Source organism: Macaca mulatta, chromosome 10, assembly GCF_049350105.2.
Source record: "Macaca mulatta isolate MMU2019108-1 chromosome 10, T2T-MMU8v2.0, whole genome shotgun sequence".
NCBI lineage: Eukaryota > Metazoa > Chordata > Mammalia > Primates > Cercopithecidae > Macaca > Macaca mulatta.
The window spans coordinates 85060575-85164013 of NC_133415.1; the positions used below are offsets into that span (position 1 = coordinate 85060575).

General features: G+C 45.3%; 1 protein-coding gene across 5 annotated transcripts; it reads left to right on the forward strand.

The window, feature by feature from the left end:
* Positions 1–34615: 34615 nt before the first annotated feature.
* On the forward strand, positions 34616–92736 carry KIF3B (kinesin family member 3B). 5 transcript variants are annotated; one of them, XM_077948651.1, is made up of 10 exons: positions 34616–34727; positions 35791–35860; positions 67117–68584; positions 73231–73332; positions 73542–73664; positions 73770–73888; positions 84830–84943; positions 85610–85715; positions 87892–88070; positions 88954–92736. In XM_077948651.1, exons 3-10 carry the CDS (start codon positions 67181–67183, stop codon positions 89048–89050), a joined length of 2244 nt encoding a protein of 747 aa, XP_077804777.1. In that variant the 5' UTR covers positions 34616–34727; positions 35791–35860; positions 67117–67180; the 3' UTR covers positions 89051–92736.
* Positions 92737–103439: the final 10703 nt, after the last annotated feature.

Below are 103439 nucleotides of genomic sequence, written 5' to 3' on the forward strand. Positions count from 1 at the left end.
CCACTGCACTCCAGCCTGGGCGACAGAGTGAGACTCCATCTCAAAAAAAACAAAGGAGACTTAATGTGTCCCTAGTTTTTCACTATGGTTATTTGAAAAAATATTTTTATTTGTAAGAGTTTTTCTTTATTTAAAATGTTCATTAGTAAAGTTGTTGGACAGAAAGCAAAAAAAAAAAAAAGTTGACTAAGATAAATTCCCAGAAGTGAATTTGTTGGATCAAACACCTAAAACATTTTGTTATGGAAGAATTCAAATATAAATTTAAAATTGTGAGTAATAAAATGAACTCACAGTTTCAACAGTGACCCACATTTTACCAGTCTAGTTTAATTTACTCTCCTACACCCAAGTCTGTCTGCTAGAGTCTTAAGGAAACCCTAAACGTGTTTTGAAAGAAGAGCCAACAGGATTTGCTGACATGCTGAATGTGGACTGGTAGGGAAAGAGGAGTCCAGGGTGCTCCAAGATTCAGGGCCCAGGCACCAGGGAGTTGTCCCTGACTTGCAGAACGACCTTGAAGCAAATCCCTTCACCTCCGCATTCCTCACCTCAGCATTACAGGTGCTAATGGTCTAGGCGTGCTTCTCAAAGGGTGGACTTCAGAGGTTCCTTCCAGGGCTGGTTGATAAGGCAGATTCCCAGGAGCCACTCTGAACCTGAGAATCAGAATGTCTTGGGGGTAATGCCCAGGAATCTGCCTTTTCACAAGCACCTGCAAGTGATTTGGATGCCCAGTGGCCCAAGACCTGAAATTGTGGTCGTCAGACCAGCAGCATCAGCATCGCCTGCAGGAACTTATTAGAAAGGCAGAATCCCAGGCCGCCGCCCAGAACCACTGAGTCAGGATCTCTGGGGACGCAGCCCAGGAAGCTCTTAAGCTCTCCTGGGGCTAAAACTTGAGCAACACTGATCTGAAGGAAGTAGGGATCTCACTGTGTGGTCAGCCAGCCAATGGTAATGGAAGACCTCTGCAGCCCCTCCCTGGTGAGCCTCACGGGTTCCACCAGGTGTGGTCAACAAGGTGGCTTTGGGAACTGCCTGCTGCCCGGTTTGTATTGACCTCCATCTCCTACTGTATATTGGTAGGGGCTTTACAACCAGATGATCAAATCTCTCTCATTGTTTTAGGGTCAGACCAAATTTATATATAAGAAAAGGAAGGGAAGCCTGGGCGCAGTGGCTCACTCCTGTCATCCCAGCATTTTGGGAGTCTGAGGCAGGCCAATCGCTTGAGCCCAGGAGTTCGAAACCAGCCTCAGTAACATAGGGAAACCCTGTCTTTACAAAAAATACAAAAATTAGCCAGGCATGTGGTGTGCACCTGTATAGTCCCAGCTACTCAGGAGGCTGAGGTGGGAGGACCACTTGAGCCCAGGAGGAGGTCGAGGCAAAGTGAGCCGTGATGGCACCACTGCACGCCAGCCTGGACATTGGAGTGGGACCCCGTCTCAGAGAGAGAAAAAAAAGGAAATTCAGTTTTTCAAAATTAAGGGAATTCCATTTTTCAAAATCTATATCTGATTGGATGGAGAAATGGAGACGCTGGTGTTCAATGGAACCAAAGCTGAAAACACTGTCCTGAAACATCATAGATCTCCACAAATCTGGAAGGGAGGGGAGAGAGAAGAAAAGAAGAAGAAAGAGGAGAAAGGACAGAGGGAGGAAGAAAGAGTTGAGTTCTCATTTCCATTTTCTGTTCAAAGAAGCTCAGCAAAAAATCTATTAATAGTAACAACAACAACAACAACAATAATAAGCTTTCACTGGCCTGAAAATAAAGATCCTTCCTCTCCTCAGTTCTCCTTCTGTCCTTAGTGGAGTTGACAGAAGAAAACCCATAGCCCGGAGGCAAATCCTACACTCTGGATTCTGTTGTCGAAATGAATTCACATTCTTGCTTGAAACCTGGTTTATTTCAGGGTTGAGACCTTTCCCTTGAAATAACATTATTTAAGGGCAAGCAGGTTTGGTTTGTTTTTACATCTAATCCTTTATTGATCATCAGCCCAGGATGCCAAGCATAACCAGGTAAACCCTTCTCTGAAAAATCCACCTTTCTAAAAAAAATTGGCAACACATTGATCCATTTGACATTCATCTCCTCCAGTGTGGGGGATGTCTTCCCCTCTCTGACACTGCACAAGCTGGTTTAGGGGGTCCTGGGCAGGCACTGGCAGAAGGCAAAAATTATCTTTTCAGTTTTTCTCAATCCTGCTAACAATGCCCAAAGAGAAAGTCTCAGTTCAGTGCTGTCGTGTCATTAACTCCTCTCTACTGCTTGCTAATAATCTGTCCTTGTAACAGAGTAGACCTCAGAGTCAGACAATCTTAGTTTGCTGGAATTTAGTAACACTATTACTAAGTAAATTATTTATTTATTTATTTTTTAAATTTATTTATTGAGACAGGGTCTCACTCTGTTGCCCAGGATGGAGTACAGTGGCTCGATCTTGGCTCACTGCAGCCTCAACCTCCCAGGCTCAAGACATTCTTTCACCTCAGCCTCCTAAGCAGCTGGGATCACAGGCATGCTCCACCACACCAGCTAATTTTTGTATTTTTAGTAGAGCTGGGGTTTTGCCGTGTTGCCCAGGCTGGTCTCGAACTCCTGGCCTCAAGGGATCCTCCTGCCTCAGCCTCCCAAAGTGTTGGGATTACAGTGAGCCTCTGCACCCAGCCATTTTATTCATTTTTTGATCTTTTGTACTTGTGTATTTCTGTTTTAAAATGTGATTTAAAGTTTCCTTTTAAGAAACTTAGGTTACAAAAAGTGAGTTGGTTCAGAGAAAAAGTATCAAGTAAATGGTGTGGCTTGAATTATGACGATAAAGTTTGGGAGATCCTTACTCAGCCAACCCCTGAAGATAGCTCAAAACAATATCCAAGGGGCTTTTGTGAGAGAAACTCTCCTCACTCTTCACACCTCCACACTATTGTCTAAGCTTTCCCTCTGCTTAAAACATATCGTAAATGTTTCAAGATTCTATGAAATTCTTTTCTGAGCTCCCGTAGAACCTTGAAATTGTAATAAGTAACATGGGCTGGGTGCAGTGGTCCACGCCTGTAATCCCAGCAGTTTGGGAGGCTGAGGCAGGTGGATCGCTTGAGCCCATGATTTCGAGACCACCCTGAGCAACAAAGTGAGATCCCCCCCATCTCTACCAAAAGTCAAAAGATTAGCCAGGCATGGCGGCAAGTACCTATGATTCTAGCTACTCAGGAGGCAGAGGTGGGAGGATCACTTGAGCCCAAGAGGTTGCAGTGAGTCATGTTTGTGCCACTGTACTCCAGCCTGGGACAGAGGAAGACCCTGTCTCAAATAATAAGTAACATGTATTAAATGACTAACATGTATCATTTACCATGTGCTACAGTGTTCTAAGCACTTTACATCAATTAACTCACCTCATTAGAGAATAGCCCTAAGAGGTTGCTTTTCTTATTATCTTCATGTTACAGATAAGAGCACTGAGAACCAGTGAGGTTGAAGCACCCAGCTTGAGGTTGTAGAGCCTGTGAGTGGGAGAGCTGGGACTTGGGCCCTGGAAGCATGGCACACGAGTCAGTGCCCCAAAGCCACGCATTGTGCTGCCTCTCATGTCATGTCACCCATCAGACCAAATTATTTGCCAACTTGTTTCCCCAGCTGGACCAGAAGTGTCCCGCAGGAATAGGGACCATGCCGGACGCATTTCCCAACATCAGCACCTAGCCCAGTGCTTGGTTTATAAAAGTGTCCTTTATGGCCGGGCACGGTGGCTCACGCCTATAATCCCAGCACTTTGGGAGGCCAAGCTGGGCAGATCACCTGAGATCAGGAGTTCAAGACCAGACTGACCAACATGGTGAAACCCCATCTCTACTAAAAATACAAAAATTAGCTGGGTGTGGTGGCGGGCATCTGTAATCCCAGCTACTTGGGAAGCTGAGGCAGGAGAATCACTTGATCAACCAGGAGGCAGAGGTTGCAGTGAGCTGAGATTGTGCCACTGCCCTCCAGCCTGGGTGACACAGTGACTCCATCTCAAAAAAAAAAAAAAAAAAAGGCGTCCTTTATACATGGGTTGAATGGGCCAGGTGCAGTGGCTCACACCTGTAATCCCAGCACTTTGGGTGGTCGAGGCAGGCGGATCACCTGAGGTCAAGAAATCAAGAACAGCCTGAGCAATGTGGCAAAATTCCATCAATACAAAATAAAAATAAAAAATTTAGCCAGGTGTGGTTCTGTGTGCCTGTGGTCCCAGCTACTTAGGAGGCTGAGGTGGGAGGATCACTTGAGCCCAGGAGGCAGATGCTGTAATGAATTGTGATGATGCTACTGCACTCCAGCCTGGGCAACAGAGCAAGACTACATAAAAAAAAAAAAAAAAATATATATATATATATATATATATGCGCACGCGCACACACACACACACACAGATATATATAAATAATATTGCCACAGTACCTGATGCATAGTAGATGGTTGATAATAAAAATGCGTTATTATTTAGGGAAATTGCATAACCTTTCTGAAATTCAGATTCTTCAGCTAGGAACCAGCAGTTGGCATGAAGCTGTCAGAGAGAGTCCAAAGTTCATGAAAATGCTTTGCCAGTCTTAGGAGGGCCTCAAATATGAAGGATTAAGCATTACTGGGGCTCTGGCAACCCTGCTAGGCATTGCCTGCTGTAAGTTTCCTTTACATCTCCCTCTGGCTTTTAAATGTTGTGTTTGCTCACAGTGAGACCATCTTCTCCCAGCTGTTGCCAGTAAGCAAACAGGAACTCTGAGCACTTTGCCTGCTGGGGAGATGAGCTGGCAGGAGAAACCCCCTCCCACCTCCAAGGGATTAGGCTTCTGAGGAGTAGGGCTTGGAGGGAGTTAAGGACCCAGGCCAACAATGTAGGGGCAGAGGATGGGAAGAGGCAAAGAACTGCTTCTTTGCAACAGGCCCTGGCCTTCTGTAAACTCTTGCCTCCTCTGCAACTGTAAAATGAGGGCTTTGGAACTGGGTCACCCTTTGGAAAGGGCATTAGGTTTGTAGTGTAAGCGTGTGGGTGCAAGGCCTAGCTTTAAAATTAATCCAGTGTGTAATTATGAGACTCAGTGTTCTGAATCTGTAAAATGAGAATACAAATTAAGACATTGAACCATTATGAATTAAGTCTTCCTCCCATGGTACTGGCATTCTAGTGGGGAAGAAACAGATAAGAAATAAATAACGAAAAATTAGCTGGAGCCAGGTGCAGTGGCTCATGCCTATAATCCCAGCACTTTGGGAGGCCAATGTGGAAGGATGGTTTGAGCCTAAGAGTTGAGACCAGCCTGGCAATGTGACAAAACCCTGTCTCTACCAAAAGAAAAAAAAAAAAAGAACAAACGAAAATTAGCCAGGCATAATGGCACGTGCCTGTAGTCCTGTAAAACCAAAGGTGAGGCCAAGTGCAGTGAATCATGCCTGTAATCCCAGCACGTTAGGAGGCTGAGGTGAGAGGATCACTTGAGCCCAGGAGGTGGAGGTTGTAGTAAGCCATGATAGCACCATTGTACTCCAGCCTGGGCGACAGAGCAAGACCCTGTCTCAAAAAACAAAACAAAACAAAAACTCACCCACACTCTCATCATCCAATAATTAACGAATTTTGTTTTGGTTTTTTGTTTTGTTTTGTTTTGTTTTTTAAGACAGTCTCACTCCATCACCCAGGCTGGAGTGCAGTGGCACGATCTCAGCTCACTGCAACCTCCGCCTCTCAGGTTCAAGTGATTCTCATGCCTCAGCCTCCCAAGTAGCTGGAATTACAGTCATGTGCCACCACGCCTGGCTAATTTTTATATTTTTAATAGAGATGGGTTTTACTGTGTTGGCCAGGCTGGTCTCCAACTCCTGGCCTCAGGTGATCTGCCTGCCTTGGGCTCCCAAAGTGCAGGGATTACAGGCATGAGCCATTGTGCCCAGCCCAATTAACCACTTTTATTTTTTAAACAATTAGCTGGGGCCGGGCACGGTGGCTCATGCCTGTAATCCCAGCGCTTTGGGAGGCCGAGGCCGGTGGATCACTTGAGGTCAGGAGCTTGAGACCAGCCTGGCCAATGTGGTGAAACCCCAACTCTACTAAAACTACAAAAATTAGCCGGATGTGATGGTGTGTGCCTGTAATCCCAGCTGCTCGCGAGGCTGAGGCAGGAGAATCGCCTGAATCTGGGAGGTAGAGGTTGCAGTGAGCTGAGATCGTGCCACCACACTCCAGCCTAGGCAACAGAGCAAGACTCCATCGCAAAATAAGTAAATAAATAAAAAAATTACCTGGGCACAGTGACTCACGCCTATAATCCCAGCACTTTGGGAGGCTGAGGCTGGCAGATCACAAGGTCAAGAGATTGAGACCATCCTGGCCAACATGGTGAAACCCCGTCTCTACTAAAAATACAAAAAAGTTAGCTGGGTGTGGTGGCGTGCGCCTGTACTCCCAGCTACTCGGGAGGCTAGGAGCATTGCTTAAACCCGGGAGGCGGAGGTTGCAGTGAGCCAAGACTGTGCCACTGCACTCCAGCCTGGCAACAGAGTGAGACTGTGTCCAAAAAAAAAAAATTAGCCGGGCATAGTGGTGTTCACCTGTGGTCCCAGGTTCATGGGAGGCTGAGCTGGGACAATTGCTTGAGCCTAGGAGGTGAAGGCTGCAGTGAGCCATGATTGCACCACTGCATTCCAGCCTGGTGACAGAGTGAGACCACATCTCAAAAAAAAAAAAAAAAAAATTAATGTATGAGGCGGTAACGAAGACTATGAATGAGAATGAAGAATGAAATAGAGTAAAGAGAAAGAGAGTAACTGGAATGGTCAGGGGAGGCCTCTGTGTCCAGGTCACATTTGAGCAGAGGCCTGAAGGAGTTGAGTGAGTGAGCCATGTGGGTATCTGGGGAAGACCATTTTAGGTAGAAGGAACAGCAAGTGCAGAAGTCCTGAAAGGGAGATGGTTTTGGCGTCAGGGAGGTGGGCAGGAGGTGAGGTATGACAGTGAGAGAGGCCAGATCATAGTGGACCTCACCTTTGGTTTTTCATGGGTTCTGCTTTGTTTGTTTGTTTTTGAGATTTTTATTTATTTACTTATTTTGCGATAGAGTTGTGCTCTGTTGCCTAGGCTGGAGTGTGATGGCACGATCTCAGCTCACTGCAACGTCCACCTCCCAGATTCAGGCAATTCTCCTGAATCTTCCACTCTGCCATCAAGGCTGGATTGTAGGGGTACAATCATGGCTCACTGCAGCCTCAACCTCCGAGACTCACATGATCCTCCCACCTTAGTCTCCCAAGTAGCTGGGACTACAGGCATGCACCACCATGCCTAGCTAATTTTTAAATTTTTGTAGAGATGAGGTCTTACTATGTTGCCCAGGCTGGTCTTGAACTTAAGAGTTCAAGTGATCCTCCTGCCTCAGCCTCTCAAAATGCTGGAATTATAAGCATGACTCACTATACCCAGCCTCGGCTTTGGTTTTTGTTTGTTTGTTTGTTTGTTTTTTGGGATGGAGTTTCACTTTTGTTGCCTAGGCTGGAGTGCAATGGTGCGATCTTGGTTCACCGCAATCTCCACCTCCTGGGTTCAAGCAATTTTCCTGCCTCAGACTCCTGAGTAGCTGGGATTACAGACATGTGCCACCACACCTGGCTAATTTTGTATTTTTATTAGAGACGGGGTTTCACCATGTTGGTCAGTCTGGCCTCGAACTTCCGACCTCAGGTGATCCACCTGCCTCGGCCTCCCAAAGTGCTGGGATGACAGGCGTGAGCCATCGCCTTTGGTTTTATGTGAGTGACCTGAGAAACCATTGGAAGGTTTTGAACAGAGAGGAGTGACACATCTGACTTAGGTTTTATATTAGTTATCCATTGCTGTATAACAACCCCCAAATGTAGTGTCTTAAAACAAAAATCATTTATTATCTTTCAGGTTCTGTGGGTCAGAAATTTGGAAGTAGCTTGGCTGAGCAGTTCTGGCTCAGGATGTCTCATGAGATTGTAGTCAAATATTGGCCAGGGCTACAGTCATCTGAAGGCTTGACTGTGTCTAGAGGCTTCGTTTCCAAGGTGCCTCACTCCCAGGACTGGCAAGTTGGGGCTGACCATTGGCAGGAGGCCTCAGTTCCTCTCCATGGGGTTGCTGGAAGGTCCTTGCAACATCGCGGCTATCTACCCCCAGAGAGTGATTCAAGACACCAAGACAGAAGCTGCAATGTCTTTTTTTTTTTTTTTTGAGACAGTCTCGCTGTGTCACCCAGGCTGGAATGCAGTGGCATGATCACAGTTCACTGCAGCCTTGACCTCCTGGGCTCAAGCAGTCCTCCTGCCTCAGCCTCCAGAGTAGCTGGGACTATAGGCATGTACCACCGTGCCTGGCTTTTTTTTTTTTTTTCAGACAGTGTCTTGCTCTATTGCTAGGCTGGAGTACAGTGGCACGATCTTGGCTCACCGCAACCTCTGCCTCCCAGGTTGAAGCGATTCTCTTGCCTCAGCCTCCCAAGTAGCTGGGACTACAGGCACATGCCACCATGCCCAGGTAATTTTTTGTATTTTCGGTAGACACAGGGTTTCACCATATTGGCCAGGATGGTCTTGATCTCTTGACCTTGTGATCCGCCCGCCTCGGCCTCCCAAAGTGCTGAGATTACAGGTGTGAGCCACCACGCCCGGCCCTGGCTAATTAAAAAAAGGAAAAAAGTTTGGTTAGAGGCTGGGTGCAGTGGCTCAAACTTGTAATCCTAGCACTTTGGGAGGCCGAGGTGGGCGGATTACCTGGGGTCGGGAGTTCAAGACTGTCCTGGCTAACATGGTGAAACCCTGTTTCTACTAAAAACACAAAAAATTAGCCGGGTGTGGTGGCAAAAGCACCCATAATCCCAGCTACTCTGGAGGCTGAGGTAGGAGAATCACTTGAACCTGGGAGGCAGAGGCTGTGGTGAGCCAAGATCAGATCACTGCACTCCAGCCTGGGCTACAGAGACTTTGTCTCAAAAAAAAAGAAAAAAGAAAAAAACCATTTTTTGGTAGAGATGGGATCTCACTGTGTGGTCTAGACTAGTATCAAACTCCTGGCCTCAAATTATACTCCAGCCTCAGTCTCCCAACTGGGATTATAGGCATGAACCACCATGCCTTGCCATTTTTCTTGTAGCCTGTGTGCAGGCTAGCCCTATTCAATATGAGAAGGGCGTAAGTACAAGGAGGAGGTGAGATCATTGTGGACCATCTTAGAGGCAGGCTACCGAAAGTTTTTTATTTGTTTCTTTTAATTAAAATAGAATAAAGTTTACCCTTTTCTTTCTTTTTTGACGTAAAGATGTATAGGTCTATGAATGTTAACATATGAGTATATTTGCGTAACCACTACCACAAACAGGATATAGAAGAGTTCCATCACCCCTCAAAAAACCCTTGTGTTCCCCTTTGTAGTGACACACTCCTCCCACCTTAACCTGCGGTAACTACAGATCCATCATGATAGCTTTGTCTTTTTTTTTTTTTTTTTTTTTTTTTTGAGACGGAGTTTTGCTTTTGTTGCGCAGGCTGGAATGCAGTGGTGTGGTTTCAGTTCACTACTGCAACTTCTGCCTCCTGGGTTTAAGTGAATCTCCTGCCTCCGCCTCCCAAGTAGCTGGGGTTACAGGCACCTGCCACCACGCCCAGCTAATTTTGTATTTTTAGTAGAGATGGGGTTTCTCCATATTGGTCAGGCTTGTCTCGAACTCCTGACCTCAGGTGGTCCCCCCTCCTCAGCCTCCCAAAGTGCTAGGATTACAGGAGTGAGCCACTGCACCCAGCTGATAGTTTTGTCTTTTAGAGAATGTCATAGCAATGAAATCATTATTATGTAACTTTTTGAAACTGGCTTCTTTCACTCAGAATAATGCCTTTGAGATTCATCTAAGTTGTTGCAGGAATCAGTAATTCATTTCTTTTTATTGCTGAATTATGTTCCAGTGTATGGATAGGTCACAGTTTATCAATATACCCATTGAAGGGGTTGTTTCCAATCTGGGGAAATTGTGAGTAGAGCTGTGTCTCAGTCCATTTGGGCTGCTATACCAAAGCATCATGGGCTAAGCGGCTTATAAACAACAGAAATTTATTGTTTACACTTTTATTTTATTTTATTTTATTTTATTTCATTTAATTTCATTTCATTTTGAGACAGAATCTCGCTCTGTCGCCCAGGCTGGAGTACAGTGGCACAATCTCAGCTCACTGCAAGCTCCCCCTCCTGGGTTCACGCCATTCTCCTGCCTCAGCCTCCCAAGTAGTTCGGACTACAGGCGCCCGCCACCTCGCCCAGCTAATTTGTTTTGTGTTTTTAGTAGAGACGGGGTTTCACCGTGTTAGCCAGGATGGTCTTGATCTCCTGACCTCATGATCCGCCCGCCTTGGCCTTCCAAAGTGCTGGGATTACAGGCATGAGCCACCGCGCAAGGCCTGTTTACAGCTCTTGAGAAGATCAGGGCGCCAGCAGATTCAGTATCTCGTGAAACCTTGCTTTCTGATTGGTGCCTTCTCATCATGTCCTCCTCTGGTGAAAGGGACAAGGCACCCCTCTGGGGTCTTTTGTCAGGGCACTAATCCCGTTTATGAAGGCCCTGCCCTCATGCTCTAATTCCCTTCCAAAGGTCCCACATCCTAATCCCAACACCATCACCGGGGGGTTAGGATTTCAACAAATGAATTTTTATTATTATTATTATTTCTTGTCACCCAGGCTGGAGTACAGCGGCGCTATCTCGGCTCACTGCAGCCTCCGCCTTCCAGGGTCAAGCCGTTATCCTGCCTCAGCTTCCCAAGTAGCTGGGATTACAGGCACGCCACCCCCACACCCGGCTAATTTTTGTATTTTTAGGAGAGATGGGGTTTCACCATGTTGGCCGGGCTGGTCTGGAACTCCTGACCCCAGGTGATCCACCTGCCTCAGCCTCCCAAAGTGCTGGGATTACAGGTGTGAGCCACCTTGCCCAGCCAATAAATGAATTTTTGGTTTTTTTTTTTTTTGTATTTCATGGTTTGTTTTTGTTTTTGAGACAGGATCTTATTCTGTCTCCAAGCTGGAGTGCAGTGGCATGATCTCGGGACTCACTGCAACCTCCACATCCTGGGTTCAAGCAATTTTCCCACCTCAGCCTCCCAAGTAGCTGGGATTATAGGCATGCATCACCACACCTGGCTAATTTTTATATTTTTAGTAGAGACGGGGTTTTGCCATGTTGACCAGGCTGGTCTCAAACTCCTGGCCTCAAGCGATCCACCCGCCTTGACCTCCCACTTTGCTGAAATTACAGGTGTGAGCCACTGAACCTGGCCTCAACGAATGAATTCTGGGGAGACACAAACATTCAGATCTCAGCTGCTCTAAACATTCATATACCATGCTGTCAGCTAGCCTTCTGATTATACAGGTGTTACACCTTTCAATCTTGTCCTACATGTCCCTTAGGCCCTGTTTATTTGTTTATTTCTTTCCATCTATTTATTTATTTTATTTTTGAGACAGAGTCTCACTCTATCGCCCAGGCTGGAGTGCAGTGGCATGATCTTGGCTCACTGAAACTTCTGCCTCCCGGGTTCAAGCAATTCTCATGCCTCATCCTCCTAAGAACCTGGGACTACAGGCATGTGCCACCACGCCCAGCTAATTTTTGTGTATTTTAGTAGAGACAGGGTTTCACTATGTTGACCAGGCTGGTCTGAAACTCCCGATCTCAATTGATCTGCCCTCCTTAGCCTCCCAAAGTGCTGAGATTACAGGCATAAGCCACAGTGCCTAACCAATCTTTTTCTTTCTGTTGTTCAGATTAAGTAAATTCTATGGATCCATCTTCAAGTTCACAGACTTTTTCTTGTGACATCTCCATTCTGCTGTTTAGCCCATTCATTGAGTTTTTTGTTTCACTTATTCTTCAGATGTAAAATTTCCATTATATATATACATATATATGATATAATACGTCTTTATGAGAAAGCTAAAGGGAGCAAAGAGTCTTCACCCTTACTTCTTGGAGTATTTTTTTAAATTGTGGTAAAATATGCATAACATAGCATTAACCATTTTAGCCATTTTTAAGTGTACGGTTCAATCTGTTCAGTGGCATTAATACATCCACATTGTTGTGCAACCATCACCACTATCTACCTATAGAACGTTTTTATCCTCCCAAACTGAAACTCTGGACCCATTAAACAATAATTCCCCATTTCCTCCTTGGAGTTTTTTTGTTTGTTCATTTGTTTGTTTTTTAGACACAGGGTCCCTCTCTTTCCCTAGATTGGAGTGCAGTGATCATAACTCACTGCAGACTCCAACTCCTGGGCTCAAGGGATCCTCCCACTTCTCCATGTAGCTAGGACTACAGGCATGCACCGCCATGCCTGCCTAATCTTTAATATTTTTTGTAGAGGCAGGGTCTTGCTATGTTGCCCAGGCTGGTCTTGAACTCGTGGCCCCAAGCAAGTCTTGAACTCGTGGCCCCAAGCAATTCTTCCACCTCAACCTCCAGAAGTGCTGGTGGTGATTCAGTCAGTGTTCTTCTGCCCCAGTTTGCCTGCTACTCTTGACTCTTCAGAGCCCTCAGCTGGCTGTTCCCTGGGCTCTGCACAGGGTTTACAACTGTCTTCAGCAGCAGAGACACAAAGGCTTTGAATCAATCCCTCTGGCCATCCAGCAGACAGTGGACTGAACGGGGCAAGGCTGGAAGTAAGGAGACCTGCAGGGAGGTCAGAGGAGGCTTCACAGAGGTGACCTCTGGATTGAATCTTAAAAGATAAGTGGCTGTTTTCAGACAGGCTAATTGTGGGTAGACCATTCAGGACAGAGAGATGGATGTGAGTGATGTCTTTTTTTTTTTTTTTCCTTTGAGACGGAGTCTCACTCTGTCTACCAGGCTGGAGTGCAGTGGTGCGATCTTGGCTCACTGCAACCTCTGCCTCCCGGGTTCAAGCGATTCTCATGCCTCAGCCTCCTGTGTAGCTGGAATTACAGCTGTGTGACACCATGCCCATCTAATTTTTTATTTTTAGTAGAGATGGGGTTTTCCCATGTTGGCCAGGCTGGTCTTAAACTCCTGGTCTCAAGTGGTCCGCCCACCTCGGCCTTCCAAAGGGCTGGGATTACAGGTATGAGCCACCGCGCCCAGCCCTTGAGGGCGCGCCCAGCCTTGATGTCTTGAGGGGCAAAAGACTGCAAAGTCTGGAAAGTAACACTTTGGGTTGTCTGAAGTGAAGAGGGAAAGGCTGGGCAGGAGGAAGGGTGAGCGCCATGAGAAAGGGGCCAGCGGAATGGGCTGGCACTAGATGTTGAGAGGTGAGTGGTTGATTTCTGATTTCTACGGGTTGAAGAAAAAGACCCAATAACATTTTCCACTAGTGTACAAGGAGGGGGAAGCCCCCACCCCCAGACCTGAGACAGGATGTGGGGATGCTTGTAGGTGTCTAAGGCCTTGGCAGGGAAGGTGGCATCTAATCTGGAAAGGCCAGTGGCGCAGTTCCTGTGGAGAAAGAAGGGTGTGTGATTTTGCAGCTGCTGAACGGGAATGTCATTCTGCTGCAGCCTTTCTTGGGTTGGATGATCAGGAAGAGGGGTCAAGGGGATGTCTGCTTCTGAACCCAAGAGAATAAACTGAACAATTCCCTAGGGCTTACTGTAAATGAGGGAGCAGAGGTAGGGGTAGCAGAGGTAGGAGAGGATGCGAGATCAGGTGTTTAAAGGTAGGAGTGACAAAGAGTGTTTGTTATATCCCTTCTTTGGTTTTTGTTTTCTGGGTTTGTTTTTTGTTTTTTGTTTTTCTGATTTTCAGACAGGATCTCATCCTGTCACCCAGGCTGGAGTGCAGTGGCGTGGCGTGATCTTGGCTCACTGCAGCCCTGACTCCCAGGGCTCAAGTGATCCTCCTACCTCAGACTGCTGAGTAACTGGGACTACAGGGACACACCACCATGCCCAGCTAATTTTTGTATTTGTTGTTGAGTCAGGGTTTTGCAGTGTTGCCCAGACTGGTCTCAAACTCCTGGATTCAAGCAATCTTCCTGCCTCAGCCTGCCAACATGTTGGGATTACAGGTGTGAGCTATTGCACCCAGCTTATCTCTTTTTATGCTTTTTAAATGTAGTACTTTAGTCATACAGGTAAGAGTTAGAAAAAAAAAAAAGGAAAAAAATTAGTATTAGTTATCTATTGCTGCAACTAAGTTACCCTTAAACTCAGCAGCAAAAGACAACGTTTATTATCTCACACATTTTTTGAGGACAAGGAATCTGGAATCAGCTTTGCTGGGTGATTCTGGCTCAGGGTCTTTCATGATGTTACAGTCAAAATGTCAACCGGGCTGCCATCATCTGAAGGCTTGACTGGGGCTGGAGGGTGCGCTTCCAAGATGCCTCACCCATGTGGCTATTGGCTGGAGGTCTCAGTTCCTCACTGGCTGTTGACCAGAGGCCTCAGTTATTCTCCTTGTGGGCCTCTTCATAGAGATGCTATCAATTTGGCAGCTGGCTTCACTCACAGCAAGGGATCCAAGAGAAAGATCCAAGACAGAAGCTACTGTGTCTTTTATAACCTAATCTCAGAAGTGTCATATAATATCATTTCAGCCATATTCTATTGGTCACACAGACCAGTGCTGGTTCAGTGTGGGAAGAGACTACACAAGGATTTGAATACAAGTAGGTGGGGGTCATTGAAGGCCGTCTTCAAAGCTGGCGACCACAGCATGTGAAAGTATTACCAATTCAGATTCTTTTGTGAATGTAAAGAGATCACTGAGACATATTATTAATAGAGGAGAAGGCAAGTTGCCTTTTTATATAATCTCACTTAAAAAAGAAGCATGAAACCTACGTATTTCTATTATATACACATACAAATGTATAGAAAAAGATTGAGAAAGATACTCTTAAAACTGGTAATGGCCAGGCACAGTGGCTCGTGCCTATAATCCCAGCACTTTGGGAGGCAGGTGGATCACCTGAGGTCAGGAGTTCGAGACCAGCCTGGCCAATGTGGCAAAACCCCGTCTCTACTAAAAATACAAAAATTAGCCGGACATGTTGGTGTGCTCCTATAATCCCAGCTACTCAGGAGGCTGAGGCAGGAGAATCGCTTGAACCCGGGGGATGGAGGTTGTAGTGAGCTGAGATTGTACCATTGCACTCCGTCCTGGGCAACAAGGGTGAATCTCCATCTCAACAACAACAACAACAACAACAAAAAAAAACCAAAAAACTGGTAACAATGTCATCCCTGGGGAGGGAGATGGAATTGTAGGCATATTATGAAAAGGGAATCTATCAGGGCCGGGTGCGGTGGCTCACACCTGTAATCCCAGCACTTTGGGAGGCTGAGGCCGGCAGATCATGAGGTCAGGAGATCGAGACCATCCTGGCTAACACGGTGAAACCCCATCTCTACTAAAAATACAAAAAATTAGCCGGGCGTGGTGAAGGGTGCCTGAAGTCCCAGCTACTTGGGAGGCTGAGGCAGGAGAATGGCATGAACCTGGGAGGCGGAGGTTGTAGTGAACCAAGATCATGCCACTACATTCCAGCCTGGGCGACAGAGCGAGACTCTGTCTCAAGAAAAGAAAGAGGAAAGAAAAGAAAAGAAAAGAAAAGAGAACCTTTTTTTTTTTTTGAGACAAGGTCTCGCCCTGTCACCTAGCCTGGAGTGCAGTGGTGCAATCTCAGCTCACCACAACTGCTGTCTCCCAGGCTCAAGTGAGCCTCCCACCTCAGCCTCCCAAGTAACTGAGAATATAGGCACCACTACACCCAGCTAAGTTTGGTATTTTTTGTAAAGATGGGGTTTTGCCATGTTTCCTAGGCTGGTCACAAACTCCTGAGCTCAAGGGATCCGTCTGCCTCGGCCTCTTGAAGTGCTGGGATTACAGGCATGAGCCACTGTGCCTGGCCAGGACAGGCATCTTTTTTTTTTTTTTTTTTTTTTTTGTGAGACGGAGTCTCACTCTGTCGCCCAGGCTGGAGTACAGTGGCATGATCTCAGCTCACTGCAACCTCTGCCTCCCAGGTTTAAGTGATTCTCCTGCCTCAGCCTCCTCAGTAGCTGGGATTAGAGGCACCCACCACCACGCCCAGGTAATTTTTGTATTTTTGGTAGAGACATAGTTTCACCACATTGGCCAGGCTAGTCTCAAACCCCGGACCTCAGGTGATCTGCCCTCCTCAGCCTCCCAAAGTGCTAGGATTACAGGCGTGAGCCACCATGACCCACTGGACCTATCATTTTTATACTACGTATTTTTCTTGATGGTTTGAATCATTTGCAATAACAATGTGTGTTCCTGGGTTACCGGTCTAATTTTCTGTTGCTGGATAACAAACCACCCCAAACTTAGTGGCATGAAACAACAATCCTTTTACTCCATTCACAGATTCTGTGGGTCAGGAATTTGCACAAGGCACAACATAATTGCTTTGTCTCTGCTCCCTGAGGTTTGGAGCCTGAGCTGGGAGATGAGAACAGCTGGTGATGACTCACATTTCTGGTGCCTGGGTTTGGATGACTAGCATGCTGGGCTCAGCTACAGCCATTGACTAGAACACCTACAAATGGCCTCTCACTGTGGCCTAGGCCTCCTCGCAGCATGGAAGCTGTGTCCCAAGAGGAAATATTCCAGGAAGAAGCATTTGGAGAGAGAATATTCCAAGAGAACCAGGCAGAGCTGCATGTTTATTTATGACCCAACCTCAGAAGTCATATAGCATCACTTCTGCCATACTCTGTTGGTGACATCAGCCATGAGCCACCCAGATTCAAGGAAAGGGGACATAGATTCCCCCTCCAGTGGGAGGAGTGTCAAGGAATTTGCAGCCACTTCTTTAAAAACTGCCACATTTAGTTATATAATTTATTGTATTATTTTATTTTTGTAGAGACAGGATCTCACCGTGTGGCCCAGGCTGATCTTAAACTCCTGGCCTCAAGTGATCCTCCTGCCTCAGCCTCCTAAAGTGCTGGGATTACAGACGTGAACCACCATGCCTGGCCATGGAATTTAAAAATCTATTTTAGGCCAGGCATGGTGGCTCACGCCTGTAATCCCAGCACTTTGGGAGGCCGAGGCGGGCGGATCACCTGAGGTCAGGAGTTCAAGACCAGCCTGGCCAACATGGTGAAACTTTGTCTCTACTACAATCACAAAAATTAGCCAGGAGTGGTGGTGCACGCCTGTAATCCCAGCTACTTGGGAAGCTGAGGCACGAGACTCACTTGAATCTGGGAGGTGAAGGTTGCAGTGAGCCAAGATTGTGCCACTGCACTTCAGCCTGGGTGACAGAGTAAGACCCTGTCTCAAAAAACAAAACAAAAAAAAATGTATTTTAAACACAGAGTGAACAATAAACGTTAAGGCTGCCTTTCCTAAGATGGTGGGTCGGGAGTACCCAGGCACATGCTCACATCCCAGACTCTTAGCTCTTTCTGTCTTGTTGCCTTTATTGCTTTGAGTCTGATAATCTCAGAGAGACCTGAGATAACTTGGCAGTTGTAACTTATAATTCTTTTTTTGTTTCTTTTCAGTACCTGGAACCAAACCCTTTAGGTAAATATTTACATATAGATTCATTTGTTCCCCTTATTCCCAGAAAAGATTTGAGGAAGCTTACAGGAATTCATACAGTATAATCATATGATTAAAAATATATAAATAGATCAAGAAACCAAGGGAAAGGGAAAGGAAAGACTGAAACAGTAAGTTGAAACCAGAGGGGAAGTTAGTTCTTAAAAATATATGCTGCAAAGTCTTAAGTAAATATTTGACATTGCAGGGCTGGAAAGCATAATGTATGTTATCTGATCTAATTACCCAACTGGCTCTTGAAATCCCGCTCTGACATCCCTACAGTAGCCATCTAGCCTCAGTTTGCACATTTCCAGTCATGGGGAGCTCAGTACATTACAAGGCAATTCCAACAATTAGAAAGTATGGACCCAGGAGTCACAAATTCAAATGCTTCCAAGGGCCGGTGTGGTAGCTGTAATCCCAGCACTTTGGGAGGCTGAGGCAGGCGGATTGCCTGAGGTCGGGAGTTCGAGACCAGCCTGGCCAACATGATGAAACCTCATCTCTACTAAAAATGCAAAAACTAGCCAGGCATGGTTGTGTGCACCTGTAATCCCAATTACTCAGGAGGCTGAGGCAAGAGAATCACTTGAACCTGGAAGGTGGAGGTTCCAGTGCACTGAGATTGCGCCACTGCATTCCAGTCTAGGCAATAGAATGAGATTCTGTCTAAAACACACACACAGACACACACACACACACATACACAAATCCCCAAATGCTTCCAACAACTAGAAGAATGAGGCAGGTCAATGTGGTGGAGTGGGTGTTGGGGGACCTAAGTCAAAGTGCAACGCACACACCTCCTTTAATAGTAGCAACTGCTACTCCTCCCAGCCAATTGTTGCCATGTGGGACTCAGGTCCAGTGTAGTCGGATCTTTAGATGTTTCAAGAGAAGTTGAAAAATCCCAATTTTATAGGAAATTTCCTTTTTTTTTTTTTTTTTTTGAGACAGGGTCTCACTGTGTCACCCAGGCTGGAGTGCAGTGGCACGATCTCAGCTCACTGCGACCTCTGTCTCCCAGGCTCAAGCTCAAGCAATCCTCCCACCTCAGCCTCCTGAGTATCTGGGACTACAGGTGCACGCCACTATGCCTGGCTAATTTCTGTAGAGACAAGGTTTCACCACGTTGGTCTCAAACTCTTGAGCTCAAGTGATCCACTTGCCTTGGCTTCCCAAAGTGCTGGGGTTACAGGCATGAGCCCGTGTGCCAGGCAATTTCCCAATTTCCTGGGTTTTAAACTGGCAATTAATTCTCTATTTTATTGTATTGTATTGTATTTTTGAGACAGAGTCTCACTCTTTTGCCCAGGTTGGAGTGCAGTGACACAATCTCGGCTCACTGCAACCTCCGCCTCTCAGGTTCAAGTGATTCTTCTGCCTCAGCCTCCCGAGTAGCTGGGACTACAGGTGCCCGCTGCTACACCCAGCTAGTTTTTGTATTTTTAGTAGCGATGGGGTTTCACCATATTGGCCAGGCTGGTCTCGAACTCCCAACCTCGTGATCCGCCCACCTCGGCCTCCCAAAGTGCTGGGATTACAGGCGTGAGCCACTGCGCCCGGCCTAATTCTCTATTTTATAAAACACCAAACAGCCCAAAGGAAATACAACTGCAGACTTATGCTGTCTGTGGTTCACAGGCTTGTGAACCCAAGGCAGCCAAAGTCTCAGGCTTCAAAGCTGGGTTAAAACAGGCTTTGAATCTCACTCTGCGACTTACTCATTGCATACTTGTAGCCTCAATTCTCATCTGTAAGATGGGAACAATAATAGCACTTACCTACCTCTTTTTTCCTTTTTCAGGGACAAAGTCTTGCTCTATCTCTCACTGCAGCCTCAAACTCCTGGGCTCAAGTGATCCTCCCACCTCAGTCTCCCAAGTAGCTAGAACTACTGGTACATGCCACCATACTTGACTGAATTTTTTTTTTTTTTTTTTTTTGTAGAGACAGGCTGGTCTCAGACTCCTGGGCTCAAGCAATCCTCCCACCTCAACCTCCCAAAGTGCTAAAATTATAGATGTGGCCTGGCCAACAGAGCAAAACCCCATCTCTACTAAAAATACAAAAATTAGCTGGGAGTTGTGTCGCACACCTGTAATCCCAGTTACTTGTGAGGCTGAGGCAGGAGAATCACTTGAACTTTGGAGGCAGAGGTTGCAGTGAGCTAAGATTGTGCCACTGCACTCCAGCCCGGGTGACAGAATGATATCCTGTCTCAAATAAATAAATAAATAAAGCTAAATTTTTTTTTTTTTTTTTTTTTTTTTGAGACGGAGTCTTGCTCTGTAGCCCGGGCTGGAGTGCAGTGGCCGGATCTCAGCTCACTGCAAGCTCCGCCTCCCGGGTTTAGGCCATTCTCCTGCCTCAGCCTCCGGAGTAGCTGGGACTACAGGCGCCCGCCACCTCGCCCGGCTATCTCCTGACCTCGTGATCCGCCCGTCTCGGCCTCCCAAAGTGCTGGGATTACAGGCTTGAGCCACCGCGCCCGGCCAATAAAGCTAAATATTAATAACTACAATAAATAAACTATTTTTAACTGGTCACAGTGGCTCACTCCTATAATCCCAACACTTTTTGGGAGCCCAAGGCAGGTGAGTTGCTTGAGCCCAGGAGTTCAAGACCAGCCTGGGCAACATAGGGAGACCCTGTCTCTACAAAAATACCAAAATTAGCTGGGTGTGGTGGTGTGTGCCTATAGTCCCAGCTACTTGGGAGGTTGAGGTGGGAGGATAGCTTGAATCTGGATGTCAAGGCTATAGTAACCTGTGATTGTGCCACTGCACTCCAGCATGGGTGACAGAGCAAGACCCTGTCTCAAAATCAATCAACCAATCAATCAATCAGTAAAATAAATAAACTGTTTTGAGGGTCTCTCTGGGACTTTCATCCAGTAACCCCTGCTCTACCTATAAAGGCATTTTTTTTTTTTTAAGACAGAGTCTCGCTGTTGCTCAGACTGAAGTGCAGTGGCGTGATCTCAGCAATTCTCCTGTCTCAGCCTCCCGAGTAGCTGGGATTACAAGTGTGCACCACCATGCCTGGCTAATTTTTGTATTTTTAGTAGAGACAAGGTTTCACCATTTGGTCAGGCTGGTCTCAAACTCCTGATCTTAGGTGATCCACCTGCCTTGGCCCCCCAAAGTGCTGAAATTAGAGGCGTGAGCTACCCCACCCGACAAAGGCAATTTTTTTTTTTTTTTGAGAGAGAGTCTCGCTCTGTTGCCCAGGCTGGAGTGCAGTAGCGCGATCTCGGCTCACTGCAAACTCTGCCTCCCGGGTTCAAGTGATTCTCCAGCCTCAGCCTCTCCAGTAGCTGGGACTACAGGTGCATGCCACCATGCCTGGCTAATTTTTTGTATTTTTAGTAGAGACGGGGTTTTACTGTGCTGGCCAGGATGGTCTTGATCTCCTGACCTGGTGATCTGCTGGCCTCCGCCTCCCAAAGTGCTGGGAGTACAGGTGTGAGCCATTGTGCCCAGCCCAAAGGTAATTTTTTTATAAGACTGGTTGAGGTACATTCCAAGGTTTCAGGACTTTGGTTTTTTGTTTGTTTGTTTTTGTTTTTTGAGACAGGGTCTCACTCTGTCACCCAGGCTGGAGTGCAGTGGTACCATCTCGGCTCACTGCAACCTCCGCCTCCTGGGTTCAAGTGATTCTCATGCCTCAGCCTCCCAAGTAGCTGGGATTACAGGCATATACCACCATGCTTGGCTAATTTTTGTATTTTTATTTTTATTTATTTATTTTTTTGAGACGGAGTCTCGCACTGTCACCTGGGCTGGAGTACAGTGGCGCGATCTCGGCTCACTGCAACCTTTGCCTCCCAGGTTTAGGCGATTCTTCTGCCTCAGCCTCGAGAGTAGCTGGGGTTACAGGTGCACACCACCACACCCGGCTAATTTTTGTATTTTTAGTAGAGACAGCATTTCATCCTATTGGCCAGGCTGCTCTTAAACTCCTGACCTCAAGTGATCTGCCTCCCTGGGCCTCCCAAACTGCTGGGATTACAGGCATGACCCACCGCGCCCAGACTGTGACTGGTTTATTTAACATAATACGCTCAAGATTCATCCATGTTGTAGCATGTGTCAGAATCTCATTCCTTTTTAAAGTTGAATAATACTCTATTTTATGTTTATGCTACATTTTGTTATCCATTCATCTGTTGAGGGACAGTGGGTTGCTTCTACATTTTTTTTTTTTTTTTTTGAGACAGAGTCTCACCCTGTCGCCCAGGCTGGAGTGCAGTGGGGCGATCTGGGCTCACTGCAAGCTCCGCCTCCTGGGTTCACACTATTCTCCTGCCTCAGCCTCCCCAGTAGCTGGGACTACAGGCGCCCGCCACCACGCCCAGCTAATTTTTTGTATTTTTAGTAGAGGTGGGGTTTCACCATGTTAGTCAGAATGGTCTCGATCTCCTGACCTCAATATCCGCCCACCTCGGCCTCCCAAAGTGCTGGGATTACAGGCGTGAGCCACTGCATCCAGCCGATTCTACATTTTGGCTATTGGGAATAATGCTGCTATGAACATGGGTATACAAAAATCTCTTTGAGACCCTGCTTTCAATTCTGTTGGGTATTTAAAGTGGAATTGCTGGATCTTATGAAAATCTATTTTTAGTTGTTTTTTTTTTTTTTTTTTTTTTGAGACGGAGTCTCGCTCTGTCGCCCAGGCTGGAGTGCAGTGGCCTGATCTCAGCTCACTGCAAGCTCCGCCTCCTGGGTTCACGCCATTCTCCTGCCTCAGCCTCCCGAGTAGCTGGGACCACAGGCGCCCGCCAGCTCGCCCGGCTAGTTTTTTGTATTTTTTAGTAGAGACGGGGTTTCACTGTGTTAGCCAGGATGGTCTCGATCTCCTGACCTTGTGATCCACCCGTCTCGGCCTCCCAAAGTGCTGGGATTACAGGCTTGAGCCACCGCGCCCGGCCCTATTTTTAGTTTTTTGAGGAACTAACACTTCAACACCTCTACCATTTTACATTTCCACCAACAACGCGTAAGGTTTCCAATTTCTCCATCCTTGTCAACACATATTTCCTGTTTTTTTATTTTTATTTTTTATAATAATCATCTAATGGGTTTGTGGTGTTAGCTCATTGTGGTTTGATTTGCATTTCCATAATTAATAATTTTGGATATCTTTTCATGTGTTTTTTTGCCATTTCTTTTTTTTGAGATGGAGTTTCACTCTTGTTGCCCAGGCTGGAGTACAGTGGCACGATCTCTGCTGACAGCAACCTCCACCTCCTGGGTTCAAGTGATTCTCCTGCCTCGGCCCCCCAAGTAGCTGGGATTGCAGGTGCCTGCCACGAAGACCAGCTAATTTTGTATATTTAGTAGAGGTAGGGTTTCACCATGTTGGTCAGGCTGGTCTCGAACTACTGACCTCAGGTGATCCCCCCACCTTGGCCTCCCAAAGTGCTGGGATTACAGGCGTGAGCCACCAAGCCTGGCTATTTTTTTTTTTTTTTTTTGCCATTTCCATAGTTTCTTTGGAGAAATGTCTATTCAAATCCTTCACCCATTTTTTATTCTTTGTTTTTTTGAGACAGACTTACTCTGTCACCCAGGCTGGAACACAGTGGTGCAATCATGGCTCACTGCAACCTTGACCTCCCAGGATCAAATGATCGTTCTGCCTCAGCCTTCTGAGTAGCTGGGACTACAAGCTCACACCCATGCCAGGCTAATTTTTTTTCCTTGTTTTTTTTTTTTTTTTTGTAGAGACAGAGTCTTAACATGTTGCTCAGGCTGCCTTGAATTCCTGGTCTCATGCCATCTCCTGCCTTGACTTCTAAAAGTATTGGGATTACAGGTGTGAGCCACTGCACCCAGCTTTTGTCCGTTTTTTAAATTGGGTTGTTTATATGTTTGTTGTTGAGTTGTAGGAGTTCTTTTTGTTTTTTGGAAACAGAGTTTCGCTCTTGTTGCCGGGCATGATCTTGGCTCACTCCAACCTCTGCCTCCTGGGTTCAAGCGATTCTCCTCCCTCAGCCTCCCGATTAGCTGGGATTACAGGCATGTGCCACCAGGCCCGGCTAGTTTTTGTATTATTAGTAGAGATAGTTTCACCATGTTGACCAGGCTGGTCTCAAACTCCTAACCTCAGGTAATCTACCCGCTTCCCAAAGAACTGGGATTACAGGCATGAGCCACCGCACCAGGCCAGAGTTCTTTATAGAACCTGGATATTAACCCCTTAATATATGAATTGCAACTGTTTTCTCCCATTCTGTGTGTTGCCTTTTAAATTCTGTTGATTGTGTAAGAAACTTTCTTGAAGACCACCAGAGAGCAGTTAAAATTTTTTTCCTAATGAGTATAGATATCCTTTTACTTTCTTATATTTTCATGAGCATTTCCCCATATCATTGGATGCTGTTGAAAAATATCATTGTTTTCTTTCTTTCTCCCTCCATCCTTCCTTCCTTCTTTCCTCCTTCCTTCCTTCCTTCCTTCCTTCCTTCCTTCCTTTCTTTTCTTTCTTTTTCTTGAGACAGAGTCTCACTGTGTCACCAGGCTGGAGTGCAGTGGTGCGGTCTCGGCTCACTGCAACCTCTGCCTCCTGGGTTCAAGTGATTCTCCTGCCTCAGCCTCCCAAGTAGCTGGGACTACAGGTGTGCGCCACCATGCCCAGCTAATTTTTATATTTTCAGTAGAGATGGGGTTTTACCTTGTTGGCCAGCATGCTCTTGATCTCTTGACCTTTTGATCCACCCGCCTCGGCCTCCCGAAGTGCTGGGATTACAGGCGTGAGACATTGTGCCCAGCTGAAAAACATTATTTTCAATAACAGCATAATATTTCTCCTTACTGACATCTCTTAGTTTATTCTCTCCATTCCTCTAATATCGGACATAATATTTCCCTGTTGCAAATGAAGCTGAGGTGAACAAGCTTGTACCTAAATCTTTGGGAGTATGTCTCATTATTTTCTCAAAATTGATTCCTAGAAATGGAATGGGCTGACTCAAAGGTTTTTTAGTCATCACGATTTTTTTTTGAGACAGAGTCTTGCTCTGTCTCCCTGGCTGGAGTGCAGAGGCACAATCTTGGCTCACTGCAAGCTCTGCCTCCTGGGTTCACATCATTCTCCTGCCTCAGCCTCCCGAGTAGCTAGGACAACAGGTGCCCACCACCACGCCTGGCTAATTTTTTTGTATTTTTAGTAGAGACGAGGTTTCACCATGTTAGCCAGGATGGTCTTGATCTCCTGACCTCGTAATCTGCCTGCCTCGGCCTCCCAAAGTGCCGGGATTACAGGCATGAGCCACTGCACCCGGCTGTGATTTATTTTCTTACCATTTGTGGCAATTTCTCAATACCATCAGCAATGGGATGTCAGTGCTCCTTGCCAACATTGTGTATGATGCTTTTTTTCTCTCTCTCTTTTTTTTTAAACCAAAGTCTCACTGTGTCACCCAGGCTGGAGTGCCGTGGCACCATCATGGCTCACTGCAGCCTCGACCTCCTGGGCTCCAGCAATCATCCTGCCTTAGCCTCCTCAGTAGCTGGGACTACAGGCATGTGCCACCACCACACCTGGCTAATTTTTAAATTTGTTGTAGAGATTGGGGACTCACTATGTCATCCAGGCTGCTCTCAAACTCCTGGGCTCAAGCAATCCTCCTGTCTTGGCCTTCCAACATGCCGGGATTTTAGGTGTGAACAACTGAGCTCAGCCAAGTATGATGCTTAAAAAAAATCTGCTAATTTGAGAAGTAAATGATGATAATATATTTATTTTTTGTTTGTTTTTGAGACAAAGTCTCACTCCATCACCCAGGTTAAACTGCAGGGGCATGATCTTGGCTCATTGCAACCTCAAACTCCTGGGCTCAAAGGATCCTCTTGCCTCAGCCTCCCAAATAGCTGGGACTATAGGCATGCACCACCAGCTATTTTTTTTTTTTTTTTTTTTTTGAGACAGAGTCTTGCTCTGTCGCCCAGGCTGGAGTGCAATGGCGCGATCTCGGCTCACTGCAACCTCTGCCTTCCGGGTTCAAGCGATTCTCCTGCCTCAGTCTCCTGAGTAGCTGAGATTATAGGCACTCACCACCATACCCAGCTAATTTTTTGTGTTTTTAGTAGAGACCAGGTTTCACCATGTTAGCCAGGATGGTCTTGATCTGCTGACCTCATAATCTGCCTGCCTCGGCCTCCCAAAGTGCTGGGATTATAGGAGTAAGGTGGCCCACGCCACTGTGCCCAACCGCTAATTTTTTAATTTTAATTTTTAGGGATGAAGTCTCTCTACATTGCCCAGGCTGGTCTCAAACTCCTGGTCTCAAGGGATCCTCCCACCTTGGGCCCCCAGGATGCTAGGATTACAAGTATGAATTACGTCGCTTGGTCAAACGTACGTTTTTAAATAAGTGTGCCGCGGGCAGTGCACCAGCCACTGTGCTAAGCACAGATGATACAAATAAGTAACATAAAACCCGGTCCTGGGACCTACTGGGGTAGTCTTGGTCTGTCAAGGGATTTTATGACCTCCTCCTGGCTCTAAGACTTTAATATCACTGTTTTCTTGGCCAGGCACGGTGGCTCACGCCTGTAATCCCAGCATTTTGGGAGGCCAAGGCAGGTGGATCATTTGAGGTCAAGGAGTTCGAGACCAGGCTGACCACGATGGTGAAACCCTGTCTCTACTAAAAATATATTTAAAAAATTAGCTGTCCATGATGGCACATGCCTGTAATCTCAGCTACTCGGGAGGCTGGGGCAGGAGAATGGCTTGAACTCGGGAGACAGAGGTTGCAGTGAGCCGACACCGCACCATTACACTCCAGCCTTGGCTACAGAGCAAGACTGTCTCAAAAAAAAAAAAAAAAAAAAAAAAGTACTGTTTTCTTTATCTCAGTGTTACTATGTATGGGCCTTACAGCTGGGAAAGCATTTCACACCCATTCCCTGGGTGAACCCTCACAGCAACCCTGAGGGAAGCAGGCAGGGAAACGAGGTCCTAAGGGTGAACTCACTTGCCCAAGGTCACACAGCCAGTTAAGTGCCTGAGGAGGAAGCAATTAGCAGCCAACTCCTGTCTGGCTTTCTTCAGAAAACATCAAAGATGTGAATTTAGAAGCCATTAGTTTGATCCTCAGCTCTTAGAGCCTCCCTCAGGTCCCAGAGTTCCATCCATTCTGAACCTGGGCACTCCGCCAAGTGAGACGCAGCAAGCACAGCTCAGGTGTTGGCTTTAGTCCAAGCCCCGCATCTTGTTTCTTCCTGAAAGGGGCGCTGGGATGCCACCTCCTTGCATTCTAATAAATAATTCCTTTTGCAGTCTTTTTATACAACCCCTCTTCAGCCCTCCTCCCCAAATGGTATTAAATTTCCAGGAAGACTGAACTCTCTCACCAGCACGACTTCTCACGTTTACAATGATTGCTTTGCTGGAGGACACCATGACCCTACTGATAAAGAAAGGAAAGACAGCCACCATTCATGGAGAACCTACTAAGTGCCAGGCATTGTCCCACAGTGTATCTTTTTTTCTTTTCTTTCTTTTTTTTTTTTTTTTTTTTTTTTTGAGACAGAATCTTGCTCTGTTGCCCAGGCTGGAGTGCAGTGCTATGATCTCAGCTCACTGCAGCCTCAACTTCTTGGGCTCAAGCAATCCTCCCATATCAACCTCCTGAGTAGCTGGGACTACAAGTGTGCACCACCATGGCCAGCTAATTTTTGTATTTTTTGTAGACACGGGGTTTTGCCATGTTGCCCAGGCTGATCTTAAACTGCTAAGCTTAAGCAGTCCACCCACCTTGGCCTCCCTAAGTGCTGGGATTACAGGCGTGAGTCACTGTGCCCAGCCCCAGACCATATTTTAGTTAATCCTCACAACAAACCTAAGCAGTTGCATTTCTAGCTCCACTTTGCACATGAGAAATGTGAGTCCCAGAGACGTCAAGTCATGTGCCCTGGGTCACTCAGCTAACACATAAGGAATGGAGCTGGGATTCAAACTTTAAACCGTCTGGACCCCACAGTCCATGCTTGTCATTTTCATAGTGCAGAGATGCATTGTCCAGTATGGTAACCACTAGCTGTGTGTGACCGCTTAGGCATAAATTAATTAAAATTAAATAAATACAATTCAGTTTTTCAGTAGCTCTAGACTTATTTCAAGTGCTCAGTAGCCACATGTGACTGTTGGCTGCCTTATTGGACAGCACAGATATAGAACATGTCCACCACGGTGGAAAGATCTGTTGGTCAGTGCTGCTCTCGAATGTGAGAGAAGAAAGAAAACATCATGATTTTACCCTTGCATGGGGAGCCAGGCCATCTGCCACTTGTCAGCTTTGTAGGGAGTCCATTGGAAGTTATTTCTCCTGGATGAGATCATAATAAAACCATCCATGAGGCCGGGCGCGGTGGCTCACGCCTGTAATCCCAGCACTTTGGGAGGCTGAGGTGGGCAGATCACGAGGTCAGGAGATTGAGACCATCCTGGCTAACACGGTGAAACCCCGTCTCCACTAAAAAATACACGAAAAATTAGCCGGGCGTGGTGGCGGGCACCTGTTGTCCCAGCTACTCGGGAGGCTGAGGCAGGAGAATGGCATGAACCTGGGAGGCGGAGCTTGCAGTGAGCCACGATCGCATCACTGCACTCCAGCCTGGGTGACAGAGCAAGACCCTGTCAAAAAAAAAAAAAAAAAAAAAAAATTCCTTGGGTTTCTGGGCTATGTTTTACCTTTCTCCTGGTTTGGACTCCATTCAGCCTTACCCATGATAGATGCAAGCATGTCCTTTCCCACACTCCTCTGCTGCCACCCAATCGCCAGGTATATGGTGCCTTTCTCTGTCATACAGAATTTGGGTTCTCTTAGCCACTAAAATGGCATCCTCACAGGATAACTCAGATGGGGACTGAGCAAAGTTTCATAACACAGTGGGCTTAATTCCAGCTGGGTGGTCCCTGGGTGACATGCCTGCCACTGGAAGAGGGTCCTCACTAAGTGATGTTGAGGAGGAGGGCTAATGGAGCTTCTTGCCAAAGGGGATGTCTGGTTATAAAGGGATTCTTCCCCCCCCGCTTAACAACAGAACCCCCTCCTTATGTCTGGGGACTCTTTACTTTGTGAATCAAAGGCAGTCTTCCTCCTACCATAGAAGCCAAAAGGTCAGATGTTTGTCTTTACAGCTTCTACTGCAGGTAAGAGATGGGCATGTGATCAAGGAGTGACCAATTAGGGCTTGGGTTACAGAAGTCAAGACTGGGGAATCCTTATGGAGAGGGAGGGTGAGAATGGTCTTGAGACAGTGCCCATGGCCAGGTGACCATGGTGAAAGCAGGGCAACCAGTGTTCTCACCAGACAGGTCTAGTAGTACGTGGTCCCGTGTGGCCTTGCCTTCCTTATTCCTGGCCACTTCTAGAAACTTCTTGGTGATTTTGTGGCCTTCCTGTTACCCTGCTAATAAATTCCTTTTCTGCTACCATCAGAATTGGTTTCTACTACTGACACAATGGTGCTCGCTGGAATTACACCACATCATTTGTAGGTTGGAGTTTGCTCTGGGGGAGGTAGGAAGGCAGGTCTCTGCTCTGGTCCATGTGATCTCTCCAGATCAGGACCCTTTTTTCCAGCCCCACTGGCCTCCTCTCTCTTGTTGCATCCTCATCATCTCTCCCCTTCATTGAACTGAGCAAATTTCCAGAATTGAGAGGTTTGGAAGCCCTGCTCTGACTTTTCAAAACTTCTTTCATTCCCTGAGTCTCCTCCCCAAGATTCTGGAGCTCAGAAAGTCCTTTCTCTATTTTTCAATTGAAATAACTTCCTCTGAGCAGTAAACACTTCACAGTCCAGGTTAGATGGAAAAGAGGACACAGTATGGAAAGGAAATGCTAGGAGTAGAAACATACTGGTAACATAGAAGTTACCCCATCATACTAGGGTGACCAGTCATCTTAGTTTGCCTGGACTAAGGAGTTTCTTGGGACATGGAACTTTTGGTGCTAAAACAGGGACAGACCTGTACAAACTAGAACAAGTTAGTCACCCTACACTGTACAGCTACAACTACTAATCCCATTCTAATACACAGCTTTATTCAGCTTGCCAAGGACAGAATCATCAACAATGCTTTACCAAAGTTCTTTTTTCTGCCAGGTGCAGTGAGTGGGTCATGCCTGTAATCCCAGCACTTTGGGAGGCTGAGGCAGGCGGATCACTTGAGGCCAGGAATTCAAGACCAGCCTGGCCAACATGGCAAAACCCTGCCTCTACTAAAAAATACAAAAATAAGGCAGGTATGGTGGTACATGTCTGTAATCCCAGCTACTCAGGAGGCTGAGGCATGAGAATCACCTGAACCCGGAGGTAGAGATTGCAGTGAGCTGAGATTGTGCCATGGCACTCCAACTTTAAAAAAAGAGTTGTTTTAATTTTCATTTCTTTAATATGAGTAAGCATACGTATCTTTCCTTTTCCTGTGTTTAAAAGCAATATTTTCTATTCCTTTTCTCTGAACTATCTGTTCATACCTTTTACCTACCTATTTTAAAAAAACCTACCTATTTTTAAAAAATGTGCAATTTTGTTACACGCATAGAATGTGTAATGATACAGTCAGGGTATTTAGGTTATCTATCACCCAAGTATTTATCATTTCTACGTGTTGGGTACATTTCAGGTTTTCTAGCTATTTTGAAGAACACAATACATTGTCGTTAAATAGCAGTAAAGACATCCAGTTAAACATAGTGGATTGATGACATGTATTTATTTTTTTCTCCCTCGAAACCCACCTATATGGCAATAAGGAATAAAAAAAAATGTATTAACCCAGAACATTAATAGGAATGAAAAGGAGACATGAGTGGCTCAGGAATTTCAGCAAGTTTTTGGAAAACAGAGACAGAAGGGGAAGTAGTAACTGACTTACTAGGGGAAGGAAGTTATGACCCAAATGTCTGCAGGGAATATTGATTTGATGACTAAAAGGTGAACCCAGATTCTTTCATAGAAGAGATAGACACTAAAAATAAAGATATGATGGAAATCTCCCACAGAGTAGAACAAAAGAGCCAAAAAGACGGACAATAAGAGAAAAACAGAGAAAATTAGAAACTCAGTTTGGAAAGTATAACTTCTGACTAAGAGAAATTCCAGAAAGAGAAAAAAAATGGAGGGGAAAGCCAAGTCTGGTGGCTCATTCCTGTGATCCCTACACTTTGGGAGGTGGAGGCAGGGGGATTGCTTGAGCCCAGGAGTTGGAGACCAGCTGGGCAACACAGTGAGACCCCATTTCTACAAAAAATAGAAAAATTTGCCAGGCGCGGTGGCTCAAGCCTGTAATCCCAGCACTTTGGGAGGCCGAGACGGGCGGATCACGAGGTCAGGAGATCGAGACCATCCTGGCTAACACGGTGAAACCCCGTCTCTACTAAAAAATACAAAAAACTAGCCAGGCGAGGTGGCGGGTGCCTGTAGTCCCAGCTACTCAGGAGGCTGAGGCAGGAGAATGGCGTGAACCAGGGAGGCGGAGCTTGCAGTGAGCTGAGATCCAGCCATTGCACTCCAGCCTGGGCAACAGAGCGAGACTCTGTCTCAAAAAAAAAAAAAAAAAAAAAAGAAAAGAAAAATTACTCAGGCGTGGTGGTATGCACCTGTAGTCCCAGCTACTCGGGAGGCTGAGGTAGCAGGATCACTTGAGGCTGCACTGAGCCATGATCATACCACTGCATTCCAGCCTGTGCAACATAGCAAAACACTGTTTCAGGGGGGAAAAAAATAGGAGGGGAGAAAATTATCAAAGAAATAATACAAGAAAATTTCCTAGATTAGAGGGATACAAGTCTCCAGATTGAAAAGGCCCAGCTAACACAAGTGAGGAAAAGCCTTACTGAGGGGAATCATCATCAAATACAACATTATGGATAAAGATGATAGCCTAAAGGTTTTCAAAGATTAAAAAAAGAACAAGACACGTACACAAAAGAACAAGACAACAGGATTAAGAATGGCATTAGACGTCTTAAATCTGGGTACTAGAAACAATAATGCAATGCTTTAGAAATTCTGAGATAAAATAATTTTCTGCCTAGATTTCTTTTATCTCTCTCTCTCTCTCTCTTTTTTTTTTTTTTTTTTTTGAGATGGAGGCTCCCTCTGTCACCCAGGCTGGAGTGCAGTGGTGCGATCTTGGCTTACTGCAACCTCTGCCTCCTGGGTTCAAGCGATTCTCCTGCCTCAGCCTCCCCGAGGAACTGGGACTACAGGCGTGCACCACCATGCCCAGCTATTTTTTTTTTTGCATTTTTAGTAGAGATGAGGTTTCACCATGTTGGCCAGCCTGGTCTCAAACTCTTGACCTCAGGTGATCTGCCTGCCTCGACCTCCCAAAGTGCTGGGATTACAGGAGTGAGCCACGGTGCCTGGCCTTCAGCCTATATTTCCTTTTTTTTTTTTTTTTTTTTGAGACAGAGTCTGGCTCTGCCGCCCAGGCTGGAGTGCAGTGGCCGGATCTCAGCTCACTGCAAGCTCCGCCTCCCGGGTTCACGCCATTCTCCGGCCTCAGCCTCCCGAGTAGTTGGGACTACAGGCGCCCGCCACCGCGCCCGGCTAGTTTTTTTGTATTTTTTAGCAGAGACGGGGTTTCACCGTGTTAGCCAGGATGGTCTCGATCTCCTGACCTCGTGATCCGCCCGTGTCGGCCTCCCAAAGTGCTGGGATTACAGGCTTGAGCCACCGCGCCCGGCCTATATTTCTATACCCTGCTAAACTATTAATCAAGTGTGAAAACAGTATAAAGGCATATTTAGACATACAAGGACTAAATATATTTGCTTCTTTGCAACCTTTCTCAGGAATCTACAGAAAGATGTGCTGCACAGAGATGACATAGTAAATCCACAATCCAGAAGTTTGAGACACAAGGTCCAGGGCACAGGGAATCCCAACCAGGAGTAGGATGTAGGAAAGTCCAGTATGACAGCTGTGCATTAGGTCTGGAGAGCACTGGTCCGGACCAGAGCTGAAGTCTTCAGGAGAAAAAAACAAAAGAGAACTCATGAACTTTTTTTTTTTTTTTAAGTTATTGTTTTTGTGAGATGGAGTTTCACTCTTGTTGCCCAAGCTGGAGTGTAATGGGGTCATTTTGGGTCACTGCAGCCTCCACCTCCTAGGTTCAAACAATTCTCCTGCCTCAGCCTCCCATGTAGTGGGGATTACAGGCGCCTGCCACCACGCCTGGCTAATTTTTTTATTTTTAGTAGAGACGTGGTTTCTCCATGTTGGCCAGGTTGGTCTTGAACTCCTGACCTCAGGGTGATCTGCCTGCCTCAGCCTCCCAAAGTGCTGGGATTACAGGCATGAGACACCACGCCCAGCTGAATTATTTGTTATGTTACACATCTGAAAAAAATCACTCCTGGTTATTTGTCTAATTTATTAACCACATAGGAAAAAATTAACAATACCTGCAAAGAAAGCTAATGAAAGTGGGGAAAAAATGAGGCAATTATTAGCCTCAGGAAATACCAAAAGAGGCTGGGTGCAGTGTCTTTTGGTATTTCCTTTATTATTTTATTTAAAAATAAACTTCTTCACTTTAGAGAAAGTGTAAATCAAATTATGTGGGAGTTTTAATGGGCCAGGCCTGAGAATGGCACACATCACATTTAATTGGCCAGAACCTGGTCTGAACTGTAAGGAAGGCTGGGAAATACTGTCTAGCTCTGTGTCCAGTAGCAAGAAGAAATAACGTTTTTGAGAGGAAGTGGCAATATCTGCCACAACAGGCAAAAAAGTAGGGGTGGGCAGGTGAAGAAGAGCATCTCAGCTATTCATTTATTCAAGGAGCAACACATATTTATTGAGTACCTACTATTGACTAAGCTTGGTTCCAGGCTTGGTGGATACAAGAGTGAACAAATAAAAGACTGCTCTTATGCAGTTTCTATTTAGTGGGGAACAGCAGGTGTAAATTCCATGGGGGATGGAACCTGCCCTTCTAGGCCAGTGTGGCTGGAATAGAGTTTTAACAATTTTTGCAGGAAGTAATAAGGACTTCACATTTGATTCTAAGAGCAATGAGGCTCTATTAAATCGAGTATTAACCAGGAAGTGGCATGATCTGTTGTATTTATTTATTTATTTATTTATTTTAATGTTTTATATTTGAGGCAGAGTTCTGCTCTTGTTGCCCAGGCTGGAGTGCAGTGGCGCCATCTCTCTCACTGCAACCTCCGCCTCCCGGGTTCAAGCGATTCTCCTGCCTCAGCCTCCTGAGTAGCTGGGACTACAGGCATATGCCACCACACCTGGCTAATTTTTTTAAAATTTTTATTAGAGAGGAGGTTTCGCCATGTTGACCAGGCTGGTCTCGAACTCTTGACCTAAGGTGATTCACCTGCCTCGGCCTCCCAAAGTGCTGGGATTACAGGCGTGAGTCACTGCACCTGGCCGCATGATTTGTTTTAAATAATTACTCTGGCCACCTTATGGAAAATGAATTGTCCGGGCAGAGCTGGACGAAAGAATGGAAACAGAGAGAGAGACCAGATATTTCAGGCAGGCTAGAGATGAGCGTGGTCTGGCCTTGCCTGGTGCGGTTGTGAGTGATTAGATTGGGTGAAGTACAAGAAAGATACAACAAGGATGCCTGTAGGTGTTTGTATTGAGTCACTGGGGGCACCCTAAGTGGGAGTTATCTCGGTAGGACTTTGAGACACCAGTCAGATAATGGATGTGAAAGCTTTTAGGAAAGGTTGAATGGCGGCTGAAATAGCGTATGTTCCATTTTACAGATGGGAAACTGAGGCACGAGATACCAGAGGATGGAGTTAGGCCACGTTGTGCGCCACTCTACCCGCTTAGGTGGGTGAGGAGATGAAGGTGTGTTGGGCCCCGCTAAGCTCCAGCACCGAGCTGAGCCCCGCCCGGACCCCGCCAGCTGGCTTTCCCTGTCCGTTGCTCGTGTGCCAATAAAGTTATTGAAATTGACACTGGTTGCTAAGGAAGTGGGTCGCTGAGCCAGGTTGCTAAGGAAGTGAGCGGCCACTGTCTCTCCCCATCCGGGGCAGCGGGGAATGGCTGAGCCAGGGGTTCGCCGCCCCCGCCGCCGCCGCCGCCGCCGCCGCCGCCGCCGCCCGCTTTCGGCTCGGGCCGCAGGTGAGTCGGAGGGGCCGGGCGCCCGCCGAGCAGGGCTTATTCTGTGGCCGCCTGGGATTTTCCCTGCGACCCGCGCCCGCGCCTCCGCCTGGCTTTGCTGTCCCGCGAGCCGGAGCATCCTCTGCCCTGCCTCTCGGGCATCCTCTGGTCGTCCGGACGGCCTTGCCCCTCCTTCCCCGGGCGAGGTCGCGGCCCGACCCCCAGACACGGCCACCCTGGGTCGCAACCCACCTGGGGGCCCTGGAGCGGTGGTCAGGGCCCCAGTTTGGGACGAGGGCGGGGAAGCGAGAGCCTGGGGTCCGAACCACTGCGCTGTCCCGGGTTTGCTGTGTGACCTTGGGCAAGTCTTTTCCCCTCGCTGGCCTTAATTGACCTGTTTATTCAAAGGGGTGCTAACACTTGCTGCTCTGAGTGGTTAAGGTGATGAGACGTGTGTGTGAAAGTGCCCCAAATGGGGAGAGGGAGAATTTTTAGGGCACCCTAGCATGGGAGACCAAGAGGGCAGTTTGAAGTCTGAGTGAGTTAGAGACGTGGCATTTCCACTTAGTAATTGTGTGGCCCTGGGCAAGTTAATTTCTTTGAGTCTAGTTTTTCTTATCTGTGAAACGGTATAATAGACTACTGTGGAAATCAACGAGACTGGGTATGTCAAGTAGCTTGGCACATAGTAAGTGCTCAACTAGCTATTATGAGGCGTCTAGGGGAGGAGGGCAAGACTCCCAGGAGGAGATGACTTTGGGACAGGTAAGGTGTAGGTGTGTAGAGTGCCAGCCCATATGGGTAGTCCTACTGCAATGCCAACTCCCAACCCCAGTTTTACTTCTCCATTCTGCTCAGAGCAAGGGAGGTAGTGGACTTCTACAAGTAGTCCAAACTCTTTGAGGTCAATCCTTTGTAGATAGCTGGGGTCATGGTCTCATTTTCTACTTGGGCTTCGTTGATCCTTCCAGAAGAAAAAAGGCATCTTTGTGTCCTTTGGGAAGTGCTTACAGCAGTAATAACTACAAGCATATGATTAAGAAGCACTTTACTAGGCATATTGTTTCATTTAATCCTTACGTAGACTTTGCCAGGTACCTGGTGATACCATCCTCATTTTGCCAATAAGGAAACTGAGCTTCAGAAAAGCGAAGGTAAGGACCTGCTTAAGAATCTTTTTTTCTTTTCTTTTTTTTTTTTTGAGATAGAGTCTCAGTCTGTTGCCCAGGCTGGAGTGCAGTGGCACGATCTCAGCTCACTGCAACCTCCTCCTGGGTTCAAACGATTATTCTGCCTCGGCCTCCCGAGTAGCTGGGACTACAGATGTTCACCACCTTGCCCACTAATTTTTGTAGTTTTAGTAGAGACAAGGTTTTGCCATGTTGGCCAGGCTGGTCTCGAACTCCTGGCCTCAAGTGATACGCTTGCCTCAGCCTCCCAAAGTGCTGGGATTATATGCATGAGCCACCACACCCAGCCATTGCCTAAGAATTTTGTATCTATTGAGTGATGGAAGTGGAGGTGTTTCTAGGTAAATCCTGTATTTTATCCCCCATTCACTGTTGCCTCTGATTTTGCAACAGTTGCTATTATAAGGCCACAGGGGTATTCTTTTTTCTTTTGTTACTTTTAACTGACTGGAAGCTAAAAGGCAAGGAAACAAGATCTCAGGTAAAGCTTTATTTAAAGAGATACCATCCAAAGTGAGGATCTCAGAAAAGAGTTGGAATCTTTTTTTTTTTTTTTTTTTTTTGAGGTGGAGTTTTGCTGTTGTTGCCCAGGCGGGAGTGCAATGGCGCCATCTCGGCTCGCTGCAACCTCTGCCTCCCTGGTTCAAGCAATTCTCCTGCCTCAGCCTCCCAAGTAGCTGGGATTACAGGCATGTGCCACCACGCCCGGCTAATTTTGTATTTTTAGTAGAGACGGGGTTTCTCCACGCTGGTCAGACTGGTCTCAAACTCCTGACCTCAGGTGATTGCCTGTCTTGGCCTCCTAAAGTACTGGGATTACAGGCGTGAGCCACCGCGCCCAACCTGAGAGTTGGAATCTTTAAAAAAGGGCTTCTCTGTCCCTCATTCTCTCCTTGTTAAAATGAGGGGACTAGGCTAGATTATACTGAAGGCCCTTTCAGTGCTGTTTTGCAGTTGTGGTTAAAAGCCTGCAATCAGACTACCTGGGCTAAAATCTTGACTCTGCTACTTCCAAGCTGTGCGCTACTGAGCAAAGAGGTGCTACTTTACCTCTGAAATGATGGTCAATACCTCTGAAATGATGAGATGACTTTTTGGTAACGGGTCCTGTGAGGAAGAATTATTCGTAGTTCATTTTGAACCCCTTGGTGGTGTAGTTCCCTCATCTGTGAAATGGGGATAGTAATAGTACGTATCATGCATGTCTGTTCTGAGGATTTATTTGAACTTAATATATGTAAAGTGCCCAGCATATTTGATAAACATTAGCTATTGTTATTTGGGCTTAATGTGGTACTTGTACTGTATTTTCCATTTATGGCTGGTGAATGATTAAATTAAAGTATGTGATAATACCAGGTCTGTCAACCATAATGTCATTGCAAGCATGAAACAGTAGCCATCATGGCATTATATAAATGTTGATATTTTTATATGGTTGCCCCAGGAACCTGTAATCCTGTGCCACGATGGGTTGCAAAGAAAGGTGAAAGCTGGCTGGGCGCGGTGGCTCATGCCTGTAATCCCAGCACTTTGGGAGGCCGAGGTGGGCGGATCACGAGGTCAGGAGATGGAGACCATCTGGCTAACACGGTGAAACCCCATCTCTACTAAAAAAAAAAAAATACAAAAAATTAGCTGGGCATGGTGGCGGGCCCCTGTAGTCCCAGTTACTCGGGAGGCTGAGGCAGGAGAATGGCGTGAACCCAGGAGGCGGAGCTTTCGGTGTAGCCGAGATCATGCCATTGCACTCCAGCCTGGGCAACAGAGCAAGACTGTGTCTCAAAAAGAAAAAGAAAAAGAAAAAGAAAGGTGAAAGCTGATGGTTTGGTAGCTCAACACCCAATTCAGTAAATATTTGCTAAATCCGCTTATGCTAGGTACATGGAGGATGTGGAGATCAATCCCATCTCCATATCCTTCAAGGAACTCAGAGCTTAATTTGCAAATTACTGCATTTGACGTCTTTAAATGAATTCATATCTTATGTTTGCCCTGGCTGCAGAGTAAAGCCACTGATTCTAATCTGTTTTGTTGTGTCCCTAGACTTCTGTTAGGTGCCTGGATTAGAAACCTCAGATTGCTTCCTAAGCCTTTTCATCCACTAATTTGCAAGTCCCTCCTCTTATGTAACAAAGAGTAACAATACTTGACAATAACAATATGGTGCCTAATGGCTTACACAAATGCTTACACTTGCTCACTCATGCTTTTACTCATTTAATCTTATCTGTGTCCCTTCAAGGAAGGTAAGGTGCAGATGAGGATCTCTGTTTTATAGTCGAGGAATCTGAAGAGAAGCCAAGAAGCCATGATGCTATTGAGTGGCCCATTTCACGTTGAAATCCAGTCTTCTGACTTCAAATTCAGTGTATTTACCACTGTCCTCCCCAGATTGTATTTATTTAGCATTTCCTGAGCACCTAGAATGTGTCAATTCTGTTTTAGCCTGGAGATATCATGGTAGAAAGGTACCTGAGTTCCTTGCTCTCATGCAGCTTATATTCTACTGGCAGCAAACAGAAATATACACCAATAAATGAACAAGGGAATTTGGATAAGGAATAAGTGCTGGGGTGAAATCCCATCTCTATTAAAAATACAAAACTTAGCTGGGTGTGGTGGCACGTGCCTGTAGTCCCAGCTATTCAGGAGGCTGAGGCACAAGAATTGCTTGAACCCGGGAAGCAGAGGCTGCAGTGCTGAGATTGCGCCATTGCACTCCAGCCTGGGCAACAGAGTGAGACTCTGTTTCAAAAAAAAAAAAAAAAAGGAAAGAAAAAAGGCCTTGCTAGGGTGGTGACATTTTTGCTGAGATTTGCTCCCAGGGAGGGGCCAGCCATTTGAAGATATGTCAGAAGGAAGAGCAAGGGTAAAGGCTGTGAGGTGGCAACAAGCTTGGTAAGTTCCAGAAACTGCAAGAAGGCTTATAATGGCTGGGACAGGTGAGTCGAAGGCAGAGTGGGGAGGTGGATGGATGTAGGGGATGGGAGTGGTGGGGAGCACTCAGATCATGCAGGGCCTTGTCTGCTAGAGTAAGGAGTTGGGATTTTGTTCTAAAAGCTGTAGAAATCTTTGGAGGTTCTGGAGAAGGGGAGTGGCATGATTTATTTTCATTTTTTTAAAAAATCACTCTGGCCTCTTTGTGGCAGTGAATTTTAGAGGGCATAGGAGTGGCAGCCAGGAGGCTAGTTAGGAGGTTAGGTGAGAGAAGATAGTGGCCTTCTAGATTGGTGGCAATGGAGATGGTAAGAGGACGGATTGGGGATGTGTTTCGGAGGTAAAACCAGCAGGATGGTGGGGTGACGGTGAGAGAATAAGGATGACTCCTGGGTTTTTGGCCTGAGCAATTAAGTAGATGTTAGAGATGCCATCTGCCTCTGAAATGATGAGAGGACTTTTTGGTAAGGGGCCCTATGAGGAAGAATTATTCATAGTTTATTTTGAACCCCTTAGAGGAGAGGCACAAGGTATACACATCATACTTTATAGTCTATGGGAAGGAAATCCCCAGATTATGCTGAGAGAAGCTAGTCAGGTACAACTGATTGCAGCTTGAAGTTCCTACTGTGAACCAAAAAAAGTCCTGCTGCTTTTCTACAGTCTGGCTCTTTGCCAGCCTGTGGAGCGGCAGGTGTGGGCTTTGCCAGGGCAGTACCCATCTGTCTTTCTGTCTTGTGCTGTTGGCATTGCAGTGCTGACTCGGGATCTTGGCTGAGGGAGCCTGGCCAGCGTTCAAAGAGGGAGCAGAATCACTAGTGAAGTTCATTCGGTGCCCCAAATGGCCACACTCTCCCTGCCAGGTTCTTTCCTGGCCACCAAGTGACAGTTCTAAAGTTTTAGAGCTTTTGACTTGAGAATCCCTGGAAAACCTATTGTATTCTACCAGAATTCCTAGAGGATTCTTGAATCTCTTCTGAGCAAGGGAATTCGAGCTTCATTGTTACACATTCCAGTAACTGTACTTGTAAATCTGGGCATTACAGGGTTGTATATTCAGCATTGTGAATAGTAAGACTAATAGTCTTATCACTGCCACTTGTTTATTTAATTAAATTTAATAAATTTATTCATTTTGGAGACAGGGACTCCCTCTGTCACCCAGGTTGGAATGCAGCAGTGTGATCCTGGCTCCCCAACAGCCTTGAATTCCTGGGTTCAAGTGATCCTTCTAGCTTAGCCTCCTGAGTGGCTGGGACTGCAGGCATATACTGTCATGCCTGGCTAATTTTTAAAAAGTGTTTTTGGGCCGGGCGTGGTGGCTCACACCTGTAATCTCAGCAGTTTGGGAGGCTGAGGCGGGCAGATCACGAGGTCAAGAGTTTGAGACCAGCCTGAACAACATGGTGAAACCCCTTCTCTACTAAAAATACAAAAATTAGCTGGGCATGGTTGTGCACACCTGTAATCCCAGCTACTCAGGAGGCTGACGCAGGAGAATTGCTTGAACCCGGGAGGTGATGGTTGCAGTGAACTGAGATCATACCACTGCACTCCAGCCTGGGCGACAGAGCGAGACTCTGTCTTAAAAAAAAAAAAAAAAAAAAATTCTGTAGATGGCTAGGCATGGTGACTCACACCTGTAATCTCAGCACTTTGGGAGGCTGAGGCATGTGGACCACCTGAGATCAGGAGTTCAAGACCAGCCTGACCAGCATGGCGAAACCCCATCTCTACTAAAAATACAAAAATTGTCAGGTGTGGTGGTGCTTGCCTGTAGTCCCAGCTACTTTGGAGGCTGAGGCGGGAGAATCACTTGAAGCCGGGAAGCAGAGGTTGCAGTGAACTGAGATTGTACCACTTCACTCCAGCCTGGGTGACAGAGTGAGACTCCATCTCAAAAAACAGAAATTTGTAGAGACGGTCATACTATATTGTCCAGGCATCTTGGCCGCAAGTGATCCACTCACCTTGGCCTCTCAAAGTGCTGGGTTACAGGCATGAGCCGCTAATTTTTTTAGAAAACCTGGTCTCATTCTGTTGCCCAGGCTGGAGTGCAGTGGTACAGTCATAGCTCATTGTAACCTCCAACTCCTGGGCTCAAGCGAGCCTCCCGCCTCAGCCATCCAAGTAGCTGAGACTACAGGTGCATGCCACTACACCCAGCTAATAAAAAAAAGAGAGACAGGGTCTTGCTATGTTGCAGGCTAGTCTCAAACTCCTGGCTTCAAGCAGTCTTCCTGCCTCGACCTCCCAAAGTGCTGGGATTACAGACATGAGCCACTGTACCTGGCCACCACTGCTATTTGTATAACTTTGCAGTTTAGAATGCTCTTTCCTGTGCATTCTCATTTACTAATTGTCAATTGAGATTATGTGGACTACATATTATCCCCAGTTTACAGATGAAGACGTTGTGGTGTGGTCACTTGTTTTTGTCAGTAATATTAAACATTTTCTAGGTGCTGAGTTAGGGAGATCCTTGCTGCTCAAAGTGTGTTCTCTGTGACAGACGTACTGTGTCCCCAGAACCTTGTCAGAAATGCAGAACCTAGGCTGGGTGCAGTGGCTCACGCTTGTAATCCCAGCACTTTGGGAAGCCAAGGCAGGAGGATCACTGGAGGCCAGGAGGCCGAGACCAACCTGGGCAAAATAGTGAGACCTCATCTGTAGTTTTAACAAAAGAAGAAGGAAACAACAACAGGGCCTAGATCTAATAAATCAGAGCCTGCCTTTTACCAAGATCCCGGATGTTTCCTGTGCACGTTAAAGTCTGAGATGCTCTCATCTAGGTAATCAGTAGCAAACTAAGACTTACCAATGATAATGACAATGAAAGTAGTAGTCGTAGCTAAGATACATTAGCCAAGCAGTGTTGTAAGCACTTAACACATGTTGTTTCATTTAGATTTAGACCTCAGAGCAATCCTGTAACACAGGTTTCCAGAAGAGGAAAGTAGAAGCTCAGAAAAGTTCAGTAACTTCCCCACATCTGCTGACTCCAGGTCTGTTGTTCTTTCTACCATGCGCATGTTCATCTGTTTTTCAGGTGGGCAGTGACCACATCGTAGCTGTCTTGTCAAGGCCTTTCTCTTCCATACCTACGTAACTCATTTTAAATGATGACCCCCCCCAAAAAAAAAAGTGACTTCAAAGAATGTTTGAGGAAATAAAGAATGTTTGAGGAAATAAAGAATGTTTGAGGAAATCAAGGGAAAAACTTCTGAGCTAGATGGGTGTCGGTTACTTGGCTGATGAAGCCGCAAACAGATATCTCGTTTGGTAAGATAAGCTGCCTCTCACGCTTCTCAGTGATCTAACTTCAGGGCCAGGACTGCTGAAGCAGGTAGGAACTGTGAGCTTGTATTCTGAGTCATTTAGCTCTAAACTGTTTCTTGATTCTGGTGATAAATATCTACACTGGGTGAGAAGATAGTGGATAAAGTCCCATATAACACCCGCTGACTAATTGTTAAAAGATTCCATCTCACTGTGCCTCAGTTTTCTCTCTCTGCCCTGTGGGCTCATTATTTTCCTTTCAACACCTCCTATCTTTCTAGACTCTCAGAAAGATTTATTGGTCAAGGACTATGCCATTATAGGAAATTTTGACCTGAAAGGATGGTGGGAACTGGGTAAAGGCAGGATTCTGCTACTTGCTGTGTGACTTAGAGCAAGTGACTCAACCTCTCTAGGTCTCTCTTGTGTAAAAAAAAAAAATGTGTGTATATATATGTATATATCTGTAAAATAAAGACATAGGACGGTTCTCCCCAAAGCCCTTCCAGCCCCGCCTACAAGACTGAACCTTGAGTTGGGTGATATTTTGTTTTTTCTTGGTGACTTCACACTGGGCTTTCTCCCAGAGCTTTCGGGTGTGGCTTTTAGAGTGTATTTCTTGGCAGAGAGCATTACAATCAGCTCATCTTATCAGCATCACACATCTGCACAGCAGCTTGGGATGTTCATGTTTAAGGTTCAGTTAATCATGGTGACACATTGTGTCATCTCACTTCGTCACACTGATTGCGGACATTGAGCTCTTCACACAGGAAGATCTATCTTTAGCATGCTGATTTATTTAACTCATAATTTGCATTAGAGAGTGAACCAGTGATAATCATGGTGGGTGTGGCTTTTATTTTTAAAGTTTTTGGCAAGACATTTGCAGCACTTGCATTTTGTCATGCTTGAATATAGTCTATAAATGGAAATGGGCTCAAGTGAAATAGAAATTGCCATAGATTATTGGGAGCTTGGGACTTAACCACTCTAGAGTCCTTCATGTCACCTTCAGCAGTGCTTTCAGGAAGGGCTTGCTTGGCCTTTTGTTGTGTGACATAAATTAAACAGAAACTAAAAGCTCATAGCACAATCTCTAGCAGCTTAGCAGACTGTAGTAATCATTATAACACATTTCAGAACATAAGCAAAAAATCTAGCTGGCAAATCATAAAAGATTCCATCTAGGTAAGATAAAATATCAGTTCAAGTTACCTAAAGATAACCACAAGAAGATAGTCTTTGGTGGAAGTAGTTACTGGTTTTGCAAGATCTGCAATAATAAGTTAGACTCTAGCCTAAGAAATATATGTGTTGTTTTTCCTTGTTTAGTTCTTCAGCTGTCAGCCTTTTTTAAAAATGTAATTTTTTCCCGATTACAAAAATAATAAATTTCCATTGAGGAAAAAATGAGGAAAATACTGAACAGATTAAATAAGACTGACTTTAAGATCCACCACCCAGAAATAGCTACTGTTAACATTTTACTGTCCATATACAAATGTATTCCTAAATACATTTTATCTCATGGGCTTGCAGTTCTTACCTGTTTCCTCCGTTGTTGTTATTTAGGCTATTTTCAATGTTTAAACGTTATGAGTAATGCTTCAGAGAACATCTTAATGATGATTATTTTGTGCAAACCTTTGTCTGCATTACTGATGGTTTCTTTAAGCTTTAATGTTAAAATTGTAAATTACAAAGGCAACCCCCTGAAAGAATGCTTTTAACATGGCAGTGTTCACCTAAAGCTGCAAAGGCAGACATAATTACAGTTCGGTTGGGGAATATACCCAAGGTGATGATACCCTAACTCAGGTTTTGCTTACTTGACTACTTGCAGATATATTTTTAGAAAGTTGTATTCAAAGTGTATTTCCCATTTTCCATTTGGAAACGTTCACTTAACATTATGTCATAACCATTTTTCCATATTTTTGTACTTAGTTATTTAAATTTTTATTTTATTTTGGTAGAAACAGGGTCTCACTGTGTTGCTCAGGCTGGTCTCAAACTCCTAGGCTCAAGCAGTCCTCCTGCCTTGGCCTCCCAAAGTGCTCAGATTACAAGTGTGAGCCACCAGGACCAATCTATTTTTTTGTTATTTATTTATTTTTGAGATAGGGTGTCACTCTGTTGCCCAGGCTGGAGTGCTGTGGCATGATCATAGCTCATTGTAACCTCCAACTCTTGGGCTCAAGTGGTCCTTCCACCTCAGCCTTCTTGTTTTTGTTTTTTTTTTTTTGAGACGGAGTCTTGCTCTGTCGCCCAGGCTGGAGTGCAGTGGCAGGATCTCAGCTCACTGCAAGCTCCTCCTCCTGGGTTCACGCCATTCTCCTGCCTCAGCCTCCAGAGTAGCTGGGACTACAGGCGCCCGCCACCTCGCCCGGCTAGTTTTGTATTTTTTAGTAGAGACGGGGTTTCACCGTGTTAGCCAGGATGGTCTCGATCTCCTGACCTCGTGATCCGCCCTTCTCGGCCTCCCAAAGTGCTGGGATTACAGGCTTGAGCCACCGCGCCGGGCCTACCACCTCAGCCTTCTAAGCAGCCAGGACCACAGGTGCGTGCCACCACTTGTGGCTAATTTTTAAATTTTTCTTGGAGGTAGAATCTCACTATGTTGCTCAGGCTGGTCTCGAACTCCTGGCCTTAAGCGATGCTCCTGCCTCAGCCTCCCGAAGTGCTGAGACTACAAGTGTGAGCCACTACACCTTGCTATGTTTTTGTGTTTAGTAGTTATTACTATACGTTAGTAGTTTACTAGTAACTACTACACTTTCCCAGGCATTGGACATTGAAGTTGTTTCCACCTTTTTATAATCACATATAATGTGTTACACAGAATATCTCCTTCTCTCTCAGCCTCATAAGAGAACAATTCTAAATAAGTGGTTTGTGAAAAGTTTGAACTTTAAAAAATTCTAACAGAGAACTGTACATTTCCCTTCTTAGAATCCTCTAAAAGTATTTTTTTTTTTTTTTTTTGAGATGGAGTCTCACTCTCTTGCCTAGGCTGGAGTGCAGTAGCACAGTCTCAGCTCACTGCAATCTCCACCTCCTGGGTTCAAGCGATTCTCCTGCCTCAGCCTCCTGAGTAGCTGGGATTACAGGTGCACACTACCACGCCCAGCTAATTTTGGTATTTTTAGTAGAGACAGGGTTTCACCATGTTGGTCAGGCTGGTCTTGAACCCCTGACCTTGAGATCCGCCTGTCTTGGCCTCCCAAAGCGCTGGGATTACAGGCTTTAGCCACGGCGCCAGGCCTAAAAGTATCTTTTTAAAAACAGCTTTAGCTGGGTGTGGTGGCTCATTCCTGTAATCCCAGCGCTTTGGGAGGCCTAAGTGGGAAGATTGCTTGAGGCCAGAAGTTTGAGACCAGCCTGGACAACATAGCGAGACCCCATCTATACAAAACATATAAAAATATACCCAGGTGCAGTGGCTTGCACCTGTACTCCCAACTACTCGGGAAGCTGAGGCGAGTTCAAGCCCAGGAGTTCAAGGCTACAGTGAACCATGATTGTGCCACTGCATTCCAGCCTGGGTGACACAGTGAATGAGTTCCTGTCTCCAAACAAAAAAACCTTTATTTAGATATATTTTACATATCATGAAGTATTTTTTTAATGTAATAGTTTTTCTCACCTTCTTTTGTGTCTTCTTTTTATCCATTTTTTCTTTCTGATGAAGAATTCCCTACAAGTAGGACCCAGAACGTAGGCCTTTGTCATTTCAACCCTTCATTATCTGAATAGGCTGTTGCATATCATTATAACATTGGACAATGAGCCAAGACAGTTCTGATGGACTTTTGAAAAGGGATTTTTCAAAAAGCATTTAACTCATCATATTAGTAAAATAAATCCTATGATTTATGGGAAATTCTGCTGGATCAACTTTGAAACTGTTTACTGTAAAGGTAGCATGCGTAGGCATGAATCTTGATAAAACAAGATTCTGATTCAGGGGATCTGAGTGGGTCCTTATATTCTGCAGAGCTGAACCAGGTGGAGTAGGAGGAGAGTTAGGGTGACACGCAAACACAACATCCTAAATTATGTTGAATGCAGTGGTGAGAGCTATTCTCTTTAAAACTCTCTTGGTTCTTCTGTGTCAAGAAGAATACTGTATTTGTTTGGTACTAGTCTGTTTTTTTTTTTTTTTTTTTTGAAATGGAGTCTCACTCAGTCGCCCAGGCTGGAGTGCAGTGGCACAATCTCGGCTCACTGCAACCTCTGCCTCCTGGCATCAAGCAGTTCTTTACCTCAGCCTCCTGAGTAGCTGGGATTACAGGCCCCTGCCACCATGCCTGGCTAATTTTTGTATTTTTAGTAAAGACAGGGTTTCACCATCTTGGCCATGCTGATCTTAAACACCTGACCTCATGATCCACCTGCCTTGGCCTCCCAAAGGGCGGGGATTACAGGCGGGAGCTACCATGCCCGGCCACTAGTCTGTTTCTTAACAGTTGTTAAGTTCCCTTTCAAACCAATGGTGATCAAGCCTCAGGCCTCAGATAAGCTACAATATTTAGCTAGAATTTAGTAACATTGTTGTCTGTTCTTATATTTATTTTCAGTTACTTTCTATTCATAACAAGTGATACTGATTTTCCATTCATGGTAGTTATATAAAGTTTCTTTTTAAAATAAGTTTGTGTTAATAGAAGTAGATTTAAAGAAAAAACGGTAAGTAAATAATAGTGCAGTTGATGATAGACATGGCGAAAATTGTGAAGGAACAATCTGATTACTGACATTTAGGACATGCTGATGTGGAAAAAGGCCATGGACTTTGGAGCCAGGTGGACCTGGTTTCAGCTTGCTTTACCACTTATTAACTCAGTGTACCACTTTACTTCCCTGTCTAAGTCTCTGTTTTTTCCTCCTGCAAATTGGGTCAAGGTAGAGTTACCACTTGTGGGCCAGACGCTTGCTGCCTGTCTTCATCTAGTCCTTACACTGCCCCAGGCAGCAGGTGTTAGTGATATTCCCATTTTACAGATGAGGACATCAGCTCCGAGGGGTAAGAAACTTTCACAGAGCCTCAGAACTAGGAATGATAGGCTGGGCACCATGGCTCCCAGCACTTTAGGAGGCCGAGGCAAGTAGAACACCTGAGGTCAGGAGTTCGAGACCAGCCTGGCCAACATAGTGAAACCCACTCTCTACTGGAAATACAAAAGTTAGCCGTGCGTGGTGGTGGGCACCTGTAATCCCAGCTGCTTGGGAAGCTGAGGCAGGAGAATCGCTTGAACTCGGGAAGTGGAAGTTGCAGTGAGCCGAGATCGCGTTACTACACTGCAGCCTGGGTGACAGCAAGACTCCATCTCAAAAACAAACAAAACTAGGAATGATAGAGCTGGGTTTCAGTCCCAGGTGTGTCTGAATCTCTTTTTGGCTATTCAGGCTACCTCTGCCTGTTAAATACAGGTTTTGCTATGGCCCTCTGCCCATAGGATTATTCACAATAGCCAAGAGGTAGAAGCAGCCCAAATGTCCATTAATGGATAAATGGATAAAGAATATGTGGTACAGGCCAGGTGCGATGGCTCACGCTTGTAATCCCAGCACTTCAGGAGGCCAAGGCGGAAGGATTGCTTGAGCCCAGGAGTTCCAGACCAGCCTGGGCAATATAGTGAGACCTTGTTTCTATAACAAATAATAATAATAAAAAATTAGCTGAGTATGGTGGCACGTACCTGTAGTCTTAGCTACTCAAAAGGCTGAGGTGGGAGGATTGCTTGAGCTTAGGAGTTCAAGGATGCAATGAGCTGTGATTGCGCCACTGCACTCCAGTCTGGGTGTCAGAGCGAGACTGTGTCTCAAATAAATAAATAAATTAATTAATTAAAATAAATATGTATATGGTACATACATAGAATGGAATATTATTCAGCCTTAAAAAGAAGGCAGTTCTGACACATGCTTTAGTATTGATGAACCTTGAGGGCATTGTGCTAAGTGAAATAAGCCAGTCACAAAAGGACAAATACTGTTATGATTCCACTTATCCGAGGTAGCTAGAGTAGACAAAATCATGGAAACGTGGTTACCAGGTGCTGAGGAGAGGGGGAAATGAGGAATTGTTCAATGGTTGTAAAGTTTCAGTTTTGCAAGATGAAAAAGTTCTAGAAATATGTTATACAACAATGTGAATATAGTTAACACTACTGAACTATATACACTTAAAATGATTAAAAGGGTAAATTTTATATTATATGGGGTTTTTTACGGTAATTTAAAAAAAATTTAAATGATAAGCCGTTGGTTAGAGGGTGATTTTTTTTTCATTTGGAAAATCCCAATTATACATAAAACTAGAATAATGCAATGAATCATGAACCCATTACCCGCCTCCAGCAGTTCTCAGCAGTTGGCAATCCTATTTTACCTATAACCTTCCATGCACCCTACCCCTGAAAAAGATCCCGGACAGCATATAACTTTGTCTGAAAATATTCTTGTTTATCTCTAGAGGATAAGAACTTTGTTTTTAAAATAATAACATTTTTACACATAAATAACAATAATTTCTTACATTGTCTCATATCCAGTGTTCCAATTTCCTTGATTGTCTTATACTTTTTTTTTTTTTTGGAGATAGAGTCTTGCTCTGTCACCCAGGCTGGAGTACAGTGGCATGATCTAGGCCCACTGCAATCTCCGCCTCCCGGGTTCAAGCAGTTGTCTTACCAAAGCCTCCCTAGTAGCTGGGATTACAGACATGCATGCACCACACCCAGCTAATTTTTGTATTTTTAGTAGAGACAGGATTTCATCATGTTGGACAGGCGGGTCTTGAACTCCTGACCTCAAGTGATCCGCCGTCCTTGGCCTTCCAAAGTGCTGGGATTACAGGCATGAGCCACTACGCCCGGCGTCATTTTTTTTTTTCTTGAGACAAGGTCTCACTGTATCACCTAGGCTTGAGTGCAGTGGTGCAATCAGAGCTCACTACTGCCTCAAACTCCCAGGCGGCTCAAGCAAACTCCTGGGCTCAAGCAATCCTCCCAACTTAGCCTCCTGAGTAGCTGGGGCTACAGGCATACACCACCACACCCGGCTAATTTAAAAAATTTTTTTTGTAGAGACAGGGTCTTGCCATCTTGCGCAAGCTGGTCTTGAACTCCTAGGCTCAAGTGATCCTCCCGCCTTGGCCTCCCAAAGTGCTGGGGTTATGGGTGGTGAACCACCTAGCTTGGTCCTTGTACATTTCTTAACAGTTGGTTTGTTTGAATCAAGATCAAAAAAGGATCTGGACGTGGTGGCTCACCATGGTGGCTGGTATTACATGGTGGACCTGTAATACCAGCACTTTGGGAGTCCTAAGTAGGAGAATCACATAAAACCACAAGTTTGAGACCAGCCTGTGCAACAAAGCAGGACTCCCCTCTCTGCAAACTATTTTAAAAATTAGTCCAGGCATGGTGGCTCATGCCTGTAATCCCAGCACTTTGGGAGGCTGAGGCAGGTGGATCACTTGAGGTCAGGAGTTTGAGACCAGCCTGGCCAAAACAGTGAAACCCCGTCTCTACTAAAAATTAAAAAAAAAAAAAAAAAAAAAAAAAATTAGTCGGGTGCAGTGGCGCACACCTGTAGTCCCAGCTGCTCTGGAGGCTGAGGTGAGACAATTGCTTGAGTGAGGAGTTCGAGGTTGCAGTAAGCTGAGATTCTGCCACTGCACTCCAGCCTGGGCAACAGAGCAAGACGTTGACTCTTAAAAAAACAACAGAATGTGAAGACCTTGACTCTTAAAAAACAATAGATTGTATACAACAGTCCTACCTCTGGGAGTGGATCCTACCAACTACTCCCACTTATCTAAAGGTATATATGTTCAGTATAGCTACTGGAGTACTGTTTGCAGTAGCAAATGACCAGAAACAATCAGAAGGTCCCTCAGTAATGGACTGATTGATCAAAGCCTTTTTTGGCTGGGTGCAGTGACTCACGACTGTAATCCCAGCACTTTGGGAGGCCAAAGCGGGTGGAATACCTGAGGTCAGGAGTTCAAGACCAGCCTGGCCAACATGGCAAAACCCTCTCTCTACAAAAGATAAAAAATTAACTGGATGTGGTGGGGTGTGCTTATAGTCCCAGCTACTTGGGAGTCTGAGGTGGGAAGATTGCTTGAGCTCAGGAGGTCGAGGTTGCAGTGAGCTTTAATTGTGCCACTGTACTGCTACCGGGGCAACAGAGACTCTGTCTCAAAATGAATGAATGAATGAAAGGAAGGATGTAAGACAGAAAAGAAAGGAAAAAGAAGCAGCTGGGCATGGTGTCTGATGCTTGTAATCCCATACTTTGGGAGGCTGAGAGATGGAAGGATCACTTGAGCCAGGAGTTTAAGACCAGCCTGGGCAATGTAGTAAGACTTTTGTCTCTACAAAAAAATAAAAACAAAATTAGCCAGGTTTGGTGGCATGTACCTGTAGTTCCAGCTACTGAGGAGGTTGAGGCTGGGGTGAGCCGACATCATGCCACTGCACTCCAGCCTGGAGTGCAGAGCAAGAGTCTATCTCAAAAAGACAAGCAAAGAAAACAATACAAAATGAGTTAAGGCGAGTTCTCCAAGATTTATCTAGGAAGGAGTACAATGGTGTATAGTATACTGCTACTTGAGTTAAAAAGGTTTAAAAAAAAAGATGAAGATGAAGGAGCAATGCAGATATGTTAGGAAGGTTTACATGTTCACTGTATACTCTGTACAGCTTGAATTGCTTTAATCTGTTCATAGACATACACATGTATATATGCATATATATATCAGGTGTTTTAAAAATATATGGGTTTATATATGGTTTTTAAAATAAGACAAATCTGGTTTTGAATCCTGACTCTTCCACTTAATTATTGTGTAACCTTGGGCAAATTAATTTCCCTGAGTCTCTGATCCTTATTCTTTAAATGAGGCTAATGCCTGCCTTCCTCCTAAGGTGATTTTGAGGATTAAAAGAGGACTACACATTAAGCTCTTGGTATACTGTGAGTTGTGACTATTGAATTCAATAAAACCCAAGAACCGCATTGATTCTGAATGGTAGGTGTTGTCCAATAGACTTGAATATATTTTTTTGAATGTATTTTATGAATGTTTTACAACTGAATGCCAAAAGAGTTTCTTTTCCTTTTTCCCTACCTAAGTAAATGCTTTGTTTGCCTATTTGTGTCATCAAATGACAGAGAGTACATGGCACCCATTTGAATTCAGGGCAGGCATTTATTGTTCTTATTACTTGACTGTGACCTTTTTAGGTTTCTTTCCAGAGAACTAGTGTGTCTTCTTTAGACATTTAAGCTGAAATCAAAGTTCTGGACTTTTCTCCAAAGAAAACATTGCATTTTGCTCCCCCAACCTTAATTATAAAAATCAAAATACGTGGCCGGGCGCGGTGGCTCAAGCTTGTAATCCCAGCACTTTGGGAGGCCGAGACGGGCGGATCATGAGGTCAGCAGATCGAGACCATCCTGGCTAACACAGTGAAACCCCGTCTCTACTAAAAAATACAAAAAACTAGCCGGGCGAGGTGGCAGGCGCCTGTAGTCCCAGCTACTTGGGAGGCTGAGGCAGGAGAATGGCGTAAACCCGGGAGGCGGAGCTTGCAGTGAGCTGAGATCTGACCATTGCACTCCAGTCCGGCGACAGCGCGAGACTCCGTCTCAAAAAAAAAAAAAAAAATCAAAATACGTGCACCCATCAAAAAATACAAAGAAAGCAAAACAATAACCTGCAGGCTCACCACCCTAGAGGTCAATATTGCCTGCATTTCCTATCTATTAGTACTTTTCAATGTTAAAAGCTAAGCGTTTGACATTCATTGGTTTAATCCTTTAGAACAGTTCTTTAAGGGAGATGTTGTTATTAACCATACTTTGTGGAAGAAGAAACTATGACTTAGTAAGTTTCTTGAGATTTTATAGCTAGTAAATGGCAGAGCAGAAATTCAAAGCCAGACCTGTTGAACACCGTAGCTGATGCTTTTAACAATGTCTTTATGCTGTGTTCCCCAAATCTGCTTCTGCACATGTGCATGTACACATAAACATTAACTATATCATAGTAATTCTGTTCAGTAGCCTTTTTCTTCACTCAACAATGTGTCTTGAATATTGCCCATATCTAAATACCTAGAGGTTTGTTGCCATTTTTAATGACTTCATAGTTTCCCATTGTAGAGATGTGTCATCATCTAACCACTCCTTTATTGATGAGCATTTAAGTGCTTAGAGATGGTGTTGTGACAAACACAAATGTGTATTACATCGTTGCACATGTATTTAGTTGTATTTACTTACTCAATTATGTCTTTAAAATAATTCCAAGAAATGGAATTGCTGTTTCAAGGGAGTATTCACATTTAGAGTTTTGGTGTTGATTGCCTGACTGCCCTCAAGTGTGTTGTGCCAATTTGAGATGCTGTGGCTCTTATATGTTCTCTCTGTAAGGGACATTTTGAAACTTTTTAGACAGTTCACACAACTATTTGGCTTACAAAAAAGGTGACCCCCGCTTTTTTTTTTTTTTTTTTTTTTTTTGAGACAGAGTTTCACTCTGTCGCCCAGGCTGTAGTGCAGTGGCGCAGTCTCCGCTCACTGCCAGCTCTGCCTCCCGGGTTCACGCCATTCTCCTGCCTCAGCCTCCTGAGTAGCTGGGACTATAGGCACCCGCCACTATGCCCAGCTAATTTTTTTTGTATTTTTAGTAGAGACGGGGTTTCACTGTGTTAACCAGGATGGTCTGGATCTCCTGACCTCATAATCCACCCACCTCGCCTCCCGAAGTGCTGGGATTACAGGCGTGAGCCACTGCGCCCGGCCGACCTTATGTTTATAAATAATGCCTGTAATAACAACATAATATATTTTATTGGTTTCTTATTTGACATCTTTGCTCTAAATGCTTTTTAGAGCTGACACTACGTGACTTGCTACATTTACATAAGAAAGTTAAAAATTCCAGTGCTATGGACCTAATAGAAACTGGTTTACAAAGCTTCATCCTAAATTTGGGATAAGCAGGTCCCAAATTTAGATCCCTTAGTAGGTCCCCTCATTTATCAATTAAAACATTTTTATTATCTTTTTTTTTTTTTTTTAATTGAGATGGAATCTCGCACTGTCCCTTGGGCTGGAGTGCAGTGGCATGATATCAGCTCACTGCAACCTCCGCCTCCCGGGTTCAAGCGATTCTTTTGCCTCAGCCTCTCGAGTAGCTGAGACTACAGCTGCCTGCCACCACACCTGGCTAATTTTTGTACTTTTAGTAGAGACGGGGTTTCACCATGTTGGCCAGGATGGTCTCAATCTCTTGACCTTGTGATCCACCCGCCTCGGCCTCCCAAAGTGTTGAGATTATATGTGTGAGCCACCATACCCGGCCCATTTTTATTATCTTATATTCGTGGTGGTCAGCACAAATGGATAGATAAAATGGGAAAAATGAGTAACCCCTGTATATTTAATTTCACAAAAGCCTTTCCCTTTCTCTCTTTCCCTTTATTTTATTTTATTTTTTGACTAAGTAATATATTTACATGATTCAAAACTCAAGAGGTATTAAAGGGTATACACACTTTGGGAGGCTAAGGTGGACGGATCACCTGAGGCCGGGAGTTCGAGACCAGCCTTGCCATGGCAAAACCCCATCTGTACTGAAAATACAAAAATTAGCTGGGTGTGGTGGTGGGTGCCTGCCATCCCAGCTACTCGGGAGGCTGAGGCACAGGAATCATTTGAACAGGAGGCAGAGGTTGCAGTAAGCCAAGATTGCACCACAGCACTCCAGTCTGGGTGACAGAGTGAAACTCGGTCTGAAGAACAACAACAGAAAAAAGGGTATATAATGAAAAGTTTCTCTTCTACTTTTGGCCCTCATCCACCCGGCTCTTTTAGGGAAAGCCACTGTTGTTATCTGGCAGTTGTTATATGGTTCTTGTGAATTCTTTCAGATATTTTTTATGCACATATAAGCAAATGTAGAGCCATTTCCTCAATATGTATAAAATATCTTTTTAAAAGTTCTGCAGGACAGTGGTGTTATTTTTCAACCCAAGATGGATAATCTTGTTTTAAAAAGTGTGTAACTCCCGTTGTGAAACTGGCCATCATAGGAACCAGAAACCTAGAATTGGACTTGCTTTCCTGATGTGATTCAGGGATTGCAAACATGGGGTCCTGATACTTCAAAAACAATTAGAAATAATTGTAAAAGGGAGTAGTGTTGATGGTGATGAAGTGGATATAGAGTAAAAACAGCTGCTTCCCCGGAGAGACGCCTGTCCAGGGAATTGGTTTAGGCTACTTAGCAGGGAGTCGCTTTTATCTTCTTGCTTGAGTGTTGCAGTGCTTTTCTGATTGCTCATGTGATCTTTGGCTTGGGCTGCATTTCAGACACTCTGAGTATTTGAACCCTGGGCCAGGCAGTTGGCAGGTGGTTGCCTGATCTGATCTTACAGGACATTGCTTTGGAATGCATTGATTTGAGGTGCATTAGTATGCACTCTGTGTGCCCACAGGTTGCACCTCCTTGCAGGGTTGTTCCTGGGGAATTGCCAAACCTCTATTTTTTCCCATTTGGAGATACCATATGCTCATTAAAGAGAATTTGGAAAACACAGAAATGTTGAAAGAGCAGGGGAAATCACCAGTACTATTACCCAGGGTTGACCACTATTGATGTTTTTACGTGTCTTTATGTTTATATAATTGTGACTGCATGCAGTAATTCAATTTTGTAAACTGCTTTTTCATTTATAATAAGCACTTTCTATGTTATTACAGAGCTTCAGCAAATGGCATTTAAAAAGATAGGCTAGTGTGTCAGGCCTTTCTTAGTCAAATCATACATACGTGAATTTGGTCATAGAGATGTCTACAAGAGCCAGCCAGGAAGTATAAGTGAGCAAAGCATGCTAGATGTGAAACAGGAGAGAGTAGGGTTGGGGAGGATTCCTATTGCTGCCACTTGGGGTTCAGGTCAAGGGCTGTCAGATATTCCCATGTTTCCAGAGAAGTGGAAATTTTTTTTTTTTTTTTTTTTTTTAAATATGAAATTGTTAGGCTGGGTGTGGTGGCTCACGCCTGTAATCCCAGCACTTTGGAAGGCTGAGGCGGGCAGATCACCTGAGGTCAGGAGTTTGAGACCAGCCTGACCAACATGGAGAAATCCCATCTCTACTTAAAAAAATACAAAATTAGCTGGGCAAGGTGGCGCATCCCTGCAATCCCAGCTACTTGGGAGGCTAAGGCGGGAGACTCACTTGAACCTGGGAGGCGGAGGTTGTGGTGAGCCAAGATCATGTCATTGCATTCCAGCCTGGGGCAGCAAGAGTGAAACTCCCTAAAAAAAAAAAAATTGTTGTTTTTTTGAATTAAAAAAAAAAAGAGTTCAGGCCTGGTGCAATGTCACACCAGTAATCCCAGCACTTTGGAAGTCCAGGGTGGGTGGGTCACTTGAGGCTGGGAGTTCGAGACCAGCCTGGCTAACATGGCAAAAGCCCAGCTCTATAACAAATACAGCAGTTAGTTATGCATGGTGGCGTGAGCCTGTAATCCCAGCTACTCAAGAGGCTGAGGCAGAAAATTGCCCGGGAGGCGGAGGTTGCAATGAGCTGTGATTGTGCCACTGCACTCCAGCCTGGGTGACAGAGTGAGACTCTATCTCAAAAAACAGACAAAACAAAAATTCAGGGAATAATGTAAGAAATAGAATCAACAAAGTAAGAGAAATGTTAACATTTTCTCTTATAAGCTTGAAAGCTTCCTCTGTTTTTGTTTTTTTAAGAGAAAGGATAAAATATTACAGATAAAGTTGAAATATCCTTCCTATCTCTACTCCCATTACTTCCCATTGCCCAGTTTGGGCAGCCACTATCATAAATTATTATATATCCTTCTATTTCTTCTCTTCTCCCCTCCCTTCCCCTCCCCTCCCCTCCCTTCCCCTCCCCTCCCTTCCCCTCCCCTCCCCTCCCCTCCCCTCCCCTCCCCTCCCCTCCCCTCCCCTCCCCTCCCTTCCCCTCCCCTCCCTTCCCCTCCCCTCCCCTCCCCTCCCCTCCCCTTCCTTCCCCTCCCCTCCCCTCCCCTTTCTTCAGAGACATGGGCTCGCTCTGGAGTGCAGTGGTACAATCATGACTCACTGTAACCTCCACCTCCTGGGCTCAAGTGATCCTTCCAGTCTTCTGGAGTAGCTATAGGTAGTAGGCCACCATGCTGGGCTAATTTTCATTTTTGGTAGAAATAGGGTCTTGCTCTGTTGCCCTGGGTGGTCTCAAACTTCTGAACTCAAGTGATCCTACTACCTCAGCCTACCAAAGTGCTGCAATTACAGAGGTGTGAGCCACTGTACCCATCCTATCCCACTTTTTAATACTTATACATACATAAATGCAAATCCATGAGCACCATATTGTTTTGTAAGTTCCTAATCATAACTGTCACTCTGCAGCTTTGTTTCTCACTCAAGCCTATTTATTTATCCATATTAAATATGTAACCCTAATTCAGAGGTTGACAAACACTTCCTGTAAAAGGGCAGGTAGTAAATATTTTAGTATTATAGTCCATATTGTCTGTCTTGCAACTACTCAACTCTGTTCACCTCTGTAGTTAATGCAGCAGTAGATAATATGTAAACTAAGGGACATTGCTGTTCTAATATAACTTTGTTTACAAAACCAGGATCTGGGTCAGATTCATATCATGGGCCGTAATTTGCTGATTTCTGCTCTAATTTATTCCTTATATCTTAAAACTACTGAATGGTATATATGTGTGTGTGTGTGTGTGTGTATATATATATATACACACACATATATATTGTTATTATTATTATTTTTTTGAGACAGAGTCTCACTCTGTCACCCAGGCTGGAGCGCAGTGGCACGATCTCAGCTCACTTGCAACCTCCAACTCCTGGGTTCAAGTGATTTTTGTGCCTCAGCTTCCTGAGTAGCTGGGATTACAGACGCATCCCACCACGCCCGGCTAATTTTTGTATTTTTTAGTAGAGATGGAGTTTCGCCATGTTGGCCAGGGTGGTTCAAACTCCTGACTTCAGATGATCCTCCCGCCACAGCCTCCCAAAGTGCTGGGATTACAAGCGTGAGCCACCACACCAACCATATTGTTTATGATATGAATATACCATATTTTATTATTCAATTCCCCTATAAATGGATGTCTAGGTTGTTTCTAGATTTTTTTGCTTGCTTTTTGGGACAGGGTCTTCCTCTGTGACTCAGGCTGGAATGCAGTGGTGTGATCCTGACTCACTGCAGTCTTAACCTCGTGGGCTTGAGCAATCCTCCTGCCTCAGCCTCCCAAGTAGCTGGGACTATAGGCATGTGTCATCATGCCTGGCTAATTTTTAAAGATGGGGTCTCCTTCTGTTCCCAGGCTGGTCTCCAACTCCAGGGCTAAGGCGATCCTCCTGCCTTGGCCTCCCAAAGTACTGGGGTTATAGGTGAGAGCCCCCACACTTGATCTGTTTTGTTTTGTTTACAGATAGTGTCTCCCTCTGTTACCCAGGCTGGAGTGCAGTAGTGCTATTATAGCTCACTACAACCTCCAACTCCTGGACTCAAGGTATCCTCCTGCCTCAGCCTCCCAAGAAGCTGGGACTACAGGTATGTTCTACCACACCCAGCTATATTTTTTAAATTAAAAAAAATTTTTTTGAGACAGTCTTGTTCTGTCGCCCAGGCTGGAGTGCAGTGGCGCAATCTCGGCTCACTGCAAGCTCCGCCTCCCGGGTTCACGCCATTCTCCTGCCTCAGCCTCCTGAGTAGCTGGGACTACAGACGCCCACCACCATGCCTGGCTAATTTTTTTTGTACTTTTTTAGTAGAGACGGGATTTCACCGTGTTAGCCAGGATGGTCTCCATCTCCTGACCATGTGATCTGCCCGCCTCGGCCTCCCAAAGTGCTGGGATTACAGGTGTGAGCCACTGCACCCAGCCAATTTTTAAAATTTTTTTTAGAGATGGTCTCACTGTGTTCCCCAGGCTGGTCTTGAACTCCTGGCCACAAGGTATCCTCCCACCTCGGCCTCGCAAAGTGCTGGGATTACAGGTGTGAGCCACCACACCCAGCCTGTTTCTAGTTTTTCTACTGTGATAACCATGCTGCAGGAAGCAATCTTGTCTATGTTTTCTTGTGCACATATACAAAGCTTTTTACTAGGATATACATATATAGAGAAGTGGAATTGCTGAGGATTTTGTTGTTGTTGTTTATTTTTACTTTTGGAAACAGGGCAAGACCTAGCACCAGGCTGGAGTGCAGTGGTGCAGTCATGGCTCACTGTAGCCTTGACTTGGGCTTACGTGATCCTGTTACCTCACCCTCTCGAATAGCTACGACCACAGGCAAGTGGCACCATGCCCAGCTAGTTTTTAAATTTTTGGTGGAGATGGAGGTCTCCCTATATTGCCGAGGCTTCATGTTCTTTTTTTTTTTTTTTTTTTTTGACAGAGTCTCACTGTCACCCAGGCTGGAGTGCAGTAGTGCAATCTCGGCTCACTGCAGCCTCCACCTCCTGGGTTCAAGCAATTCTCCCGCCTCAGCCTCCCAAGTAGCTGGGACTATAGGCACATGCCACCACACCCAGCTAATTTTGGTATTTTTAGTAGAGACGGGGTCTCAGACTCCTGACCTCGGGTGATACGCCTGCCTTGGCCTCCCAAAGTGCTGAGATTACAGGTGTGAGCCACTGCGCCCAGCCCATGTTTTATTTATTTATTTATTTATTTTTGAGACATAGTTTTGCTCTTGTCACCTAGGCCGGAGTACAATGGCGCAATCTCAGCTCACTACAACCCCCGCCTCTGGGTTCAAGCGATTTTCCTGCCTCAGCCTCCCGAGTAGCTGGGATTACAGACACCCGCCACCGTGCTTATCTAATTTTTGTATTTTTATTAGAGACGGGATTTTACCATGTTGGACAGGCTGGTCTCGAACTCCTGACCTCAGGTGATCCACCTGCCTCAGCCTCCCAAAGTGCTGAGATTACAGATGTGAGCCACCACGCCCCGCCTATGTTGTTTTAAATACCAGGTGGGCCAAATAAAATGTTTCAGATAGAATGTAACCAGTTTGTGACCTCTCTCTTAGGCTTTCCATAGGAAGCCAGTAGTTACTGAGAATCCAATTCATACCTAGTTCTAGACTTTGAGGTGAGACTCTGTGACTGCTAGCAGGGTGAGGATGCATGAATCTAAAAACAAAAGAATTGGAAAACGGTCTGGAAGAGTGTGGCTGCTGTGACAAATGTGCATTTGATTTCCTCAGCAGATAAAAGAGATGAGGTTGGGGAATGACTCAATATTTCATGTTCAATAACCATTCAAACAGTGGGTGTTAACATTGAATGACAAGTTCTAGCAGAAAAGGTCTTCAGGATGAAGGTGATGAGCTGCTGATCTGTGCTTCCTTCTTTCCTGGCAATTCTGTGAGTTCCTTTAAAGATTTATCACTCTGTAATTAGACCCACTGGAAGAATAACAAAGGTAATAAAGAAAGAATATCAGGGCATCCTTCCAAGAAAACTCTCTCCTTTGAGGAAGACCCAGAATAAGATTTTAAGCCTTGGTGGCAGGAAATTAACTTAGTCCATTTTCCTGAAAGAGTGTGTCAATAATACATGACTAGTTCAGTCTAGCTGGGTGAGTTCAGAAAAGAAATGGTGTTCTGTGTTCAGAGTTGAGGAGATTTAATTAAGGGGACTCATGCTTTGGGAATTCCTTCCTTTTTGAAGATTTTTAAGATTAATGTAGGTCATTATCATGCCTTTGTTTCTATCATTTTGGAGAGCTCAAAAAATACACGGAGCTATTACAAAGCAGCTGAACCTCAAGGTCAGCTTGCTGCAGGCTTACTTTCTTCTTTTCTTTCACAGGCTTGGAACCCCATTGTTTTGACAGGTAAAAGTTGGACAGCTCCGCCTTCTCAGAAGTCTTGTAATGCAGAAGAATCAGTCCTCTGCACTGACCTGTCTCCCTGTCCTGCTCTGCCATTCAGTTTCTCTTACTCTTTCAGGTCTAGGATCTTGTCTGGCAGGCTCATGCACTGCAACAGAGGTCTTCCCAGAGGATTATCAGGGGCTAGGATTTTCCCTTTGCACCTAGATCAGCTTTGGCAGGCCTCTGTTGAAATGGAGGGAGAGACAGGCCGTAGCTCAGGAACCATTCCCCTGAAATGAAAAGATGCAGGAAACTGGGCATTCTAACATCTGTCTCTTTCTTCCCATCTGGCAAAATTCTAATAGCATCTAGAAGAAGCTTGTCCAACTGTGGCCCAGGGTGGCTTTGAATGTGGCCCAACACAAATTCGTAAACTTTGTTTAAACATTATGAGATGTTTTTGCAATTTTTTGTTTAACTCATTAACTATCTTGTGTTAGTGTATTTTATGTGTGGCTCAAGACAATTCTTCTTCCAGTGTGGCCCAGGGAAGCTAAAAGATTGGATACCCCTGATCTAGAAGATAACTAATACATTCCTGAAGGGCTTCCTTTTGTATAGTTTTCTTTACATGGCTTGAGATTTAGTTCTTATTGAACATCATTTAGGTATTTAGATCTCAATTTAATCTGAATTTGTTTTAGGATGATTGTTGCAAATTGAACAATAGAAATGTTATTTTAGAGTGAGCGCTGTGGCTCACGCCTGTAATCCCAGCACTTTGGGAGGCTGAGTGGGGTGGATCGCCTGAGGCCAGGAGTTCGAGACCAGCCTGGCCATCATGGTGAAACCCCATCTCTACTAAAAATGCAAAAATTAGCTGGATGTGGTGGCGGGTGCTTGTGATCCCAGCTACTTGGGAGGCTGAGGCAGGAGAATTGCTTGAACACGGGAGGCAGAGGTTGCAGTGGGCTGAGATCACACCACTGACTGCAGCCTGGGTGACAGAGCGAGACTCTGTTAAAAAAAAAAAAGTTATTTTAGGCTGGGTGCAGTGGCTTACATCTGTAATCCCAGCACTTTGGGAGTCCAGGGCGGGGGGATCACCTGAGGTCAGGAGTTTGAGACCAGACTGGCCAACATGGTAAAACCACATCCCTACTAAAAATACAAAAATTAGCCATGCATGGTGGCGGGCGCTTGTAATCCCAGCTACTCGTGAGACTGAGGCGGGAGAATTGCTTGAACCCGGGAGGCAGAGGCTGCAGTAAGCCAAGATTGCGCCCTTGCACTCCAGCCTGGGTCACAAGAGCAAAACTCAGTCTCAAAAAAAAGAAAAATAGAAAAAGAAATGTTTTTCTAGTGATGTTTAATGAATAAAATTAGGCCTCATTCTTAATCTCTGGAGTGACCCCCTGACAAGGGTTTTGGATGAACCTGTATTGTTATTTTAATCTAGCTTTATATTGGTTTACAAAGTACTTCCACCCTTATAAGCACCTCTTAGTCTCATAATCATCCATAAAAAAGAAGAATTGCACCTATTTTTTCAGATTTTACAGAAAATGGGTTCAGAGAGGTTAAGAGGTCTTCTGTTTCTTCATTCTAGACGACAATGTTTTATTACATGTAACGACTAGAAGAAATATGAAAAGCAACTTTTTGTGTTTCCACTTGCTTAGCAGCAGAACAGTCTATGAAGATCAGTGGGGAAATATGTTGATGCTGTCTATTTATTAAGCTACAGCATTTATGCCCAAATGGCCCATCACTGCTTCACCTTCTCCCACCATGGGAGAATGGCCGGAAATAGGTCATTCTCACAACTAAAAAGAATGCTGTCATTGTTCTGCATATTTTTTAAAAATTGCAATTGCATATATCCTTTGATTCAGCAATTCCACTTCTAGGAATTGATGCTTACAGATATACTTTCCCACACATGAATGATTGTGTGTCCTAGGTTTTTCACAGCAGAATATCAGAAACAGCTGAAGTGCATCTGCAACAGTGACATAAATTAAGGTGTATGCATACAGTAGAGTATTATGCTGCTGTTGCAAAGAATAAAGCAGCTCTGTATTTACCCAGGGAATGAACTCCAAGGACACGGTTTATTATCGTATATAATATGTTTGTGTAAAAAGGGAGGGGATAAGTGTGTATTAATACATATTTGCTTATTATGTATCAGCGATTAAAAATCTAATAACCCTTGTCTGTGGGCAGCAGAACAGGATGGCTAGAGAACAGGTCACAGAGAGAGAGAGACCTGTCACTGAAGGGCCTTTTGGTAAAAAACAAAACAGCCAGGCATGGCCTGTAATCCCAGCACTTTGGAAGGCTGAGGTGGGTGGATCACCGGAGGTCAGGAGTCAGAGACTAACCTGGCCAACATGGGGAAACCCTGTCTCTACTAAAAAAGAAACTACAAAAATTAGCTGGGTATGGTGGTGGGTTCCTGTAGTCCTAGCTACTCAGGAGGCTGAACCTGGGGAATTGCGTGAACCCATGAGGTGGAGGTTGCAGTGAGCCGAGATAGCACCACTGCACTCCAGCCTAGGCGACAGAGCAAGACTCCGTCTCCAAAAAAAATGGGGTGGGGGGCGGGGGGAGGTGTTAACATTTTATAAAGTAAAAACAAAAACAGAGAGAGTTTCATTTGGTGCTGGAAAACTCAGGGAGCAGAAGAAAGGATTAAATGGGTCCTTTGGGTGGGGGTAGGTAGTAAGCAGGTCAGAGTACTTTACCGGTATATACGAAGACCCCAAACTCCTATAAATCTCAGTGCAGGAATTTTTAATTTTTCTTTTTAAAGGACAGTCTCACTTTGTCACCCAGCTGAAGTGCAGTGGTGTGATGGCAGCTCACTGCAGCCTTGACCCCCTCAGGCTCAAGTGATCTCCTCCCACCTCGGCCTCCCACGTAGCTGGGACTATAGGTGCACACCACCACACCTGACTAAGTGCAGGGATTTTTAAAAATATGTAATTCATGCTTTGTTTTGTTTTTTTAAACAGAGTGCCACCATGCCCGGCTAAATTTTTGTATTTTTTTTTAGTACAGATGGGGTTTCACCATGTTGGCCAGGCTGGTCTCGAACTCCTGCTCAGGTGATCCATCCTCCTTGGCTTCCCAAAGTACTGGGATTACAGGTGTGAGCCACCATACCTGGCTCCATTTTCTTATTTGCATTCTAATTCTATTAAATTTATTGATTGATTTTGTATTTTTAGTAGACCGTGGTGGCAGGTGCCTGTAATCCTAACTACTCGGGAGGCTGAGGCAGGAGAATTGCTTGAATCCAGGGGGCGGAGGTTGCAGTGAGCCGAGATCACACCATTGCACTCCAACCTGGTCAATAAGAGCAAGACTCCATCTCAAAAAAAAAGGAAGTTATTGCCGGGTACGGTGGCTCACGCCTGTAATCCCAGCTCTTTGGGAGGCCGAGGCAGACCAATCATGAGGTCAGGAGATGGAGACCATCCTGGCCAACATGGTGAAACTCCATCTCTACTAAATATGCAAAAAAGATTAGCTGGGCATGGTGGCGTGTGCCTGTAATCCCAGCTACTCGGGAGGCTGAGGCAGGAGAATCGCTTGAACCAGGGAGTCGGAGGTTGCAGTGAGCCAAGATCACATCACTGCACTCCAGCCTGGCAACAGAGCAAGATTCTGTCTCAAAAAAAAAAAAAAAAAAAATTGTTGATTGAATGAGTGATTTTTATGTAATGCATTATACCACATCCTTATTTATTTGCACACATTTTACACAAGCCAGTTTTTATTGATGATTGTGGGATTGAAACGTATTTTTAGCACAAGCTAGGAAATTCAAACACTACAAATGAGTATGCTGTGAAAAGTTTTTCCTTTTTTTTTTTTTTGTTTTTGAGACGGAGTCTTGCTGTGTTGCCAGGCTGGAGTGCAGTGGCGCGATCTCGGCTCACTGCAACCTCCACCTCCCAGATTCAAGCAATTCTCCTGCCTCAGCCTCCTGAGTAGCTGGGACTACAGGTATGCGCCACCATGCCCAGCTAATTTTTGTGTGTTTTGTAGAGACGGGATTTCACCATGTTGGCCCAGATGGTCTTGATCTCTTGACCTTGTGATCCACCTGCCTCAGCCTCCGAAAGTGCTGGGATTACAGGCGTGAGCCACCACGCCTAGCCTTTCCTCTCTCTTCGAGCTTCTGAGTCTCCTAGGCCCACAGTTCCCCTGCTAAGTCTGCTACTGTTACTACCTTTAGAAGTATATTTCTAACAATATTGTATTCATATCAAGCGTATAACATGCATATATCCCCCCTTTTCTTATGTAATGTTTGTTTTTTAAATAGAGTTTATTTTTAGAGCAGTTTCAGGTTCACAGCAAAATTAAGCAGAAGGTACACAGATTTCCCACATACATCTGTCTCCACACATGCAAAGCCTCCCCCATTATGGACATCTCCTACCAGAGTGGTACGTTTGTCATAAGTAACAGACTTACATTGACACATCATCACCCAAAGTGCATAATTTACATTAAGATTCATTCTTGGTGTTATAGCTTCCATTTTTCACACTATGTAAACTATACAGTACACACTATCACCTACTGTTTTTCACTTAACAACATATCTTGGTATAGGATTACATTTAGATTACCACTTTCTTTTTCATAACTGCATAGGATTCCACTATACTGAATATATTTAATTTAATCAGTCTCCTCTTGATGGGAACCGAGGTTGCTCACAATCTATTGCTACCACAATAATATCCTTGTATATATATCATTGTTTAAGATCTGTATCTCTAGGATAAACTCTTAGCAGTACAATTGCTAGGTCAAAAAGTATATGCATTTTAAATGTTGATAGATAGTTCCAAATTGCTCTACCCAGAGGTTGTAGTATTTCAACAGGTTATAGTAGTTCAAGAGGATATAAGACTTTTTTTGATTTAAGAAAAGATTTCATTCTGTAGTGTAGGCTGGCGTGCAGTGACATGATCATAGCTCACTGCAGCCTTGAACTCTGGGCTCAAGCAATCCTGCCTCAGCCTCCTAAGTAGCGAGGACTATAGGCACACATCACCACCCCGGCTAATTTTTATTTTTTTTAATTTTTTTAAATTTAATTTTTTTTTTTTTTGAGACGGAGTCTCGCTCTGTTGCCCAGGCTGGAGTGCCGTGGCCGGATCTCAGCTCACTGCAAGCTCCGCCTCCCGGGTTTACGCCATTCTCCTGCCCCAGCCTCTCGAGTAGCTGGTACTACAGGTGCCCGCCACCTCGCCTGGCTAGTTTTTTGTATTTTTTTTTTAGTAGAGACGGGGTTTCACCGTATTAGCCAGGATGGTCTCGATCTCCTGACCTCGTGATCCGCCCGTCTCGGCCTCCCAAAGTGCTGGGATTACAGGCTTGAGCCACCGCGCCAGGCCTAATTTTTATTTTTGTATTTTTATTTCACTTTATTTATTTTGAAACAGAGTCTTGCTCTGTTGTCCAGGCCAGAGTACAGTGGCATAGTCTTGGCTGTCTGCAACTTCCGCCTCCCAGGCTCAAGCGATTCTCATGCCACAGCCGCCTCAGTAGCTGGGATTATAGGCACTCGCCACCACGCCCAGCTAATTTTTGTATTTTTCGTAGAGACAGGGTTTTGCCATGTTGGCCAGGCTGGTCTCAAACTCTTGACCACAAGGGATCCATCCACCTCATTCTCCCAATGTGCTGGAATTACAGGTGTGAGCCACCGAGGCTGGTCATTATTTTTATTTTACTTTTTTTTTTTTGAGACGGAGTCTTGCTTTGTCACCTAGGCTGGAGAGCAGTGGCATGATCTCGGCTCACTACAAGCTCCGCCTCCTGGGTTCAGGCCATTCTCCTACCTCAGCCTCCCGAGTGGCTGGGACTACAGGCACCTGCCACCATGCCTGGCTAATTTTTTGTTTATTTAGTAGAGATGGGGTTTCACCGTGTTAGCCAGGATGGTCTCGATCTCCTGACCTCGTAACCCACCCACCTCGGCCTCCCAAAGTTCTGGGATTACAGGGGTGAGCCACCACGCCCAGCCACTTATTTTACTTTATTATTTACTTATTTATTTACTTATTTATTTATTTATTTATTTATTTATTTTGAGATGGAGTCTCGCTCTGTCGCCCAGGCTGGAGTGCAGTGGCCAGATCTCAGCTCACTGCAAGCTCCGCCTCCTGGGTTTACGCCATTCTCCTGCCTCAGCCTCCTGAGTAGCTGGGACTACAGGCACCCGCCACCTCGCCTGGCTAGTTTTTTGTATTTTTTAGTAGAGACGGGGTTTCACCGTGTTAGCCAGGATGGTCTTGATCTCCTGACCTCATGATCCGCCCGTCTCGGCCTCCCAAAGTGCTGGGATTACAGGCTTGAGCCACCGCGCCCGGCCTACTTTATTTTTAAGATAGAGTCTCACTCTGTCATCCAGACTGAAGTGCAGTGGTGTGATCGCAGCTTACTGTACCCTCAACCTCCTCAGCTCAAGCAGTCCTCCCATCTCAGCTTCCCAAGTAGCTAAGACTAGAGACATGGGCCACCATGCCTAGCTAATTGTTTTTTTGTTTTGTTTCGTTTTGTTTTGGAGAGATGGGGGCTCACTATGTTGCCCAGGGCTGGTCTCAAACACCTGTACTCAAGTGATCCTCTGGCTTCAGCCTCCCAAAATGCTGGGATTACAGATGTGAACCACTGTGTACAGCCTAATTTAAAAATTTTTTGGAGACAGGGTCTTGCTGTGTTACCCAGGCTGGCCTGAAACTCCTGGTCTCAAGGAATTTGCCTGCCTCAGCCTCCCAGAGTGAGACCCAGACTTAAAAGATTTCCAGCTGCCTCAGCCTATAGCATAAGATCAAATATTGATTGAGAGGAGGATGGGCTCACCGACAATACTGGTGGACTGCAGGTTTTCATTTTTACCACTGAAGCTGGTTAAGATCCTGTGAGGAAATACACAGTGTAGTAAAGTTATCAAATATGGCTGTCAGGTTAGCGAGATGAAGACTATTTAGGTGTGTCAGCTTCTGTCAGGCAGCCCCCAGTGACAACAGTACTGTGTTTACTTACTTTTGCTTTTTTTCTAGAACCTTAGCATCCTGAGACATTTTGAATTGACACCCCTCAAGATTGACTGGATCAGAGTTCATCATGTCAAAGTTGAAAAGCTCAGAGTCAGTCAGGGTGGTGGTTCGCTGTCGCCCCATGAATGGCAAGGAAAAGGCTGCTTCGTATGACAAAGTGGTGGATGTGGATGTTAAACTGGGGCAGGTATCTGTGAAGAACCCCAAAGGGACAGCCCATGAAATGCCCAAGACCTTCACCTTTGATGCCGTCTATGACTGGAATGCCAAGCAGTTTGAACTGTACGATGAGACGTTCCGACCACTTGTTGACTCGGTCCTGCAAGGTTTCAATGGAACCATTTTTGCCTATGGACAAACTGGGACAGGAAAAACCTACACAATGGAAGGAATCCGTGGTGACCCTGAAAAAAGAGGAGTCATTCCCAACTCATTTGACCACATCTTCACCCACATCTCTCGATCCCAGAATCAACAGTACCTGGTCAGGGCTTCTTACTTAGAGATCTACCAAGAGGAGATCCGAGATCTGCTCTCAAAGGATCAGACCAAAAGGCTTGAGCTCAAAGAGAGGCCTGACACAGGAGTGTATGTGAAAGACCTGTCTTCCTTTGTCACCAAGAGTGTGAAGGAGATAGAGCACGTGATGAATGTGGGGAACCAGAACCGTTCTGTCGGTGCTACCAACATGAACGAGCACAGCTCGCGTTCTCATGCAATTTTCGTTATCACTATCGAGTGCAGCGAGGTGGGCCTCGATGGTGAAAACCACATCCGTGTAGGGAAATTGAACCTTGTAGATCTTGCTGGCAGCGAACGGCAAGCCAAGACTGGCGCCCAAGGGGAGAGATTAAAAGAAGCTACCAAGATCAACCTCTCCCTGTCCGCTTTGGGTAATGTCATCTCTGCTCTGGTGGATGGCAAAAGCACTCACATTCCGTATCGGGACTCAAAGCTTACCAGGCTCCTCCAAGATTCCCTTGGTGGCAATGCTAAGACTGTGATGGTGGCCAATGTGGGGCCTGCTTCTTATAACGTCGAAGAGACTCTGACCACTCTGCGATATGCCAACCGTGCCAAAAACATTAAGAACAAACCAAGGGTCAATGAGGACCCCAAGGATGCCCTCCTTCGAGAATTCCAGGAAGAGATCGCTCGGCTCAAGGCCCAGCTGGAAAAACGGTCCATTGGCAGGAGGAAGAGGCGAGAGAAGCGGAGGGAAGGTGGTGGCAGTGGTGGGGGTGGGGAAGAGGAGGAGGAGGAGGGAGAAGAGGGTGAGGAGGAAGGGGATGATAAGGATGATTACTGGCGGGAACAGCAAGAAAAACTGGAGATTGAGAAGCGGGCCATTGTAGAGGATCACAGCTTGGTTGCAGAGGAGAAGATGAGGCTGCTGAAGGAGAAAGAGAAAAAGATGGAGGACCTGCGGCGGGAGAAGGATGCTGCCGAGATGCTGGGCGCCAAGATCAAGGTACCATACCTATACCCCTCCTTAGGCCCTTGCCGCATCAGTGCTTTTGCTTTCATCAAACAACAACAAAAAACGTAACCATATGAGGGATGATGTCTCTCTCAGTTTTGGATTTCCAACAGCCCATGATACCCAGTACTCCATAAACCTTTGTTTAATCGACGTGAATATGATTTTTTCACATTTACAAAAATGAAAATTGAATTCATAATGAGAATAATTATTACATATGCACGTAGTATAAAGAACAGCAATAAAAGTAACACCATGTACCCCCCACCCAGTGTAAGAAATAGAACAACATCCGTTTTTCTTTCTTTTTTTTGAGATGGAGTTTCACTCTCGTCACCCAGGCTGAAGTGTGGTGGCGTGATCTCGGCTCACTGCAACCTCTGCCATCTGGGTTCAAGTGATTCTCTTGCGTCAGGCTCCCGAGTACCTGGGATTACAGGTGCCCGCCACCACGCCTGGCTAAGTTTTATATTTTTAGTAGAGATGGGGTTTCACTATGTTGGCCTGGCTGGTCTCAATCTCCTGACCTCAGGTAATCCACCTGTCTCGGCTTCCCCGGGTGCTGGGATTACAGACGTGAGCCACTGTGTCCAGCTTTTTTTTTTTCTTTTCTTTTCTTTTTTTTGAGACAGGGTCTTGCTCTATCAATCCTGGAGTGCAGTAGCCCAATCACTGCAGCCTCGACCTCCTAAGCTCAAAGGATCCTCCCACCTCAGCCTCCTGAGTAGCTAGGACTACAGGCCAGCAACTTTGCCTGGCTAAATTTTTTAAATTTTTTTGTAGAGACACGGTCTCCCTATGTTGTTCAGGCTGGTCTCAAACTCCTGGGCTCAAATGATTCTCCCACCTCGCCCTCCCAAAGTGCTGGGATTACAGGCATGAGCCACCGCACCCAGCTGATACCCATATCTTTAGTAGCGCCTTGTGTTCCCCTCCCCCACAGATAACCATCATCCTGAATTTTATGTTTATTGTTTCCCTGCTTTTCCTTATAGTTTTGTCTTGTATATGTATGTATCTCTCTCTAAAGAAAACATGGTTTCGTTTCATATACTTTTTTACTTTTATATAAATGGAATCCCACTCATGCCATTCGCTTTTATTTTTGCAACATTATGTTCATGAGATTTATCCATGTTGATGCCTGAAGCTGTGGTTCACTCATTATTACTGTTCCAAGTATTCCATGGTATTCCATTCTCCTGACGTGTGGGTTGTTTCCAGTTTCTGCTGTGAATGCTTTTGTGCTTGGCTTCAGGAGAACATGGACGTGCAAGATTGTCTTGTTTGGCACTATTAGGTCTTACGATATTTGCAGCTTCAACTTCTCTAGACAAGGACAAGTTGTTTTCTAAAGTGGTTGTGCAGATTGAAGCATCTAGCAGCAGGGTATGAGTTCTGGATGCCCCTCATCCTTACCAGCACTTGTGATGATCAGACTAGTGTTTGGATATAGTATAGCCTCTTGGTGCAGTTTCAGTATATAGTACCCTGATTACACAAGATATGGAACACTTCCATCACCCCCAAAGTGTCCTCATGCTGCTTTCTTATAGTCAGCCTCCTCTCCCAACCCCTATGTGCTAATATATTTCCCTACATCCACTCCATTTTCCACCCAATGGCTAGTTAGCATTCTGGAGTGCTGAGCTCCCATTGTTTTGAGCCTTCTTTCTGGTGGCAATTCACTATGCCTGCAGTTGTCTGGACTCTGAGCTTCCACTGGGCTTTAATGGCAGAGGACAGTGCAAAGGTAGACTTGGAAGTCTCAGGATGGGCACTGGCTAACCGCAAGCCAGATTTCCTTGGAAATGTTCAGTTCTGTTTTATTGAATTCATGCAAACTTTGATTTCTATCCTAAAATGTCTCCATGTTTACAAATTTTAAAATTAGAAGTTCTCTTTGCCGCCCCCCTACCCCCACTGTATGAAGCTGTACTTTTTTTTTTTTTTTAAATTAAATCAGTGGCTTCATAGTAACCCTTTCACAGAGCTGGGTGCTATTTTACTTCAGAGGCAGGGTTCTTAAAACCTTGAAAGTCCCTTCTAGGACTTTTAAGACCTGATGTGAAAATGGAGTCGTATACAATACACTTAGGAGGTAACTTTGTTCCAGGGAGGGGTTCTGAGATGCCATTATGTCAGAGCCCTTCATGCCTTCTCACTGCTGCATGGTAAGTGTGACTGGCTGTGCCCATATTTTGTTTCATTTTGTTTTGTTTTGAGATAGGGTCTCACTCTGTCCCCCAGGTTGGAGTGCAGTGGCGCGATCTTGGCTCACTGCAGCCTTGACCTCCCAGGCTGAAGCAATCTTCCCACCTCAGCCTCCGAGTATCTGGGAGTACAGGCGCGCACCACCATGCCCAGGTAATTTTGTGTATTTTTTGTACAGACGAGGTCTCACTATGTTGCCCAGGCTGGTCTTGAACTCCTAGACTCAAGCAGTCCTCCCACCTTAGTCTTCCAAAGTGTCAGGATTACAGACGTGAGCCACTGCACCCGTATGTCCGGCCTGGGTATGCCCATATTTAACTTGCATACTGTCTTTTAGGATCAGATCTGTTATTCAAGGCCAGGAGCACCTAGAATCTCTAAATAACCCCTCAGAAAAAGTTGAACTCTCAGAGTCTGAGTGTGCAAGATACAGCATCAACTCAAGGTCACTGCATCTCTTAGACATTTTGACTATGGAGAATGACATTACTTCCGTCTTTCTCAATCCCTGGATGCTGTGAAATCATAAAAAAATGTTAGAGGCTGGGTGCGGTGGCTCACGCCTGTAATCCCAGCACTTTGGGAGGCCAAGGCAGGTGGATCACTTGAGGTCAGGAGTTCAAGGCCAGCCTGGCCAACATGGTGAAACCCCATCTCTACTACGAATACAAAAATTAGCTGGGCGTGGTGGCATGCACCTGTAGTTCTGGCTACTTGGGAGGCTGAGGCACAAGAATTGCTTGAACCTGGGAGGTGGAGGTTTCTGTGAGCCAAGATCATGCCAGTGCACTCTGGCCTGGGCACTCTGGCCTGGGCGACAGAGCAAGACTCCATCTCCAAAAAAAAAAAGAATGTTAGAGCAGTTAGGTATTGTTAGGTATGTATGTGGAGCTTAGCAATCTAGTCCAGCCCCTTCATTCGAGAGATGAGGAAACAGGGTCAGAGGACTCACCGAAAGAATGTCAGCAGAGCTCCAGTGAGGTTTGTAAGTTTCTTAAAGAAAAGTTGTGCAGTTTTGGAGTCCCGTACTTTTCAGTTCCAAATCATTCTCATGGCTTCAGCCCCTATCAAAATGCTGAAGGTTGCCAATCTGCGTATCTAGCCTAGCACTGTCTCCTGCCATCCAGGCCTAATAACCTTCTGCCCACTGGGATGCTCACAGCCACTCATAGCCTGCTCTTGCCTTCCTTATCTCAGGGAAGCCAGACCCCTGGGAGTTATCCTTGCCAGCTGTCCTAAAGCCTCTGGATCCTGCCTCATCAGGGTGTCTTGGACTCATCTACTCTGCCCTCCCCAACTAGGGAGGAGGCCTAGCCCAGGCCTAGACCCCTGCAATGGCTGCCTGTCCTGTCTCCCTCCATCCTGCCAGCCCTTTGCCATTCTTTCCATTGCAGGGGAGTAATGTTTCTAAAACACACATCTGAGTGTGTAGCCTCATGCTCAAAGAATATGTCAGTGGTTCCCTGAACTTCTCAGGATCAAGAAGTTTAGTCTCCTTGACAGGGATTTAGGTCAACTTCATCACTTCCTACCTTCCCTCACAAAACAAAAGCTTTTTTTTCTTAACTAATTCCTATTGTTTCACTTCAACTCTCTGTGTAGCTGGTCCTGTAGACAGAAAGCTTTCTCTGACTCCCTCTAAAAGTCTGAATTCTCTGACTGGGTGCTGTGCTCACGCCTATAATCCCAGCAGTTTGAGAGGCCAAGGCAGAGGATCGCTTGAGGCCAGGAGTTCAAGACCAGCCCAGACAACATAGCAAGACCTCATCTCTACCATCAGTCAGCCAAGTGTGGTGGTGTACACCTGTAGTCTCAGCTGCTTGGGAGGCTGAGGTGGGAGCATCACTTGAACTAAGGAGGTCAAGGCTACAGTGAGCTGTGATCGTGCCATTGCACTCCAGCTTGGGTAACAGAACTAGACCCTGTCTTTAAAAAATTTTTTTAAATCCCCACAAAGTCTGAATTCTATCCCATCAGTGTGTGTCTCCCATTAATTACTGTGTCCTTTCCTCATGATGGCGTCTGGCGCCATATGGTTAAAGCTGGCTTGCTTGTCTGTTTTCCTCAGTGGACTCTGAGCTTTGTGATTCTCATTCACATTGTATCCCCAGGACCTAACATAAAGGAGCTGCTTAGTATGTTCTAAGTGGGATTAATACTTTGTAGAAACAAGCAAAAAAAAAATTTTTTTGTTAAAGCTAAAATTCATGTGTCTGGAGAAACTGTATTTTCAGTGTTACCAAGAAGCCTCTAGTGAAGCTGCCCCAGTCCCTCACCAGCTGAGCACAGTGTATTTTTTCCCAGAGTTTGTCCTTTTTGGCTCAGTCCTGAGCTCTTTATCTTTCACGGGCGCCCCTGTGAGGAATTATGTTCTGAGGGAAACCGTTGATGAGATGGATTCTACTTTGTTTCTCACTCAGGCCATGGAGAGTAAGTTGCTTGTTGGAGGAAAAAATATAGTAGATCATACGAATGAACAGCAGAAAATCCTGGAGCAGAAACGACAGGAAATTGCAGAGCAGGTAACTTTTCATTCTTTTTCAGGGAGAATGGGTGGGGTAAGGTGTGTTTATGCTGCAGAACAAACATCTCTCATGTTCTACTGTCTTCAAAGAGAATAAGAGCAAGGTGTGTCCGCCTCATCCTAGCTGGCGACTCTGATCCTAGCTTGGGGAATTCAGCATAGACACAGTCTCTAGGGCAAACTGATGAATTTTGTCATGTTGCTCAGAAACGTCGAGAAAGAGAAATCCAGCAACAGATGGAAAGTCAAGATGAAGAGACCTTGGAACTTAAAGAGACATACAGCTCATTGCAGCAAGAGGTGGACATCAAGACCAAAAAACTCAAAAAGGTATGAAAGGAATGAGCCAGATGGAGGTGCCTTGAGACTTGGGGAAAGGGAGAACTCTACCCTTTGTACAGACACCCTCCTCACCTGCCTCTCCCCTCATTCCAGCTCTTCTCCAAGCTTCAGGCAGTGAAGGCTGAGATCCACGACCTCCAAGAAGAACACATCAAGGAGCGCCAAGAGCTAGAGCAGACTCAGAATGAGCTCACCAGGGAGCTGAAACTCAAGTAAGTGCCAGGTCTTCCACAGTGCCCCCAAGCCACTTGCTGAGTCATTGGTCTTGTTTGTTTAGTTAGAAACAGCCTTGGCTGGGCGTGGTGCCCCATGCCTGTAATCCCAGCATTTTGGGAAGGGGAGGCAGGCAGATCACCTGATGTCAGGAGTTCGAGACCAGCCTGGCCAACATGGTGAAACCCTGTCTCTATTAAGAAATAAAAAAATTAGCCGGGCATGGTGGTGCATGCCTGTAGTCCCAGCTACTTGGGAGGCTGAGACAGGACAATCGCTTGAACCCGGGAAGTGGAGATTGCAGTGAGCTGTTATAGTGCAACCGCACTCCAGCCTGGGCGACAGGGTGAGACTCCGTCTCCAAAAAAAAAACAGCCCTGAGGAAAAGGGTCCTTCTCCAGCTCATCTCCTGCCACCCCATTTTCTGTTCATTCCTGAGAAAGTAACTTTCCATCCCTGGATCCCATCTGTTAACTGAATGACTTCACCAGGTGATCTCCAGGTTCCCTTCTAACCCTACCTTCTTGAAGCTTTTAAAGATTCTGGTCTTACATCTGTCTAATGATAAGAGGGAATATTTTATTAACTTGACTTTTTATTATGACAATTTTCTGAATGGTATAATGAATACCCAAGTACCCATCACCCAGATTCAAGGATTAACAAGCTTTTGCCATCTGTCTTTCACAAAAATATTTTAAAGCAAATCTTACCTCATGTTATCTTACTCCTACATACTTATATATATATATGATCACAGTGGTTTTTTTTTTTTTGAGACAAGGTCTTGCTCTGTCACCCAGGCTGGAGTGCAGTGGCACAGTCACAGTTCATGGCAGCCTGTAACTCGTGGGCTTAAACAATCCTCCCACCTTAGCCTCCCGGATAGCTGGGACTACAGGTGTGTGCCACTATGCCCAACTAATTTTTTAAAAAAATTCATAGAGATAGGGTCTCTCTATGTTGCCTAAGCTGATCTCAAACTCCTAGGCTCAAGCAATCCTCCTGTTTCAGCCTCCCAAAGTACTGGGATTATAGGTGTGAGCCTCCACACCCAGCCCACAATACTGTTTTTAAAAAAGCTTAATTGAGACATACTTCACATACCATACAATTCACGTATTTAAAGTGTACAAATCAGGTGGGGCACGGTGGCTCCTGCCTGTAATCCCAGCATTTGGGAGGCCGAGGCGGGTAGATCACCTGAGGCCAGGAGTTCAAGACCAGCCTGGCCAACATGGTGAAACCCTGTCTGTACTAAAAATCCAAAAATCAGCCGGGTGTGGTGGTGTGCACCTGCAATCCTAGCTACTCAGGAGATTGAGGCAGGAGAATCGCTGGAACCTGGGAGGCAGAGGTTGCAGTGAGCTGAGATCACACCACTTTACTCAAGCCTGGAGACAGAGCGAGATTCTTGCCTTTAAAAAAAAAAAAAACTAAAAAAATTAAAAAATGATAAAGTGTACAAATGAGCATTTTTAAAAAAACATATATATGCATAGGGCTGTAAAACCACCACTACAATCTAATTTTAGAACATTGTTATCACTCTCCTCTAAAAGAAACTATCAATTAGTAATCACTCCTTATTACCCCCTTTCCCAACCCGAAGTAATCACTAATCTGCTTCCTGTCTCTTTGGCTTTGCCTATTCTGGCCATCTCATATAAATGGAATCACACACTGTGTGGCCTTTTGTGCCTGGCTTCTTTTGCTTAGCATGACACTTTCAAGGATCATCCATGCTGTAGCATGGATCAACAGATATCTGATAGTCCCAACATCAATTGTTCTTTATTATGACTGAATAATATTGTACTGTATGAATAGACCACATATTTATTTATTTTTCAGTTTATATACATTCAGATTATTTCCAGTCTTTGACTATTATGGATAATGCTTCTATAAGCATTCCTGTATAAGGTTTTGTATGGATGTGTGTTTTCATTTCTCTGGGATATATTCATAGGAGTGGAATTGGTGGGTCGTATGGTAACTCAGTGTTTAACTTCTTGAGAGAATGCCAAACTGTTTTCCACAGTGACTGCACTATTTTACATTTCTACCACCAATTTCTCCACCTTTTTTTTTTTTTTTCTTTGAGGCAGTCTCGTTCTGTCGCCCAAGCTGGGGTGCAGTGGTGTAATCTCAGCACACTGCAACCTCCAACTCCTTGACTCAAGCGATCCTTCCACCTCAATCTCTGGAATAGCTGGGACTATAGGGGCATGCCACCCCACCTGGCTAATTTTTATGTTTTTTGTAGAGATGGGGTTTCACCATGTTGCCCAGGCTGGTCTCAAACTCTTGGGCCCAAGCAGTCTGCCTGACTCAGCCTCCCAAAGTGCTGGGATTACAAGTATGAGCCACCATGCCCGGCTTCTCCACATCCTTGTCGATACTTATTATTGCCTGTCTTTTTTATCATAGACACCCTAATGGATGTGAAGTGGTACTTCATTATGGTTTTGATTTGTGCAATTCGCTGATGACTAATGATGTTGAGCATCCTTTCACGTGCTTGTTGGTCATTTGTATGTGTTTGGAGAAATATCTATACAAATCCTTTGCCCATTTAAAATGGGGTTGTTTTTTATTTTATTTTATTTTTTTTTTGAGATAGAGTCTCGCTCTGTCGTCCAGGCTGGAGTGCAATGGTGCAAACTTGACTCGTTGCAACTTCTGCCTTCTGGGTTCAAGTGATTCTCGTGCCTCAGCCTCCCGAATAGCTGGGATTACAGGCACTCGCCACCGTGCCAAGCTGATTTTTGTACTTTTAGTAGAGATGGGGTGTCACCATGTTGCCCAGACTGGTCTTGAACTCCTGACCTCAGGTGATCCACCCACCTTGGCATCCCAAAGTGCTTAGATTACAGGCATGAGCCACCACTCCCAGCCAATAATTAAGTTTTAAGACTTTTTTTTTTTTTTTTTTTGAGACAGAGTCTGGGTCTGTCACCCAGGCTGGAGTGCAATGGCGTGATCTTAGCTCACTGCAGCCTCCGCTTCCCAGGTTCAAATGATTCTCCTGCCTCAGCCTCCCGAATAGCTGGGACTATAGGCGTGTGCCACCATGCCCAGCTAATTTTTGTATTTTTAGTAGAGACGGGGTTTCACCATGTTGGCCAGGCTGGTCTCGAACTCCTGACCTCAGGTGATCTACCCGCCTCAGCCTCCCAAAGTGCTGGGATTATAGGCATGAGCCACTGTACCCGGCTGAGTTTTAAGAGTTCTTTATATTAAGGCCGGGCACGGTGGCTCAATCCTGTAATCCCAGCACTTTGGGAGGCCGAGACGGGCGGATCACGAGGTCAGGAGATCGAGACCATCCTGGCTAACACGGTGAAACCCCGTCTCTACTAAAATACAAAAAAAAATTAGCCGGGCGAGGTGGCGGGCACCTGTACTCCCAGCTACTCGGGAGGCTGAGGCAGGAGAATGGCGTGAACCCAGGAGGCGGGGCTTGCAGTGAGCTGAGATCCGGCCACTGCACTCCAGCCTAGGCAACAGAGCCAGACTCCGTCTCAAAAAAAAAAAAAAAAAAGTTCTTTATATTAATATATTATGAATACTACTCCTTCACCAGATTCATGATTTGAAGGGACTTTCTGTTTTTCTGAGTTGTTTTTAAACTTTCTTGATGGTATTACTTATAGCACAAAAGATTTCCATTGTGATATAGCCCAATTTAATTGTATTTTCTTTTGTTTATTGTACTTTTGGTATTATATCCAGATTTGCCTTTTCTGGACCTTTCATATAAGTTTATAAATGAAATAATGTTGGAATAATGTGGCCTTTTGTGACTGCTTTCTTTGTGTGTGTGTGTGTTTTGTTGTTTTTTTTTTCTGTTTTAAATGATAAGGCCTTCCTCTGTCAACCAGACTGGAGTGCAGTGGTGCCATCATAGCTCACAGCCTTGACCTCTTGGGTTCAAGTGATCTTCCTGCTTGATCCTCCTGAGTAGCTAGGACTTCAGTTGCATGGTAGCACACCTGGCTAATTTTTAAAAATTTTTTCATGAGGATGGGTCTTGCTTTGTTGCCAAGGCTAGTATAATGTTTTCAACAGTCTTCCATGTTGCAGCATGTATTAATACTTTATTCATTTTTTATGGCCAAATAATATTCTGTTGTATAAATATACCACATTTTATTTATCCCATTCATTATTGGATGGACATTTGGATTATTTCTACTTTTGGGTGTTATGAATAATGTTGCTATGAACATTCATATTAAAGTTTTTTTGTGGACATATGTTTCATTCTCTTAGATCCTCTAAGAGGCTTATAGTTTTAGGTCTCACATTTAGGTCTGTGATCCATTTGAGTTAATTTCTGTGTATGGTGTGAGGTAGGGTTTCTTTTTTTTTTTTTTTTTTTTTTTTTTTTGAGACGGAGTCTGGCTCTGTCGCCCGGGCTGGAGTGCAGTGGCCGGATCTCAGCTCACTGCAAGCTCCGCCCCCCGGGTTTACGCCATTCTCCTGCCTCAGCCTCCCGAGTAGCTGGGACTACAGGCGCCCGCCGCCTCGCCCGGCTAGTTTTTTGTATTTTTTAGTAGAGACGGGGTTTCACCGTGTTCGCCAGGATGGTCTCGATCTCCTGACCTAGTGATCCGCCCGTCTCGGCCTCCCAAAGTGCTGGGATTACAGGCTTGAGCCACCGCGCCCGGCCAATGAGGTAGGGTTTCAAGTGCAGTGTTTTGGATGCAGATATCTAGTTGTTCCAGTACCATTTGTTGAAAGGGCTCTTCTCTCCCCATTTCATTGTCTTGGCATACTTATTGAAAGTCAGGGCTGGGCGTGGTAGCTCATGCTTGTAATCCCAGTATTTGGGAGGCTGAGGTGGGCAGATCACCTGAGGTCAAGAGTTCAAGATCACCCTGGCCAATATGGTGAAACCCTGTCTCTACTAGAAATATAAAAATTAGCCAGGCGTGGTGGCGCACCCCTGTAGTCCCAGCTACTTGGGAGGCTGAGGCAGAAGAATTGCTCCAACCCGGGAGGCGGAGGTTGCAGTGAGCCGAGATCGCGCCACTGCACTCCAGCCTGGGCCACAGAGCGAGACTCTGTCTCAAAAAAAAGAAAGAATGTCAGTTGACCATAATTAAGCATTTATTTCTGGACTTTCAATACTGTTGCTTTGGTCTATATATCTATCCTCATGCTAGTACCATTCTGTCTAAATTACTGTAGCTTTGTAGTTAAGTTTTGAAATCAGTAAGTGTGAGTCCTCCAACCTTGTTCTTTTTCAAGCGTGTTTTGGCTGTTTAGGGTCCCTTGCATTTCCATATTCAGGCATACTTTGTTTTACTGCACTCTGCTTTGTTATAATTCACAGATATTACATTTTCTACAAATTGAAGGTTTGTGGAAACCCTGCATAGAGCAAGTCTGTTGGCACCATTTTTTCAACAGCATATGCTCACTTCATGTCTCTGTGTAAGCATTTATTAGCAATAAAGTATTTTTAAAGTCTGTACTTTTTTTAGACAAAATGGTATTATACATTTAATAGACTATAGTATAGTGTAAGCATAACTTTTATATGCACTGGGAAACCAAAAACTTGTGTTACTTGCTTTATTGTGATACTTACTTTATTGCAGTAGTCTGGAACCAAACCCACAATATACATGAGGTATGCCTCTACGTTTTAAAGTCAGCTTGTCAATTTCTGCAAACAAAGCCAACTGGGATTTTGATATTGATCGTATTGAATCTGTAGATCAATTTGGGCAATATTGTCATCTTAACAGTATTAAATATTCAGATCCATGAACATGAGATATATTTCCATTTATTTATTATTTCTTTAATTTTTCTCAAGAATGTTTTGTAGTTTTCAGTGTATAAATCTTACACTTTTGTTAAATTTATACCTAAGGGTTTTTTGGGTGCTATTGTATATGACATTGTTTTCTTAATTTTGTTTTTGGAATATTAATTACTAGTATATAAAAATATCCGCTGGGCATGGTTGCTCACATCTGTAATCTCATCACTTTGGGAGGCCAAGGTGGACGGATCACCTGAAGTCAGGAGTTCGAGACCAGCTTGGCCAACATGGTGAAACCGTGTCTCTACAAAAATACAGAAATTAGCCAGGCGTGGTGGCGGGTGCCTATAATCCCAGCTACTCGGGAGGTTGAGGCAAGAGAATCGTTTGAACCCTAGAGGCAGAGAATGCAGTGAGCCGAGATTGTGCGATTGCACTGCAGCCTGGGTGACAGAGCAATAATCTGTCTCAAAAAAAAAAAAAAAATTATATGTGTATATATAATTGCTTTTTGTCTACACAATGATATTTTTACACCTAAAAAAATTAAGTTTCTTAGTATTTTCTAGTACCCAATCCACATTCAGATTTTCTTGGTTTGCTCATATTAGGAGCTACATATTAGAACTACATGTTACATTTGGTTATTAAGTCTCTTAGACTTATTTTAATCTGAGGCAATTCTTTTTATTTTTTATTTTATTTATTTATTTATTTATTTATTTATTGAAGACAGAGTCTCACTCTGTCGCCAGGCTGGAGTGCAGTGGCGCAGTCTCAGCTCACTACAAACTCCGCCTCCCGGGTTCAAGTGATTTTCCTGCCTCAGCCTCCCGAGTAGTTGGGACTACAGGTACATGCCACCATGCCCAGCTAATTTTTGTAGTTTTAACAGAGACGGGGTTTCACCATGTTGGCCAGGATTGTCTCAATCTCTTGACCTCGTGATCTGCCCACCTTGGCCTCCCAAGGTGCTGGAATTATAGGCATGAGCCACCGCGCCCAGCCAATTCTTTTTATTTTAAAAAATATTTTTCAGTCGAGCATGGTGGCTCATACCTGTAATCCCAGCACTTTGAGAGGCTGAGGCGGGTGGATCATGAGGTCAGGAGTTCAAGACCAGCCTGGCCAAGATGGTGAATTCCCCATCTCTACTGAAAATACAAAAATTAGCCAGGTGTGGTGGCGGGCCCCTGTAATCTCAGCTACTCGGGAGGCTGAGGCAGGAAAATCGCTTGAACCTGGAAGGCGGAGGTTGCAGTGAGCCAAGATTGCACCACTGCACTCCCGCTGGGGCACAAGTGTATATATACATACACACACACACACACGCGCACACACATATTTTTCATAGTTGACTTGTTGAAAAGAGTGAGTCGGATAGCCTGTAGAAATTCCCACGTTGTAGGTGGGAGTGGTGCCTTGTGCCTGTAGTTCCAGCTACTTGGGAAGCTGAGGCAGGAGGATTGCTTGAGCCCAGGAATTCAAGGCTGCAGTGAGCCAAGATTATGCCACTACACTCCAGTCTAGGTGACCGAGTGAGACACCAACTCAAAAGGAAAGAAAAGAAAGAAAAATATACCACATTCTGGATTTGTTGGTCTCTTTCTTCATGGTGTCAGTTAACTTGCATCTCTATCCCCTTTATTTCGCTTTAACTGAAAACTGTCTGTGAAGCACGGGTTCCCAACCTTGGCTACAAACTGAGAAGTTTTAAAAGTTAGTGATGTCTAAGCCTCACCTCAGAGATTCTGATTTAATTGGCCTAGGGCAATAGTCCTTAAACTTTAGCAGGCATCAGAATTACCTGAAGGGATTGTTAAACACAGATTGATGGGTGTCACACCCAGAGTCTGATTCAGCAAGGCTGCGGCAGGGCCTGAGAATTTTCATTTCTAATAGTTTCCAGGTATTGCTTCTGCTGGTTTGGTGAATGCACTTTGAGAACTCTTGGTCTCTCATGAGGTCTGGGCAAGATATTTTTCAAAACTCTGGAGGTAATATTAATGTGCAGCCTGGCCTGAGAAATGTGGAGCAATGGTTTCAGCCAACAGATGATCTCTTTGTCTGGATCTATTATTTCATTAGTGGGATTACAAAATGACCATGCCTGGCCAAAGAAGAACTTTTCAAAGGGATTTTTTTTTTTTTTTTTTTTTTGAGACAGAGTCTCGCTCTGTCGCCCAGGCTGGAGTGCTGTGGCCGGATCTCAGCTCACTGCAAGCTCCGCTTCCCGGGTTTACGCCATTCTCCTGCCTCAGCCTCCCAAGTCGCTGGGACTGTAGGCGGTAGCCACATCACCCGGCTAGTTTTTTGTATTTTTTTAGTAGAGACGGGGTTTCACCGTGTTAGCCAGGATGGTCTCGATCTCCTGACCTCGTGATCTGCCCGTCTCGGCCTCCCAAAGTGCTGGGATTACAGGCTTGAGCCACCTCGCCCGGCCCAAAGGGATTCTTTTAATGACCAAATTTTAAATTGGGAAAAGAGCCCTTAAAATTAAATGTTTGCACAGGGTGCGGTGGCTCAAGCCTGTGATCCCAGCACTTTGGTAGGCCGAGACGGGCGGATCATGAGGTCAGGAGATCGAGACCATCCTGGCTAACACGGTGAAACCCTGTCTCTACTAAAAATACAAAAAACTAGCAGGGCGAGGTGGTGGGAGCCTGTAGTCCCAGCTACTCAGGAGGCTGAGGCAGGAGAATGGCGTAAACCCGGGAGGCGGAGCTTGCAGTGAGCTGAGATCCGGCCACTGCACTCCAGCCTGCGCGACAGAGCAAGACTCTGTCTCAAAAAAAAAAAAAAAAAATTAAATGTGGGCAAGGTGCGGTGGTGCACACCTATAATCCCAGCACTTTTGGAGGCTGAGGTGGGCTACTTGCCTGAGCTCAGGAGTTCAAGACCAGCCTGGCAACATAATGAAACCCTGTCTCTACTAAAATACAAAAAAATTAGCTGAGCATGGTGGCATGTGCCTATAGTCTCAGCTACTCCAGGGGCTGAGGTACGAGGATCGCTTGAACCTGGGAGACAAAGGTTGCAGTGAACTGAGATTGTGCCACTTTACTCCAGCCTGGGTGACAGAGTGAGACTCTGTCTCCAGAAAAACTAATTAATTAATTAAATGTGTGTGTCGGTCTGTCCTCTTTGTAGGTATGTACATCTAGAAAAAGATCAGGACAAAATATACCAAAATAATAATAGTTATCTCTGGATAGTGAAATTGTGGGTGACTATGTTTTTTACATTTTCTTTTTGTTGTTGTTTTTTGAGACAGAGTATTGCTCTGTTGCCCAGGTTGGAGTGCAGTGGTGCAATCTTGGCTCAGTGAAACCTCTGCCTCCCAGGTTCAAGTGCATTTCTTTTTTTTTTTTTTTTTTTTTTTTGAGACGGAGTCTCGCTCTGTCGCCCAGGCTGGAGTGCAGTGGCGCGATCTCGGCTCACTGCAAGCTCCGCCTCCCGGGTTTACGCCATTCTCCTGCCTCTGCCTCCTGAGTAGCTGGGACTACAGGCGCCCGCCACCTCGCCCGGCTAGTTTTTTGTATTTTTTAGTAGAGACGGGGTTTCAGTATGTTAGCCAGGATGGTCTCGATCTCCTGACCTCGTGATCCACCCATCTCGGCCTCCCAAAGTGCTGGGATTACAGGCTTGAGCCACCGCGCCCGGCCGTTCAAGTGCATTTCATGCCTCAGCCTCCCAAGTAGCTGGGATTACAGGTGCAGGTCAACCACACATGGCTAATTTTTATATTTTTAGTAGAGACAGGGTTTCATCATGTTTATCAGGCTGTTCTCGAACTCCTGACCTCAGGTGATCTGCCTGCCTCAGCCTCCCAAAGCACTGGGATTACAGGTGTAAGCCACTGGGCCCAACCTGTTTTTTACATTTTCTAATGAGTAAATAGGATCATTATAACCAGAAGAAAGCCAAATATGTGTTATAAAAAATATTTCTGAAATGTCAAAATAAAGAGAAAATTTTAGCTCCCCAACATATTGTTTTTTCTAAGGAGTCTATTTTCTTTATTATCTCTCTCTCTCTTTTTTTTTTTTTTTTTTTTGAGACAAAGAGTTTTGCTCTTTGGCCCAGGCTTACTTGGTGCTCTTTGGCATGATCTCGGCTCACTGCAACTTCTGCCCCCCGGATTCAAGCAATTCTCCTGCCTCAGCCTCCTGAGTAGCTGGGATTATAGGTATCCGCCACCATGCCCAGCTAAGTTTTATATTTTTAGTAGAGACGGGGTTTTGCCATGTTGGCCAGGCTGGTCTCGAACTCCTGACCTCAGGCGATCCACTGTCTCGGCCTCCCAAAGTGCTAGGATTACAGGCGTGAGCCACTGTGCCCGGCCTATATCTCTTTTTATATCTTTTGAGTAAACAGTGAGTCAACCTGTTTCCCACAGTACCCTCTACCTCTGTGCTGTTTGCTCTGTGTCCCTTCCATGTTCATTTCCTTTTGGCATTGTTTTGTCCTGAGGCTTTAGAAGAGTAAAGGCAGAGATGTAATGGGAGACAATCATCACCATAGAGAGACACCACTAGTGGGTTCCAGTTTCCTTGTTTGATGTGTTTCCTGGGCACTTGTCAGGCAGAGACTGTTCGTAGGAATGGTCTTCATTCTCAGTGCTCTCAGGGGCTGAAATCCACTCAGTCCTGCTTTTTATCCTGGCCAGTTAGAATGGGAAATTTTCCAGCTTGGACAACAAGCCATGGGATTGGAGTAAGGCAGTTTAATTTATTCTGTTTTTGGCATTTTGGAGGTTAATGACCTTCGTTAGCACCACCAGTGGCCCTCTAAAAGATACTTCAGGTAGCAAATGTTCACTCCAGTATAGCCCAGGCATCACCTCCCTCTTGAGCCTGTTCACATCCTGCCCCTTCCCAGGCAGAAGTGACCTCTCCATATTTCTAAGACAGACCGCTGTCAGTACCTATTATACCTAACAGGGCTGCACCATTACCCTTTGTTTCAGGCAGGAACCAGATGTCATTTGTGTCTGTATCTCAGCTCTTTGTATGATGTTAGGCCCATAGTACCTGCTGAGTAAATGTTTGCTGTGTGCCTTGACTCTTACCTAATTATTCACCATGCATGAGACCAGATAGCTGACACTTCATATGTATTCTGTGTCTGTTTTCACCTGTTATGTGTGCTCTTATAGGCATCTGATTATAGAAAACTTTATCCCTCTGGAAGAAAAAAGTAAAATTATGAATAGAGCCTTCTTTGATGAAGAGGAAGATCATTGGAAACTACATCCTATAACCAGACTGGAGTAAGTCACTATTAACTTTAAGTATATTTTCAAGTATGAGGGGAAAAGAATGAGTGATAACAAGACCCCTCCAGTCAACAAAGGGGTTTGGTAAGAACACAGTTTGGCTTCTTTAAACTCAAAACCCACTGCATTTCTGATTTTGTAGCTGCCATAGATCCACCAGGTAAAAGTGATGATGAGTGTGGTTTTAGGAATTAGGAGACTTTGTCACTAGTGAGTGAGCAAGTGACCTTTCCAAAGTTCCTGCATTTCTGTTTCTCCAGCTGTGAAGTGAACTATGCTAGGTCACAGGAGGGGCAATTCAGAGCTGTTGTCTTTGTGTGTCATTCTGACCCACAGTATTGAGAAGGATTCTCACTCTAAGTCTGGGTCCTGCTGGAAAGATGGGAGACACCTGGCAGGGATGCAGAGGTGGGGGGTATTGACAGCTATGCTTTGTGAATGCCGTCTAAGAACTGGGCGATGATTAAAATTCCTTCTGGCTTAAAAGATGCATGATGCTCTGAATCAGAAAGCAGCTCAAGCAGAAAACAGAAGCAGTTCTCGTCCCACTTATGTCAGCCCGCAGTCCAGGGAGATGCTTGCTTCAGATTCTATCAGAGTCTTCGAGTTCTGGTTCCTCAGGACTCCAGCCAGGGCTTTAACACTGCAGTTCATTTCCAGGAACCAGCAGATGATGAAGCGGCCAGTCTCAGCCGTGGGATATAAGAGACCATTGAGCCAGCACGCGAGAATGTCCATGATGATTCGTCCAGAGGCCCGATACAGGGTGAGAAGATCCTTTTGTAACAAATAATAAATAAGCCAAGCACAGTGACTCACACCTGTAACCCCAGCAGTTTGGGAGGCCGAGGTGGACAGATTGGTGGATCCCAGGAGTTTGAGACCAGCCTGGACAATGTGGCGAAACCCTAACTCTGCTAAAAATACAAAAATTAGCCAGATGTGGTGGTGTGTGCCTGTAGTCCCTGCTACTTGGGAGGCTGAGGTGGGAGGATTACCTGAGCCCAGGAGGCAGAGACTGCATTGAGCTAAGATCATGCCACTGCACTCTAGCCTGGGTGACAGAGTGAGACCCTGTCTCAAAAAATAAATAAGTAAATATAATAAAAATAATAACGAATAGGCCGAGCACAGTGGCTCATGCCTGTAATCCCAGCTCTTTGGGAGGCTGAGGTAGGTGGATCACCTGAGGTCAGGAGTTTGAGACCAGCCTGGCCAACGTGGTGAAACCCCATCTCTACTAAAAACACAAAAATTAGCCGGGCATGGTGGCAGGCACCTGTAATCCCAGCAACTTGAGAGGCTGAGGCAGGAGAATCACTTGAACCCAGGAGGCAGGAGGCGGAGGTTGCAGTGAGCCAAGATTGTGCCACTGCACTCCAGCCTGGCTGGCAGAACGAGACTCCGTCTCAAAAAAAAAAAAAAAAGTACTAGAGAAAGAGTCCAAACATCCTGTCTGTCATGGCCAGTAAATATTAACAATGAGCTTCAAAATGGCTCTGTGGGAAGACTGGAGAGAACACAGATATGTAGTGACAGGAGATGGACCTGTCGTAAAGAACTTCAGGTACTTTCATCTCACAAAATGTGTGTCAGTCATGTAGTCATTTAAAGGGACATCGAGGACTATTTTATGACCCCAAAATAGAAAAATAGAAGCTCTGCCATGAGAGCCTCTACTTTTTAGTTAAATTAAATTAATTTATTTATTTTGAGATGGAATCTCACTGTGTCGCCCAGGCTGGAGTGTAGTGGTGCAATCTATGCTCACTGCAACGCCCGTCTCCTGGATTCAAGCAATTCTGGTGGTTCAGCCTCCCTAGTAGCTGGGATTACAGGCACATGCCGAAACACCCAGCCAAGTTTTGTATTTTTAATAGAGACGGGGTTTCACCATGTTGGCCAGGCTGGTCTTGAATGCCTGACCTCAGGTGATCCACCCGCCTTGGCCTCCCAAAGGACTGGGATTACAGGCATGTGCCAGCCAACACGCCCAGCTAATTTTTGTATTTTTAGTAGAGACGGGGTTTCACCATGTTGGCCAGGCTGCTCTCGAACTCCTGACCGCAGGTGATCCACCTGCCTCGGCCTCCCAAAGTGCTGGGATTACAGGCGTGAGCCACCGCGCAGGCCTTTTTTTTTTTTTTTTTTTTTTTTGAGGCAGGATCTTACTGTGTCACCCAAGCTGGAGTACTGTAGCACAATCATAGTTCACTGTATCCTCAAACTCCTAGGCTCAAGTGATCCTCCTGCCTTGGCCTCCCGAAGCACTGAGATGACTATGTCCAGCTGAGCACTTGCTGTGTTCTGGGCATTGTACTCAGCACTTGACTGCTTTGTCTAATTAAGCTTCCCCATCTCCTCTATGCAGTCAGTCCTGTTGCTTAAAGGTCAGGGAGTGTGGCAAGTGGCTGAACTAGGATACACAATGTATTAAGTTATAGAGTAATTTGTAACAGAAGTATATATGTGAATATAAAATTTGGTGTAAAATATATCGAAATGTAAACTGTTTTTCTCTGGTTGGTGGAAGCACACTCAATATTTTTTTCTTTTTGCTCATCTGTATTTTATAACTATCAATTTATAACTATCAATAGGGAACTTGTATTATTTTTATAGTGAAAGATTTTCACTTGAAATATTTTAAATGTTTCTGAATCTCTCTTGGCAGCCAGAGCCAAACAGAAGATTACGATTAGTTAGCTCTTTGGGTGCCATTCTTCCGGGCTTTGAGTTCTTTAAAAGAAAGAAAGCAAAAGCAAAAAATTAGGTGGGGTTAGCATTGTAAAACTGCATCACTTCTTTTAGGCAGGCACTTTCTTGGTAGGCCCTGAATAACAAGCAGTTTGCACGTCTGTTCTTGGAGGGGCCCTCGATTGCTTGTACTGCCTGTGTCCAGTTGGAGGCTAACCTAGCTGGTGATGGCTCTGCTTCTGCAGGCAGAAAACATTGTGCTGTTAGAGCTGGACATGCCTAGCCGGACCACCAGAGACTATGAGGGTCCAGCCATTGCCCCCAAGGTTCAGGCTGCATTGGATGCGGCTCTGCAGGATGAAGATGAGATACAGGTGGATGCATCATCCTTTGAAAGCACTGCAAATAAGAAATCCAAGGCCAGGTGAGTGGCTTTGTTGATGTGTGTTTAAACAGAACATGTTTGAATAAGGACAAACCAAAGCAAGAATGCTTGTTTATCATGGAATACTTTGCAGAACACACTAGAAAATGTTGCCATATTACTCCTATGTTTACTTATTTATTCTACAAATATTTATAGTTGAGACACTATGCCAGGTATACTGAATACCAGAATACCTAATGTCCCCAGTCCCTTACTATAAGGTGAATGTGTTCTGGTGAAAGAGCAGTCAGTTTTTCAGTTCTCACGAGGTGTCCGGTAGTTCTAAGTGCTTTACAAACATTCTCTTAATGATTTCCTGTAAAAACTTATAAGGTAAATTTTATAATCAGTCCCATTTTATAGACAGGAAAACTGAAACGTAGAGAATTTGAGAAAGTAGCCATCTCCAAGGAAACCCAGCAAGTAAGGGCGAAAGCGATAATTCAAAAATAGGTAATCCAGATCCATAACCCAGGCTCTGGGCCTCCATGCTAAGTTTATCTCACCCATTTGGTGCAAAAGTGGTAATTGTCTTACTACATTCTGGATTAGAAGTTTTAGGAAAACAATTGGGTGCAGAACCAAAATGGAAGAAGTTCTACCTGCAAACTTAATTTTTGTTACCAATCAAGCTTTGGTTTTAAAGGAAGAACAACTGCTAAGCATCAGAATCTCTTCTCTCATATTCCACACCTCTGTTCTGAGGCCATTTTGGCCATGCCCCAAGGTTCAGGCTGTGCCAGTCTAGTGGTTTTACAGTTGAACGTATCATCATTTTTAGGCCATTGAAGAATGGCCTGAAATGAAATGTTAATGACATCTGATGTGTCAGGGACAGAGATGGGGACATGTAATATAAACACGTGTTTGACTTTTGCAGGCCTAAAAGTGGAAGGAAGTCGGGATCCTCCTCCTCTTCCTCAGGAACCCCTGCATCTCAGCTTTATCCACAGTCTCGGGGGCTGGTTCCAAAGTAAAGCCAGCTCCTCCTCTCCCAGGGCGGAAACAGCATTTGCCTTCTGAGAGAAGAGACTAGCAAAAAGCTGCAGAGAGGACTCGGCCCAGACTCAGAACCGTTCCCCTGAGGAGAAGCGATGGCCTCTTTGCAGATCAACCAGCTTAATCTGGTCAAACGTGCTGTTCCTAATCTGGCACTCAGCCCCTCTGGGAAACATCTTTTAATTAGCATCTCAGAAATGCATGGGTAAGGTAAAGTGCGATAGTCCAAGTGGAAAGCAAGAGAATGACCAGTGACCTTGCTTCCTTCCACCTTGCCTTCTTCTCCCCCTTCCCTTGCCCTCCGTTTCTCTCCTCTCTCCTTTTCCGGCCTGTTCTTTACATGGGGCTCCCTTCTTGTTGAACAATAGGGCAGAATCAGGAGTCCCCTTAGCAGGACCACATCTTCGGAGCCTCGGGATAAAATGACAGTGAGATTGAAAAGTGAAAAGCCTAGAACTTGACTAGGTGCCTGTTCTCGTAGGGAGAAATGAGAAATCGCATTTGAATCCAGGCCCCAGGTGGGCACCATCAGCCGTCTTGCCTCCATGCACCTCAGTAAGAAGTGGATCTGCCTTTGGGGCCTGCCCAGTGAGGAAATCTCTTCCAGTTTCTGCTTCTGAAGGATTCAATGTTGGGAGCAATAGAAATAACATTCCCTTTGCCTCCTCGGAGTATTTAGGGAAATAGCTTCTTTAAAACCTCAAAATCGTGACCATCCTGTCGAAGACCTAAGTCTGTAAGCTGGTGCCATGTCCATACACCATATCACTTTACTCTTCATTTGTCACCATTTTTTCCCATGCACGCGTACTCTGAGCATCCTTGTGTGGGCCCATCCTCTGTGTCCAGAGCATGCTGTGGAGTGGGCCTGTTTAGTGTGAGAAAGGAGGCTTGCTCTGCCTTCTCTGATGGGCTGGAGTTGAGGGAAGGAGCTGTATAGTGGCACTTTGGAATTCCCCGTTTTGTTCCATATTGGTATAGAGAGCAGAAGAGTAGCTAGGCAGATGCAGAGATGGAGACATGAGACTCAGTGCAGTGGGTAGGGAAGACATAACAGATGGAAGCAAAGGAATCCTGCCTGCCTTCAGCAGAGAATTCACCGAATCCTAGAACTGTGGCTCCCTCCAGGCAGAGCCTAAGATGTTGGTGAAGAGTAGCTGCGTGATTGAATAGGCTCAAAGGAGAGTTCAGAATTCCCGTTTACATATTAGTAGTTTGGTTTGTAAGTTTTAGTTCCTTGTATTATTGAGATTCAGAGCTTCATTTTATGTTGGTCATTAGGTGAATATTACTCATTTTTCCCCAAGAGAAGCTCATAAGTGTGTGTGGGTGTGAGAGCACGATGGTGCCTGTGGTCTGTGAATGTGTCCATGTGTGTCTGTAAGAGAGACAGAGACCAAGAACTTGCCCAATTTTAGAAATACACTAATGTGCAGTTGTTGCCTTTTGTCTGTCTGTATTAAAGGCCCATTGAATGACTAATCCAGGCTGGAAGCACTCCCATGTGGGTGTCTGAGTCCACGAGCCAAGCCTGAGGGGACAGTATGAGTCTCCAGGTCTGCCACACTGGTGCACCTTGCTGGCACGGTGCTTCAGGAAGGTGGCGACTCAGGTGGGCCTTGAGTTATATTTTAACTCAGCTGCTCAGTTCCCAGGGCACATTTCTGGATCAGAACCCATGGGAAATAGGAGGTACTAAGTGCAATGTCTTAGCATTCTGCAAGATGGAGATCTGTTGTCCAGCGGCTTATCTCCTTTTAGTAACCCTTCTTTCTGAACCCAGGGCCCTTTTCAGCCTTCCCTCATCTTTTCTTGAGATCAAACCTTGCTTCTTTCTTATTTACTAAGAATTTGCCTGTTTGAATAAGAACAAAACGCTAAGGTGGGTAGCCTATGCTGGTTGTCTGCTGGTTACACGTGTCTCTCACACCACATTTCCTCAAAGCTAATCTGAATTCTGTAGGCTAAAAATATTCATGTAGCAAATCTGAGAATTGAAAACTGCAGATAACCGGCCGGGTGTGGTGGCTCACACCTGTAATCCTAGCACTTTGGGAGGCCGAGGTGGGTGGATCACCTGCAGTTAGGACTTCAAGACCAGCCTGGCCAACGTGCTGAAACCCCATCTCTACTAAAAATACAAAAATTTGCCAGGTGTGGTGGTGCATGCCTCTAGTCCTAGCTACTCAGGAGGCTGAGGCAAGAGAATCACTTGAACCTGGGAGGTGGAGGTTGCAGTGAGTCGAGATCACACCACTGCACTCCAACCTGGGCAACACTGAGACTCTGCCTCAAAAAAAAAAAAAAAAAAAAAGAAAGAGAAAGAAAACTGCAGATAACCCTATACGTTAATACTGGTATCTCGAGGTGACTCTTCTGACCAAGGGTGGTTAAGTGACACATAGAACTTTTCTAAGAGAAGACAGACAAGTTGACAGGCCTGTCTTGTACCCAGCTGTGTTTATGTGGTGGTCTGTGGAAACAAAAGAAAAGAAGACTTAGTTGGAAATGAAGCTGTCCCTTTCCAAGCAGTCTCTGGTGCTTTTCTTCTCTAAAAATGGATCCGATAAATATTTGAATAGAGCAGATTGTAGAATGTTGTGCTGCCACCAGAAAGCTGCTGCTTTGGGTTCTGCATTGAGCCAAATATGTAGAGGACCTACCAAGCCCACTGAGGGACCAGGTTTTCATGTCTCTAATCGTACCTAGAATGTTCTGAGCCATCTAAGGGCCTTTATGCCAGAAGCAGCTAGCAAAGCCAGAAAGCGAGTCTAACAGGATCTAAGATGGCCATCAGGAGAAGGAGTTTGAGACTGTGTGTGCAACCCCCAATAGACCCCCTTTTATTCTGATCTGGAGAATGTATCTGGCTTCATATTTTAAAGTCACATGTCTCTCAGACCCCTGGATTCAGAACCCAAGGCCACAAATCATAGGCATGAAGCACTTTCTTAAGACTGACCTAACGCTGGATTATTTCCCGTCTAATGCCTGCATGCTGCTTGAATTGCTCCACCCACACCTCCATGACCAAGGGCGCCAGAGTGCTGCAGCTCAGGCGTGGGCCGCTCTCTGCTTTTCCTGTCTGACTCTGACAAGTCCTCCCTCACTGAATGTAGAATCGTTGCCAAGTTTCTGAGAAGTGTCGATTCCCTGTTAACGTGGATATCAGTTTTGCCTCACATTTCCCACTTGAGGTTGAGGCGTACTGGAGACAACACCTCAGACCATCTGAACCCCATCAGTGGACGAAAATGGGGCGGTTAATATACTCTAAAAGCCATACTAAAAATGCTCTGAGGGAACTGGCTAAGAATAGTGGGCCTGGCGATTGTCTATCACGCAAGGCTTTGTTTTGTGCTGTTCAGAAATCTGTCATCTTTCTGCCTGCCCTTGTTGCCTGAATGAAATGCTTCTGGGGTTATTTATGAAGGAGTGATCCTGGGGCCGGCAGGAAGCAGTGGGCTTTATGGCTCCTTGAAGTTATTACTGATCTCGACCTTCTCTTGGCTACCTTTAGACAAAGAATATGCCAATCAATACTTGGGGCTCTAAGTTTTACAATTGATATTTATTTGTATCATCTCTTTGTCTAGGAATGTAAAAGTGATTCTAAACTAAGATGTGTAATAAAAATCAATCAGATTTATTGTACCTACAAAAAGGTGTCCTCATAAATGACTAAGGCTTTTGAAAATGACATGCACGTGGCTGACATCCTGCCATTTTCAATAGACATTTTAATTGAGTGGGAGTGGGAAAATGAAGATTGAGTGGGGATGCTGGCATTATTTAATATAGCAACAAGGGGCAGGGTGTGGTGGCTCACGCCTGTAATCCCAGCACTTTGGGAGTCTGAGCCTGGTGGATCACTTGACGTCAGGAGTTGGAGACCAGCCTGGCCAACATGGTGAAACCCTGTCTGTACTAAAAATACAAAAAATGAGTGGGACATGGTGGTGTGCGCCTGTCATCCCAGCTACTCGGGAGACTGAGGCAGGAGAATTGCTTGAGGCGGAGATTGCAGTGGGCCAAGATTGCACCACTGCACTTCAGGCTGGGCGACAGAGCAAGACTCCATCTGAAAATAAATAAATAAAAATAAATAAATAAATAATACGGCAACAAGGAAAAGATACATAAAATGAAGAAGGACAGAGTGACAGGTGCTTTTCATGTTTTTCCATAGAGGTTCCTGAGACTGACCTGGGCAACAAGCATGAAATTTCTTTTAACTTTTGTGTTTTGTTTTAAAAATTATTTTAAATTTACTTTTATATGTCATACTTTAAAATATATGTGCCTTTTTTTTTTTTTTCCAGACAGGGCATCACTCTGTTGCCCAGGCTGGAGTGCAGTGGCATGATCATGGCTCTCTGCAGCCTCAGCCTCACAGGCTCAAGTGATCTTCCCACCTCAGCTGGGACTATAGGTGTGCAGCACTATGCCTGGCTAATTTTTTATTTTTTTGTAGAAATGGGGTCTCACTATGTTGCCCAGGCTGGTCTGTGCCTTTTTTAACACAAAAGTATTTTATGTTGTTTACCATAAGGAAAAGAAGATACAAAAAATGGGCCGCACATTGTCTTTTGGATTCCCGTGCTCATAGGCCTGCTGGAGTGACCCTGGGGGCTTGTGCCCGTATGTTGAGAGGTGGGACTGGGTGGAAGGAGCACAGACCCTGGACTCCAAGCTGGGTTTGAATTCTGGTCTTGCCACCACTTACTAGCCATATGACTGGGAGGAATTTAATTGACCTCTCTGAACTTTAGGGCCTTTGTCTGTAAAGCGGAGTGATGATCCCCACTTTGAAGGGCCATTTTGAGGATTAGCGATACATTTAAAGGAGCAAGTACAGTATGTGGATAGAGCAGCCATGAAAAAAATGTGGTTATTGCTGTGATAATGCACTGTGTTTGGAAAATACCATGAATACTTTGTGTCCCAAGAAACTAGAAGTCAGTATTCGACATACCATCTTTAGAAAATCCTAAAGAAAAACTGTTAACCATTTAGTAATTTGTATTGAGTACCTACTCTGTGTCAAGCTATTCTAGGCACTAGATATATAGACGTAACACCAGGAACCTGCCCACATGGAACTTGCACCTTAATGGGGATGGAGGATGGGTAAATGCTTTTTTTTTTTTTTTTTTGAGACGGAGTCTCGCTCTGTCGCCCCGGCTGGAGTGCAGTGGCGCGATCTCGGCTCACTGCAAGCTCCGCCTCCCGGGTTCACGCCATTCTCCTGCCTCAGCCTCCTGAGTAGCTGGGACTACAGGCGCCCGCTAATTGTTTGTATTTTTAGTAGAGACGGGGTTTCACCGTGGTCTCGATCTCCTGACCTTGTGATCCGCCCGCCTCGGCCTCCCAAAGTGCTAGGATTACAGGCGTGAGCCACCGCGCCCGGCAGGTAAATGTTAAGTTAACCAAATGTGCACAAATATATGATTATGAATTGTGTCAAATATCATGAAGTTATATAATAGGTTTTGTTTTTGTTTTTTTTTTTGTTTTTTTGTTTTTTTTTTTTGAGATGAGGTCTCACTCTGTCACCCAGGCTGAAGTAGAGTGGCATGATCATGGCTCTCTGTAGTCTCCACCTCCTGGGCTCAAACGATCGTCCTGCCTTAGTCCCCCAAGTAACTGGGACCAAGGTGCGAACCACCACACCTGACTAATTTTTTAAAATTTTTTGTAAAGATGGGATTTTGTCATTTTGCCCAGGATGGTCTTGAACTTATGGGCTCAAGTGATCCTCCTGCCTCAGCTTCCCAAAGTGCTGGGATTACACATGTGAGCCACCCTGTGTGGCCAATATAATAGAATATTATAAGAGGAGAGTGGAGACCTAATTTAGATGCGGTGGGTAAAGTAGGAAAGGGCTCTTTGAAGAAATGGCAGTTAACGGTGCGATCTAGAGGACAGGAGTTAGCTGGGCAAGGAGGAGGGAAGGGCATTTGTGAAGGGATGGGGGAACAGTGCTTGCCAGGGTTTTGCAGAACAGACTCGAATTTCACAAGAAGGTATCTGCAGTCCCTTTTTACCCTCACTAGAGGGTAGCATGGAGAACTGTAGAAAACATTCCAGTGTAGGACGTTAAAGATCAAACAAAAAATGTAAGGAGCACAAAGGGGATGGTGGCCTGTGCGACTCAGGCAAACGTTTCATAATTGTATTTCCTCATAAGATGCTTTCAAACTGTGTAATGTCCGTTTACTCCCCACCCTTCCAAAAAGAGTTAAGAAACAGCTTGGCTTAGCCTTGATAATTACTAGTTTGGAATAGTTCAGAATCCATTACCCAGAAAGCAAGAGTTCAAAGTATGATTTGAAGAAGTGTGAGTGTGTTCCTGAAAATGGCAGAATTTGCCGGGCGCGGTGGCTTATACCTGTAATCCCAGCACTTTGGGAGGCTGAGGTGGGCAGATCACCTGAGGTCAGGAGTTCAAGACCAGCCTGACCAACATGGAGAATCCCCGTCTCCACTAAAAATACAAAATTAGCCAGGTGCGGTGGAACATCCCTGTAATCCCAGCTACTCGGGAGGCTGAGGCAGGAGAATCGCTTGAACCCAGGAGGCAGAGTTTGCGGTGAGCCGAGATTACGCCATTGCACTCCAGCCTGGGCAACAAGAGCGAAATGCCATCCATCCATCTAAAAAAAAAAAGAAAAGAAAAAGAAAATGACAGAATTATTGGTTGGGCCAGAGGCTAATTCATCAGGGGAAATACAGGACAGATGGGGCACCTGGCAACTTGGAAATTCCTACCAACTCAGCTTTGTTTTTATCTTTTGGATTTTTAAAATTTTAATCAACAAACTACTGAATTTTGGAAACTGTATTTTGAACTTCAAACTGATAATTTAAGTCTTGGGGGCTGTGATTTTGGCAGGCCCTCTTAGAGTTACATCTGATTGACGCTTACCCTGAGAATCTGGTCTCCAAGGACCATGTGGTGGTCACATCTGCCAACTGGGTTGTCAGTGGCATTAGTCAAGGACGTAACTGTAGCTCTTGCAGCTGCTCCTGTTTCATCCTCAGTTTCTTTCACTAGTCTTGTGGTTAACCAGTCCCTGAGTGCTTCAGTTAGGCGTGCCAACTGGGGACTTGCTGTTGGGGTGGAGGAATGGACAGAGGGAGTGATGGCTCACTGCATCTCTGGGGACAGTGCAGCCCACAGGCACTTGTTGAGTGCCCTCTATGCACCAGGTGTCTTGCCCTGCACTGAAGATAGGGAGGGAAGTAGATGTACCGCGGCCCTTCTGAGGAGAGGGGAGGCAGAAACACAAGGATGGCAATTCAGAGCATTTGCTGCCTAGGAGGCCTGTCTCTCCTCACACAGCCCGCCCAGTCCTCTGAGGCCGAAGTCGCACAGTCCTCCCTTTGGTTTCTGGGTTATGCCATGTGCTTTCTTGCCCCGCACCTTCACACCCTCACACATGCCATGCCCTCTGCCTAAAACATTTTCTCCCCATTCTTTGCTTGGCTAACTCCTACTCATCCATCAGGAACCAGTTGAATGTCACCTCCTCAGAGAAGTCTTCCCTAGCCATTTGATGTGGTTTTCCCCATCTCCACCTGGCGGTGTGGTATCTCTCACCATGTCTTGTTTCCCTCTGAACCCTTTCCCCAATTTGTAATTGTGTATTTCTTTGCATTGGTCTCCCCAATTAGACCGTGTTCCCTGCAGGCATGTTCTGTTGTCTTCTCTAATCTTGACACTGAGCTGAGTTGGCCGGCTGAATTGGTAACTGACACCTACAACTCAGAACACAGTTATCTGTCAGAGGAAGGAGAGGAAGAGGAAGATTTTGCAAAGGAGAAAACAAAAAATGAGTAGGGGCTAGGTGCGGTGGGTCACACCTGTAATCTCAGCACTTTGGGAGGCTGAGGCAGGAGGATCACTTGAGGCCAGGAATTCAAGACCAGCCTGGGCAACAGAGTGAGACCTCATCTACACACATACACATACACACACAATTTTTACACACACACACCATTTTATTTTGAGGTGGAGTCTCACTCTGTTGCCCAGGCTGGAGTGCACTGGCATGATCTCGGCTTACTTCAACCTTTGCCTCCCAGGTTCAAGTGATTGTCCTGGCTCAGCCTCCTGAGTAGCTGGGACTACAGGTGTGTGCCACCACACCCGGCTAATTTTTTATATTTTTAGTAAAGACAGGATTCCACTGTGTTAGCCAGGATGGTCTCGATCTCCTGACCTTGTGATCTGCCTGCTTAGGCCTCCCAAAGTGCTGGGGTTACAGGTGTGAGCCACCGCGTCCGGCCACAAACAAATTTTTTTAATTCGTCAGGCATAGTGGCATGAACCTGTGGTCCCAGCTACTCAGGAGGTTGAGGTTGGAGGCTCACCTGAGCCTGGGAGGTCAAGGGTGCAGTGAGTTACGATTGCACTGCTGCCCTCCAGCCTGGGTGGCAGAGGAAGGAAGGACAAGCATGCCAGACAAAGAGGACAACATTAATAAATGCAAGGAGAGTTCCTGGTGACTGGGGAATCTGATGGGCCTGGAGTGATGGAATGGAGATGGAGAATGGGGCTGGGAGGGTCTTGACTCTATGGCTCAAGTTAGAGGGAGAGTGTTTGGAGACTTGTATGTTTTGGAGACCAGGGGAGTGAAGCGCAGCCCTTTTTACACTCGAGTATTTTCCCCTTAAGCCAGCCTGGCATGCTATTATTTCTTTTTGAGATAACAGCAATTTCACTAAGTGCCTGCTTTAAGTTTGCCTGTTGTTCACACAGCTTTCTGGGCTTAGTTGGCAAATTACATTCTGCCAGGAGCTTTCTCTGGCACAGCTCAATACCCAAGGAATTCTAAAGAGCACTTGAGCTTGACTCCAAGGTCTTAGTTCCCTAGGAATGGGGCTTAGTCTTTTTTCAGGGCAGTGGGCTGGAAGGTGGCCCCTATTCTGCATTTGGCAGCAGAGAAATTAAACTTCTGCCATTGGTTTGGGGATTTGTTTTTCTGTTCAGTCAACAAAAGATTAACCTATGCTGTTCAAGACTATGTCATGGGCTACAGCAGCCATGAACTCAGTCTGGAGGAAATTCTGGCCATTCACAAATAAATAAATTTAAGGTGAACAGTGGCACAGATACAGACAAAGGCGGCATCACAGATTTCCAAAAAGGGCTTTGTTAATGCAGTGATCACCCTCTGCTGGATTATTCCAGGGACAGTGAGGAGCCAAGGCTTTGGCATCAGATTCATTTATTCATTCTTTGAGCATCTACTAAGTACTGGGCATTCTTCTAGATCCTAAGGATACAGAAGGAAGCCCCTGCCCTAAGTAATGTCACATCCTAATGTCACATCTGAGGCAGATGGTTGTCAGAGGACAAACACGCTGTGTCTAATGGTGATCAGAAGTGCTCTGAAGTAAAACCAGGCAGGTCAGAAAGTAAAGAGCTGGGGTGTGGCTGAGCTTGATTGGGAGGGCAGGGAAAGCCTCTCTGGAGTGATGAGATGTACATTTGAGCAGAGTCCTGAGTGAAATTAAGGAGCAAGCTGTGTGTCTGGTACCTGGAGGCAGAATACTCTAGGAAATAAGAGTCGGAGTGTGGCTGGGCATGTTGGCTCACACCTGAAATCCCAGCACTTTGAGAGGCTGAGGTGGGCGGATCACCTGAGGTCAGGAGTTCGAGACCAGCCTGGCCAACATGGTGAAACCCAGTCTCTACTAAAAATGCAACAATTAGCCAGGCGTGGTGACATGCGCCTATAATCGCAGCTACTCAGGAGGCTGAGGGAGGAGAATTGTTTGAACCTAGGAGGTGGAGGTTGCAGTGAGTCAAGATTGCACCATTGCACTCCAGCCTGGGCGACAGTAAGACTCCGTCTCAAAAAAAAAAAAAAAAAAAAAAAAAGACTGCAAAGGAGGTGGGAGTGCATTTAGGGACAGGAAGGGGACAAGTGTGCTTAGTAGGCAGTAGGTTGGGAAGGTGGGCAGAGGCCAAATCGTAAGTGAATTTTATTTTTGAGCCATTGGACACTTCTGAGCAAAAGAGGGAAATGATCTGACAGGAATGCTCTCAAAGGATCCCTCTGGCTGCTTGGTGGAGACAAACTGTAGGGAGCAGAAGGGGAAGTGAGGAGACTGCCTGAGCGGCAGGGGCTTGGGGATGGGAGGATGGGGTGAGGGGGTGCAGTGGGGCCGCAAAGGTAGACCACAAAGGTAGGGACAGAGAAGTGGGATCGTGCCTTAGATTTATTTTGTCTGCTGATAATCAGAGATGAGAGGGGAGATAAAAAGAAGCAACAATAGTTCCAAGATTTTTTCAGTAAGTTGAAACTTACTGAAATTCAACCTATGCCGCTTGCTTCCATGTGTTTTTTCCCTTTTTTTTTTTTTCTTTTTTTTTTTTTTTGAGACAGAGTCTCACTCTGTTGCCCAGGCTGGAGTGCAGTGGCACAATTTTGGCTCACTGCAACCTCTGCCTCCTGGGTTCAAGCAATTCTCCTGCCTCAGCCTCCTGCGTAGCTGGAATTACAGGCACGCGCCACCATGCCTGGCTAATTTTTGTATTTTTAGTAGAGACGGGGTTTCACCATGTTGGTCAAGCTGGTCTTGAACTCCTGACCTTGTGATCTGCCTGCCTCGGCCTCCTAAAGTGCTGGGATTACAGGCGTGAGCCACCATGCCCAGCCCGTTTTTTCCCTTTTTAAAAAACAAAAATACAACAAAACCCACACAACTTTATGGAGATTTACAGTCATGCATTGCTTAACAATGGGGAGACCATCTGAGAAATGCATCATTAGGTGATTTCATCGTTGTGTGATCACTATGAAGTGTATGTGCACAAGCTTACTGGTATAGCCTACCACACAATTAGGCTGTATAGTACAGCCTATTGCTCCCAGGTTACAAACCTGTGAAGCATGTTACTGCACTAAATACTGTCGGCAGTTGTAACACAATGGTAAGTATTTGTATGGCTAAACATTTCTAAACAGAAAAGGTACAGTAAAAATATGTTATTATTAATCTTATGGGACCACCGTGGTATATGCAGTCTGTCATTGACCAAAATGTCCTTATGTGGTGTGTGACTGCAATTCACTTACCATACAATTCACCCGTTTCGTGTACAATTCAATGCTTTTTTAGTGTATTCACAGTTGTATAACCATCACCATCATTAATTTTAGTTTATTTTTTATTTTTATTTTTTGAGATGGAGTCTCACTCTATCACCCAGGCTGGAGTGCAGTGACATGATGTCGGCTCACTGCAACCTCCGCCTCCCAGCTTCAAGCGATTCTCTGGCCTCAGCCTCCAGAGTAGCTGGAATTACAGGCGCCCACCACCACGCCCAGCTAATTTTTATATTTTTGGTAGAGGCCGGGTTTCACCATGTTGGCCAGGCTGGTCTCCAACTCCTGACCTCAGGTGATCCTGAGGTCCCATCTCCACCTGGCTGTGTGGTATCTCTTACCGCATCTTGTTTCCTTCTGAATTCTTTTCCCAATTTGTAATTATGTATCTCTTTGCATTGGTCTCCCCAATTAGACCGTGTTTCCTGCAGGCATGTGGGCCACAGCAATCAGCCACCATCATTAATTTTAAAACATTTTCAAGCCAGGCCCAGTGGCTCACTCCTGTAATCCTAGCACTTTGGGAGGCCGAGGCCAGTGGATCATTCAAGGTTAGGAGTTCAAGACCAGCCCGACCAATATGGTGAAACCCTGTCTCTACTAAAAATACAAAAAATTAGTTGGGCATGGTGTAATCTCAGCTACTTGGGAGGCTGAGTCATGAGACTCGCTTGAACCCAGGAGGCAGGGGTTGCAGTGAGCCAAGATTGTGCCACTGCACTCCAGCCTGGGTGACAGAGGGAGACTCCATTCCCAAAACAGAACAAAAAACATTTTTTATCACCCCAAGTAAGCATTACCAGTCACTCCCCATTTTCCTTCAACTCTGTGGCCCTAGGCAACCTCTAATCCGCTTTCTGTGTCTTCTGTCTACTCCTGGCTCTTTTTGGGTCTTACCTGTATTGCTATTTGCTGTTTGCTCATCTGTAACTTCACAGGGTAACTGTGAGGTTTTAAAGGTAATGTGAAAACATGAGAGTTTGTCTAGCAGGCCAAGCAAAGTGGCTGTGCTCTTCACTGCTGCCCTGACTCCTGGTTTGCCATCCTAGGGCAGGGCAGCTCTGACGATGTATTATTGAGGCAGTGTGAGCTGTGATGAAGAGTGTGGGTGCCAGACTCAGAGGGCTGGATTGGAAATTCTGAACTCACAATTTACTAGCTTTGCAATTCTGGCAATGTTTCTAAACCTCCTTGGGGCTTCAGATTCCTCAACTGTCAAAAATGAGTCAGCAAGTACAGTCATACATCCTTTAATGTCGGGATACTTTCTGATAAATGCATTACTTAGGCAATTTTGTCATTGTGTGAGCATGATAGAGTGTACTTACACAAATCTAGGTGGTATATACATTTTATTTATATATTTTTTCTTTTTTTTTTTTTTTTTTCTTGAGACAGGGTCTCACTCTGTCACCCAGGCTCAAGTGATCCTCTCACCTCAGCCTCCCCAATAGCTGGGACCACAGGTATGCACCACCATGCCCAGCTAAGTTTTTAATTTTTGGGTAGAGACGGGGGTCTCCCTGTGTTGCCCAGACTGGTCTTGAGCTCCTGGGCTCAAGCCATTCTCCTATATTTTTTCATGTGGAAAACAAAATGTCCCAGCACCATTACTGAATATCACTCATCTCCTCTACTTGAGCTGCAATGTCAATATCAAGTGCCATATATCAGATTTCTTTTCTTTTCTTTTCTTTTTTCTATTCTTTCTTTTCTTTCTTTCGACAGGGTCTCACTCTGATGCCCAGAGGGAAGTGCAGTAGCAGAATTCTGAAACTCCTAGGCTCAAGCAATCCTCCCAGCTCAGCCTCCTGAGTAGCTAGGACTACAGGCTTGTGCCACCACCTCTGGCTGATTTTTGTATTTTTTGTAGAGATGGGGGTCTCACTGTGTTGCCTAGGCTGGTTTCAAACTCCTAGCCTCAAGTGATTCTCCCACCTTGGCCTTTTAAAGTGCTGAGATAACAGGCATGAGCCACTGTGCCTGGCCTTATGTTTCTGTATATACTCCACCATAATCTATGGGACCACTGTCTTATGTGTGGTCCTTCGTTGCCTGAAACATCATTATGCAATGCATGACTATAATTCTTAAGTTGCTGTGAGTCACACATGTGAAGCACTGGGAACAGTGCCTGGTATGTGGCAATGTTAATGTGAATGTTAATTGGTACCATGTTATCATTATTAGTCAATTAAGAAGTCCTGCAGACAGGTGGTGGCTCCCAACTTCATGACCAGGAGTGAACATTTCTGAATTCAGGTGGATGCAAGGGTAATAGGTTGCAAGGGCAATAGGGTGAGCTGTTATTAGTGTTGGCTATGCCTTTTGTTGGATCTGTGACTTTGGAAAAGTCACTTACCCCTCTAAGTCTTAAGTTGCCCATCTATAAAATGGAGGTTAAAATCATCCTTATTTTAGGCCTGGCACAGTGGCTCAAAGCACGTAATTTCAGGACTTTGGATGGCCAAGGCAGGAGGATTGCTTGAGGCACTGAGTTCAAGACTAGCCTGGGCAACATAGCGAGACCCCTGTCTCTACAAAAAATTAATAAATTAGCCGAGTGTGATGGTGCACACCTGTAGTCCCAAGTACTCAGGAGTCTGAGGCAGAAGGATCTCTTGAGCCCAGGAGTTGGAGGCTGCAGTGAGTTGTTATCATGCCACTGTACTCCGGCCTGGGTGACACAGGAGAAATCCTAAAAAAAAAAAAAAAAAAAAAAAATTCCTCCTTCATGGAGTTCTGTGAGGAATTCAGTGACCTATTTCATATCTACTATGTGCCCGGCACTGTTTTGAACACCACAGACAAAAACCCCTGCCCTCCTGGAGCTTGTATGGAGCTAGTGGAGAGGTACAGAAATTAATAATATACTAATCCTAATAAAACGTATCTGTAAAGCACCTAGTGTCTGGCATGTGGTGAGCTCTCTAGAAGTAGTAGCAGTTAGGGTTATTATGTGAAAGCATTTTGTAAAGCTGGATAGCACAGCAGAGAGGTAGGTCTCAAGGTGACTGTGCCATGAGCCTGCTGCATTCATTGAAGCCTTACCTCATCTCTGCTCCAACTGAATTTCATTCAGCCTCGAAGGCCCCTGTCTTGTTGCCTGGGTGAAATCTTTGTCTCAGGGTGTAGAGCTTTCTCCTTTCCTCCTTTCATCCAGCATTTACTGAATGCCACTTTGGGCTGAGCATCCTGCTGGGCGCTGGGGCTATTGAGCTGCAAAACCCAGGAGGAGCATGGTCAG

Coding starts and splice junctions, on each gene's coding strand:
- KIF3B (XM_077948651.1), top strand. CDS start 67,181: ATGTCAAAGTTGAAAAGCTCAGAGTCAGTCAGGGTGGTGGTTCGCTGT. Junction 84,944..85,609: donor CATCCTATAACCAGACTGGA/GTAAGTCACTAT, acceptor GTTCATTTCCAG/GAACCAGCAGATGATGAAGC. Junction 85,716..87,891: donor GTCCAGAGGCCCGATACAGG/GTGAGAAGATCC, acceptor CTGCTTCTGCAG/GCAGAAAACATTGTGCTGTT.